This window comes from Lissotriton helveticus, chromosome 11 (genome assembly GCF_964261635.1).
Source record: "Lissotriton helveticus chromosome 11, aLisHel1.1, whole genome shotgun sequence".
In the NCBI taxonomy this organism is placed as follows: Eukaryota; Metazoa; Chordata; class Amphibia; order Caudata; family Salamandridae; genus Lissotriton; species Lissotriton helveticus.
This window is the reverse complement of record NC_136072.1, coordinates 1,050,059,927-1,050,204,105: the sequence shown is the minus strand read 5'-3', so window position 1 is coordinate 1,050,204,105 and position 144,179 is coordinate 1,050,059,927. Positions and strand designations below refer to the sequence as shown.

Below are 144,179 nucleotides of genomic sequence, written 5' to 3'. Positions count from 1 at the left end.
AGGTAACTGTGAACCCCAGGTGCATTCTGGTTCTTGAGGTCCTAGACATCGAAATTTTGCACACCAAGTGTTTCGCCTACCTTCCCACCCACGCTCCAAGTGCTTAATTTGTCAGTTTCCATTTGGCATACACTAATACTGATTGGCAAAATGTATAGGCTCCCTTGCTGTGTGCACCCGCCCGAGGTTAAAGGGCTTAAAACTGTTACCTTAGGAAGTAAATGCATAGGCATTGTAAAAAGCACCGGCACAAATTAAGACTGCACGTTCCACTCTAAATAATATTTGCCGACTTTCAGAAGAGTTTTTTAAAACGTTCCTGAGCCTTACCAGGGGTATGCCATCCAGTCAAACATTAGACAGAAGTAAGGTGTAAATCTATTAAATAAAAAGAGAGATGGGCTTCCCTAAAATTGCTTGCATTGCCAAAACAAAGGCTTGGAGAATCATCACAAGCTCATTTTAAGTGCCAACATTTGGTGCCATGCACAAGTTACATGACCTGAATGAACATTTAAGGAAAGTCTTGCTCTGTTTTATTTAACAAACCACAATCTCCTTGAAAGAAAAGGTTATCTGTTTAGATCATGACATGGAAAAGTTTTTCTAGCGATCGCATTTTAGAAGTCAGGCACAAGACACATATTGCTGGTTTTGGAAGTCAGCCGGCCCTGGCAGCTACAAATCAATAGTTCCCTACCACGACTGTGCCCGCGCGTTTTCTGAACTAAAACTACACCGTCTTCCCCCCGTCCGCCCGAAAACCGACCTCCATGCAGAACATTAAAGGAATTTCCATGTAGTGAACATTCTGCCATTAGTTAACCTTGCCGCACTGAATCTTTCTGGGCTTCAATACCATGGTGCCAAAGACTGCATCTCAGAAGATGGGTCTGATTCATGATCGGGTAAAAATCATCGTCATCACGCGTATTGATATGTTTTAGATGCTGGCCCCTCACACGCTTTTTCTTTAGGTTATAGCGGTGTTTCAACTGAAGGTTGGAAAGGCTTAGTACACTGTCCTTTAGGCGAAAATAGGCTAGTGTTATGAAATTGCGCTTTGTGTTTAGGCACTATCTCCGAGTACGTGAAATGTTTGTGTAGTATGCACGTGTGTGTGTCATGTACATACGGGCCCATGTGAGGATGTTTTTGTAAGACTGGATTGCTAGCAAAGTGACGTGCATTAGCGACAATGATGAATTTCGATTTATGAACTGACCGAATGAAGTGAAGGGCCCCTGAGCTCGGGTTCGTACTATCTCCCACCAACTAGAAGCTAGCGACATTGTCATGTTTGAGATTTACCTCTTCTTCTTCCATCCACATAGAAACATAAGAGCTGTGCCACTGTACTTCTGACTGGCATCCCTACTTTACACCTATACATCAGCTCGAACTATCGCTGCTAGATATTGGGGGACCCCACCGTAAGTATTAGTACGACTGCACTTGTGTCTAGCCATCAAGAAAAGAAAGTAAGTATTTTCAGGTCATCTGCTTAGATCTTCTACTGTCAAAAAGGGGAAGGAAGGAGCCTGGCCCCTGGGTAAATTGAGATGAACTAGGAGATGCGCGATGTGCATGAAAAAGTCCCTTATTGTGTAACTAACGCTGCGTTTTCCGTGCTTGGTGCATGTATTGTCATGTCCTATTGGATATTGTGTGTATACAAAGACTGTGCGTTTTGTGTTTTTCTTTGGTTTATGTGCTTAAATGTACGAATTGTCCTGTACTGTTCTACGTGGTAAGTGCACTGGATAAATTTGTCGTAGTGCACTCATTCTCTCTCTCTCTCTCTCTTTTGAGCCTACCTACGCTGTCCAGGAATGAGCATACTGGGATCAATTCCATATGACAACTGGGTGGACTCACTTTTAGCCGTTCACTTCACAAGAATGCTGTGAATTCGCTTTTGAATAAATGACGACACTGTACCTCACAGGTGCACGTCTAATTGGCTTCAACACAACAGTGTTTGAATAAATTGACAGAAACGAAATACTATATTTTGCCATGTTACTACCCCTCCTATCTGTAAAATTATGGAATTTAATTGGCTGAAAATGAAAGGATGGGTAAGGCGACTGATGTCCCCTAATCTGACCCTTAAGAGGGAGCTATATGTCAGTGGCGTTTTGTTTTAGATACCTTAGTAGCACCACCATCATCGTTCATGTTACTGCACACACTGCACATAAGTAGAGTGGCCAAACTTCCCCGTTTTGCCAGGATGGTCCCAGTTTTTAACCAGCTGTCCCAGAAAATTTCAAGAAACGTAGCCCATGTCCTGGTTTCTGAAAAAGACTTTAAATTTGAACTTCCAGGGAACCTTTTGTTCTAGCTTATTAATCTTTGAGATATTTGAAATCTAAAAGGCATGGCCTAAATTTCTGAGATAGAAGTCACAATTTGTAATTACAGAAATAGGTTGTGATCTGTTGTTAAGCTGCAACAGAGTGACATTCACCCACAGATAATGACTAAATGTGTTCAAACGTAAAAGCAGACAAGCAACAAATTACCTTAAAAACAATTATTCCTCACATTGCTTAACCGGTTATTTTTAGTTTACAATGTATTTCTTTTCGCCACAGCTTGCTATAGGTACACTGTAACATAAAATGTTTAAAGTGCATTCTTTCCCCATTGAAAATTAGAGATATCATTCAATATATCATAAAGAATGGAGAAATAAATGTTGTAATCGATTAAGCTGTAGTTAACTCTGTACAAATATATTGAGCACTGGTTGAGTGTGATAAAATATTGACAATTGAACAAGTCAGGAGATCAATACGTTTTACATAAAGAATGCAAAATCAAGACTTTTGCAATGTTGTGTTCTCTCTACTGGAATGTCCCATTAAGACAGCCAACAAACATTTGTAAATGCATTCTCCAAGAAAACTATTATTTGTTTGTTAGTGGCACAGCCGTTTACAAAAGAAAATTCCACTTAGGATCTAGTTTCATTCTGTATGATGATGTTAATTATTTAATTTTAATCTATTAGCCAAATCTATGGAGTATCCAACATGTACTTATCGAAAAATGAGTCCAAGGCATTTGTTCAGTTCCACCCAAAAAGATAGACACATTTCGTGTTGTCACCACGGAGACTTCCCAATTTTGTTAAATGCCCTTGGTTGTTTTGGTTTTAGAATTCTGGTCACCCTACATATGAGTTGTAACGACATTGCAAGTCCTTCATTGACTAGTGAAGTAACTAGGTTGCAAAGGATGGCGCAGAAATGAGAAAAATATTTATAAAAATGATTTGAACTAAAGTAAAAGGAATGTTGTAGTAAGCCCTGCTGAATGGGTATTGAGGTCAAGCTGATTAGTTAAAAGTAAGAAACATTGACAGGATGGGACAACGCTCAGCGTGTGTACTATTATGGTGCACAATACTAGGAAGGGTACCTGTAGGCCCATGATAATAACGCATCACACCTTCTATTGTGGTTAACAAATCTTGAAGAAAATGTAGCCCTGCAGGAATTTGTTTTGTAACGACGTTTTTTCCTGAGGTACCAGCGATAGGTTAGTAAACAGGGAAGAAGGATTGTGACCCCAGAGAAGGAACGACCTCACCCTGCAACGTGGAATCTGGACCCGTGCTGGACGCATAGCTCCATCGCCGGTGCTCAACAGCGCCAACGCCAAGATGAACAATAGGAGCCTACCAGTGATGGCTCACTGGAAAAAGACACTGGAAAGAAGAGCTCATAGATTATATTAGGTTAAAACTTCTCTCCCAATCACCTTGTATTAGTTGTGCCCCAAATGGACAAGAAAAAGGTTTTGGTGTGAAATTCTACATTACTCGCATTCGTAGTGTCGTTGTATTGATGATAGCATGGGAATGTCATACGATATGGAAGTAAAAGTAAACTATATATCACAAGGATTGTACAACGCCAATTGCCATCATGAATATGCTTTTTAGTTTTGCCCCCCCACAGTCCAGTTTTCAAAAGTACACACAATGATCTCTATCCTTCGAAAGAATTAGTACGATAAACTGTTTTTTGTGTTACAAAGAATGTACTGCCTCATCTAGGAATTGTGCTCATCACCAAGTTTAAACTGCGGATACGTTTTTGCATACACCCTCTCCCAGTTTGTTGCCCTCACTGCACAAGTTATTGACAATACTGTTTGTGCTGATAACGATCTTCTTCTCCTATTGTCTGTGTATCCGCCTGTACCACATGTATGCCACAACAAACTACAATAATCAGCCCAACTGCATGTTTAGCTATGACGCATCTTGAAGGAGTGGGTTTTGGAAAATATCAATGATTATCTTGGTCCCAGTATTGGCAATATGTGGTTGTTGTTTGGGTGTACACTGTATACCACCTTTGTGTTCTCTGTGCATAAGTTCCTTGCGCCCTAAGACTATGGACACTCAGCTAACAAAAATGAGAGTAATGTACGAACAAGAGATACGGGACATTATGGAGATCGAAATAGACTGACAAGCTGGCTAGTTATGTTCAAAGGGGCAACTGTTAAAAGCAAAACGACAATTATGAACATTACCTGCGCCTTGTATTCTGATGGTCACCTCTCTCTCACCCTCCCTTCACTAGCACCCATCTGGCCCTCTGACCAAACCTGGTATGTGTGCTGAAGCCATAACTAACAGGCATACCTTTGATGGTATCTTCAAAGAGACATTCTATTGCCACAACAACCCATAGCGCCCTTTGGCTAAACCACCACCTCTTCCTGTCCTCGATAACTAATGAACTTATAAACTTTTGCATTCTTCTCCCCTCTCCACACTTGTGTACTAACCAAAGATTTCAGATACTAAGATGACCCTTGCAGACATGGTTTATTGCACCGCAAACAGCAAGACTTGTTTTCACCAACAATGGGACCTGTTTTTTTCAACGGAACAGACTCTTAGATCTGGCCGGTCTCACATGTTTTAGACCCTGAAGCAAGGCCCTGTTATACCATAATATTGTCTGTTTGACCCGGGTGGGAGGAGAATAACAGTGGGGCTTGTATGAAAACACGCTCGGAGCGGGGACTCAAATCTTGTATAAACATGTTGATATAACAAAGGTGGGCTGGCATGACAACAATGCATTGTGTAAAATCTGTATAAAAGGAAGAGCCAAAATGAGATGCAGTTAGAGCACCTCCTGACGATAGCCCCGGTGTCTGAAGTGATGTGTTCTCCTCTAGAGCAATAAACTTGTTCTTCGCCTTCCAACTCCCAGCGCCTTCCTCGTTATTTTGATCGCTATTCTTATGTGAATTAGAGGTGGTTTGCACCAAGCGGCATCGAAAGTCTTGGGAGTCAAAGCTGCTTTTCATCAATTGGCGCACCAACGTCGGGCCCATCAGCCACACGTGGGTCCAGTGAGAGAGGTCCTAATAGCGGAGTGAACATCTAAACGATCGGTAAAGTGCACCTGCCTGAAAGAGACCCTCGTCTGGCAGCCGATCAACTGAACTTCACCAGTTCCGAACAGACCTCTCTCGAGTGACCTGCGGTACTGACTGGGAACTTACAGGAACGCCGCATTGTTTGGAGTGAGAGGACAAAACAGGCACTGGAAGAGGACGACGAAGAAACTGTCCACAACGGTCCGGGTAAGGTCGTAAAAAATCGATTATTGCTTGTTATTTGATTGTTTGGCTGGTCGAATAAGTTCGACCGAATACTAGTATTCCCCTTAGTTGAGACATTCCCTGCATGCAAACAAACAGAGATTAGGAATACTCTCTTTCTTTACAGACACCGAAGGACACGTAATGCGGGCTTTTTGCCTAAATTGATTTGAGATTTTTTGTTGACCTTTGTTACGTCATGCATGTCTTCTCAAAAATTGATTGATTGTTTGGCCGGACCGTTTATTAGAGGTTAGCCATCCGGCACCACCGGAAGGCACCCCTAATAAGGACATGTATGTGAAATATGGACTAGCCACTGTAACGTATAGCGAACTATGGCATAAAAGAACTAGAAAAGACCGGGAAAATCCGTGTCCACTAACGGGATCTTTTTGACCTTGATAAAATAGAAACGCTAGGAATAGCTCCTCGCAGAAAGAGAACTACACCAGCCATGTTCGACAGCTATGGTTTATGGCAGAAAGAAGCCACTCAATGAAAGAAAAGAAACGAAGCTAGGCTAGATAAAGAGATACGAAAAGCAGCTCACCAAGCTTGTAATAAGTAAGAAAAAGACATAAAAGAAAGAAGAAACTCGATTTCCAATGACCAGTAGAATAAGTAATGCAATCCAAAAATGTAATTGATTAGGGAGATACAGTACGTGGAAACAACGCTAAAAGAATAATTAAGATATGTTTCATTCCACAACATAAGCACTTTGTAAGACTCTGGCGTTTTAGATATGAGCAATGAAAAGGATAGTAAACTCAGCCTCTTTTTCTTCGCGGCCCCTTTGACAGAGCAAAAGCACACGTTGTTGAAACATTCTTTGTATTACTATTACTATACAAAGGGAATACTGTCCCAGATATTAGGTAACTGTGAACCCCAGGTGCATTCTGGTTCTTGAGGTCCTAGACATCGAAATTTTGCACACCAAGTGTTTCGCCTACCTTCCCACCCACGCTCCCAGTGCTTAATTTGTCAGTTTCCATTTGGCATACACTAATACTGATTGGCAAAATGTATAGGCTCCCTTGCTTTATGCACCCGCCCGAGGTTAAAGGGCTTAAAACTGTTACCTTAGGAAGTAAATGCATAGGCATTGTAAAAAGCACCGGCACAAATTAAGACTGCACTCTAAATAATATTTGCCGACTTTCAGAAGAGTTTTTTAAAACGTTCCTGAGCCTTACCAGGGGTATGCCATCCAGTCAAACATTAGACAGAAGTAAGGTGTACATCTATTAAATAAAAAGAGAGATGGGCTTCCCTAAAATTGCTTGCATTGCCAAAACAAAGGCTTGGCCTCGTTATTTTGATCGCTATTCTTATGTGAATTAGAGGTGGTTTGCACCAAGCGGCATCAAAAGTCTTGGGAGTCAAAGCTGCTTTTCATCAGAGGACATATTCTTTTTCCACCTCTGCTTGTAGTTCAGCTATCTTGAACCTCCAGGCATTTGATCGGGTGGCCGTGAAGGCAATTATTTGACCGCGGGCAGCCGCCTTAAACCCACCCCACACTGCAAAGGGCTCCACTGTGTTCTCATTGATCCTAAAATATTCAGAGATCCATTCTCTAAAATCTTTCACCCAGTCCTGATCCTGCATGAGGAGCCGGTCCAGCTGCCACCTGGGCCATTCCCGACCCTCTCCCCCAAGCACCATTTCTAGACCAACATAAGCATGGTCCAAAAAAGGAGTACACCCGAGATCAGCCTTTAGGACCTGGAGGGATCTGGATGTGAGAAAAAAATTAATTTGTGACGCGGTTCGATAACAATGCGAATAACTAGTATAGAATTCTTTATCCGGATTAATTTCCCGCCTTGGATCTACCAATTGATATTCTTGTCTGATGGCTTCCACTTTTTTAGTATTAGGATTCAATTGTTTTTTATTTTTATTAGAAGTGTCCTTTCTTAAGTCCTGTATAAAAATTAAAATCCCCTCCGAAAATAAACTGACCAGGGGCTCCTATCAAAAGTTTAATAATTTGGGCCAGGGCTGAGATGTCATCCGACACAGGACCATAAAAAAATGTTATAGTTCAGGATCTTCCCCTGTAGCCTTGTTACCACCCATATCTATCTCCCATGTATATCCCTATGTGTTTGTAGAAATTCCCAAGGAAGTTTTTTAGAAAAATATATGGCGACTCCTTTCGTGACAAGACCTTCCAGGTGCAAAAAAAACATTAGAAAAGACCCTGGGTATAAATAACTTAGGAGAATTGGATTTTAAATGTGTCTCCTGTAAAAACAACACTTGGGGATTAAATTATGTCAACCATCCAATAAGAGCACCATACTGCTTTTTGTTTAAAATTCCATTAACATTAACTGATAGGATCTTGCATGTACTGGTTTCCATTATTAAATCTTTCAACCAAAACTTTAAGTTGTGTATTATCTTTACCTTTTGCTCTTACTCTTTTTACTGCTGTGAACCCTGTCCCACCCCCACCCTTACCACCCTTAAAGAAAGGATCCCGCCCCCCCAAATGTGGAAAAACCCCTATAAACCACGCTGGCCACATTCCGCCCCTCCTATCTAACCTGGGTGTCATGAAATTATACCCTGAGTGCCCCGGCAAGCCCCTGGGCCCCCAACAATACCTTGACACTATTATCAATTAGGGTGCTAGCAAGCGCACCTTACATTTGGACCATTCCTTTAGGCATGGGATCCTTGCAAACTCTCTCCCCTTTTTTCGTCTAACAGATCTGTATTTAAACCATTCCTTTCTTTTTAGGCCCGAGATCCTTCCTTGCAAGATCTCTTCTAATAGTGCCTGGGCTTCTTCTAGATCAGAAAACATGAAGAACTTGCCCTTGACTAAAACTCTCAATTTTGATTGCGAGCAATTGAAGCTTGAGCACCATTAGCTTTAAATAAATGATGGATCTTAACAAGCTCTTTTCTTCTACGTGCAGCACTAGCAGTCATATCAGAAAATATACGACATTTGATAGTTTAATTTACTAAAAATTGTCTATGCTGAATTGCTTTTGTCAAGATTCTTTCTTTTACTCAAAAGTCTGCAAAGTTTAACAATATTGTTCAAAGCATTGTAGAATTTTGAAAAGAATGGGCAGGGACACGATGAGCCCTGGTAATAGTGAGATCTCCTTCAAACTCCGGAAGAACTTTCTGCTTGATAAAAGAGTTGACCCATTGCAGGGTTTGAGAGCCTTCGATACCTTCAGGGACCCTAACTATCCGGAGGTTGGACCTCCAAGAATGGTTTTCAAGATCCTCCAGTTTGTTTTCCAGATAGCTCCTACTTTTCACTGCCTCTTTAACTTCCCCAATTACCGTGTTCATCTGATCCTCTAAAACTGAGATTCTTGCTCCCACCTCCTGAAGTTTGATAGGAAAGCATGACATTGCTTCTTCAATTTTCCGAGGCCGTGGTGCAGAGAGGCAATCTCAGCTTTCTGGGTTCTCTTCATCCCGTATTAAGTTCAGTATATCTTTGATGCCCAGTTGATATTCGCCGGCTGTCTCCGTACTTGGGCTAGGATTATTTGTAGCATGTCGGCACTAGGAGACATATTTCTGACTATTATTTCATCAGGAGGCAGCTGATCATCTGATGGTACCAGATTGTGCGGTGGTGAACGAGGTTGCAACTGAAGCTCAGATTGGGGGGTCATCGAATTTACAGAAATATTTAAGGAGATCTGTCCGCTTTTGTCTGATGTTCCTTGTGGCCAGGATTGACTTGTGCTGTGAGCAGTCGGTTCTGTTGATACAATTAATGAGGTCGTCCCACCATGACTCAGATCTGGACCCTTACATGCCTCCACGACTGCCAAATGATCAGGTTCCGTGTTGCATTGAGATTTCTCCTGATTGCTAGTAGCCAAGTCTATTGCTGGTACTGGTGACACTGGTATTACTGATGGGTCTTTGGATAGTTTTGGGACTGGACTAGAACTTGAAGAGGAAGATTGTAGGGTAGCTTTCTTCAGGAATAGAGAGAATTGCTTTGCCTCTTTTCCTTCCTTTCTTTGGACCCTCTACCACTGGATTTTCCTGCTGGGACTTAGTTGGGGTAGCTGCGGTTTCACTCATATTTGCTTTATCAATCCTTAATTCCACTTGTTCCGGAGATACAGTAGGAGGTAGGTCTTCCTCAGAACTTTCGAGGGTACTATCAAGGCCATACGAATAGCAGGTACTCTCCCTACTAGCCAGCCGGACCGCCTCTTTAGCCTGAGCTAGGTGTGTTTTAGCCTTAAGACGGGCAGCGGAGTCGATTTTGGCAACAACATTTCCATGCTTCAGAGGTTTATCCCTTTCTTAACCTCTTTTTTCCTATTTGTTTCTCTGGCTGTAATGTATCTTTCTTGTGTTCTTTCCCAGCCTAGCCTTGCCTTGCCTTTATTCACCTTGGTGAGAGGGCCTCCTGATTCCGGTTTTACCCCTTGAGTCTTTCCGTCAGTTCTATCCCTCTCCGGGAGGTGCTCTATATATTATATTTTTTCCCCCAGTTATGTTCAAGAGGCTCTCCCTGCTAATACCTCTTCAAATTTGCGTGTCTTTAAATTTCTTGCTAAACAATTAAGGACTTTACGGCGGTAAGGATCTGGCTGCCACTCGTCTAATTGCTCCCGACCTCAGGGGGTCGATGAACCCTAGGGTAGCCACCGAGGAATCCCAGCTGCTGTTCGGGAAGTGCCGGCCTCCTCCTCATCTTCCCAGACAACGCTGTCTGTGCCTGTGGTAATCACCGCCGAACCTCCGAGTCACAAATGCCGGAGCTTGAGAAAAAGTACTCCAGGGAAGCTCGCTCTGCCTCCAGTCCAGTCCCAGTATCAAAATCAAGAGCCTGCCTTCACTCCCGGAGACCACCTTCGTTCAGCATGAATCACAAGGAACGCCAGCCAGCAGCAGCAAGCCAAGTACGAGCTGCCATTGTTGGGGGTGGGGCAGCGGTCACCTGTGGCTACCCGGAGGCGTGGTTCTCCGTAGCCATCCCTCAAGATAAACACTTTTTAAAAGAGGATAAGTAAATTGCATTTCTATAGTTTACCTTAGACTGAATGTAAGTGTTTATTATTGTTACATGATGTTTCAGATCCACAAAGGGAAGTCGTTTTTAGGTCGAGGACCGAAAGGCTGCGCTTTCGCAGTCTCCGGGAGGAGATTTAATGATTTGGAGTATGGGGGCTTGAACCTGCCTCTCTCCTCCTCTCTCCTCCATTGGCTGGCTTCCTAAACGGAGGCCAGCCATTGGAGGAGACAGGCGTCACTCCAATAAAACCCCGTCTCTTTCGGATTCGGGGGCGTGTTTTTTTGCGTTCTTTCGACTGTAATGTCACCCGTCACTCAGAACGCCAAAACACGGCCCCGAATCCGACATTTTCGGATGTTTGCGGACGCCATTTTTTTTTTGTGCCGTTCGTTTTTTTTTCTTGTTTCTTGTTATTGCTCTTGGCGAGAGCGGAACTAATGGGCATGGACTAGAAAAGAGCGTGTCTGACCTGACGTAGGAGGGTTGAAAGGGGCACGCAGCCAATGTTTGCGAAGTGGGAGGAGTCCCGACAAGAGCCGAAGAGCAGGGGATAACACGATTCAACGGCGGTAAACATGGCGGATCCCGGAACGGAGCAGGTATCCAGGGCTCGCCGGCGCTGGTGGCAGGAGCCCGCCGAGCTGGAGCGGCGTCAGCGAGAAGAGGAGCTGCCCCATTGAGCCCCCAGGAGCGACAGAGCCGACTACAGCGCACCCGAAGAGAGTTCTATAACCGCAGGAAAGTGCTAATTCGGGGCCTGCCAGGGGACACTGGCAACCAGGTGAGACGAGTGGGCAATGCCTTCGGGCTGGAGAAGTGGTTACCAAGCACGAAGAAAGTTGAACATTACCCCGAGGGGTAATAGGAAAGGAGGGGTGGGCTAGGCCTGTCCACTGTAGTTCTGTCTTTACTCCCGATAACTTCTGTTTCCAGGTACGTAGAGTAGTGATACCAAGATTTAGGCACTGAGTTTATGGGGTAGACGTAGAGTCGGGGGGCGGGGGGCGGGGGTCATTGGCGATAAGTATCACAAGGGCTCCTTATGCCCTGGATGCCTAGGGCGCACATTGAAAGCTGGATGCAGAGTGAAGATGACCATTCCGACAGAAAAAGGACAATTATACATGGCATTGGAAGACCGTACTTGGCGGGTGCTACGGGCATTGCAGGTTACAGAAATGGGGAGTCACACAGTGCAGGGGATATAAAGATGCCGATATATGGATTTTGAGGCTCAGGGAAGTGCTAGAGAATTGTTGACGACTCGAGGTACCACCTTATATTGGCGGAAACCATGGAGTGCGGCATTTGAGAGTTCGCAAGAGCACATAAAACAAGGTAGGAAAAAATCACTGCTAGGAGATTGAGAGAAGCCATGGCAGAAGGGGGGTCTTGAGAAAGGGCGCTGCAGGTGGAAGATGGGAGATGGAGGGTGGTGCAGGGAGTGGATCAATAAGGTCAAGGAGGGCACTTCAGGGTAGGCAATAGATGATGGGGCACCTTTGCGAGCAAATTATTAGGGGAAGTACTATGTGAGGCGGCGATGACAGAGGAATGTTGTCTAAGGGTAATGAGGCAAAGTATGTCAGAGGGTTCAGATGAGTTGAGGGGAGATGGGGGTGTTGCAGGAAGTGGGAACGGATGAGTGAGAATGCCACTGCGGGGGATGACAGAAGGCTGGAGGGGATCTTTATGAGAGAGGAGAAGGGGCGAAGTATTGTAGGTCCTTCATTGAAGTAAATCGTTGGTGTATTGGCAAAGTTGGGAGCCACGTTGGAGTGCGAGGATTGCACACTAAGAGTCGGTCGCCACGTCACACAGAAAACGCATGATAAGGAGGTGCTACCTAGTACTTAAAGGATACGTTCAAAGGGCTCGGTTACAACTATTGTGTTGTGATTTACAGTTGTGACTTTGTCGGGCTGTCTTGACTTTCTTGGGAATTTGTTCTTTGGGCGTGAGGCTAGTGTCCAGGGTAAATCTAACGTGCTACATGTTGGGTGAAAATTGTGGTTCGAATTCGTCAGTGTTCATGTCATTGAGGCAGGTTCCGTCTAGTTGCTTATTGTTCTTGGCAAGCAATAGCAATTCTATTTTGGATGTTTTAACTTCAGGTACATGCTGTATATCATCATCTGGATAATGTCCTGCCAATGTAAGTAAATGCTTTCTTGTATACATTAAAATTCCTACTATAAGGGGGATACTGCTAAAATGTTTGAAACTGTGCATAACAATAGATAACCTTGGAATGCATCATGTCCTTGCTGTGTTACACAGGTAAAAGTATTTTTCAAAAATATTTGCAAATTATTGAGTTTATTTGTAAAGCACAGCACAGAGGATGACCGCAAGAGGCGTTTGGTGGTATATGGACTGATTCTGCTGGGTGTGTATGTGGCTCTGGGTGTGTATTGCTCCCCTGCCCCCGGGCTGTGCTTGCTCCCCTGCCCCCTGGCTGTGCTTGCTCCCCTGGCTGTGCTTGCACCCCTGGCTGTGCTTGCTCCCCTGCCACCTGGTTCTCCTGCCCCCTGGCTGTGCTTGCTCTCCTGCCCCCTGGCTGTGCTTGCTCTCCTGCCCCCTGGCTGTGCTTGCTCTCCTGTGTGTGTGTATGTGGCTCTGGGTGTGTGTATGTGGCTCTGGGTGTGTGTATGTGGCTCTGGGTGTGTGTATGTGGCTCTGGGTGTGTGTATGTGGCTCTGGGTGTGTGTGTGTGGCTCTGGGTGTGTGTGTGGCTCTGTGTGTGTGTGTGGCTCTGGGTGTGTGTGTGGCTCTGGGTGTGTGTAAATGCAATAGGTCATACATTTGCGAGCGATTAAGCAATTGGCATTGTAAATGACAATGCCATTTATTTAATGATTAAGCTATTGGCAATGGAAATGACAATGCCATTTATTTATGATTTAAAAAAAAAAAAAGTCATGAGCAATGCCAATAGCTCTACCTTTAATGCCGAGACCATTGCATTGTAAATGCTTGTTATAATGTTGTGTTGCAAAAAGTATGATTTAGTAAAATTTTTGACTGGGGTATTAATGCCTAGATTTTGGATTGAATTCCCCTGAACTGGGCATTCGCCCCCAGCCGTACTTCCATCATTAATGAGTGTATTGCAAGGGAACCAATAAACGTTTGGTCTTGTTGGGATAAAGTGTCAAGTAATTATCCAACATCCACCATTGGACAATTGATGAAGACCTACTCAAATAGAATAAGCCACCTGAAGTAGATAGATCTGCTCTGGGTATTCAGATAATTTGTTGTGTGCCATCTGCGTACATATAAAAAAGGGCTCCAGCTTCTTCAAGAAGTTTGTTTAGAGGAAGCGTATACAGATGAAATAGTAATGGTGATAAAATGAAGCCCTTTGGGGGCACCACAACTAACACTTTAAGGATCTGTAGGGAATGGAGCTAAAGTTACTACTTGTTTATGGTCCATTAGAAAGGGATTAATCCATTTCAGCACAGTGCCTTGTGTGACTATGTCAGCTAGCCTGACTTCAGGCTATAACTTCATAACTCAGTCATGAAATATCTACTTTCTGCAGACAATGCAAAAGTTACATTACTTAGATGCATGAAAGTCTTACAGAGAAGGAAACATACTGAAAGAATGGCAGTCCTGCATGCAAATCTATGTTTGTCCTGTTAAAGGGGCAGAATTCCTGCAGATAAATGCTACATTGTTCCACTAAAATTACCCCATCCCTACAGAGAACTACTGGCGTTGCATCACTGAACGTACAACAGTCCTACTGAGTAAGGCTGGTACTGGCCACTGCTAATATTGCAGACCTATTAAGAATTATAGGGAATGCAGCAGTAACAAAAGATGTTGCTGTGCTAAGATTGTCCTCTTCTGAGCTTTCAGAAACAGGCATAGAAGAAAAACAATACATTTTAACACAGTTTTGCAACTTTCTTAATGGTAGTCAATAGTTACTATTTTTTCAGTTCCAATCTACTTGCAGCGTGTGGGTGAAAAGGTGAAAAACCCATTTGTAAACTCATGTCTGAAAAGTAGCAAAATTCTGAATTCTACAAAAGGTCCTTTGTGTAGATCAGTCGTGATCTTCCCAAAATAACTAGTCTTTGAAATAAACAACCAATGAAACTTAGTAGGAAAAAACAGGAATACAGGTTTTTATCTGTAATTGTTTACTCTTACGGCCTATCTTCAAAGGTAATATACCGTTACATCTATTAGACTTTTCTGGTCGCAAAAAAATATTTTGTGTTTATTGTTTATACAGAAATACACGATAATCAAACATCTTATAACAATTTTTTATTTTGTTTTCACCATGCATTAATGTGTAATGTAAAATATAATGAATAAACAATAGGTAGGAAGGAAAGCTATGGATTTTAAAAAGAGCCCAAGAATTTAAGACCACGGGGCATTTGGACCACTCAGAATTATGGTTTACCAATAATATTATGTGATTCAGACAGGGTTTTAGAAAATATGTTTTTTGCACACTGACAAATATTTGGAAGCCAAAAATGTACAGAAAATCAGTAGATTATATCAAATTCTCTACCATTCTGTATTCCCACACTCCTCCCTTACGAATGGTACTCAACATGTGTCACCATGGCAATGTTAAGATTTTTCATTTGAAATACATAGGTTCTTGGGATGGAGTAGTTTCTGTACTGTAACTCCAGTTCTGTAGTAGGGGTATCTCTGTTATAGTCATAATCTAGTGAATAGTCCCGCCCATATGCGTGGACCCCGGAGCAATCAAAAATAATCTCTTATAGTGTCAAAAAATGCAAAAATGCATAGACACTTAAGAGAGAATTTAAAGACAGATAATGCAGCCAAAAAAGGCTACACTGTCCAGTACTTCAACTAGAAATTCCACCACAAAATCCACAAAACAGCAAAGCCTGTACAGATTTCCCTTGCTTAACAGCAAAATCCCTCAGGAATGATAGAGAGAAGAACCTGGACAGACAAGCCCCATAGGCTGCCATTATGTGGCTTAAATAGGATACTGTGCCTTTAAGGAACCTTCCAGAACCTTCTCCCAGTATCCCAGAATGCATAGCAGGTCCAACTTAGTTTTAGTTCTTTTTGAAGGCGTAAAAAACGCCAGACCTGTAGCATTATGCACCTGAACAAATCTCCACCGGGGAGGCGGGAGGGCGCTTATGACTATAACAGAGATACCCCTACTACAGAACTGGAGTTACAGGACAGAAACTACTCCTTCTGTAGTAGGGGATCTCTGTGTATAGTCATAATCTAGTGAATAGAATGGCAAGCCCATCCCCACATCAAGCGGCGGTGGAGAGTATGAAATTACGCCACTTATTGTGCGAACAAATTCCGCAGCGAAGCCTGCCCAACCTGAGCGTCTGCCCTGGCATCAGAGTCCAGGCAGTAATGCTTAGCAAAGGTATGGACCGACTTCCAAGTGGCCGCCTTGCAGATCTCTGCAAAGGGAACATTACGAAGCATAGCTGTCGTGGCAGCTTTGCCTCTGGTGGAATGAGCCTTAGGTTTACCCCCTAAGGTCTTATTAGCTTTGCAGTAACACAATTGTATGCAGGACACAATCCACCTCGAGATGGACTGTTTAGAGGTAGCAAGACCTGTCCTGACTGAGCCATAATTAATGAACAATTGGTCTGACCTACGAATATCTTTAGTCTTATCAAGATAAAACTTCAGCACCCTCCTCACATCCAGGGAATGTAAAGACCTTTCCGCTGGAGATGACGGATTCTGAAAGAACGTAGGCAAAGTGATAGTCTGATTGATATGAAAATCAGAAACAACCTTGGGAAGAAACTTAGGGTGAGTACGCATAACAACCTTAGCAGCATGAAATACAGTATAAGGTTCTTGGCAACACAACGCCTGAATTTCACTCACCCTGCGGGCCGATGTAATGGCCACGAGGAACGCCGCCTTCCAGGACAGGTGCTGCAACGAAGCCTTATGAATAGGTTCAAAAGGCTCCTTCATCAATCTGGACAGCACCACATTCAAGTCCCACGAAGGCGAAGGGAGCCTGACAGGAGGGAATACTTTCTTCAAGCCTTCCAAAAAATCTTTGATCACAGGGATCTGGAAGAAGGAAGTCTGTGAAGGGCCTTTCCTGTAGGCAGTCAAAGCAGCCAGATGAACCTTAATGGAATGGACATTAAGGCCCGACTGCGCCAGATGTAGGAGATATGGAAGGATGACATCTTCCTTGCATGTCGTAGGGTTAAAGTTCTTAGACTTGCACCAGATGCAAAACCTCTTCCACTTGTAAGCATAAGAAGTCCTAGTGGAAGGGCGTTTAGCCTCCTTCAGTATGTCCATACAATCCTCTGGGAGATTCAGATGGCTATATTGCACTATTTCAGGAGCCATGCCGCCAAACTCAAAGACGAGAGGTTGGGGTGCACCATCCGCCCCCCGAACTTCGTGAGAAGGTCCGGCCTGCACGGCAGCTTCATGTGAGGAAGGAGAGACCGGTGAAGCAGGTCCGTGAACCACCACTGTATGGGCCATTCCGGGGCAATCAGAATCATTCTCGCCCTGGATTGGGACAGCTTGATGAGAACCGCCGGAATCAGAAGAATTGGTGGAAAAGCGTACAGAAAGCTGTTCGACCAGTTGATCCATAACGCGTTCCCCAGCGTCCCCGGCTGGTAGTACCTGGAGGCGAAGCCTCGGCATTTTCTGTTTTCGGCGGTGGCGAACAGATCTACGTCTGGAGTCCCCCACCTTGCGAAGACTTCTCCCAGAACTTCGTCGCTTATGACCCATTCGTGGTTTTCCTGAATGTGTCTGCTCAGTTCGTCTGCCTGAACATTCTGCACACCTGGCAGGTGGGTGGCCGTTATCGACAGTCCTCGAGCCAGAAGCCAGCGCCAGATCGCCTGCGCCTCCTGCAACAGAGTGCGCGATCTCGAGCCCCCCTGCTTGTTGAGGTAATACATCGTTGTCGTGTTGTCTGTCTGAACAAGCAGAGAGCTGGTCTGAAAGGACGGGTGAAAAGCCTTCAGCGCCAAGTGCACAGCCCTGAGTTCCAGGAAATTGATGTGGTACGTGGCCTCCGTCTGGGACCACGTCCCTTGAATATGCAGGTCTCCGGAGTGCGCTCCCCAGCCCTGGAGAGAAGCATCCGTCACGATAGTCTGTGCGGGAATGTCCTTGTGGAAGGGAACCCCTCTGAGAAGATTCTCCTTCGAGCACCACCACTTCAGAGACTGAAGAGCATGTAGAGACAGTCGTATCTTGTCGTCCCAAGATCCTCTCCTCTGGTCCCATTGATCCTCCAAGCACTCCTGCAGCGGTCTCATGTGCAGCCGCGCATGTGGCGTCAGGAAGATACACGAGGCCATCGATCCCAGCAGAGAAGACACCGTCCTCACTGTCGTGGATGGAGTAGACATGAGAGCCTGAGCCTTCCGAAGGAGTGATAAACGTCGCTCCTCCGAAGGAGACACGCTTGCTGACAGCGTGTTGATGGAGGCTCCCAAGTACTGGATGCACTGGACCGGAGTCGGGACCGACTTGGACATGTTGATGTGCAACCCCAGCTTGTTCAAGAGAAGGCACGTCTTCTGGAAGTGTGCTTGAGCTTCCGAGAAGGAGGAGGCCTTGATCAACCAATCGTCCAGGTATGGGTAGACAAACACCTTGTTCTTCCTCAGGTGTGCCGCTACCACTGCCATGCATTTTGAGAATGTCCTGGGCGCAGACTTCAGCCCGAAGGGAAGTACCGTGTACTGATAGTGATTGGTGCCGACTTGAAATCGCAGGAACTTCCTGTGTTTGTGTGCAATGGGCACATGGAAGTACGCATCCTGTAGATCTATGGCACACATCCAATCTCCTCGTTGCAGCTGAGGGTAGATCTGATGCAACGACAGCATGCGAAACTTTTCTCTGCGAATCCACTTGTTTGCCTGTCACAAGTCCAGAATGGGCCTGAACTCGTTCTTGTCCTTCTTGCGGACGAGAAAGAACCGAGAGTAAAGACCTCTTCCTCTTTGAGACAGAGGTACGTCCTCTATCGCCCTTTTTCTCAGCAGGATGTCTGCCTCCGCCTGGAGCTCGTACAGCTGGTACTGCGAGCTGACCGGAGGGATCGATGGAGGAGGGCTGATGAACCGAAGACTGTATCCATTGCAAACAATATTCAGCACCCACTTGTCCTGAGTAATTTTTCTCCACTCTGCCAGAAAAAATTGAACGCTTCCCCCCACCGGAGCGGGTAATGGACGAGGGGGAAGTAACCGCTCAGGGTCGAGACCCGGCCGGGCCCTTGGTCGCGGTAGAGGACTGCTGTCTACCTCTACCCCCCTGGCGTTTCTGGAAGGGCCTTCTGTACTGCTGCTGTTGCGGCTGCTGCTGATGCTGCCCAGAAGACTGTCCCCTTCCCCGACCCTGCGACCCGAACAGTCGCTGGAACTGGCGGTAGGGTTTCTTCTCCTTGGGCTTCTCCAGGCCCACCGCCGTCAGGGTCTCAGCCTCGGCCTTCATCCTGGCCATCTCATCATCCGCGTGTTTCCCGAAGAGGGTATCTCCGGAAAACGGCAGATTCGCCACACGTTGTTGCGCTTCAGGCTTAAGGGACGTCAACCTGAGCCAAGCATGGCGCCTCTGGTTTATACCGTGGCAGTATCCATGCGCGGACAGCAGGGAGATATCTGCCGCGGCACTAATGGCCTGGTTAGAGACCAGCATCCCCTCCTGGACGATCTCCATGAAGTCCTCTCTGCGGTCGCGAGGAACGAGGTCCGCAAACTGCTCCATCGAGTCCCACAGCGAACGGTCATATCGTCCCAACAGAGCCGAGTCACTGGCGGCCTTCATCGTTGTGGAGGACGTGCCATACTCCTTCCGTCCAGCCGAGTCCATCCAGCGGCTCTCCTTATCAGGAGGCACAGTGGATGCAGGGGAGGTGGCATGGAGCTTCCGAGCCGCTGTCCCGATCACCGAATCCGGTGTTGGGTCCTTTCTCAAGAAAGCTGGGTCCGACTCCGGAGCTCTGTATTTCTTGATGAGCCTGGAGGGCGCAGACTTCACCACCGCCGGTGTCAGGAAGAGCTGTTCCGCTGGCTCAAGGAGTCCTGGCACCAAAGGTAGTAGGGGGCGAGACAGGTGTTTCTTATGTAATGTCTCAAAGATCACATAAGTTGAAGGTGTAGGAGCTGTAACCTTGATCCCCAACTTCGCCGCCCCTCGCAGGAGAACCTCCTGAAACGTACCAATGTCATCTACTGGGGACACCCTAGTCTCCGGTGAATCAGATAACGTTGGCGAGTAGGAACGGGTCCCCGAGGTAGAACGGGACCGGGACCTATGCCTCCTATGGCGATGCCTGGATCTCGATGAAGACCCGCGACCACTCCTAGATCTGTCTCGTTTACCCGAGCGAGACCTAGATCTCTTGGGCCTGGGCCTGTCCGTAGGCCTCCCCGGGTCAGACGCCTTAGGCTTCGGAATAACCTTCGACTTAGGAGTCTTCTTCGGGGGCGTCGGGTACTTGGGTATCGACACCGATCTCGGCGGAACCGGTGGAGGAGGAGTAACCGGAACCGGGACCTTCGGAGCCGGCAGGGGAGGCAACGGGGGAGGGGTCGGAGCCCTCGGAGGCGGACCCCCTGGGTAAAGGAGGCGGAGTAGGCTTCTTCGGGGTATACACCACGGAATACGCCGTTCCCGGCGAGCCATCACCATGTCCAGACTGTGGGGAGCCCCCCACAGTCCTGGGCCTGTCCTTACGCCCTCCTGACGCCGAAGACCGGTGCCCAGACATCGAATGTGGGCCCTTCGACGGTGATCGGCCCTTCGGCGTCGACCGTTCCACACTCCTCGACGTCGACCGGTGTCTATGCCTCGACGTCGACCCCGACCAGATGGATGAACCTCGAAATCTCGACGACGGGCGATGGCGCCTCGACGGCGACCTCGACCTCTTAGATCGCCTCGACGTCGACCTCTCAGATCGTCTCGACGTCGATCTCTTAGACCGTCTCGACGTCGACTTCTTCGGCGCCGGAGACCTCTTCCTTCTCGACGGCGACCCTGACGACGAGGATCCCCTCGACGACGATGACTTCGACGGCGAACGGCGGTATCGCCTCGACGGCGAGCGCCGACGCTGGGTCCTCCGATGTCGTCCACTCGACGCCGACGTCGACGACGACGAAATCGACACCGGCTTCGACGGCGGCCTGAAAACGTCCCTCGACGTCGACGGGAGACGTTTTCTCAACCCAGAGCCCTGGGGAGACCGGGAACTGGCCGTAGACCTTCCTCTCGACGTCGTGGTCATAGCAACTGACCCAGACGGAGATTTTGGACGAGAGCCGGACTTCCTGCCCCTGGGGAGCCCCCCAGAGGCCTCAGCATGGGCAGAAGGAGCCCCTCCTGACCCACCTCGAGCCTTCAATCTTCTTTCTTCAAGGCCCTGAAGTCTGATTTTTCTCCTGTCCTTCAGGGTCCTTCCAGAGAAGCCTCTACAGATCACACACTCCTCAGGGATGTGGGAAGAGGGAAGGCAGAGGATACAGACCTCATGGGGGTCTGATTTGGCCTTCTTCCTGGAGCACTCCGGGCATTTATCAAATAATGCAGGCATTATTGACAACAAAAGAGTGCAGAAACCCAAGAAGAGAGTCACCAAAGTACTCTGAAAGCACAAAAATCGAACTTAGTGCAAAAAACACCAACAAAACCCTTTAAAAGGGAGAGCTCAATGCTCCAGGGTCCTGCTTGCAGGAGCCGGAAAAAAGAACTGAAACTAAGTTGGACCTGCTGTGCATTCTGGGATACTGGGAGAAGGTTCTGGAAGGTTCCTTAAAGGCACAGTATCCTATTTAAGCCACATAATGGCAGCCTATGGGGCTTGTCTGTCCAGGTTCTTCTCTCTATCATTCCTGGGGGATTTTGCTGTTAAGCAAGGGAAATCTGTACAGGCTTTGCTGTTTTGTGGATTTTGTGGTGGAATTTCTAGTTGAAGTACTGGACAGTGTAGCCTTTTTTGGCTGCATTATCTGTCTTTAAATTCTCTCTTAAGTGTCTATGCATTTCTGCATTTTTTGACACTATAAGAGATTATTTTTGATTGCTCCGGGGTCCACGCATATGGGCGGGACTATTCACTAGATTATGACTATACACAGAGATCCCCTACTACAGAAGGTGTAGCTGCAGCATTCGGGCCTAGGTTTGATGTGTACCAAAGTTAACCTACCAACCCCAAAACATTTTGAAAACTAGACAATTGACAACATCCAGAGTGGTGGGAATTGCATGGATCCTGTGAGTGAAACTTTCATAACCTGTGGAAATTGACAAAAATCCTACCACCAAATATTCCTACTCTTCTCTTGATTCAATTGGTACCCCACTTGTGTAGGTGGACCTAGCGCCTGTGACAGGAAAGGTTTCAAAATTCAATGCAGAAACATCAAGTATGTTCCTTTATATTTCTGGCATTCTTGGGATGGGGTAGCCTAGGTATTTTGACCTAGAGTCGGCCACCACTTAAGCAATCCAACTGACCGTAATCATTTTCGAAAACTAGAGACTTGGAATACAGGGATATGTAGCTTGAGTGGATACCACTTTGATTTTTTACCCGGAATACTTTGCAAATGTCATATCTTTGCCTTAAAAAACAACTTCCCCACAGTGCCCATTTGAGATGACTGCAATATTCAGTCCCAGGCTGAACTGGCAACCATAGAACCCTACCCACCCTGGACTTTTCAGAAAAGTAAAGGCCAAAAGGCATCCAGGGTGATGTGGCTAGTGTAAAGCTCTTTATATTTTCTTACTCAGAACGCCCTGTAAATGTCAGTACTCGGCCAGAATAAAATGTAATGTCCACCCACAGGGGATGGCTCCGGTATTGGGCCAGTATTAAGTTGCAGCCACACCCATGGAAAAAGAACGGTAATTAGGAGTTTTAGACATGTTTGACATTTTCAGGGCATTCTAGACAGTAACACTTGCTGGGATTCACACAAGCCACACCATCCTGTATTTCTAGGTGTCACAAATGCAAAGGATTACCTTATTACCAGCCGACCCACAGTCCGAATACTGCAGCCATCCCATGGCAAGTGAGAGAAAAGTCGTATTTCTTGGGGTGTAGCTATGACATATGGGGTAGCAGAGAAGGTTTAAACCGCAATTATGCCTCCCGCAAAAAGGGGAGCTGGAGAATACCAGCAGACAGATCGCCCAGATGCATAGTGATAAATGCAGTGTATAATTACACTCACTCTGTTGAAAGTCTTAGTATTCACAATTGTTGGTGCAGCCAGTGCTGGGTATCTCTAGTCAGATGTTTCAAGATGTGTGTCCTTCTGAAGTAGAGTGTAACAAGTTAAATTTGGCGGTGCTGGTAATGCTACTTGCAGTCTTCTCAGGATCCCCTGCCCTCTCACCATCCAACTAAGCCCTCCTCCCTCTATTCCCGAATCCCCACTCTCTCCCTCCCAGATCAACTCTCCTGCTCCTTTTCAAAACCTTCCCACATCCATTCACTTTTGCCAGTTGAAACATTCTCCTTTACCACTATTTGTGTAGGATTACATGCTTCTCTTCCATATCCAACTTTGTGTGTTGTAGACAATGAAACCATGCCTTGCGCTAGATTAGAAACTGCCTTTAGTGACTACACCTCCTCCTCAACCATTATCCCACTCTGCTCTCCCATTCTACAATGATAGGACTGACTTTCCTGACCTGTCCTTGTCAATTATTTCGCCTCCTCCCCTGTCACCCACTCTTCTTTAGAATATCCCACCCTATTCAGTGTCATCTGATACAACATCCTACCAGTTAGCCTTTCTCTCCATCCTTCCTCAGCCTTTTCTCCACTCTGGAATTTGTCAACAAAAAACTTGAGTTCATCACCCAGTATTTTTTCCCCTGAATTCCACCGGCTTTCATACGCACATTCCTTCCATCCTTTCTTGGATGCTTTTAGCCATTTGCCAAAAACGACCAGCCCGATCCAGAAAGCCTCCACGTGCCTTCCCATTCGCCAACCAATTGTCCCCCTGAGTTCTTACTTCCCACCACCCATCTTTTACTTCCACTTCTAATTCCCACTCAATGCATATGATCCATCACCCTAGGAAACCACTTTTGCCCTCTAGAAAATCCCCTCTAGCTAATATCATCAAGATCGTTGTTTCCTAAACCACCTCCCCCAACTCTCAGGTCAATCCAAAGCTGCATTCTTCTTATTTATTGCTGATTAGTTGCTTCCAACTACACCACCATTTCTGCCACTATCCTGGACCACAATCCATTCTTGCTTAACGATTCCTCCCACCCACTCATAGACATCCTCCTTATCCCCAATTACTCCATTATTGGATAGGATTGGTAGGGAACACCAAGGGTTGGTGTTGGATTGCTATCATTCATAAAAGCAATCTGTCCTGTTCACTCTTTCCTGCCCTATCTTCTCATCCTTTGAAATCTCTCATGTTGATCTTTCCCACACCAAAACAAACACACAGAGGTTCATATGAAACATTCCCATGTAAACAAACCTCACTTTCCTGAAGGAGCCCATTGAGCTCCTCGCCTCCAGACATCTTCTTCCATTTGATGGGCATCTTTCTGGGAGATTTCACCATCAGGTGTAACAAATCCTCTGACTCTATCTCTTCTGAACTAGTATTATTTCTCTCGGGTAATGATTTTCGTCAACTCTGTAAAAACCCTACTCATGTCAAAGGCTCCATCCTTGATCTTATCATTTCCAGACAAGATCTGGTCCAAATCATAGATCTAGTTATCTTGAACTGGTCTGACTATTTCCTTATTCCTTTCTAAAGTTCTATCTTCACCACTTCAACCCAAAATCAAACAAAATGTGATTCACGTAGTGCCATGAAGTCAAGTCATACCTTTTATTATTTTAGAGTCACTTCAGGGATAACAATATATACATGCAAACAATCAGCACTGCCTGAATTCACCATCCATTTGCAACATACCCTGTGTAATAATTCACAGATTAAACAAACATATAATATCAATACAAATGTAATAAACTCTTTAAAAATATAAAACTTTTAAACAGATCATTTCATTTTCTGGAAAGTAAAGAAAATATACAAGCCTTATACACTGTAAAAATGCCCTATTAAACAAAAAGAGGCGTCAAATAAATGGAACAAATAGTGCAAAGCTGAACAAACAAAGACAGCGTGATCACATTTTTGGCCCCCCCTCAGTACAAAAGTTACATAATCTATCTTTTATGTGAACCTTTTCCCGTGCCCCATATTACTCCTTAGCAGTAACATATTTAATCATAGAAAAAGAATGAATCGTTTGACTCCATGGTCCAAATTCCATATCAAGTACGGTTTACCCTAAAGGGAGAATGGATGTTTGCCTTTCTCAAGGCAGGATGCCATATTGATATCCATGCTGAGAGAAGGGCAGGAGCATTTAAGAAAATATCTAAACTCTAATGTAGACACAAAAGCAAAATCCTCTAATTGTAGCCTGAACAAATGTATTGCTGCAGAAAAATTCCTACGAAATATACTGTCCAATCTCTGTAGGACAAAATTATCTCTCCACAAAAGTTTTCTTAAGGAGTTCTTCTCAGAGTTTATCAAGTGGCGTCCCCAGCATAGAACTGCGAACAAACCCAGCACATAAGCACTGGTTAAACCCAGGTCTAGGCAGATCGCATAAATTACCACCAAAGTATCAGGTTACATAATTTGCGTAATATTCTTTCCTCAGTGGTATACATAAAGGACCATCTCGCTACACTTAGTGCCATGACTACCAACTACTAGACAGACTGTCTTGAGCAACTGCAACTCCTAAACCTTCATGCTTCCCCCTGCAACTGTGACACTAATCTTCATTTTGAAAAATGCATCTCTTCTATTGAAGTCATTGTTGATGACAATATCTTTGTCTCCACATAAAACCATTCAGAAAACTAGTAGCTTCAAATGGTTCCCTTTCAGCCTCAGTCACAAGTGATGCTTAGTTAGAAGAGCCAAGACTGTTAGCAGAGCTAATTCACCATAGCCATTTTCCTGGGTTTCTTACCTGAAAAACACAAAGGTAGCAGTCACACTATGGGTTTCGCCTTGGGCTATCTGGTCAACATCTCTCTTATCCCCAGGGTTTATATTGTATGGGCAAGCAGTAGGGCAGCCAAATTATCTCTCTTTCTCCCCCCCTTTAGGTTGAGTTTTCACTCAGGTGTCTCTCTAGGCTCTTTCCCTTGTCCTTATTGGGCCTTAGACGTTTTCCTGTCTCTTCGTTGCAGTCGCTTTCCTCTTCTGGCTCTGCGCCCTACCTCCTCGTTTTCAACCCACGGAATCCTGAGAGTAAATATCTTTCCCTGGTTAGTAGAATTTCAGGTCCCATACCCCTTCATGGCCCTCTTTCCCTTCATTGCCACCCCACCCATGGGAGCCAACTGCAATCGCTCCATCTCTTTCAAAGAAAATACCATATCATACGGCTCTGGCAGTCACCTACATACCCAACGCATGTTGTTGCTCTTGCCCTTCTATCTCTTCAACCTCCAGCCTTGGAAAGAGTGTCCGGTGCCTTCTACTGTTGGTTGGACGCTGTCAATATTAAATCTTAGTACATCCTGATGATGTGCCTGTAGTGTCCCTCTTGGTATTGCAGGTTTTCGTTACCCTAGCTCCTGTGACACAAACTGATTTCTCCTTAGAGTTCATTCTTTCTCATCTCAGAAGAACCTCTTCTCCCTGCTGTGTCTGACACCAAACCCTTATCATACTCCGGTGACCCAGCTCTTCCTTCTTGTGCCAAAAATCGTATTCAGTTCTTAATACCTCATTGGCTTTCCTGCACCACAAGTCATGATCCAGTTCAGAGAGTTTGGGCTGGTCGCTGTATATGAGACAGCATGCTGCAGCACGTGGCAGCACCTGGAAGGCGCAGGCTCTCTCCCTTGAGCTGCATTTTCCAGCTATCGGAGCTGCTCCCAATCCACAAAGACTGGGTAAGTCACTCTTCCTCCAGCTCCAGACCGGAGCCCATCAAGAGTGTGACGTCTCCTGCTACATCCTTCATGGTCCTATGGGCGTCAGTCTGGGGCAGGCCTTAGTGTGCCGCAATGTTTTTACCGGGCAATGACCCGAACTTCTGACAATGTTGGTACCGACAGCCCCTTCTGGCATACAGGGTTGCCGTTGTACTTTTCAGCATAGATGCAGACTCCTTCAGTTCAATCGCCCACACCACAGTGGTCCCTCCTAGCATACAGGGTTGCCGATTAAGGCAGACACAAATCTCAACACTCTGGCAACAATAAATTGAAGCGTGGCCCCCTCTCGCATACCAGGTCACCATAACAAGGTGGTGCTGGCCTTGCTTTTCCCGTATGGCGCTCACTGCACAGCTAAGCTCACAGTGGATCTCTCCTGGCATATGGGGGTTGCCAAATTTCTCCTGCACATGGTCAACGACCTGATCAGTGCACAGCGGTTTCCTCACACCTCACTCAGGGACTCGTTTTGATAGGGCTCCCCACTGGACCTTGCTCCCTCCAACGCTCTCCTCTTCCTCACAGAGTGCACTGGTCTTGGTAAGCAGAGAGGTGCTGGTGCTCCAGACTCCAGGGCAAATGTTCTTGGTTTCCCCAGGTGCAGTCCTATCACACAGGAGGGAGACTAGCAGGGATTTGCCCCCAGTTCTGGTCACAGGCAGAAGTCTTGCAGAGCTTACCCTTCATGCACAGTCCATCTAGCTGTTTGGTAGACAATAATGTTTGGGATCTTAACCACTTCGGCGCTGATGACGAGCTCAGCTCGTCATGAGTTGCGCCGCTCGCACGCTGATGACGAGCTGAGCTTGTCATGTAACGCGCGTTTTTAAAAAACGCCGCGTACAGCGGGAAAAGCCGCCGCCCGCATGCTGTTAACAACCACTTCTTATAGTGCATTTTTAGACACCAAATGTAATTTAGAGTCTGGGTCTTTGAAGTTTTATTTAGGGTTTTGATTCTTTTGAAGTTATTCTTCTTTCCACTTGAAAGGCTGTCTGTCACAGTAGGAAACACTCCAAAGCTGATTTCCAAACCATTGGTTTGTAGGTGACATGACCTGGAGAATTGGTATTTCACACTAGGTTGCTCCCACATCTCTCTCATATAAGAAGAGATGAAGCTGGCTCCCCGGTTGGAAATTACCTTCCTTTTAAATCCAACCCTAGAACAAATTCCCATGAGAACTCTCACCACCACCTTTGTAGTCATTCTTCTCAGAGGTACAACTTCAGCTGTAGGGTATTTGATGGCATGGTCCACCACAACCAAGATATTCTTGTTGTCTGACTGTGAGGAGGATGTCATATGGACCAACTATGTCTATTCCCACCTGCTCAAATGGAACACCCACAGCTGGTAGGGGCACAAACAGGGACTCAGTCCTCCCTCTGTCTTATCACTCATCTGGCAAGAGGGACAGGTTCTACAGACACTCTCTGTGTCTCCATGCAAACCCTGGCCAGTAGAAAGGAGGGTCCAACTTATCCTGGGTTTTTCTAATCCCCAAGTGTTCTGCGAAGGGCAGGTCATGGGCTAGTGACAACAGGATGTTCCTGTACACTAATGGAACCACTAGCTTCTTTCTAGTTCCTGGCTCAGGTTTTACCAGTTCACTATAGAGAAGACCATCCTCCCAGCCAGCATAGTGTTTCCCAACCACTACTTTGCTGACCTGTTCCTGGGCTTCCTTTTGAAGCCTCACAATCATAGGACACTCCTCCTGTGCCTTGTGGAAGTTTTCCAGGGCAGGCCTACCAGCAACTAACAAATCCTGGCGCTCTGGAAGGGACCCACACTCCAGCAACTGGTCCGCTCCAGGAGTCTCATCCTCTCTTCCATCTGGAGCAGAAGAGCTGACCTCCATGGACACTGCCTGCCCAGAGCCGGCCCTTTCCAGCAAACTACCTTGTTCAAGTCCCTGCAAATCGGAGATTATCTCAGCCTCACTCTGAGACTGATGTGCAGCCTTTGTTCTGGTTGGCACAGCTGACGTTGTAAAAGACATAAAGGCTACTTGTCCTGGAACCAAACCAGTGGCAATCAAATCATTGCTCAAGAGACATCCATCTCCTTGCCCCTTAACCCGACATCCGTCATGGCCATCAGTCATGGTCACATGAGCTCATTCTCAACCCTGGTAAGCGGATACTCCGTGTCCTCTGCATTGGCTATGAAACCTGTATCCTTGGTTCCCAGGGAGTTTCTCCTCAAGCTTAAGGTACTTCTTCTCAAACATAGTACGGAAGGCTCCAGTATCCATCGGGGAAGGCACTTTCTTCCCATTGGTACTAACTTCCTGCACAGATTCCATGGTATTAGGATGGATGAGCTTCAGAGCATCTAAGTCCCTCTCCCAAATGTCCATAGCAAGAAGGTTAAGCTCAACCAGTCCCTCTATGGTATGTTTACCCATGTGTAATATGCTTGCTGTCACAGTTGTTGCTGTGTCAAGTTCCTTCTCTTGACAGTCTCCCTTGTAATGTCCCACTGTGTGGCACTTAAAACAAGTCACCACCTTGGACTTCGAAGGGCTTCCTTGCCTTCCCTTGTCATAATGATCCTTCCTGGACACAAAATTACCATTCTCATGTTCTCTGTCAGATCAGACAAGTATTGCCTAAGTGGGGTAGAGCACTCTTCCTTTAGTAGCGGTGTCACCATCAACTAGTTAAGAGATTGAAAATCCTTTGCTCCCATCCCTCTTACCCACTTATTCCAATCACGTAATACACTATGAATCCAAATCTCAAACAGAACACCATCTGCTCTTTAGCAGTGTTGCAGGGATTCTGCCCAAAAAACAGAACTATGTGTAGGATTATGGGATCTTAGTGCATAGGGACTGAGCAACCCTACCAGTTTAGTACCCATGAGCCCAGGACTGACTAGATATAGTGTCTAACTTTCTCTCCTACTCACTCACAGAGAACAAAGTGATTAGACACCCCAGAACACAACACTCCCAAATCTCTCAGGAATCGCGGTTGCAAGACACCCTTTCACTCGCACTCTTGTACTTGTCCACAATAAGATCTGACAGAGACACAAACCAGTTTAAAATGTTTATTTCAACTAACGTGCTCCAATATGCAGTATACGTGCCACAACAAGCAGAGAAATGCATAATACAAATACGGTCAGCATAGCAGTTAGTTCATAAATCATGAAAGGAGATATCATTATGAAAGAACAGTATATCCTATCCTGCCTCCCCTTGCATAGAAGTAGTGTTATTATGTATTAGAAGATGTCAGAACTTTGTCTGCAGACCCCATACCTTAGCCTATAGGTGTTAGATCTATCTCGCTCTTCTCTCTGGAAAGGTCCCTCTCCAAGTGTGTGCCTATTTGTGTATTCCAATAAGACTGAAATACGTTGTCCCAAACAGCAGCTGCATCTGTATGTTTTGTCTAGGTGCTAACATGTAGGGAGGGAAACAAGGGAACCCCAATAAGTGAAACTGGGGAGTAGTAATGTTTCAGGAAAAAACAACGGCTCATACGTGGGCAAAAAATTGTCTAAAGCAAAGAGAGTCAGTGTCAGATTTAGACACTGTGTTTTAAAGTCTAGATTGATAATGAATATCTCAGGAAACAATAATTAGTGTGACCAGGGCCAAACGAGTCTAGTTTAACGGTTTTTAATTTCTTGAAAATATGCAAAAAATAGTTCAAATGCTCACATAAGAAAGTGACAACAAGCGTGATGTAATAAGCGAGAGAGACTTTTTAAAAATGATATACATTGCATTGACAACATATAGGAGAATCCCTCATTAATAAATTATACAAAGTCTATGGCGTTCTTGTTGTAGGGGGTCGGCGGTGTTTTGATCTCAGCTGTTTGGGATCATCTTCAGGACATGCAATTGTGAGCAAGTTGAATCTATAAGAGATATTACATATGTTAAAGTAGGGACCCTGGACAGTCATTTAATGTAATTCTTGCTTTAAAAAATAGTGAATGTTTTTAAAGCAAGAATTAAATTAAATGACTGTACAGGGTGCGTACTTTAACATTTGTAATATCTGAAGATGATCTCAAACAGCTGAGATCGAAACTCCTTCGACCCCCTACAACCCAGTCTCACTCATGAGCACAAGTTTCACTTCTTGAAGCACTGTCTCACTCACTGAGTATGGAGCTCATATCTTGAAGCCCAGTCTCACTCTTTGAGCGCAAGTTTCACTTCCTGAAGCACTTTCTCACTCACTGAGTGTGGAGGAGCTCATATCTTGAAACCCAGTCTCACTGTTTGACCGCAAGTTTCACTTCCTGAAGCACTGTCTCACTCGCTGAATGTGGAGCTCATATCTTGAAGCCCAGTCTCACTCTTTGATTGCAAGTTTCACTTCCTGAAGCACTGTCTCACTCACTGGGTGTGGAGCTCATATCTTGAAGCCCAGTCTCACTTTCTGAGCGCAAGTTTCACTTCTTGAAGCACTGTCTCACTCACTGAGTGTGGAGGAGCTCATATATTGAATCCCAGTCTCACTCTTTGACTGCAAGTTTCACTTCTTGAAGCACTGTCTCACTCACAGAGTGTGGAGCTCATACCTTGAGCCCCAGCTTCATTTACAGGGTGAGAATCGCGTGATGCTTAATTTCTCCACCAAGGAGCAGTCTTGCGTTCTGTGTGTGGATTTCGCACATTTAAAGTGCAGAGTTGCACTCACTGAGTGGTAGTGTCAAACACTTAAAAACAGTTGAACTTGTTGTATATGTATATGCAAATTTTGCAGTGTTTCATGATCGGACCCAATACTCTTAATTCCCCAATCCTGAACGTGACACCTGGTGTGTGCACCAAGGATATTTTTACGATTTTTGCGCTGGCCATCACGGCATGTTATGGCACCTGATAGAGCGACCACATTGAACTTACGGTGGGTTTTGTCACCGGTGGGGGACAGGTAAATTTCAGTGGTCAGACATGTCTCAATCTCTGTAGACAAGGCGCTCGTCAGGGGAGGCGCTGGAGCCAATGCGCAGGAAGTCCTGCGCTGTGTGTAATTCAAGGGGCAGAGGAGACAGGACTTCATTAGACTTGGGAGACCTTACGCCAAGTGCAGGGAGGACATTTTGGCACTCCTGCCCGATTTAAACTTGGACCTGTTCAGGCTGGTTAGGGGAGAGGCCCTAGAAATAACGCGCTAGAAATAGTAGGAGGAATGCCGGCCTTGGTGGGGGGCCCTGGCTGCGACGGTTGCCACACCCAGGGCTGTGGCGGAGTTACAGGGCGATCCAGAGGCGGAAAGGTACCCGGGAGTACCCTCTTCAGGAGCACAAAGGATGCTGAGGCCTAATATCCCCAGGAAGTCTGTGCGGTGGACCCTGGGGTGCGACGGCGCCCCACTATCCTACGGGCGGTTGGAAACCTGTACAACCGGGTGTTGCTTGAACGCTCCGCCCCTCGTAGGGGGGGCGTGAGCAAGAGGGTGGACCAATGGTTCACCGGAAGTGGGAGGGGCTATCTCCTCACCACAACCGCTAAGCACCGATTGGCTAAGGCCACGATACAAATTGGCCCATCAGGTGGTAGGCCGCGAGGGGCGGCTTGCCTTTGGATCGCCTGTAAGATAACCCGCCTTGTTGGCATTTGTGTATGCTAATAAACCTGCAGCAATTTTTCTCCAACAAAAAAGTTGTCTTGTCTGCTTATTTATGCGACATGCATGTTGCTGCGAGAGGGCTGGTGAGTGGGCCGATATTGGCACTATGTGTGTGGATTTCGCACATTTAAAGTGCAGAGTTGCACTCACTGAGTGGTAGTGTCAAACACTTAAAAACAGTTGAACTCGTTGTATATGCATCGGACATGTTGGCAAAGTCTCACTCAGTGGGTGAGACTCTCTGAGCGTTAGTCTCACACATTATGGTACCATCTCCGTGGGTGTGAATGATACATCTTGGAGCACAGTTTTACTCACTGGGCTTTGAATCTCACACCATGAAAAACAGTCTCACTAGTTAGTTGTGAATCTCACAACTTTGAGCACCATGCCTTGTGAAGCGTGAGTCTCAAACATTGGAGTAAGTCTATCTCATTGTGCGTGAATGGGGTGTGAGACAGTTTCACTCACAGGGCCGTCTCTCTAATAATTGTGAGCGAATCCCCACGTGATAGCAGAGGTGCGGTCACTGGGTTTGCGTCTCATTGAATGGCTGGCATCTCACTCCCAAGGTTTGAATGTCCCACCTTCAATCAATCAATCAATCAATCAATCATAACACTTGTATAGCGCGCTACTCACCCGGAAGGGTCTCAAGGCGCTTGGGGGAAGGGGGTCGCTACTGCTCGAACAGCCAGGTCTTGAGTTGTCTCCTGAAGGCGAGGTGGTCCTGGGTCAGCCGAAGGTGGATGGGGAGGGAGTTCCATGTCTTGGCCGCCAGGTAGGAGAAGGATCTGCCTCCGGTGGTGGCTCTTCGGATGCGTGGTATGGCGGCGAGGCCAGCGGACCGTAGCTGGCGGGTGGGCGTGTGGAAGGTCAGGCGGTCGTTGAGGTACTTGGGGCCCAGGTTGTGGAGAGACTTGTGAGCGTGGGTGAGGAGCCTGAACGTGATCCTCTTGTTGACGGGGAGCCAGTGCAGGTTCCTCAGGTGGCCGGAGATGTGGCTGCGTCGAGGGATGTCCAGGATGGGTCGGGCGGAGGCGTTCTGGATGCGCTGGAGTCTTTTCTGTATCTTGGCTGTGGTTCCGGCGTAGAGGGTGTTTCTGTAGTCCAGCCGGCTGGTGACGAGGGCCTGGGTGTCCGTCTTCCTGGTTTCGATCGGGATCCATCGGAAGATCTTGCGGAGCATGCGGAGGGTGTGAAAGCATGAAGAGGAGACGGCGTTGACTTGTCTGGTCATCACCTTGAAACTCACTCTCACTCGCCAGCTGTGAATATCACGCATTTGAACAGTGTCAGCCTTATGAAGTTTGAGTGTCACGCGATGGTCTACATTCGCACTCCTTGGGGTGAATTTCGCACCTTGGAGCAATGTCACTTATTGGGGGAGAATCACTTGTTGCTTGTCCTACGCCCCAGGGAATGTTCACTAACTGTGAGTGAATGCGACGAGTTGGCAAATAGGATCGCTCACTGAAAACAGCTTCACTCATCATATGTTGAATCTCACACAATGAAGCACAGTCTTACCTGTACGATTCTCGCTCCATTGAGCTGAATGAGGAGCGTGTCAAACTATGAGGACTGACAAGCTAAATATCCCACCAAAGGTTTTATACCCATGCCTGAGCAGCAATTCCAGTCCGGGTTTTTTTTTTTTACAATCTAGGACGTGAAGTCTTGATTTTCCAATGCTAAACACGGGACTACAAATCCCAGAATGCAAAGACCATTTGCGCGATCTGTTTCCAATTTGTATCGCAATCTCTGTCTTCACCATTCTCGGTGGACCTTTCGCTGTAAATAGACTCAAGAGTTTATGAATAATTTACCTTCAAACATTAACTTTGGTTTACCCCTGTGCACTCGCGCAACCGTGTACTCCACCTACTAGACCGCTCCCACAGTCCAAAGCGAGTTACTGTATTTAATTACCCTTTGAGGAGGAGGAAGATGCGCTAAACGGAATAACAGACCGCTTTACAGAGCATGGAATTGCACAATAATAAACGGTGGGCGGGGCTTACCGCTGCTCTCTGGAACACATCCCCCTGCAAGCTTCTGGTAGTTCCACTGCGCTCGCTGGACAACCATGGTAAGCTTCTCTCCTCGTTAACTTCCTACCGGTGTGTGCTCCTGTAGCAGGCAGCCCCCACGCCATGTTTACCCCCTCACACTGAAAGAAAATATTCTGCAATAATGGTGGCTTGGGGGAGGGGTGATTTTATATTTGTACCGTTTAGTTTACCTAATATACTTTCTTTTTCTTTAGACTTCCTACACAGATAAAGGTGAAACGGTAAGTTACGCTGTAGTTAATTATGTTTTAATTGGTGCTCAATTGCTTACCTTTTTGTGTAGGGCGCTTTACTATTTAGCACCGACATTATTCTTTTTATCATCATAGATATTTCTATTATGTGAATTATGAAGAGTCTGCATGATGTTCCTTTTTAATTATAATGTTTCAATATTATAGCATTACGTTAAATCCACTGTATTTGAGGGAAGTTGTTTCACAATAGTTTCCTTATGCACCTGTAAAGTATAATGTTCGTATCCTCGTGAGGTGGGTTATTTATTACTAGAAGATCTAGTTCACAGGCGAAGCAGTGACCCAAGGAATTGTAAAATAAAAACTACGCATTTAATTTTGGGTAGCGCACAGTGAGAACCGGGTCTACCCTAAGCGCTCCAGTTTTACGATTTAAGCATAGTTTCTATAGGGAATCATGCAAGGAAGTTGCAGGGGGTGTGATAAACTCACTCCCAGTAAGTCAACATGTTGCCAAAATAACATATGATTTGGCTTATTCTAAGCTTTCCCTACTCGGTAGAGGATTGGCGGGCGGGTAAAGTGATTCGCCCAGGATCACCCACTTTGCTACAGAAGGGAAGCAAAGATTAGGGCTCACGTCTCCTAGTTCTATCGTTGAATCGGGGGCATCCAGAGTCCAGGACTACCCTCTAATTCTAGCCTACTTTGAAGTCTTCCTTTTGTTCTAAACTAAGAACTCCTGACCTAACATTACTTTTGACACACCACGTATGCAAATTAACCTGTCAAGGTGTCAGTGGCGTAAATGACCCCCCTGCAAAATATGATGAGCGGCCCCCTAGTCTCCCATATCTCAGATATTCACTGACCTTGGGCTGAATAGGGGCCCTTTGAAGGGCTGCCCCTCCCCCCAAAGGTTGGGGGGCTGCAGGGGCTTGTGTTAAGCCCCTGCAATGTGCTTTTTTATCATCACCCTGAAAACATCCCCCTTATTCTGGAAAGTGCCCAGAGAGGTGTTGTCTTTTAGCTGATAAGTGAGGAGGAAGCCGCTCAATTGAACCTTTTGCCAAGTAACAACGTGGAGATGTAGCTGGTTTGTGCTTTTTAATGCCGTTTTAAACTCTAGCCCTACCACCATCGAAGAACCCTAATATCACCCACCTTTACTTTAAGAATAGAGAACTGCTCAATGTATTTAAAATGCTGCCACTTTGAGCATTTCCTAAACAGAAACGTTTACCTGTTGAAAATAGAGACATTCTTTTGGAAAAGTACAATTGAAATAAAAATATACGTTCACATTTCGACGTGATTATGCTTAATCTTTTTGTAAAGAACTCTTGCAGTCAGGGAATGACTTCAGAGCGCTGATAAAACATAATCCGACCAGTGCGCTCACCAGCCTAACTATACCTCGAATTTTAATGATCAAATCTGCCTTGGAATACACGTCATTAAATATGTTACTTAACTTACCACCCCACCCTGTGAAGTCTGATATTTAATATAACTTCGGCTTCCAGGACATCGTTTGGCATTGAAGTAAACCTGGTGTTTCTGCTTATTTCTTTTTTAGCACGAAAGGGGGAGGTTTCTCAGCTTCCACTCGGTGACACTCTGGGTCGGCAATGCAAAGCAGGTAAGTTAAAACAAATTCCCAATATTTTTGGTGCGTGTTTTCGAGTTGAACGAGCTAAAGTTCAGACTGAAGCCGACGAAGGGTATTATGCCCCGGGCTGTGATTGGCTGAGAAGAGGGGCGGCTACGGGGCGTCGGAGGGGTCTGAAATCTGGCTTTCATTAAAGCGCGGCTGTTTCCCATCTGCACCTCTCGGTGGGTCAGCTGAGCGTGCCACAGCCCACTCGGGCGTTTGAAGAGTCCTGCATTTCAGCACACGTAAAGCATAGCTGCCAAGGTTTCAGATTGCTATGTGTGACATTTTCATCATTTTAGTGTAATTATGAGCGACATTTCAACAACTATGAGTGACACTTTCTCATGAACAAAATAAAAATGAGGAAAACATATAAATATCAGATTTTACACTCATTTGAGCAATGAGAAACTGTAAGAAGATCTTGAAACTTCTGTAAATCATGAGAAACTTTGAGGGGCACTAACCTAGTGCCCTTGTAACCTAATCGTATTGTAAAACAAGCATGGCTAACCTACATCTGAAAGTACATTTACATTTATGCGTTTTTATATAGCGCTGACTTTACCCGAAGGTGTCAGAGCGCATCACAATAGGAACAGTGTAGATATATGAGGAGAAAATTACAAGTGAACAAATTACAAAAGCAAACGTTGTTACATGAGACCAAAGTTACAAATGTGAGCAAACAAAATAACAAGAGGGAGCAAACGGTACATTACAGGAGGAAAAAGTGACGTGTGTAAGTTACAAAGGCATACAAAGTACAAGTAGAGGTATAATACTGCAATAAATGGTAGACACTCAAACACAAGAACAAATGTTACGTAGGCAATGGTGGCACTTGTGCAAGTATCTTACGCAAACAAAATGTAAGAGGTAGCAAACAGTGTGTTACAAGAGAAAAGTGACATGTGCATGTTACAAAAGAGTACCAAACACAGGTAGAAGGATAATGCTGCAATACTTGGCAGACACTCAAACCACAAGAACACATTGGGAAGGCACTTCCATAGTCATGGAGAATAGAATTTTCTATAATGGAAGGTCTTCCTTCAGATAATAGAGAGGGCATGAATTAAATTTGGAAATGTCTTTGAAGGAGGAGAACTTTGAGATCAGTTTTGAAGGCCTGGGAGGAGGTGGTGGTCCGGAGCTAAGGCAGAAGAGAGTTACATATTCTCACCGCGTTGCCTGAAAAGGATTGGGCCATCGATCTTTCCTTCTTGAGAATGGGAGGTTCATGCGGAAAATTTTCCGCATTACGTCTAGATTAGGTCTAGAGCCTCCAGAGAGTTTCAGTTTATTCGCCAGGTAGCAAGGAGAGAAGGAATGCAAGGCTTTGTGGGTGATACAGGCAGTCTTGTAGATAGATCTTGCCTCAATGGGAAGCCAGCGGAGGGTGGATAACATGGGTGTGATGTGGTCGCTTCTTTTGGGCCCAAAAATGAAACGAGCTGCTGAGTGGAGGACAGATTTAAGGGGGGACAGATGGGATTTGGGGAGGCCAGTAAGAAGAGAATTGTAGTAGTCCAGTCTGGAGAGGACCAACGATTGGACCAGGGTTTTAAGGTCTTGCTCCGGAAGAAGCGACAAATTCCACAAAGAAGGCGCAGTTGGTATCGAGCAGACTTTGCAATGGAATTGATGTGGGAGATTAGATTGAGTTTTTTGTCGAGTATGACACCCAAGGGATTTTGCGCTGTTGCCAATGATGGGTTTATTGTTAAGTAGATTCATCTGATCCATCCATAATTGAACTGGGGGAGGAGAAAGCGAGTAAGAGAGGAGGAGGAATTCAGTTTTGGAGGGATTTAGAATCAGTTGATGAGTTGACATGCAGTTTTGAATGGAATCGAGACTAGAGCTTAGGATGGAGAGCTCGTGAGTGGAGGCAACCTTGAGGTAGATTTGCGTGTTGTCTGCATAGAGATGATAGTGGATCCCAGATTTACTTAGGAGATTTCCCAGTGGTTCTAAATAGAGATTGAACAATGTGGGTGCAAGTATAGAGCCTTGAGGAACACCTTGACCTACTGCCAAAGGAGATGAAGGACTGTTCGCTATTTTGATAATTTGGGATCTATCAGAGAGGAAGGAAGCAAACCATTTAAGCACAGTACCCTCTATGCCCATTCTCTGTCGGAGAATGTTGAGGAGGGTGTTGTGATTGACAGTGTCAAAGGCTGCAGAAAGGTCAAGGAGAATTAGAAGACAAGACCCCCCCCCCGAATCGAGTATCCGCAGCACGTCATCAATCACTTGCAGCAAGGCTGTTTCAGTGCTGCAGTTTTGGATGAAGCCAGACTGAAAATTATCAAGAAGGTCATTGTCCTTGATATGACGAGAGAGTTGTTTCGCTACACATCTTTCTGTGATCTTCGCAAGAAAGGGTAGGTTAGCGATAGGGCGGAAGTTGTTGAGGTCATTCGCATCCGCAGTGGGTTTTTTAAGCAGAGGGGTGACCTGCCCAGTTTTGAAGGAGACAGGAAGGGAGCCTTGAGAGAGGGAGAGGTTGGCCAGAGTGGTCCAATAGGAAAGAGAATGGGTATAGAAATCAATGGCAATGGCTCTAGGGATGTGGTCCAGGGAATGGTTGAAGAGCTTTGTTTTGCGGATGCAAATGAGGAGGGCATCTTCAGAGATGGGGTCAAAGTTCTGCCAAATGGCTAAGGATTTGCACTCCTCTGGAGGGGTAGGATGAACGACCTGATCCACCAGTGAATTCACTTTTTCGTCAAAGAATATAGCGAAATCCGCTGCTTTCTCTGTAGAATCATCCAGCTTGGAGGTTGGGGGAGAGCAGTTGGGATTCTTGATGAGATTGAATCGTTTTTTGGGTCTATTATTGGCTGAGTCAAGAAGGGTTCGGAAGTGCGACGCTTTCCCAAGGAAGATGTGCTTGTGGTACATGGATCTTGCTGAATGAAGTAAGGCCAAATTATCGATGGAGGGCGCTTGCCTCCATTTTTTTCTCCAGGAATCTAAGGTGCTTCCTTTCTTCATAGAGGGATTTGTTGAACCAAGGTGCCTTTTCTTTTTGATTTGGAGAGGAGGACAGTATTGATTTCGACTGTAAGGACTGTGAGGCATTGGGAGGTGAGTTCGTCAACATCTAGGTTCTGGTCTAGCCTTGGAAGTGATAGCGAAGCTGATTCACAGAAGGAACCAATGTCAATAATTTTAGTGTCACGAAACCAGGAGGTAGCCCTCTTAGGTTGGCCAAGAGTTATAGAGTGTGATAGGTGAAGAGAGAATGGGATGAGGAAGTGGTCAGACCAGTCTACATGAATCGGGGTAGCGACAGAAAGCATGCCTGCTTTAGAAATCACAAAGTCCATAATTGAGCCCTTAGAGTGTGTTGATTCTGTGCAGTGTTGGATAAGATCGTTTGCAGAGAGGTAGGTGGCCAGCAAATTTGCAGAAGAGTCTTGCGGTTAGCCCCAGTGGAGATTGAAGTCACCCACGAAGGTCTGATTGTCAGTTTGTGAGTATTGGTCGCTGATGAAGTCAGTGAATTCCTCCATGGCATGGAATCTGAGGGGTGAGCGGTGGTGTAATTGAAGCTCAAGAGATAGGCATTCAAAAGTGCGGAAGGAGCTGATAGGAAAAGCCTTAAGTTGAAGGGAGTTTCTAAAGATGACTGCAACACCTCCCCCAACTTTGTCAGTTCTGTCATTCCTAAATATAGAATAGCCTGTGGGTAGTAGGAGATCAAATATAGAGCGAGAGGTATCATTGAACTAGGTCTCTGTGAGGAAGAGCATGTCTATGTTGCTTTTGTGTTTAATTGCAGATCTGCAGTTGTGGAGCAGACATCGCAGCTCTGTCAAGACAGTTTTGGTGACGGGGCACTTGGGCTATGAAGGGTGATAGGGATATTGTGCTTATACGGGGGTGCTCAGGGGGGTTTAGGTTGATGCTTGGTTCTGACAGAGGAGATGGTCGGAATAGTGTAGATAGTAGGGTTACTAGGAGATCCAGGTTGGAGAAGGGTTGCGTTCAAGGGCTTGTGTGAGTTAACGATATTTGCAGATGACGGGTTATGTTTGGCTATAATGGGGTGAGGGGGTGAGGTGCATCTCGTGGGAAGGTGAGAGTTTTCCAAAGGAGTTGAGGTGAATGGAAAAGAGGAAATCTTGGAGCTTAAAAGTGAAATGGAAGCTACAAGCTGGGAGATGGATTTTATAAGAGAGCCCAACTTATTTTCCAGAGAGCGTAGGGCACGGACGGTTGGGTGGCTCGATGGGAGAAGGAGGGGTGAAATTGGTGGTGGAAGGCAGGGAGAGGTGGGGGGACAGGAGGAGAGTTGGGGTATAAGGTTCATAGGTGGAGAATGGTGGAGGTTGAGAGCGGGTTTTGGAGTGTCAGAGGTGAGGGGGGGAAGTTGTCTTTGTTGGCGTTGCAAGAAGGACAGGAATTAAGGACATAATTAGGGGGAGATGGGTGCTGATCACAGCGGAGGGGTGGAATAAGAGGGGAGGACTGTGTGGAGTCATAGGAATGTAGGAGGTTTGGGAGGAATAGAGGGGAGGTGGTTGGAGAGGTCCTGTCAACTAGGAGAGGTGGCTGTGAGGGAACGGGCATCTGGCAGAGTGAGGGGAGTTGGGAGAAAGGGAAGTTGGAGAAAGGAAATGGTTCTGCTGGGCCCGATGGAGGGAAATGGAAAGGATTACCAAGGGGGGAAAGTGGGTAGCACAACAATGCTGGAGGAGTGGGGGGAAGGAGAGAGATGCAATGGGTTTGTGGAGAAATCGGGGTAAATAGCGAAGGGAGAAGGGGGTAGAGAAGAGGAGAAGAGGGAGAAATGAGGGGAGAATACGGAAAGTTAACTGGGGGAGAAGGTTGGAGGAGAGGTGGACTAAAAAGGGGGTTGGTAGGCAGGAAAATGGGGGTGGAGGTGAGATTGGAGTACCGGGACGGTGCAGATTGGACGAGGAGCGTATTAGCTAGAGGTAAGGCTGAAGTGATGAGGGGGGGCATATTGTGAGGGGAGAGGAATGGGAGAGCAACAGCATACTGGAGGCCAGGTCTTGCAGCTTTTCGTTTCACGTCAATTATGGCCCCAAAAATACTAGCATTAAAGTGGTGATGTTCAGAAAGTGTGGACTTGCACATGTGTCACAAATGACTCGCTAAAACCGCTAGAGTCCCCTACCCACCCCCACCATGTGGTAGGCGACAACGTGCTCCGTGCAAGGTCGGACTGGTCTATAGTGAATGCTATCAGGCAGTACCCGATGGGCTGGTCTGACACGTCAGTGTATGGGGTCAGGTTTTTGGCTGTTCCTGGGCCTGTTTTATTTGGTGCTGGGCCAGTTTGTCCTGTGATTTTCCCTGATATTAAACAAAATATTGCCTACAGCAAGTCTTCCATCCCTACATAGCATTTATACAACTGTACTTTACAAGTTGAAACTTTTTTTAAACTATCTAAATCCGTAAAGGTGTATGGGTGTTTGTGTATGGGGAAGGGGGCTTTTATGTTGGCACCCTGGCCTAATTGCTGTCCCAGTTCGGCCCAGGCTCCATACCACCAAAAGACTATGCTTCCTGACAGTGTTTGAAATAGAAATATGAAAGTGTAGGTACACAAAACTGAGATTACCTGTTTGCTACTGAGACGTTCCGCTACTCTCCCATTAAAGTATTGCACCCCTGCTGAAAAATGCTGGAACTCTCCCTTCAAAGTGTAGGTACTCAGGACCTGTGCGTACTTGCCCATTTAAAGTACTGCTTCAAGAAGTATGTTTTCCTTTACCAAATTTATATTATCTGTGTGGTTGTCTAATTGGTGCAATTACAACGAATAAAGACGACAACATCCAGAATACCATGATTTATTAAAGTTAAGGTCTGAAACTGCTGTAACTGTGACATGGAATAATCTTAGCACCAAACACAAAGCCACCTACCCATTGTACATCCATTTACCTTTGATGGCAATGCCAAATTCTGCTACCCTAAAACGTCAGTCTTCCTAAGAACCCAATTCAATTCTCCTGTTGAGTGTGTAAATCTCAAAATACACAAAAAGTGGTCACGGATTTAGGCAAAATAAACTCAAAGGTCAATTTCTTCTATACTAAGTTTGACGTAATGAATTTATGTTTAGTCGTACCAGACCGCATAAACTTTAAGGTATACTTTTTAACCTTCAAGCCCAACAAACAGACTATAATTCGTAGAGTGACCAGATGCCTCCATGTCACCGGGACACAACTTGTCCACTCCTGGACTTTGCTTTTATATATCAGTGCATTCTGGAAGTTGTAGTCTTGGTTCATTTTAATTACGTCACTTCGACCTATCAAGCTCCTCGCATTGACATCTAAATCCAAAGCCCAGAAATGGAAAAGTGGGGTCCTGATAAAACGCAGCCATCTGGTCACCCTAACGTTTAAGACGAGTCTCTATTTCGGAAAACCACGTGTAGCGCCGTTCTCATAGGGCAGTCTAAGCCAAAAAGCAAAAAAACAGACCTTTTCCATCTAAGCACCCATGCTCTGTAACAAACCCCGCTTACTTCTCAGACTCCTCTTGACAATAATTCAAGAAAGGACCCAAGGCCTTGCTTCATCCTCAGAAACACTTCAGTGCCAAGACGTCAAAACCAAATGATGTGCTTTACGAACACGAGTTAACTCCCATGACTTAGAACGGATGCTGGCAAGTACCTTTATAAAACCACCTCTTGTTGTACAGGACCAATTCAACATTGTCTCCTTTGTTAAACTGTTTAATTGTATATTGCGCTGTATTCCAGAATTCATATAGCGCTTTATGCCCCTGACGATTTCATAAAGCACTTTAACAGCAGTGGTGTGACTTGCAGGTCATTTTGATGTGCATGGTTGGAAGGAGTGCATTTTTAGGTCTCGCTGGCGTGGAGCTCCCGAGATTTAATGATTTAGAGGGGGTTTCAGTTACAGGCGTTAAGCCCCGCCCCTCTTTTCCATTGGCCAGCATCACCGTTCATGCTAAACGGTGGTCAGCCATTGGGAAAGAGGTTAGTGTGATGTACACTTTTATCCTTTTTGGCCGTCCCACTTGGACGGACTGGCCTGCTTTCCTTCTGCTGCAAAAGGTTTGTTATCTTTAGGGGGCCAAACACATGGCCCCATAAAGATAATAAACCTTTTGCAGCAGAAGGAAAGAAGCCCTTGTTATTGAACAGAAAATACGTAACTATTGAGAAACCTCAATTCGAACCGTCAAACTTCACAGTCTCTACTTCCCCTGACTGCTCTGAAACCCAGGCTAATGCCATGGACAGTCTCTTGTGCACCTACAGTTTATTACAAAATAGGGGGCAGATTTACAAGCCCCATGCACCTCTTTTACGTCGTTGTTGCGTCACTTTTGTGACGCAGCGCCGGTGCAAATCCAGTGCCATGGTGCAGGGTACTTACAACATGACGCACCTGGAAGATGCGTCACGTTGTAAAGCCCTGCACCACAAAAGGCGTTCCTGCGCTTGGGGGGGGGGCGTTCTGGTGCAGGAACGTCTCCTAAAAGTGGCTGAGTGAAATCTACAGGATTTCACTCAGTCACTTTTAGGGACATGCTGCGGCAAAACCCTGTGCCTCCTTGAAGCAGGCGTAAGGATTGACGCAGCATGTTAGAGATAGGGCAACCCCGAGCCTTGCTGGAGCTGCGTTGGCGCTTGTGATGCAACTCAAGCAATGCGCCGCATTTCCACCGGGGATGTGTCACGCATCTGTCCATCCGAGCACCACGGTGCGCCGCATTGTAAATGCGGCGCATCAGTGGTGGCGCATGGGTGGGCAGATGCCTCGCAACACTTCTGGCGCATCCCGGCTGATTAGCAGAGATGCGCCAGAAGTCGTAAATCTGCCCCTTGGTTTCCTTATAAGACCTCCGTAGTACGAAGGAACACTGTGTGAGTTTAAAACTGTCCCGGGCACCCCCCAGTGAGCGCCCCTGCGCAAATGCAACGAGAGAGAGTGAGTTTAGATGAAGACCCCAGCCCCGGTCACGTTGATGTCCCCCGCTCGGTCTTTTCTGTTCAATAGCGCCCCTCTGCCCCGGCCGAGACAGTCCAAAGACCGTAGATATGACGATTCTTCATCTCTGTTGCCTGACCCCTACTGAGATATTGACTAGAAAACATCCCAAGACAACCTAGCGGCCTTCATCTTCGACTCGAAGTCCTACCATAAGGTTTATTATTCCACCTGCGGTCGTAGCTCCGCACGTCACAGCAGTGCACGTGCCAGTGTCCGGCCAGGAGGCATGGGTGCAGTGCTTAATTTGTAAAGGGCTCTGACAGGCGGACACTAGAGCTTGCACCATCCGTTGCCCCTGGAAGCACTGCTAATGACAGCACCAACACACTACTAATAACCACACTCTTAAAAGTGTGACAATTCATACTATTACAGGCCCCCAAAGCTATGAGACTGGCTTTTGAGGCAAATACTAATAATTGTAAATTGGGAATTGAAATAATAAACAGAAGTTGTTGTGCTCGTACCTAAATTGACAGACAACACTACCAGAGCTGGCAATTAAGTGCTGGTGCTGAGCACCGGAAAGCATCAGCACAAATTAAGCACTGCATGGGTGGAGCTAACGGAACGTCACTTCCATGACAGAACAGAACCGGAGCATCTGTTCTTTTCAAGTTCTTTCCTTTCTCGCGTTTTAGACTGAGGTCAACATGCCAGCAGACAGTATGACAGTGATAAATCAACCGAAACACCACAGCAGTAAAACAGTAGTGTAAAAACAGCGGCAGGCGAGCGGTGTAACAGGCTATGAACGTGCGCTCTTCAAAACTGACGGAATAACAACTCCTCCACACAGGTACTTTACATCTCAAAGAGTAACTTTTTTTTTAATTTAAACTTTTTTTTTGTCATTTTCAGAGAGAAAAAACATTACAAGGGTATACTAGCACGTGTTCCATGCAAGGTAGTAATAAAGCACATCGTGGTAAGGCATATCATTTAGCAATAAGACAAGCATCATACAGTGGCAGGAGCACAGATAGGCAAAAGGATTTGTTGCGGCCCGTAGAATCAGACATGGCATCAGCGACGACCGGTAGAATGAGCATATCATGGTAACAGTGGAGACATATCACATGAATTTAAGACATTGCAGTAACCAGAGGTAAAGCAGAAACAATTATATCCCAAAGCAATGCATTCGCAGGTTGACAAAAAATAAACATTATACACTATGAATGCGTTTATGTCACCAGACCCCCACCATCAGTACTGCCCACATCATTATATATAGAGTCCCCTTCGCTCGTTCCCTGAGAGACAAGATATGCGGTCAGCGGCCCCCAAATGTCCTTCTGTCTGCATGAGGGCGGTTGCGATTCAGCGTAGATTGCATTCTGCGCCTGACAGTATATGACATCATTCAGCCAGTCTTTGAATTTCGGGGCCCTGCCCCTTCCCCAACGACATGCCACTTTTCTCTTCGCTAGTAAGATAACAACATCAAGGAACTTCCTATAAGATTTGGGCACGGACATTGTACAACCCAGCAACAGCAATAAGGGGTCAACATTCAAGGTGTCTCCTACCATACCCTCCAAGGCCTCGTGTACGTGTTGCCAGAATTCCCGGACCCCGGGGCATTCCCATGCCAAATGAAAAAAACCAGCGTGTTCCGCATGACACCTTTCACATTTATCGTTGTCAGAGAGTCGAAATTACATTTTTTTTAGTAGTGTGTAGTATAATCGTTGTAAAAATCTATAATGTATAATCTTGAGCCTGCAGCTAGCAGATATTCTAGCGGTAATATTACAACAGTAAAGCCACTGCTCGTCGGTAATCTCAGTATTTAGGTCCTCCTCCCAGTGGAGCCGAGCGGACCCATCTACACCCGGTCGGTGCTCCCTAATCTGACTATAAATGCCTGAAACTAGATGTGAGCCTTCCTGTGACCCCAACATGAAGTGCAGCGGTGCTAAGTTAGCAGGTTCCTGCGGGAAGTCTGGTAAGATCTCCTTCATCCCCTGTCGCAATCTTATGTAATAAAAGGTATCAAGAGGGGTAGGACTGTAATTCCGGAAGAAACGATCCAGTGTAGAGAAGTGTCCCTCAGTAAAAAGTTCACCCCACGTGTGTACCTGTAGTCGTTTGCATAACATTTGGAAACCTGTCTCCTGAAGGAGAGCCAGCCGAGGATGGTAAGTCAGGGGCATTTTCGCAGAGTAAAGTAAAGGGGAACATAAGATTTTAGCTATACGCTTCCAGGCCTCTATTGTGCACGTTACCGTCGTGTACGGCGTCTCGATGGCCGCGACGGAGGCCTGTAAAAGGCCAGTCAAGGGGAGCGGATTAGCTGTCCAGTCCGCCGCCGCCAATTGTGGCATGAAAGGCGTGGGTTTCATCCAGAAGTACGTATAATGCGCCTGGGCACTTACGTAATAAGCCTCAAAATCAGGCAGATCAAATCCTCCTTTATCATAGGATTGCGTCAATACCGACCATCGCAGTCTTGGCTGCTTGCCCCCCCAGAACAGCCTGATCAGCTCCGTACACAGAGTTTTGAAAAAAAAGCACCAGGATAATAAGGAATATTTAAAAAAAGATATAAAAAGCGAGGTAACACCACCATTTTTATGAGGGATGCCCTGCCCGCCATAGATAGGGGAAGGGAAATCCATCTGTCAATCGTAGCAGTCAATTTAGTGATAGCCACTCCATAATTAAGTCTAAGCGTCTCTTCTCGATCTCTGGAGATTTGTATGCCCAGATACCTGAGATCTGAGTGGCACCATTGTAATGGATAGTCTAAGGGAAATTCCGCCACAGCGTCAGTAAGGGGGTAGAACTGGGATTTGTTCCAATTAATCTGAATCCCAGACATTCTGCCAAAGACGCCAAATTCACGAATCCAGGGGTTAAGGTTATTAAGAGGATCAGTGACAAACAGTGTTATGTCGTCCACGTATAAAGACACGGCTATCTGGCGTTGAAAGCACCGAAAGGCTCCGCTAGGGTGAAGCTGTCGGAGTCGGCATGCGAGTGACTCAATGGCGATGGCAAACAAAAGGGGGGATAGAGGGCATCCTTGTCTGGTACCACGGGTAATATAAATCGAGGGGGACAAGTGACCGTTAATTAAAACCTTGGCGGTCGGTAAGGTGTAAAGTAATTGCACCCAAGAAATAAATATCGTGGGGAATCCCATTCGGCGTAACACCTCGAAGAGGTAGTTCCATTCAACCAAATCGAACGCCTTGGAGGCGTCAAGGAAGATCGCCGCTACGGGGAAATCAGGGGCCACTGTCCGGATCAGTGAGAATAGGGTCCGCAAGTTGTGTGTAGTTGAGCGTCCCGGGACAAAGCCAGACTGATCCGGCAGTATAATTTTTGTCATCAACAAGGATAGTCGAGTGGCCAGGACCTTAGCAAGGATTTTGGTATCATAGTTAATTAGGGAGAGCGGGCGATATGCATCACATGAGGTGGGATCCTTACCGGGCTTTAGGAGGGAGGTGATCATCACTTCACGCATCGATCTCGGTAGAACTTCCACCTCTAGTGCGTCCTCAAATACTTCCCGAAGGACAGGGGCCATAATGTCAATGTAAGTTTTGTAGAACTCTGCTGGAAGGCCATCCAACCCGGGGGCCTTGCCATTCTTAAGGGACATAATAGCGTCTCTGATTTCATCTAATTCAAATGGAGCACCAAGGAAGGACCTATGCCCATCCCTGAGCCAGCATAAGGCGATATCGGCAAGGAAGGCGTCATAACAGACGTCTTTAGCGTTATTGGTGGTATACAACGTAGTATAATGAGACTTAAACTCATTCAGTATATTCTCAGTATCTCTAACCACCTGCCCAGCCGAGGTAGTGATCTCCAACACAGTGTTGTTAAAACGCGGAGTGCGTATCAGTGCTGCAAGTATCTTCCCAGGTCGCTCACCTTCACAATATTTCCTAGCCACCCAGTGTTTACTCCGAAACTTGGTCTCCCTCTCGGCTTCTTCCTCATACTGCGTTAGTTTAGTACGAAAGGTGGCATGCATCTGTGACCCTGTCCCCCCTGCCATCCGCCGCTCAAGGTCTTTCAATTCATGATCAAGGGCGCGTATCGTCCTTTGTATGTCCCAGAGGACCCCAAAACCTTTGGATATAAATAACCTCGTATCGTAACATTAAAGGCCTCCCAGATGATCTCAACACTATCGACAGTGTCCTTGTTGTGAAGGAAGAAGTCGGCGATTTCCTCCCCAAGTTCCTTCCTAAAGACTTCGTCTAGTAAGGCCGTAGGGTGTAACCTCCACTGTGGCCTGGGGCTATCCCACCCTGGCAACTGCAAATGGATCAGGACCGGACTGTGGTCAGAATACGTCCTGGGTAAGTGAGCCGCTCTGCCCAACCCAGTTATGAGGCCCCTCGACAACAAGATGTAATCTAGCCGGGCCCAAGTGTTTGTAGCAGAGGGGAAGTGAGTACCCTCCCTCCTGTGGGGGTAAAGATGTCTCCATCCGTCTGTCAAGTCACCCTCCTCTAATATCCCTATCAGAGCCTCCCTGGACTTAGGTTTGTATAGTGCGAATCCATCAGCTCTATCCTGTGTAGGTCGAAGTGCCACATTGAAATCCCCTCCCCATATAACATGCAGGGAACCTATCTCCATAACCTTCCCCCATAGTGTCGTGAAGAATGATGGTGTGTCGACATTGGGGCATAAGTGTTCACAAAGGTGATCGTGTCTTTACCTATACGGCCCCACATAATAGCAAATCGCCCAGCCGAATCTAGAACCTCCCCAATCATTACAAACGGGACAGATCGCTTAATTAGGATAGCGGTACCTCTGGCATAAGTAGAATATGAAGAAAAGGAACGGGTAGCTGCCCATTTACTGGCAAACTGCGTATGGGATCGTGGAGCCAGATGTGTCTCCTGCAACATGGCAATATGGACTTGGTGTCGATCTAGATACGCAAGGACATTCCGGCCCTTACGGGTATCATTAAGGCCCCTGATATTCCAGGAAATAATCCTCAAATGAGATTCTGTCTGTGTCTCTGCCATTCCGTTAATGGTGTTGGAAACCTTCGGTGTATTGTATGTCTATTGCCAAACCCTCTATTCCATGGAGCAATCAAATCCTTACATGAAACACACTGTACCCTCACCCCATCTGTGAAAGAAAAACATCCATTAAAAGTACCCCTCCCACCTCCCACTGCTGCATCCCAATCATGCCAGCACCAGCCCTCCCTCCCCGCATCCCCCCATAAACAATAGTAACCATCAATGCTTAGGGGAATTCCCATTGGGTCAACTCTCAAGGAGTAACTTAAATACAATGACTAAATACAAGTATCTCTCCAAACAGAGGGATAACATCTTGTCCCTGTGGAAAGAGGGGAGGCGGTTCCTCTGAAAGTGCCAAGTCTTTTAAAATGTTAAACTCATCAACGGGGGCTAAGTGGGCACCCCCGGGTGCTGGGCGGGATCCTCTGCCCACATGGGCTGCTAATGGCTGGACGTTTCTGAGTAGGTGGCTTTCAATCAGACGGATGGCACCCGCATCGAGATGCAATTGTTTGCTTTGGTCACCCACCACAAGGTAACGGCCCCACCCGGGACGCCCGATGTCGCCTCGTTCTTCCCACGGAACCCTCCCCGCCCTGTGCGACGGCCCTGGGCGGTCTGTTACCTGCCCGCAGGCCTGTGTGACCGGAGGAACCGAATGAGCCCACCCCTGACCTGGACACTGAATGTACACCTCAATCCTGAAGGCTGGGAATGCAATGCGCGCCAGGCCTCGCTGACCAGAGGGCCGCCAAGTGCACTTTACACACACAGACAGAAAGGCGACATATAGTGCACACCTGGCCCACGTAGGCTTGGAAAAAAACTCCTAAATTAAGAATCGCAGATCTTTTTTATACTCCTGTTATTCACTATCTGGAAAAACTCAGGAATTATCATTTTAAATAACACTGAACGCACCCAGCTTCCAAGGAGAGATGCCAGGCAGCCCTTTCTAGAGTATACGCGAGGCGGAGTCCGCACTTCCAACCTTCTGTCCTGTAAGTTACAGATGTAGATGTGGGCAAGTAGCACAGGTCAAGCTGCACACGCTTAAAGGCCTTTTAGGCGCTTTAATGAAAGATTCCGTTACTCATTTTTGGCACTTATTTTGCCAGCTTCGAACAGATGAAGTCCGCCGAGCTTTCATTTGAATTGTAAACCTGCAGAGTAGACGCAAATCTCTGCCTCAGCTCCTTAAACACACCGAACTCCACTCCAAACGAGTGGGTTTTATGTTTTGGGTGTCGATAATTTAAAAACCTCTAGAAGCAGATATACTACATGTTCACCCAATGCTGTGCGCTGCATCGAAGGGGAGAACAGAACAGGGCCATAACTATAAATATGTGGCACTGTGGCCCTCTCTCCATGCCACGGAGCACTTCAGCTTGGCATGCGCCAAGGCACGCACCCTTCAACCATGGTGTAGGGGCATGTGAGTTTTGTCAAGCATAGGTTTTTGTACAGGAAGGGAAGTTGGATAAATGTGGAGAATTTAAAAAGTTTCTCCAAAGTTAGGCCAGCCTCAAGGAGGCGTAAGCTAGATAGGAATTTGCGCCAAAGTCCATGGGTGGTGGCCTGAGAACTCTCTAGTACCACCTGTGGTACGCCACCTTGAGGCCGAAGTAGTGCATATCGCTACTTTGTGTTACTTTGTCTAATTTTCCAACGCGCATCTCGATTTGCATTAGAAAGTCAATGTTACTACAAGTTGTGCCAGGTTTGCGTATAAAAGTAATGTAAACCTGGCGCAAAAGGTTAGTAATTCTGGGTCCTAGTGCTTACTTACTTGGTGGGTGGACGAGGGTACAGGGGGTGAAACTCTGACCCAGTGAGACTGGTAAGGCGTCTTCAAGTCTTCATATATGGCATTCATGAAGGACGACATGGACAGGCAGGGACACCCTCATTTGGAAGGTGGGAGCACGCCAACCGCCTGCAGAGATTTCAAATGTCACACCCTAGCAGAACAACTGAACCCCACCCCAAAGAAGTTAGTCCCCATTGCAGTCAAATCACTCAAAGGGTGTACCCTTCCCAGAAGTAATTTGCCTCCATTTGCTTCAACGGGAAAATGTCGCCTAGCCCTTCTCTGAGAGTCAACAATTTGAGATTTATGCTGGCGAGCATGCCGTTATAAATAAGCAGTGTTTTCATTATTTTACAACCCACATGAATCACTCAAAGACAAGAGAATTCTTTTCACTTTTTACAGATTCTGTGCTCTAGTGCACGCATAAGAGGTCCAGTGAAAGTAGCCAACATGGCTCGAGTGCTTCGGGTACCACCATGCTCACTGTCAGTCAGTCAGTAATTCTTAATCGATAGTTGAAAACATCATAAAAGTACACATATGTACACATTTTTTAAATTGAAATCAGGTGAAGTCCATTCAATTCCACGAGTTTCTACTCAGTCCCGATGCCAAGGGGTCCCCTCCATCAGCCCATTCTTATTTTAGCCGGCAGCATTCAGGTTTCTGGCACTTGACCTACAAGTCGCAGAATGCATTATGCAGGTGGCTAAAAAAAAACAACAAACAAAACCCTAAATTTAGCTCTCCTGACTTAAAGGATTGTGAAGTTGATGGCTGTGTACTCAACTGGCTGAACTCTTTAACGTTGAGTCTGCGTGAGCCAGAGCCATTTGATATGGCATAGGGTCTCACTTGCTAATCACTATTGTTTTTTTTTTTTTAAAAAAGGCTTGAAGCCTATCCATTGCTTACTATTCCTTGGCTTCAGTGTCACTTCTTCTTTGCTGCCTCCTAATTGAACAGTGCAGGCCAAGTGTCACTTCCTGTTTTCTTTTCTGGTGCACGGGTCAAGCACAGATTGGTTCTTTTTAATTAGAAAGATTCCTTTTCTTGCTCCATGTAACTTGACTTCCCCCTAACCCGAACCGTCTCTCACTCTATTCCAGAACTGCCCCTTGACCCCCCCCCCAGACCCATCCTCTCTCCCTTTGATAATCATGGCTCCCTCCCTCCCGACCCGTCCCTCACCGTACTTCTGTACACTCCTGTCCCTCCATTTCCTCCTTCTTCACTCTCGAAGGCCACATACCCACCTTCCCCCTCCATGCCCCTCCTCTTGCCCTACTACCACAGTCCTCCCATCTCCCTTTCTAGGAACCCCACCCTCCCTCCCAACAGCAAACCACCCCTTATGACGAACATCGCTCATCCCGTGCCGCTCCCTCCCCCATCTCCAATATCCCACCTTAGTCTTATATCCAACTCTCTTTGCAACATTGAACACTATCTCGCCACTCTCACTAGAGATCTCGCTCATCTTAGATCTGATTTCTATTCCCTCAAAAACGGAGCTCTCCCACTTCGGATAAACTGCGCTCGTACTAGACATTTGAATCCCGCTACCCCCAAACCGTTTTGCACGACTCTTCTACACTGCCGCACACACAGACCTTTCCGCACCTCCTGCCCCCTCTCCCCCATGGAGATCCTCGACCTCTGCAAATCCTACCCTCACCACTCACCCACTAATATCCAGCCTCCCCCGGCCTCCAGCATTCCTGTCATACTGGGGACTAGCCGAACTCCCCGCTCACCTTGCTCACCTAGGCCTCCTCCCCAACTCACAGCCATCCACTCCCTTCCACTCCCCAAAACTCCCCCGAAACCTCTTTACTGCATGCTTGTTAATTGTCGGCCTGCTGTGCGTCATGCCACTGAAATCTCAGAAACTATCCTTAGTGAATCCATCGACATTGCGTTCCTAACGGAAACCTGGCTCAAAGACCACTCGACAAGCATCCTGGACCTCCTCGCACCTCCAGGCTACTCTATTCTCAGGAAAGACCGGCCCATCCGAAATTGCGGTGGTGTTGCCATCATCTTCAAAGAGGAACTACAAATTTCCCTTGACAATAATACCAATTACTCCGCCCTTGAATACCTTGAAGCTGAACTCAAAATTCACGGCTCCCAACCCATTCGCCTTCACAACATATATAACCCTCCCGGCAATACTCATCCCTTCGTTGATGAGCTATCCAACCTTCTTACACAATCTTCACTTTCCAACTCCCTCAGCATTTTCCTGGGAGACCTCACCCTCCACTGGAATGAGCCCAACGACCCCTCTATCACCCTTCTTTCCACCCTTCTCGAGATCAATGACCTAGAGCAACTCTGTCACTCCCCGACCCATTCCAAAGGAGCTATCCTAGATGCCATAATTACAAGCAAAGATCTAGCCCTCCTATCCAACATTGTTCCCATCGACTGGTCCGACCACCATCTCATACTGTTCTCTATAGCGGTCTCTGCCACTCCCCCTCCCACGAAAATCACTAAACCCATGAAACTGACCAGAAATTTGAATAATATCCCCCCGGATGTACTGGAATCCAAACTCCATGCCCAACTTCTCGCCATCCCGCCCTTACTTAACGCAAATGAGCTTACAGAACACTACAACAAAGCAGTTGTCGAAACCCTGGACGTCCTGGCCCCGCTTAAGCTCAAAAACCAAAGAACCGTTCCTTCCAAATCATGGTTTAATACTGAGCTAAACAATGAAAGACGCTCACTGAGACAGATGGAAAGAACATGGAGACTGCACCCTACCCCCTTGCACCTAGCTCGTCTCAGACTGGCAAGATCTTCTTACAAAAAACACATCTTTAAACAAAAAGCATCCTTTTTCCGAGCACAACTTGACCAAGCCAAAAACAAACCCAGAGAACTGTTCAACATTGTTCGCAATCAAACCTCAGCCGCTCCTCCTGTTCTTATGGCCTCAACGACCAGATGCTAAGAAATAGCCCTCTTTTTCTCAGAAAAAATTGCGAAAATAGAGCAATCGTTCCTGCCGACTCTGACCCCAACCTCCATGCTGTACATCTCCCCTACCGCACCTGCTTCCTGCCCATACCCCCCCACCCCCCACGACCCTCCATAATAATGATCTCACACCCCCCTCCTTTCCCTCCACCCCCCAAGATTCTAATCCCCCTAACACTCGCCTTAAAAATAACGCAGCTTGGCATAATTTCCAGCCAGTCACTGAAAGAGATGTCTTTGACATCATTGCAAAACTTAAACCCTCCTCCCACACTAAAGACCCCCTCCCTTCTAAACTCGTCCAAAACCTCAAACATATCATCATCCCTGCCTGGACCTCGATCATTAACACCTCCCTAGCCACCGGCTGTGCCCCCACCTCCCTTCAACTGGGACAAATCACCCCCATTCTTAAAAACCTTACGGCTGACCCTAATGACCTCAACAACCTCCGTCCTATCTCCAACTTGCCCCTCCTCTCGAAAGCCCTTGAAAAATGTGTCCTTCTTCAGCTTGACAGACACATTGAACTTTTTAACTTACTTGACCCCCTTCAATCAGGCTTCAGGAAAGGCTGCAGCACCAAAACCGCCATGCTTAACATTATAGATGATATTCACCACTCCCTCGACAATGGCGAATCTAGCCTACTGATCCTCCTCGATCTCTCCGCAGCGTTCGATACCGTTAACCATTCTGTTCTTCTCAAAGTCCTTAAAGAACGATTCGGCCTTAATGGCATGACTCATAATTTGTTTGTCTCATACCTGCAACACCGTGCTCAGCAAATTAAAATCCACAATTGCCTTTCAAACCCCTCCCCCATCTCTCTAGGAGATCCGCAAGGATCCATACTATCTCCCCCTCTCTTTAACCTCTTCATGGAACTCCTCACCCTCATTCTCAAACAAGCCGGGATTAACTATCACCTCTACGCTGACGATACACATCTCTACCATAAGATAAAAACCCATGCTGACATCCTCCACCTCAACAACACCCTCATCAAAATTCAAGCCTGGTTCCACTCGAACCATCTCAAACTCAACTCAAAAAAACCTGAAATTATTCTTTTCTCCCCAAAAAACAACCAGCTCCCCATTCAAAAGTGGATCACAGACCTTAACGCCCTCAACTGCTCCTTGTCCCTAGCCACCTCAGTCAAATCCTTGGGCCTCTCCCTTGACAACCGCCTAACTCTCAACGTACACATCAACAACTCTGCCAAAGGAGCTCTCTTTACCCTCCGTAACCTTAAGAAAATTAAGCCTTTCATCCCAATTGATGACTTTAAACTGGCAGTCCAATCTCTTGCTCTATCGCGCATTGATTACGGCAATGCCATCCTCACCGGAATTCCTAAAACCCACCTGGCACCTCTTAAATCAGTGCTCAACCTCGCGGCTAGGCTTATCACGGACTGCAAACGATTTGACCACATCTCTCCCGCCCTCAAATCCCTCAAATGGCTCCCCATTGAAGGCAGATCCACATATAAAACCGCCTGCATTACGCACAAAATTCTCCACCAAAACACACCGACATACCTGTCCAACAAACTGACCAAAGCAGGCTGCACGCGATCACTGAGAAGCTCCAACACCCTCCTACTTCAGTCAGTCAAGCAAGCTTTATTCGACGATTGTCATAAAAGCATATTCCACATATAAAAATACATGCAAAAATGAATAAAACCAAGTTAAAATTCCAGATTATAAATTTTATAAAATACAATGAATTCATTACCAATACAGGTATGGACGATACTATTGCACAATGGTTTAGCAAAAATACTTGGCCTACATAGATCCGATTATTCTTTCAACAATCGGCTTCCAATTGACCATGCCCATCCTAAAAATGTCACCACCGCTATATACACAGTCGCGGTTGGGAAGGTACGAATAATCCTAATTGCAACTAGTCCACTACTAGTGCCCAATAGCCTACACATCGGGCGTAGCCACTTCCGGCGAGGCGCCGCGTACACTGGGCACTCAAACAGGAGGTGGCCAATGGTTTCAGGAATACCCAGACAAGCTGGGCAGGCAACCTTACCCCCACTAGTCCATCTATTAGAAAATGCCCTTACTGGTAAGCTTCCTACTCTTAATTGGAAGTAGAGCTTGCGGTCAAGGGGCTTCGTGATGGTATCCCAAAATTCCTCAAGTTTAGGCCGCTCTTTAATTTCCAAAAACAAACCAGTGAGAGAGTGGGAAGGAGTGCTACTAAAGGCTTTTAAGGCCACATGGTTCCAGTACAAGTTATTTAGTACCTTCTTTGGTGGGAACCTGACATTTGATGGATCTTCCCACAGTTCTCCTAGGCCTAAATCAAAAAGAACACTCCAAATATGTCCTAGCCACTTGATTTTCCGGGAACCGTCACTTTTAATTACATCAATCAACCCCCTGGTGTATGTGTCCAGTTCAGGCATAGTCCAAATCCGCCTCCAATATAAAATTGGGCGCAAGGATGCAATTAGAGCTATTGGCGATAGGCCCAGATCATGAAATAGGGGGCTCAGTGGGGTGCTCTGGGGTAGTTTTATTAATTTCCTGAGAAATGAATTTTCTGAAGCTGATATCCCCCTTAAATTCTCATTTCCCCACAATTCTACGCCATACAAAGTGGAACTAACTACTTTGCCATTATAAACCAATAGCACTGGAGTTATCGGCTTAGTCAAAGACCTGGAGTGTTCTAGGCTCAAAGCTCCATATAATACCCTTATATGTATTAGGTGCATTAAAAGACATGTACTTTGATTTAAGAACATTAACCTCCAGACCGCAGGCAACGCAGAAATCTTCAAAAATTAACAAAGCCTTCTGCAACCCGCTTGAGGTTTTTGATACTATAAGACAATCGTCGGCAAACATTAAAATAGGGATTATGGCTCCTGCGAGGATAGGTGCATTAACATTGGAACCAATTAAAATTTTTGCAACATCATTTATATACAGAGAAAATAGTGTTGGCGCCAGGACGCAACCTTGGCGAACACCTGTTTCTACTGGGAACTGGGGTGTGACATTGCCAGGGCTGCCCCACCTAATCTGAGCAAAATTCTCCTGGTGGAGCTTTTTGATTAATGACAAAATGTCCCCTGGCATATCCATATCATTAAGCACTTTCCACAGAGTTGGGCGCGGGACCAGATCAAATGCTGCTCTTAAATCTATGAATGCAGCATATAGGCTGCCACGTCCAATTAACAGTCCTCCAGTACAGCATTGCAAAATGCAAAACCTGGTCGACCGTGCTAATGGAAGTTCTAAAACCAGCCTGCAAATGAGACAAAATACTATGGTCCCATTCCCAGGCCTGAACCTTATTTAAAATCAGCCTACCAATGATTTTCTGAGTGGTATCGATCAGGCTGATAGGACGATAGTTTCCAGGCTGGGATTTATCCCCTTTCTTATAAACTGGGATAATTTCGGCCCCCTTCCATGAATGGGGAATGGGCGCTCCCCTAGCAACCGCGTTTGCCAAGAGTAGTATGTAGGGGCCCCAGGAGGTTTTATCTTGTAAAAATAGGTCAGCTGGAACCCCGTCAATTCCTGGCTCTCTACCAGGAACAACGGCATCTAGGGCCAGCCGAACATCCCCCAAAGTGAAGGGATCTTCCAAAAAGGGGATAGAAGTCGCCTCCATGGATGGGTCTTGGTCGTCACTCAACGCAAGCTGTGGTTTAAAATGGGATACCCATTTATCCTGCGGGACCCAGTTCTGCGGCTTGTCAGAACTACCATCCGCACCCCATTTGTAGACATTCCATTTTAGACATTCCAGAACTTTCTCGGGTCTTTGTGAAGTCCTACTTCTATCAGGTCCACCCACCTCTGTTCGTCCCATAAACGCTTGGACCCTCTTACTTATCCCCCCTTCAGAAAAAGAATTCCACTCAGTCACGCTCCTTTTCAGGCAATGCCCCACTTATTTGGAATGCCCTCCCAAAAGACCTCCGTTGTAACCAGTCCTACCCCAGCTTAAAAAAAGAACTCAAACTTCTTCTCCTTAATAAATACTGGGGTTTCTAATCCCTCCCTGGTAGCCTCGCCCCTCTGTATCACCCCACCTAGCTGCTCCGCATATGACTAGTGACCACCCGCCTGCCCAACCCCCTTTCCTTCAATCTGATCACTTACCTCCCCTCCTTATGACCCTCAGTTTTTCTTTCATGTTTCTGTATACTTAAGTGAGGCTTCCCACCAAACTGTGACCGCTATATTGTATTTCTCATGGTGTCTAGCAATTGTTTTTACTTTTTTATCTAGATGTCATGTATCCTATGTGGACTTGCTCTTTTATTAATCCATTGTCTGTGCTTATACACACTGTACCTGTATTGAAACACCTTGTAAAGCGCTCTGATACTCCTGGGTCCAGCCAGCGCTATATAAAACCACTCAAATAAAAAAAAGACTGAGAACTTGTAGCTTTCCAGCTGTTTTGTAAAATAAGAAAGCTTCTTGGAGACACAGTTCTTTATAGACCACCAGGATATCAACCCCAAATGCCCACCAACCTCCTGGCACTGCTAACCCCACTAAGATTAAGCATGGGCAATGCATAATTATTGGTGATTTTAATTTACACTTTGAGAACACCGAAGACCCCCTTTGTAAACAATTGGAAAAGGATATGAAAATGCTCCAACTCAAACATTGAAGACACCAACATTTTGGACTTTGGCCCTCTAACTTAGACAGACCATTCACTGATTACTTTCTCTCTTATGTTATTAGCAGATAAAAACAATACTTATACTTCTAGATGTTTTAGTAGCACTCAAAAGACCTTGGCGTTGGTTGAATGCTATATAAACTCTAAAAAAAAAGCATTAAAAATGCAATAGGTCTCCCCTTTCACTAAGTTAAAGCCATTTGCTTTGCTATACAATACCAGCAAAGCAAATGGCTTTAACTTAATAAAAGGCGAGACCTATTGCATTTTCAATGCTTGTTTAGTTTGTTATTCACGAGAAGCACTCTGTGTTAAGGAGGATCGGAGAAATGCTACAGTATTGTTGCAGCCAACTTATAGCTGTGCTTCCGCATGAGGCTGTGCTGCAAGGGACGGGACAGGCGCAGCCACGCAAGCAGGCACCTACCATTGCCCCAGGAGTGGTCAGTTTCATGTCCTTGAAAACAGCCAGGTTTATAAGGCTCTCTGAAATTGAATGTGAATGCACATAGCTTTGAAGGTGATGGGCTTAACTGAAGGCCCGGTGAAATGAGATATGGATAGGTAGATCTAGAAGTTGTTTGGCTGCTGCATTCTGTATTTTCAGGAGCTTGAGTAGTAGATAGAGGGGCCTCTGAGATAAATACCATTGGTATAAATCTGACATGATAGAACTTAAACATTTGTATTCTGCATGCTTTTTGAGAACACTTTTCAGGAAGGATGTCTGATGCAAACGAATATGTCAAGAAGTGCGTTTAGTAAGGCCCACAGATCTTGTGCTGCACTCCAATATCAGATCTATTAAGAAAACAAAAAAACTATAAAATAATGAATGTTATATTAAAGATGTTCCCCCATTTCCGTTCTGAGCATTGCCATGACAGTCCCATGAAATTGGTGGTACAGTACACATCAGCTGAATCTAGGGTTCAGGTGGGCTGTAGTGTACTACGTGTTACATATCGTGAGTAGTGGTGGTGATGTGTAGGTACCTGCTGACTGCACTAGTCGCTGCTAGCAGACTGCAGTGGTGGGTGGGCCTTGTTTGCATGTGGCATGCTTGATTCAAAGAGCTTTACTATCCCTACATTGCTAGCATTGAGTTTCAAATCGGTGTTATGGAGCCAGCAGAAAAGTGGTTAATTGTAAAAGTAGCCAAAAACAGTATGTCAGAGCGTTAAAATCACAGATAAATAAACAGGGCAATCCCTTGGTAGGCTGGGCTGCATTTGGGCAAAAGTAGCCTTGAGTGATCAACATAATTAATTGTGCTGTAAAATGACTTGGTCGGCCCCATGTTTTTCAAGGAAGTTCTTGGAAATTGATCACCCAGTCTGTCTGCATACGCAGCCCTAGAGAGGATGTGCTTACAAGGCCGACTGTCTTTAAAAGTTTCTATAAAACTTTACTAAAAAATATTCAGATGTCTGACTGACTGCACATGCATACACATGCAGCTGTGGCCATCTTTCAATGTTTGTAAATAAAGATCTTTTACAAACATATTTAAAGCTAAACACCTGTGTGTCCACATGTATGTGCATGCCTGTGAGCTGTTTTTAAAAAAATGTCTTTAAAAAAAAAAAAAAAAAGCAATTACAAAACCATTAAAACAAACTTTGGCAAAGCCAGGAAGCAGGCACCCTGAGACTGACTTATTGGTTTTGCCAATGTTTTTTTGCTGCAGTTTTCCAACTTAGCTCTAGTACTTCTTTGCCACTTCCCTAGGACAGTAGTTGTTGGGTTATGTATTCAGAACTTCTTGTGGCACCATGACAGCAATGACTGGGGGTGGAATGCTGGAATGTTCATGTTGGAAGGAAACAAGAGTTGCTGCTTCGTGCCCGCTCTGACGTATGTGTTGTGCTTATCTAGAATAAATACTTCAAACTGACACAACAGTTTTGTTATTTGGAGAACTTTTCAATGGCGACCAGCGGAGTTTGGACCCCATGACCGGCAGAGCGGGCATTTCTGAAGGACAGAGTCAGGCTACTCCTAACACCGTTGTTAGCTGGTCCCTGGTTTCCGGTGCGGCTTCACGAGAGGCCACAAGAGGCAATTTATTCAGATTTGGCCTCATTTTCAACTTCAGATTTGGACTGTTTGTTGCGTATCAGTGATACATACACATCACCAATTATCAGTGAGCTCATCAATTAACGGGTGGTAACGCATAGCTCAGCCCTGCCAAGTACCACGCATCAGGGGTTAGACTAACGCATTTTAATGTGGTGGTCCGCATTAATCACGCATTTTTGTGCCTTGATGGCACCAGTGCGATCAGCCTGGGTGAAGCAGGTAGTGACTGATACCGCCATCGGAGCTGCATTTACAGCAGCGGCCAGGGAGGCATCCAGGTGCTGAATGAAGAAGGGCTCCTGCACCGTGGGGCTCTGGAACTGGAGCCCGTCTGTGAGCCCTGGAATCGGCCGCCTGCTCTCGGTTAGCATCACGATCTCGCTTCGGCAGAGGGCGCTTTTAGCCTTCTTCCCTGCACTGCCCGCTCCCACTCTCTCACCACGCCCATTATGGCCCAATAAATAGAGTATATCGTTACAGTGGTTGTCCGTCTAGTAGTGAACTGAGCATATCCCCCAAGACCCGAGCCCATGAAGGACACGTGGGCATGAGAGCTATGAAGAGAAGGATCAGCAAGATCATATGGTGGCCGGGAATGGATCAATGTGTAGAACATTATGTGAGTTAATGTGTTGCTTACACAGTGAGTGGTAAAACTCAAGTTACATTTTCGAGTCTGGTCGAAGCCATACGTGTTCTGGATAAGCCTTGGTTCAAATTGGGTCTGGATGTCATAAGATCTATTTATGTAATGAATGAGCAAAACAGGCACGGTTTGGTGGATATGGTACACAACAGCGTAAAGTGCAGTTTGTGAAATCATCCAATACGGAGGAGGTGGTAGGATATTTGTAGTCTTTATACTTGAGAGAGGGTGCCGCAGTTGAACTTGTCACCGACAATGGGGTGCAATTTGCGTCTAAAGAGTTGCAAAAGTGCATGTCCCATTGGGGTATTAAGCACATTACTACCTCTTTGTTTGAATCTATGTATTGCTTTTTTCTATGGTTACAGTTACAAAAAAAAGATGGAATTCCAGGAACACAGTTTACAATAATGACATCAGTTAACAATTGCATGTTGGCACTTTGCAAGAGCAATGTGATAAATTACATTGTTGACAATGTTGAATAGTGACTGAAAAGACATTGCCACTCCTTGTACCTGTAATGTGAGTGGGACGCAGTCTGACAGGAGACATATATCCGAATCATAAAAAGTGATACTGCAAAACGACTGCTCTTTACATCAAATGAGCATGTACTGTTTGCCACAACCAATTATTCACAATGACCGTATAAACAGTTGAAGGTCTTAATCAAACAACATTGAGAACACGTGTGGAGAAAGAACCTCAATAGTAACTGTGATGCCAGCAGTAGCTCCCCCCTCCCTCACCGCCAACAGACCCTATCCCACGTCTAGTTGCTAAGTGAGGTACTCTTGTCTGTCCCCAGGCACCCCATCAGTGGGGCCATCATCTGGCAATGGGCGCTCATCGTCCACATCTCCTGCCAATGGGAGCGACAAAGGCAGGGGGCACTGACTCACGCACGTCGCCTCCGATGCATTTTCGCGGTTTAGTTGGACCTCCAGTGATGGGTAAGCATCAGATATATCCGTGTGGATGTCTGCCATGACCGCATCACAAATTCTTGCCAATGGATATTTACAGAGCCCCATGGCATCCTCCCTATGTAATGCAACACTCTCTGTCTAGTTGATAAGCGATCGCATCCAAGCTGTGAGGTATGGAGAGCCGGGTGATGTCCACCTGCATGTGATCAGCCGTTTGGCTACTATTAGGCCGAGATCTATGATGTGAGGTGTAACTTTATACTTTTTACCTCGCCCATATAGGCTGAGTATGCACACCTCACATGTACGAGAGAGAGAGCGAGCTCTCAATACAGTGCACCAAACGAGCTTGGACTGCACGCCAATATCGCTGCAGAGGCGGGCAAGCCCAAAGGATATGTATGATACCTGCAGTCGCCACCCTGCAATGAGGTGTTGGGCCCGAGTTCGAGTGGCCCAACACCAAGAAGAGTTCTCCCCAGCGATCCTGACCCGAGATCCAGTGACCTCTGACCTGCCTCAAGCCTCTAGCTGATGCCTACAACCTCAAACCAGAAGGTCCTCCCAACCGGGACCAGGTGCTAGTAAGAAGATCCAACCCTAAAAGGCACCCCTGCACCCGACGCTAAACGGCCTTGGGTGGCCCAAACGATAGTGTCCAACCAACCCCCAACATCCCAACTTACCTCTCCAAGTGATGGTTGCACCCAGAAGACCTTCGTCCACGAGCCTGCAGTGCTTTTGCAAAGCCCCATTTACCCTGAGCTTCAGTCCAGGAGCATTGCTCGCACAACCCAGTAGTCTGCTCGTCAGAAGCCACCAACCGGAGACCCCTATCTCCCGTTGGATAACATTGGGCCTCAGCACTCTTCACCAGGCCGCCCTAGTGCCGCTGAGGGTGTAACAAAAGTGCATCCTTGACCCTGGGGGACCCCTGAGTCTAATCCCAGAATACCAACTCCCACAACAAAGTACTTATCTTTGAACCAATAACACTATTTTCCTCCATAGGATATTATTGACTGTTTTTCTATGAAAAGTTTTTAAGTGTGGAGTTAAGAAATCCTTTAAAACTGTCACTAAATAACCAAAACGCTTTTACTTACCTGTTTACAGGAAATGTATCCAGGTATACTGTACTGCACTGTGTAAGAAAAGTAATCTAAAAAGTATTTGTACTGTATTCTGGAAAGCATTGCATTATCAGTAACCCTACTGTAATCAAATCAAAGTACATTTACAATTGCAATTCAAACTGTATATTTACTGCAAATTATTTGTTACTTACCTGTGCCAGGCTTGCTTGGTTCTAGGAAATAAAATAACTAAATGAATATTTTCATACAAAAACAATTGGTTTGAATTAATTTGCTGACTGAGTGTGTACAACAAATGCTTAACATTGTCCTCTGATAAAGCCTTACTGCTCGACCACACTACCACAAATAGAGAGTGAGGTACTATCTACTTTTACCTCTGCCTACCTTTGGGGTTCCACTGGACTCTGTGCACACTATACCTCACTTTGGTATAGTATATAATCAGAGCCAGCTTCCTACATAAGCCACAACAGCTCAGGAGCGGCAAGCCAGATCCAGCGGGCTCGGGATTACACACAGTAGTGTCGGGAGAGGCAGCAGGTAAAGAGGCCAGGGCCATGGTGTGGCGTGAAGGCATCCACTCTACCCCCGCCGCTAGGCCTAGGTCTGATCTGGCCACTTCACCGACACCTCAGCCATCAGTGAGCAAGGGCAGAAAAGACAGAAAGGGGCAGCCAGGAGAGCAATGGCCTTGCAGCTTACATGCTCGCTTGACCCACAGGGATCTCTCAGGCGGCAGCTCTCTTTCCCGTACTCGTCATGCCCACAGCCCTCTCACTAACCAGACAAGCTCACCTCTGCCTCGGGGGTCGGTCCGTCGGCATGCCGTTACCGCTCAGCCAGCCTCAGTGACCAGACACCCAGCCACTCAGTTGCCACCCGTGGTCTCACGGTCGGGTCAGCAGGAGGCGGCTGGGAATGTTAACCAATATAGTGCAGCGGCACCAGGGGTACCCGACTGCACAGCTATCATCATCTTGCTGCCATGCGGATGTAGGCCGCAAGCAAATTCCGTAGCAGAGAAGCAGTTCTCAGCAGGCAATCATCGCAATGGCGGGTTGCGCCTGTAGAGGGCCAACTTGGGGAGCAGACAAATCTGGCCAGGACATTGGATGGAAGCTGTAGACTAGAGTCACGTCGAATAATGGGGTAGATGCTGAGAGCCTACTCCGAACACGTCTGCCATCTTGGCACTGCAAGCCACGCCCGCACATTACTACCTCTTTATATCATACCCGCAGTAATGGCTTGGTGGAGCATTGTAACAGGACATCAAGTCATTACTGCGGGGAACATATAAACATATTCAAAGGTGGGCAGCTGTGCGTCCAATTGTATGCGCATGCATGGGTAGCCATTTACATGATTCTTTTTAATAAAGATTTACAAAATCATTAAAAAAAACTTTGGCAAAGCTAAGGAGCAGGCACTCTGAGCCAGACTTATTAGTTTTGCCAATGTTTTTTTGCTGCAGCTTACCTACTTTCCTTTAGCACTGCATTGCCACACCCCTAGGATAGAGGCCATAGGTGAATACATTTTGGGTCATTCGCTGTTTATCCTGAATAAAACGTATTGCACATAGCCTATTACACCTCAGCTCAAATAATTTCTGTGAATACAGGAGTTTCAGGCATATAAAAATGCAACTAGACCTGCAGGTCTAGTGACTTAACAAATCAACTTGACCGAATTATAAAGCTCTTGACTCATAAACTGTTTTCAAAATATGTGATCTTGGGCAAATACTTTAATTCACTGAGCCACCATTATCTTGTTTATCACACACGAGAGCACCTTCAAATACGCAAGTTCAGGATGTTTGATGTACAAAACACTTTGTTTGATTATATAGACTAAACTGTTGCTCCATATATAATTCAAATCTAGCCACATGTAGGATACACATGACCGCTGACTTGCCTCTTAGTTTATTAAGCGCATTGTCTTCAGGGCGGGGGAAGAAATGTTTCTCAAATCCTGTTTTAGCAAATTACATAACTGAAGCATGAAGTGGTAGTATACTTATTTGCAATCAGCCATAGAAATGGCCACAACATGTCCCCCTGAAATGTGGATTACTGATAAACCTGTATAGTGTACAATGTTTGGAATTCAGTTTCTGCAAATATTTGTCATTTACACATCACCAAGTAAAGTGTTCTGATTTGTTTTGCTCCTATTTAAATCTTTGTTTGCGTCACACTTCTGAGTTACAAACAAAAGTTATTTCTTAATTCCTAATATATGTTGAAATACTTTTACTATTTATTTACAAGCTATTTAAATGTTCGCTGTGATTGTCAGACAGCTAACTTGATAAAACCTCTAACTGTAATGTAAATGTACAGGAATTTATATAGCGCAAATCACCAAGCGGTTTCTAAGCGCCTTCTTAGGGAACCCGTCCTGGTATTCCCCTGTGAGATAACCCCGGCAGGGTATCCTTAAGGTGAAAGCCTGGCATCCCGCCGCGAGGGGCCGTTGTGGAGATTAAGCAAGCTATTGCCCAGAGTCGCAGAGTGTGAGCCCGTGAATCGAGTAGGCACCGGAGCGAGAATTGTCGAGTCCATGGACATTTTAGGACTCAAGACCCCGCCGAGCCGGGAATTGAACCCTGGTCCCGGGCTGACCTCTGCTTCCAGGTCTGCCTCCTCTAACCAGTGAGCCACACTTCTCAACAGTAATAAGAGAAAGAAAAGTAAACACCATTTTCCAGGATGAGATATACAACAATTAGTAAAAAGACAAACAGACATATGACCTCTTTCCTGGAAAAGACAGCAAATGTGTCAAGATAAAAACAAGATTTAAAGGCGTCTTTATTGCTCATTCACTTTCTGAAGGAGCAGAACACCTGTTGCTTCCCGCTTTAATTCACTGGCCAGAATAGACTAGTAGACGCTAAAAAGAGCTCGACCTGATAAATTCTGACTCGCAATAGCGATTGGGCGAGTCAATTTTTCGAGGACTGAGTTTATTCCAGCAGTTTCACTCTCTTCCTGAAGCATGATGCCTGCCAGTCAATCAATGCTTAGTTTCTGCACTCTCTCCCTTTCCTCTCATGGCGAGATTCCTGGTACGTCTTTAACAGGGAGAATGAGGAAGTCCTAGTAATAACCCCCTTCTACCCTCACGTGGGGTGCTTCACTCTTCTGATGAAGACGGCATTGTGCATGGAATGGCCTTCCATATTCCATAACAATTAGAGCCCAGAGCTGTCACATTAGTCTATTTAGAGACTTTATCTGTCTGCTTGGAAGATGAGAGGAAGGGTTTGCAAAATCCAGGTCTCTCTTTATCTTTGGCAGCTGCTGTTCAGTAGTTCCATAAAAGCTCTACTCGTAGATCCTATAATTGGCATTGGATGTCTTTTGTTTCTTGTTGTCAGAACCAGGCTTTAGAACTTTGTTCATGTGAACCCAAATTGATGCTTCGGGTTGTGCAGGTTGGATTGATCTAGGCTTACAGTAGCTACCTTTAAGGTTCAGTTAGCAGCTATTAAAAGCATTTGTTCTCTGTGGGGGTGGGTGGTTTGGCTGCATTGAATAACCGTGGAGCATCTTTTAAAAGGGTTCTCATTGCAGTGACCACCTCCTAAGTTGTCAGTTATGTTATGTTATGTTAGGTTGTCTTGTAAAGCGCATGGCTACCCCAGCAATGGGGCGTCCCAGCGCTGTAGACCACTGGGGAACCCGTCCTGGCTTTCCCTGTCAGATGATCCCTGCTGGGTATCTCCAAGGTGAAACCAGGCATCCCCGGTGTATGTGGGGGGCCGTTGTGGAGATGAGGCAAGCTAATGCCCAGAGTTGCCGAGTGTGATCCCTGGTTAGAGTAGGCACCGAAGCGAGAATTATCGAGTCCGCTGACCTTGGTCCATGACCCTGCCGCGTCGGGAATTGAACCCTGGTCCCGGGCCGTCCTCTGCTTCCGGGCCTGCCGCCTCTAACCAGTGAGCCACACCACTCCACTCCACAGTTATGCCTTGGGATCTTCCTTTGGTGCTTAAGGATTTACAGCTTCCACTGTTTGAGCATTAGAGGACATGCCTATTACATTTGTGTCCCTTAAGATGGTCTTATTGTTAGCCTTTCAGTTATGACTCCTTACCTTCAGATATATTCTGATAGGATTACTTTACAGTTAGTCCACATTTTTGACCTAAGGTGGTTTGTAACTTCCTCATTGGGAAAGAAATTACTCTTCCATCATTTTTTGCAAGTCCCATCTTCAGAAGGAGAGCGAAAAAGTAAGACTGCATCTTATGGGTGTTTTTGAGCTGTGCAATTTTGCTCTCCTGTTTAGCTGAGTATAGACTTCAGACAACCTTTTTGGGAAATTTGAATTCTTCATCTACTCTAAGACACTGGATTACATCTGATATTCCTTTAGCTCATGACTCACAGGGTGTTTGCTTACCTAGATCTATTCAGGGGTGATCCAAACGATGAATGGCAGCTTCATAGACATAAGCGGGCAGAGGCATTCTCTCCAAGACAAGTGTGCCCACTGAGCTATGCCGCCTACACATTTGTGTTTTGGCTCTGTTGGTGTTATCTAAATAATTTTTGTTCTATTATGCTTAATTAAATAAAGAGTTGTGTAGCAAGCCAACAAAAGTAGTACATTTCTTTGTGCATCAAGTTGTGTTGTACTGCTTTTATTTATTCTCAATTCTGTAAGAACTGGGACAGGGAGGGGTTACAGTGGTAATGGTCTGATTAGCTACCGGCATATTTTATTCCTTTTAATAGCTTTCTTCTCCCAGCACTCACATTCTCATCCTCCCTCATCCTAAACACAACTTTGATCTGTAACACTTGGCGAAAACTGACTGTTGTGAAGTCTAAGAGATATATCATGGGCTCAGGCTGGGCAGGTCCAAAGGATCTTTAGGATGAAGGGGAGGGGTAAAAGTTTTAATTGGTGACGTGACACCTGTGAGAGGTGTGCGAATACCTCAATTCTGTAATTACTGGGACAAGGAAGGATATTCAGAGTAATGAAGATTACCAGTAAGTAATCAGTCCATTTTTTTACTTATCTTCATGTTTATCACGCAAACACACTCATCATCTCTGGTGATTCTAAGCTCACCCGCAGAGAGGAAACCATGAGACTGCAAACTAAGAAGTGTAAAAAGAAAAACAAGGCAGCAGGCCTTTCCATCTATGCACTCAGGATCTGGAAAAGCATCCCCATATCCAAAAGGGCCGCCCCAGTGCGGCACTATTTTAAGAAAGAGTTGAAGATACACCACTTTGCAGAACATTAATAACATTGCATTAACAGCCCACAAACCAGCTATCTCTCTTATCACTCATTGACTTTGATCGTCGTTGATCCTGTGCAGTATACGGTTCCCTGTTGTTTAGGTTTGGGCTGTAGAAATATAGCCTACTTTAATACCTACATACATATATGTTTTGTCAATCCACAACATAGGATTTAACATATTTTTTTCACGGACCAGCATTGCTGCAAACAATTGTTTTACCTAAGGGATACATGTTGTTGATTTTAGAGGATGATATTTTCTGATACTTACAAGGAATATGTTTCTTCATTTTGAAGGCAGCTTCGTTTTACTGCAATAAAATGGGATTCGAACCGTTTGCTTACAAAGGCCTGGAGACTGGCAGCAGGGAGGTGGTGTCACACGTTCTGAAACAGGATAAGGTAAGGACACAACCAGTATTGTTACAATTTTAAGGCACAACCTGTGGTAGACAGACCTTTTCCAGCATTGCACATATTTCTTTAAATGGCTTTTTTGAATGGTTGGTGAAAGCACATTGGCTGAGGTGGAGAGATGTCCATGTTACTCCTGAAGAACACTTATCTTCTGGTCTAACCAACACAGCTTTGTTTATGGCCTTATCCATTTTTGGCTGATAGAAATCTTCAACCACGGTGCGTTAGTGGTGACTTGTACAGTCAATTATTATAAACACTCCATTGGCGAAGTCAATAATTCCAAATGTCGCCCTTTCCACCTCCGATTATTAGGAAATTAAGCACTCCTCCAGTTTCCAGTGCTCAAGCGTAGGTGGAGCAGAGGTTGGCAAAGAAGATCTGGCCATAGAAAGGGACTCGGAAACACTGGAATTCAAACCAATTGAGTCAAAGTCATCTGCTCCAATAAAGAAAAAGAGTCTCCACAGCCAAAAGGGAGCAGACAGGAAAAGGTCTGGCTTTTCTATTGGGATCTTGAGCACCCCCAGGAGAAAGGCAATAGCAACAATGCAAATAGGAGTCCTGGAAGCCATTGGAATGACAGAGTTGCCACTGCCCTTACCTCTTTATAAGGTGTTCACTCTTCTGGTGCATCCTCCCTGGATGCAAACCGATCCAGCCAAGGATTCCACATGCGATCAATTAGAAATAGTAAACTATAGGTGATGATGAAGTTCGGTCGAGCATGGGAAGACTCAACCCAAACAGTCTATCATTCTGTTCCTGGAACCTACTATGTATGGGGTCGTCCAGTAAAGCAGATTTTTCTCTGCCCACATGCTCAGAAGTGGGCTACCTTTCCAAACTCAGGTGAGCTTGACGGTTCACACGTTTTTGTCATCTGGTAGTCTGTCCTTGCGAAGACTCCTTGACCACTGAAGGAAGTTGCAAAGGCGTACACCCCACAGATCACTTTGGTAAATCACTGCCTATTTGAGGAGTGTACTTTTGCCATACTGATCATCTGCCTTGTACCACTTCCACCACCAAACCCAGGCACCTGCATCTTTGACAACCATTAGAGAAATAGGAAGGGCCAGAAAGACCCCCTGCTAATAGAAGCGAGTCTATCAACTGAAAGCAACTTTGATACTGGCTGCATCAGCCTCTGCATCTAGACAAATCTCAAACAGGGCGCTATTGCCCTTGACTAACTGAGAAGTAAGAGTTTTGGCATTAACAAACCCCCCATTTATATGGGTACCCTTACTCTTGTTAGCAATTATGCCAGTAATTTTCCTAGAGGTACGTACCAAAGCCTACCAGCTGCTGATGTCAATAGCAAGATTTTGGGGAAGATGGTCGCTCATGGCGAGGTTATGTACTAAGTTTTCGCTTGCTGAAGCTGCTAGGGTGGAAGAAAGTGTAATGAAATCAGTTCCAGAGCCCGGCCCTTTACCCACAAAAATTGGAGGGAAAAAAACATTCACAGAACTGTAATAATTCGCAAAACACAGGTTAAATTTCATCATCATATGGTTGATGTGACTACCAAATGCATCATGAGAAAAATGAGAAGGATTCCTTTCACAGTACACAATGCTGCAAGCGTCTTGAGATCGGGGTGGGGGGTGCAAAGATGGGCATTAAAGTCACCTCCCAGATCATACCCAACTCTTTGCCTGCTCTGGAATTAAGGTTGGCCAGATCACAGTCCAGTTTCAACAAGATATCTGCTATTGGGATGTTATTGTAAAAGTTCACGATGCCCAGTTGTGAGCCTGCGGCAAATTCCAGTCCCATGATCTGGAAGAATGGGGTATCTGCAACATAACAGAAAGTTTTATGTTAACCATGGTTGAAATATTGGTGGCCAAGCCCCACTTAGGGCGCCCAGAGAAATATGGAATGGCTGGTAGATGGAGTGTTCTAAACACATTCATGTGGGCAGGAGGAACGGCCCATCTTTCCTGTAAGCATAAAATCGAGTGAGAGCACACAAAATCAATCCACGTGCAGTCATCAATTTTTTTCCTTCAATTCCGGATATATTCCACACCAACATGGAGAATTTGGGAGAATGTTCGCTTCCAAGACTACTATCGGGTAATTGCACTCCTCCATCTCATGTTATATCTGGGGCCAAACAAACAGGATGTCAGTCAGGCGTGGTGATGATTTCCAATCCCCGGTCGCCACCTATGAACTTGTGATCTCGCTGCAAATGAGAAAGTGTGGAGAAACCGCACAAGGATCCAATGGGTGTTGTTGGCAAAAGGCGTAGGGATGCCCATAACCCAGGAGAGGGGTTGCAAGGACCTCCAACTTTATATGAGTAGTGGTTGATGCTCTGTAGGTGGCCATATGCGAGGTCCTTCATGAGTTCATTGGCCGGTGGTAGGCGGAGGCAAGCTACGCATTCTTGTGGAGTTACTTAGAGAGTTCTAAAAATCTGAGGTAACATTTTGAGAATGGCCCAGTGCATTCACGCATATAGCCAGTTGCACCTCTTGAATTCCACCAGCTGGTGCGCTGGATTTACTTGAGGGTGGAAGCAATGGAATAGGATAGCAGGGTGGTAACTCTGGTGAGACTTCCATCCCCCAGGTAGAAAAAGTGTCCTTGAGCTGCCAAACTGTGTTAGCCAAGTCCAGAGTACTGCACATGGTGATAGTAACATCACTCTGTCTTTTGGCTGGATTTTCTCTAAATTTTCTCTATACACCTGGAGTCAATAGACTCCAGGTGTATAGAGTCAAAATATCTCGCACCAGCTACTATCCTAAGCAGCTTCAGAATAGTACTCCTGTTAAGTATATCATGTCTGCCCCTGTAGACATGCTATGGAATAAACTTGAGAATGTTTGTAGGGAAATTACAAGTATGAACTACTTGCTGCACCAGTACTTCCAAAGGTTTGATGTTATTAGTCCACAAGCTCAATGGAGCTGTTACGGTCCTCACCGGGGAGGTAGGATGAATAGTTATGGCAGTAGACCTTTGAGGATCTGTTTCAGGGTGCTCTGTACGAGACTGATGGAGACCAAGAACACAAATGGAGACAGCAAGCGTTGCTTGGAACAGCTGATTTAATTAGATACACCAGTCCGCCCCTGTGGGCGTAAGCAAATTAGCCTTATGGTTTTTGTAGTCCATTTAATATGCTGCCATAGTACTTGTGGTTACATTGTCAAAACCCTAGTGGGTGCCGCTTGCTCTGTGTTAATAATTACTGCCACAATAAAGCAACGCTTGCTGTCTCCAGTGATCAAGAGCACGTTGTGCTCGAAACGTGTTTGGCAATTTACAGGAAGCATGTGAGGGGGAGTGCTGACAATGCTGCTGCCCAGTGGTATTTGTACATTCAACCCCTTTGTGTGTGGCGTCTTCAGTGGGGCAACCTTCTTTTTCATTGATGTTATGCGGCCAATCCAGCCGCGAAGGCACTTCGCTGCCGGAACTGGCGGATCTGCAATGCTCGGAATCACGAGCTTGGTAAAGAACAAGGGGGACCTTTGCTGCTGGTATATATTGGCGTGCAGTGCAGTGGCTCCCGCATCACTTGGACCCATCAGGGTTTGACATTTTTTCAATGTTTTACTGTGGCAGAAATTATTAACCCGGAGCAAGCAGCACCCACTAGGGTTTTGACAATGGAGCGACAAGTACTATGGCAGTATATTAAATGGACTACGAAAACCATAAGGCTAATTTGCTTACGCCCACTGGGGCGGGACTTGTATATCTAAATAAATCAGCTGTTCCAAGCAAAGCTTGCTGTCTCCGTTTGCTGTTTTCTCGCCAGTGGTGTAACAAAACTGGAGGGCACCCCCTGCAAAGTACACGGAGATGGGCCCACCACTTTTGCTGAGGGGGCCCTCGGGAGGTTGGGGCCCCTGCATGACAGGGGCTTATGTTACACCACTGCTTCTCGTCCTTTTCCCATATGGCTGCCTGACAGCACTCAAACCACAAGTGTCTTGTTGGAAGATCGGGAGCACAGGCTGAGCGAAGACTCTCTTTGGCCTGCCTAAGCTAGCAAAACGTGGCCTTGGCCAACGCTAGCACACCTAAAGCAGAGCCACCAAAGGTAAACATGTGGAAAATAGGACCCGCTAGAGCACAGGCCTTGTGTGTCTATTCTACACCACATTTACTTTATATCTTGTACCAGTATCAATTTTGCTTATGGTATACAGCCTGTCTCAAGGTGAGAGACAGGAAAAATTGGCCATGTTAAGACCTAGATAATGGGGGGTTTATGGGTAGATGAGGGGGAGACTTGAGATGTGTAGAAACAAAGAAAAGATTACTATTGTTTAGCAGAAGGTTAAAAAGTAATTCCAAAAGAATTTGTTAACGGATATGGGGTAAACACTATGGGGATCATTAGGATGACGGGCGGACTTTGTCCGCCCGCCATCCTGTCGGAATTCGGGACCGCCCGCCATAAGGGGGGGGGTTCCCGTGGCGGGCACATCCTGCATTTTTAGCATTGTGGCGGGCGGTGCTCTCTGCACCGCCTGCCACAATGCTAAAAATGCATTTCAGCATTTGCATTAACAAAGCGGCAGGCACCACGCGGTGCCTGCCGCTTTGTTAATGCAAATGAAGGGTGGGTACCACAGGTACCCCCCGTGTGCACCCCCACCTATACTTCACTCTGGGGGCCCTAAGGGGGCCCCCGAGTGAAGACCGCATGCCTTTCCGTGGCGGCATCGCCGCCGTGGAAAGGCACCTAAACACAACCATCATAATATGGCTGGCGGTGTCTGATAGACACCGCCACCATATTATTCCTTTTCTGCCCCGGCCGCAAGGCGACCAGGGTGGAAAAGCGGCAGACGGTCTTTCCATCCGCCGAGGTCCCCCCCGCCATACTAATATAGCGGGTGGGAAAACGAGTGCGGATGTCGGGCGGATTGCTCCCGCCAGGCTGGCGGTGGCTACCGCCAGCCTGGCGGGGGCAATCCGCCCAACATCATAATGGGCCCCTATGTCTTGAGCGTAAAGTTCACCCTGTCCTGGTAAAGATTGCGATGACAAGGATGGGACATAGAGTTAATCGCATTTTGTGGGATGGGGCAAATTCTGCATAAGATGATAAAGACTTGGAATATTTTAATGTTGCAGACATAATGAATAAAATCGGTAAATTAAGATAAAACTTGCCACATAGTTACCATTTCTCCAATGGAGACAAATAGACTTGGGCAACGTAAGGTATAGGTATTTTAAAAATGCCCACAATTAAGTCATTACATATGACCAATATGTGTATATTTTTCTTTCAGATCATTTTTATCTTTGTATCGCCGCTTAATCCTGGAAATGAAGGTAAAAACATGTAAAATGATGTGATGAGGCTATCAGATTATACCATTAGGATGTTATGGTAATGGTTTGGTATAAATTAAAAGGGAATATCAGGTCTTCAAATGAAAGATCAATATGTTTGTGCCAACACCAATCAGCTGAGGCTTTCTTGATACACACTTCTATTGTAAGTCTCCCTCAAATGGATAAATGTACATAAATGTTCAATGAAAAACTGCAACATGTGCTTTTCTTCAGATTTCCATCGCCAACATTCCCAGATATGAGTGAACATTTCGAACATAGTAAATGCGTTGCACTTCTGTACCTTTTTACACTCTCCAGAGCTCCACTTTTGGTTGAGTGATGACGTGCAGGCACACTGGAGCAGGTTTCACACTGTAGGTGCAAACACATTAGATCCATTTTACAAAAAATAAGTGTAAATGTGATTTCAGAGATTTCCTCTCCTACTTGGAATGTCATTTGACATATATGGACTGTACCATTGCTCATTGGTAAGAGTCCGTGCTTATGTAGAATTGCACTATTTTTTTATCTGCCCCTGGAAAAAAACTTCCTGTATGGTAAGTATCTTTGCCTAAATCGCCAAAAAGTCTGGGAGAATTCCATCCACTGTTCACACCATGGAAAAAGATTTACTCCAGGCCTTAGGTGTTGAAAATTTCTGATTATGTCCAAGGTGGGTGAATGATAGTTTCTGTTTATTGTTTGAGTGCCATAGTTTGAGTTACATGTGCTTGTTAATTAATCAGATGGTTGAACGCCCATGATTCCTGTGACACATATTTTGGTTTATATTATTATGTTCTGCAGTGGGAAAATCAAGCTTACATGAACATATTTGCAGTGTTTGACCCAAAATGCTGACTGCTTCGTTTTACATTAAATTGTTATGTGTAAATGTAAATGTGTTGTATTTGTAAAGCACGTGGCTGCCCACGCGACGGGGCGTCCCGGCGCTGCACTCATACCGCTGTGGAACCCTTCCTGGCTTTTCCCTGTGAAATGTCCACTCCTGGGCACCCCAAAGGTGCAGCTAGGCATCCAAGCGCTCGTGGGGCCGTTGTGGAGATTAAGCAAGCTATTGCCCAGAGTCACAGAGTGGGGCCCATGATTAGACTAGACACCGAGGCGAGAATTATCAGGTCCGGGGAGATTGAGTCCAAGAGCCGCCGAGGCGGAAATTGAACCCTGGTCCTGGGCCAGACCTCTGCATCAGGGTCTGCCGCTCTAACCATTAAGCCACGCTTCTCTAAGAGTTTCTGGTTGACAAATACATGCCTGTTTTTATTTAATTCAAAATGCACAGGGGGGCGTGGCTACGCAGGCGAACGAAATGGCCGCCTGACTGTAGAGCTCCGCCGGGCGAGAGAGGAACGGGGCCGTTCGCAAGAGATCCGGCGCTGCGCTGGGGTCGAAATATGCCTGCCACTGACCTCTAACGCCACCTGATGCAGCCTGCCTAGTCTGGAGGACGGGGGACGGCGAGAACGGGCGGAACAGCTGAGGGGTGCTGAGGCCGGCTGGGCCTCGCGGGCCGTTACTTCGCAGCGCCGGAGCGCCTGGTGAGTCCGCTTGTTTGCCTCCTCGTTGTCCCCTTCGACCTTGGGGTCGCTGTTGTGCCCTCCCGGGTCCGCTGCTCGGCCCCGGTGGTGCCCGTTGGTGGGGGTGCGGCCCCTCGGTGCGCGACCGGCCCTTGCGGCCTGGTCCGGCCTTGGGAGCCGGGGCCTCGATTTTCGGGGGCTGCCCGGGAAGTGCGGCGGCGGGCGGAGGGTGCGGGCGGCGGGCTCCGGGGTTGGGGGGTGTTTGGCGGGGGGTGTGGCCGGCGGGCTCCTAGGCTCTCTATAGACGGCTACGCATCGCTGCATTCGGTGGGGGCCTGTCTCCTTTGCCCCCACCGTTAACGTGCACCCCAGACCCGCGTCTGTCCCCCTGCAGACCCAGGACCTCTACGTTATCCTGATCTCCTGCTGATGCGATTGGCCGGAAATATCGGACGCCTATGCACTTTCACAAGGCCGGCGCTGGCTGCATGACCTGCGAGCCTTTGCCCATTTGTGCTGCTGATGCCTCGAGACCCTGACTACCTGGTCCCCACACTACGCCACCATTTGCTGCCTGTCTCGGCGAGGCCCTGGACCTGCCAGCTGCTGCTGAGTGGTCGCCACGTCCATTTGCTGACCCTACGTACTGCGCAGGGCCTCTGACGTTTGGCTCCAGCCGGATTGATATCCCGACGACCTGTGTGCTTCTACCTTGGCAACTCTGAGGCTCCTGTGGTGCGTCTCAGCCCTGGTGCGGGGTAACATCGAGTACCCCTGATCCTCTGGTCCCGACCTGACCGCCGTCGGGGTGCCCTGCCGCTGTGCTCGACTCTTTGGCTGTCGCAGTTGTCGTGGGGTCCTGTGACACTGGTGATTTGCCCGCCATTACTTCCAACATGGTGAAGAAGGATGTTACCCAGAAGAGACTTACCTTCAGCTCAGCGCCCCTCCGTACGTCTGCGGGTTCGCCAGCAGCTGAGGCGGACGCCGGGGGCCAGGCGGCGGCGAGGGACACCGCTGGTATGGTCGCTGAAATGATGGGTGAGATGCGGGCTGGATTCAAGGCCCTGGACTCCCGCTTTGATACCCTCGAAAAGAAAATGGCGGACATGGGCGCGACGATTCAGCTGCACGATAGGCGCCTGGACCTGGCGGAATCCAGGGTTTCCGACATCGAGGATGGAGCTGCGTCGACGTTGAAAAGGCTGGAACGTGTGGAGAAGATCCTTAAAGACGTCGCAATCAAGAACGAGGATTTAGAAGCGCGCAGTAGGCGCAATAATATCCGAATAATTGGTGTGGCGGAGACGACCGCTACCGGACGCTTTGACACTTTTGTGGAACACCTCCTAATCGAACTTTTTGGCCGAGACACGTTTACATCTGGTTTCGTGGTGGAGCGCGCGCACAGATCGCTGGGGCCCCGGCCTAACCCGGGCCTGCCGCCCCGACCCATTATAGCCAGGCTCATGAACTTCAGGGACAGAGATGCGGCGCTGAAAGCTGCCAGGGAGGCGGGCGAAGTTCGGTGGCAAGGGGACGTGCTCTCTTTCTACCCGGACTTCACAGTCATGGTTCAAGATGCGCGCCGTAAGTACACTGGTGTCAAGGCTGCTTTGCGTAAACTGGGGCTCCGCTATGGGATGCTGTATCCTGCCAGGCTCAGAGTGGACGTGGATGGCAGGTTTCGCATTTTTGATTCCCCTGCGGAGGCACAGGAATTTTGTCGAGCCTACAAAAACAGAGGGTCGCCTCGTAAATCAGATGATGCACAACGATCTCCGCCACACATTGACTCGCAGGCTAGTGCTGACCTGTTTACTGAAACCGGACAGGGTTGACTTATCTCCACCCCATCTTTTTCATGGCAGGCTATTTACCTCAGTACTATGCATCTGTCCATGCTGTTATTTCTTTTTTGCAGTGCTTTCCATAATTGCTGAGAATTGAACGTTGCCCCGATTGTGGTTCTCGCATGGCGGAGCGTCGCCTACCCCCATGGCGCGAGCCGTACTGTACTTTTCTCTAACGTTGTCTTTATTTTACAGGTACATTGTTGGACAACTGTTATTGTCTGTTGCTCTAGGTTATCTCCGTAAGGGTGGGAGAAGCCTCCTGGGACTTGAGGAGTGGCTGGGTGGTGGGTGGTTGGGATGGGTTGGTTTATGCTTTGGTTCTGTTGTTTGTGCACACGCACTGTTTTGCTATTTTGATGATGCCTGTTTTGCGGGAGAGTGGCGGCGGCTCTACACACACATGTTTTATTATGATTCCATCGAGTCTGAATGGCTAAGATAGGTCAGCAGTCTGGTCCTTCCAGACTTACCTTCATGTCTTGGAATGTCCGGGGTTTGAATGACACGAGGAAAAGACGGCAAGTTCTGAACTACGCAGCGCGACACGGGGTGGATGTATTATTTCTGCAGGAGACGCACCTGGTGGGAGCTGACTCTTCCTCCTTTGCAAAAGGCTGGGGCACACACAGATTTTTTTCTAGCTATAGCAGATATGCAAGGGGGGTGGCGATCTTGATTCACAGACGCGTCCCATTTGTGCTCTCAGACAGTGTATTTGATGTAGATGGCAGGTATGTTGTGGTTACAGGGGTACTTCTGGGCTTCAAGGTCACCTTTGTTGGAATTTATGGCCCCAATTCTGACTCCCCTGCCTTCTTCCAGGGTCTCCAGGATGTTCTGCTGCGATTGGACACTGATATGATGATAATGGGGGGAGACTTTAACCTGTTGATGTGCCCTGCCAGGGACAGCACCTCCTCTTTCCCAGATTGTAAGCCCCGTTCACGCGCTGTGCTGGCGGATATGTGCGCGCACTACCCACTGATTGACATTGAGGCCCGTTTGCACTCCACCACACCCACCTACACCCACCACTCGGGATATCACAACACTAGTACCAGAATAGACTATTGGCTCCTTTTCCCAGGGGTGGCCGGTTGGGTGAGAGACCATTCGACACTCCCACGCACGCTGTCTGATCACTCTCCCATAGTGCTGACCCTACTGATCCCCAGGTTGGGAGGGTATGAGAGACAATGGCGCTTTCCTGGCAAGGCGTTATCTGATCCGGTTTTCGAGGAGGACATTCGTGCTGCCATAGAGGAGTATTTTGAGTTCAATGAGGGCTCGGTGGACACTTGGGCTACATTGTGGGAGGGGTTCAAGGCCACTATTAGAGGGGTTTGCATCAACAAACATGTAGGGGCCTTGCGCGAGATCCGTGCCTCCCTGACCCGTATTGAGACGGACATTGCCGCACTGGACATGGACACGCTCACTGACGCAGACGGTGGGGTGGAGGCGAAAAGGCTAGAACTGCTGCAAGAGTTCAGAGACACTGCAGACAGGGAACTGACGTATCTCTGCACACAACACTCAGCTAGGCAATATGGCGAAGGTGACAGGCCTGGCAAGCTCTTGGCCCACTTGCCCCGTCCCCCCCGCCAGGCTTCATACATCTCTGACCTGGTAGATGATCTGGGTGTTCGTCATCAGACCACCCCTGCCATTTGCGCTGCCTTCCTATCCTACTACAAGGAATTGTACACCTCAAGCCTGACGGCTGACTGTCGCGACCCTGGCCCCTATATTAACGAAATCTCTATGGTGTTCCTAGAGAAACATATGCAGGAATTTTTGGCGATGCCTATCGAGCCGGACTGCGTTGTGGAAGCCATTGATGCATTAAAAGGCTCCTCGGCGCCGGGTCTGGATGGCTTTTCGGCCGACTTTTATAAGACGTACAAGGAGGAACTGGTTCCTCGCCTCATCGAGGTGTATGCGGAGGCGCTCGAGACGGGGATTCTGCCGCCCACGATGCGGGAGGCAGTTATCATTTTACTTCCTAAACCGGGGCGGGACCCCACTAGGTGTGGATCCTACAGGCCCCTCTCCCTACTTAATCTTGACTATAAGATTTTGGCGAAAGTCCTTGCCACTCGACTGTCTTTACTTATGGAATCTATCATTTCGCCAGCCCAGTCTGGATTCGTCCCCCATAGATCCACCTCCTTCAATCTGCGGACGTTGTTTTCTGTACTTCACAGGATTGAGCCGGATACTCCGGCGGCTGCGGTGTTTTTAGACGCCGAGAAGGCATTTGACTCCTTAGAATGGTCGTTTTTTCTGTCCGTCATGCACCGAATGGGCATGCCATCCTTGTTTGTCTCCACGGTCGAGCTACTTTATACTGCCCCCAGAGCACGGCTGCGCCTTAACGGCACGCTCTCTGATAGCTTCCCTCTTTCCCGGGGAACCCGACAGGGATGCCCCCTGTCCCCACTATTGTATATTCTGGCCATGGACCCCTTGGTACGACACTTTCAGGAGCGCCACTTGCACCGCGGGCTCCAGTTCCGGACGGGTCCGTTACTCATCTCCCTCTACGCGGATGACACCATTCTGTATGTCAGGTCTCCGGAGACCAACCTGTCACCCTTGCTGCTTGAGGTGGAACGCTTTGGGAAATATTCCGGCCTTCGCATTAATTGGCACAAGTCTGACATCTTCCCGCTCACCCCCTCCACTGCCCGCTGGGACTGCCCGTTCCCACTTGAGTGGAATACTGATTCGGTGAAATATCTGGGTATCCACATTCATCTAGACACGGTATCCATGATTCGTCTCAATTACGGACAGGCGTTAGACTTTCTGGAGGATAATATTGCGCGTTGGATTCGCCTCCCTCTCTCGATGGCCGGCCGTATCGCCATAATCAAAATGATTATACTTCCCCGTTTTTTGTACTTATTTAATAACATACCGATCCCGCTCACTCAAATCTTTTTTGCCCAACTACGCTCTCTGTTGTTGCGATTAGTGTGGGGGGATAAGAACCCTCGAGTTTCTTGGCGCATCCTAACGCTGCCTTATGAACGGGGTGGCTTTGGAGTGCCAGACTTTTATATTTATTACCTAGTCGCGCAATGCGCCTATGCGCATCCTTGGTTCCATCCGGACGCTCGGATCCCATATTTGAGACCTGAAGCGGACTTGGTCCTACCACTTACCCTCAACTCGATCTTGCCCAAAGGCTTGCCCCGAGACCCACTTGACATACAAACTGTGTCCACTACATCGTGGGCCTGGATGCAGCTGCGTCGACTGCTCCGGGTGGACGTGCTGTACTCCCCGGCTCTTCCATTGCCTAACCCACACTGGCTCCCCATCACCGCGGAAGCGGTGGTCCGCAGAACGTTGTCCAAATATCAGCTCGCCACGATAGGGGATCTGTTCCCGGACGGACATGTTTTTTCGGTGTCCGAGGATCCGCGATTTACGGACCGGACGTTTATGGATTCCTTTGTCCTGACTAGGGTGAGGTCCATGCTTAGAGCGCAGTTTCCCTCGTTCCCACTGCCGCCGGACGACATGGCAGCATTGACTTTCCTACTCCAGTCACAAACAGGAGCCCACATGGTCTCCAGGTTGTATGGACTCTGTGTGGCGGCCCTTCCTGCTTCGGATGCGAAAGTTCGTGCGGCGTGGGAACTTGATCTGGGTGGCCCTATCACGGACGCCCAATGGGATGCCTGTTGCCGCTCCACTAAAGAAGTGTCTGTCAACAGTAGACATAAGCTAATTCATTTTAAATTTTTGAGGCGCCTATACTTCACCCCGGCGCTGGCCCACAAAATTGACCCGGCGAGGCCTCATCACTGCCCTAAATGCAAGGCTCCACATGCCGATTTTGCACATCTCACATGGACCTGTCCGAAACTGCACACCTACTGGCTACAGGTACACCGCATCCTGGGCGACATTTTAGAATGCGAATTGCAACACAGGCCGGAAATTGCACTGCTTGGCTATGTCGCTGAGTTCCCCCGGACCACGCGTAGGCTTGCTGCAATAGGCTTCTTGCTGGCGAAAAGGGAAATTGCTTTACTTTGGGGGTCCAGGCGAATCCCTGATTCCAAAACTTGGATGCGCAGCCTTGCCCAATGCAACACCAATAGTGTGGAATACTCCACACAGATCCCAACAGCTTCACGCCCGATCGACATCTGGGGCCCATATCGGCAGTATATTGGCAAGATTACACGAGATACACACTCCCAAGCTGCTAGCTCTATTGTCCCAGAAGGGGTGGGTTAGGTGGTCTTGGTTAACCTGGCGTGCGCTGCCTATTGCGTTCTACAAGGCTTAGCATGTACACACTATTAGAAAGGGGTATGCGTGTGCTGCTGATTTTAGATTGTATGCTGGTTGGGACCGAGTTGTTTCCCTCCTCCGTTTTCTTGCATACTTTGCCCCGGCTGGAGTGGTTGCTTCACCCTGGTCTTTTCGTTTGTCGTTTTACCTGGCCCCGTCTGCCTATGCCAATGCTACTGCCATCATGCTTGTAAATGGATGTGTTGCTTGCCGCTCTCTCTATCACGAAGGCTCATTCGTTTTCGTTCTGTTTGGAAAAGGTTATATCTCTTTGTGTCATCTTTCCACGTGTGCAATATTCCTTCAGATTTGGAAAAGTGAAAATAAGACTTTAGAATGTGTTCCAATGCTTGTAATGTCATTGGTCTCGTCCTCCATTTACTTCCTTTGTATAATGTCCATTACCGTTTTCTTTGTACACAGTTTAATGTGTGATTGTATGCTTGCACGGATCAATCTGATGCTAATAAAGAGATTTAAAAAAAAAAAAAAAATTCAAAATGCACAGTCTCGTGGAACAAAATTGATTGAAAGAGCATCAGGCCACTTTCTGTTCATTTATTCTACTAACATTTCTAGAGGAGTTGATTGACCAGCAGCTCCTGAAAGCGAGACGCCACCGTTCACACAGTGCATAGAGGCAATAGCTTTTATAATCCGTTTTAAAGGAACAAAATAACAACATTGGAATGCGTTTGTATCTCTTACATTCACCTTAATATATTTTCAGTGCCTACTTTGAGGAAAGTCTTTGTTCCCTTGTTTTCAGAAATGGGAGCGCATTTAATAAAACATGGAGACGGTGTGAAAGACGTTGCGTTTCAAGTGGAGGACTGCGATTTTCTTGTACAGGTGACGTATATATGAACAAAACCTGCATAAACAGACACTGGGCTGTCGTGTAAGTGCCTGAAGTCGTCTGCCATATTTAGAGTGGATGGATTGATATACTTTTACTCAGGGCTATAAATTGGGGAAAAAACCTGGGGGTGCTCTAAAAGGGGCGGGGCAACTTTCTTGAAGGGGTGTGGCCTATCCAAGTAGGGGCGTGGTCTAAATCAAGATAACTAGCATTGTGTGCTGAAGAAAATCATGAAGTCGCATCTAGCAAAGGATAATAAAATAGGCAAAAAGGTATATTTATTAAGTATAAGCCATAACATACCAAACACTTTAAAAAACATGTAAACATTATTTGTATTACTTGGAAATCTATTGCAGGATTTCCCAAAACCCTTGAAGATATTCACTGTGTTTATTTTGCTGGGTTTTCTCACAAAAATTTTCTTCAGCAGACCTTCTACCTTTTGCCAGCCAACTCTTCACATACAGTTTTGCGTCAAATGTTTCAAATGGAGGACCATTGAGTTTTACCGATAAGCATGAAGAAATGGTCTCTACAAGAAGAGAGGCCCTTGTTGGACAAGCAATTAAGTTCATTGCGCTGAAACCTCTCTCGCAATCCGCATTAAAATCAAATACCTTTGTTTGGAATTTATCAGGTGATAAATTCTGCCTATCATGAGTGTCACCTCCGAAGTATAGCAAAACTTACAGATTTTGATTTCTGCAATAAAAAGCATGTTGGGTATTTACCAAGCCATTTTCTTCTGGTTTGCCTCTGGGCTTTATCGCACCCGGTAATTGCTGGTTTGGTAAAACTTGCACCACTTACACTAGCGATTCCTGAGCAAATGTATTTTTGCAATTATTCGTCCCACTTTTAATTGGGGCTTATGAGTCTCTTAAGTGTGCAACTACCTTTGTGAGTTGCGACCACCATTAATAAGATTTTGTTCGGCGCTTTGCGGCGGAATGAGAAAGCTGCAGGGAAGGGGATTGAAAAAACGGCCATTAAAATACTCACGTTGCAGGCTTGCAGGCTGGGAGGGCAAGTCTTGTGTGGCTTCAGAAGGATCCTGGCTGTAGCAGCTCTGATGCGGAGACAGGGTCCCGACGGTGCCGGTAGGGCTCGGGAGGCATCACGAAGGTAAGTTTCCTTTTGACTGCTTCTGGATTCTGTTGTAGACCCTCGTCCCTCACTTGCTTTAATGCAGAGCAGAGTCACACTGGTTGCTGCAGAAATCTTGCTGCAGGCCGTAAAAGCAGGGTGGTGCCGGTTCTAACCAGCTGTTGTGCCGATGGCTGCCACGATGACGTAGGTGGTGCTGAGAGAAGGGAAATCCCGAGAGAAAGTGTCTCTCTTCAAAGGATTTCGCTTCCTGCTACAATGACGTCACAGCTTCAGCAGTGCACGAGCATGCAGACCCGAAACACCAACAAAAACCGGGACGTCTGGTCACCCTACCTTTGGCCTTTGAGGCCCGAAAATAGAGACCCCTAGAGACCCCTTTCGAGGCCCCCTCAAAGAAACTGGGATGCTCAGACAACTACAACAAAAAATGACCCCCGCACCCCGGGAGAAACTCCCACCATGTCAGGGCCAATAGTTTTACTCAAACTGCTGCTTTAGAAGTTTGTTTTTGTCAAAACAAAAAAAGTTTGCAGAGCAGCTGTGTGAAACGTGGCAGACACTCAGGAAACTTCAGTGCCTTGAGAGGAGCCTATGTGGTGGCAGCTTCTTTGAAAGCACAGAGCTCTCCACAGGGCTAGCCAAGATCTCTAAATGTGGCAGATGGCAGGCCACCCACCAAAGTCTAAGGCCTTATGTTTAATAACAAGGAGGATGTGGTGCCCATCCCGCTGTGTTGTCTTTGTTCATGCATTATTTTAGCACAGGGTTTTTTGGTTTCAACAAGCATGTCGAGGCATACAGATATTACAAAGTGGCGGAATGCACTGTGAACTTCTGATTCAGCCATACTTTCCGTTGAAAAGAATTTTTTTGATTTGCCTATTATTTTGGCTATCCTCTTTGGATCTGCACCAAATTTGGCACTCGACTAACATAATCCACTAAGATTTGGCACATTAAATTTTATGGACCTCTGTGCAGAGAAATACAAATTAAGAAGGAGGTAAAAAAATGTTTCCCATTTTATCTTCCATACAAAGTTTACCTCAGACCTACAAACAAAATCACTGAACAGATTTACACCAAACTTGAGATGGATGTAGGACTGTACTGCGAAACGGTGCTTTTGATGAATTAACAGTTTAGTATATCTTTTGGAGAGATCTTCTGAAAGGGAAAAACCAGTGGAGTGAATATATCACCCCAAACTAAAACAAATACGATTTGGAGACATTTGGGAGAAAGACTGGCGAGTCCCACAGATTAGGCACCGATCAATGTAACAAGCTAAACGTCTCTTTCCACAAGGAGTTACTCAAGCTTAAGACAAGAAAACATTCATGGATGGGGAGCAGCACATACAGATACAATGAAAGAACAATTATTTCTAAATCACCCGTTCACTTGAACTCAAAAGCTCATGAAATTTAGATACAAATTTCGCTGATTACCCTTCAAAGACTTTTAATAAGGAAAAAATGACTGGTGACATTAACACCAGATGCTGGCTGTTCAATCAGAAAAAAGAGTTTATGATCCACATTATGGGGTCGATTCTGATTCGGTAAAATCCCCTAAGAATAGCCGTACGGAGCATTTTTCCCATACGAATCGTACACCTTCAACGTCCCCGTATGTACGATGAAGTGCGATCCGAACCGAAAGCAGACCTCTGTACGAATCGTACGAAAGACCATACGACTTCAAAATCCATACAAATCGCATTCGGAACACGCAGTACGCGACGTCCGTACGGACCGAAGCAGCTTTTTCCGACCCAGCAAGTACGATTCATCACGACAACACTCTGTACGACTCTTTTTCTACAGGAGTTTAAAACGTCCGTAAAAGCATATTTCGACTCGAACCGTGCACGAAACGGACCCCCCCCCAGGTACGCGAGTACACCTCATGATTGCAGGGGTTACGGTGTGTAGGGGTACGGTGCGTAGGGGTACGGTGCGTAGGGGTACGGTGCATAGGTGTACGGTGCGTAGGGGTACGGTGCGTAGGGGTATGGTGCATAGGGGTACAGAGCAAAGGGGTACGGTGCGTACCCCCATGATTGCAGGGGTATGTGAATGTGTGGCTCTCCATACGAATTGCTCATACGACGATTTCCGTACGAATCGCGTAGTCGTTCCCCGGTCCAGATTGTACTTGTCGGGTCGTACAGTATGTTTACAATTCGTACGGTTCACCGTGAGGGTACGTATTGTACGGATTTTCCATTGCTTTTCGTACGGTTCGCAAAGATTCGGACGTATTGTTTTCCTACGAATCGTACTACGTGATTCGGATGCATTTGTACGATTCGTACAGAAACGGCTACGAATTCAAATCGTCGTACGGATTAGTTTCCCGAATCGGAATCGACCCCCATATGTGTATCCAATCCTTGATTACCGAAAGAAGATTTTTGCTAAGACCAATGTACCAATTTTTAAACATTTGGATATGTCATGATGCAATCAAGACCTGTTTGAGGTTCAAACTCTCAAATGACCTGCACCTTTTTAAGATTTAAGTTAATCCACTGTGACAACATTAAATGTGCTCCTGCTACACTGATGTAAGTTGCTGTGGCTCCAGGCATTTAAATACAAGTTGCCTGGAAATTGTACTGACTTTAGGCCACCTTGTGTTTAATGTATTTTATTGTTATTACATAAATTGATTGCAATGATTTTAATTAATTATGCAGTGCATTTTTACTCATTTATGTTTGTAATACGTCAGCAGCGGATAAGCGTTTAGTTGATTTACTTAATTTAAGCACTGTGGCAGATATGTGTGATATTTGGTGGACATTTAGTATGTCGATATTACTCTTGCTATTTCCACATTTGTGCAGATCCTTCAAGAGCGGCCCAGTTACAAAGGAGGCAGGGCAGACATGCTCATTTGCTAATAGGTTTGTCACTATGTGATGAAGCTGCATAAAACATGGCAGAAGCTTGTTTTCTACTGGTTTATCAAGCATGGGAAATGTAATTAGGAGGTCAATAAAATATTCATTTACTTATAACTTTGGTGCTGTTTGAATCTGTGTGCTACGAGGCAGGTAGTTAGCAAGTCTCAACCAGTGGACGTATTCCAGGTTTCATGATGATATAGTTAGAAGGGGGGTCAAAAAGTTTTGGATTTACTAATAAGTTTGGCACGGTTTAATTAATCTCACTAAATTTGGCAGCTACTTAGCCTGGTTATACTTGTCTTGGTATTTTTAAGTTTATGCTGATCAACTAACAGATGAGAAAGGGGTGGGCAAGAGTGGTCATTTTTAATAATATTGGTTCTGTGTGATGACTCTTCACAAAGATGAACTAAACCTTGGATGGTGGGGCGTACTACAGGTATGTCAATTTCTGTGCCAGTCTATCAATAGGGGTTCAGGCAATACTTTTCATTAGCTTGCAATTTGAGTGCTGTTTGATGAATCTGCTTCAAATGTAGCAGATGGCTAGCAAGTTACACACAGTGTAGGTATATAAGGTTTTGTGCAGCTCTAAAGGAAGAGGACTAAAAGGGTTGCGTCAACACAATTTTGATTTACTGATAACTTTGATGGATCTGCATGAGATTTTGGAGACACTGTTGGTTTTCTTAATTCTCAGTATCAAGGAGGGAATGTAGATATTAAAGGAGGGTCAATGAAATGTTCATTTGATAGGCCCCCCGGCAAAGTGAACACCAATCTATTTCCCCATGTCATTCTCTATCCCTCATCTTTGCCTGCCTGAACCCTTCATACAATCTCTTTCTCTCACTGTCTACCCAGTGTCAGCTTTTTTGAGTCAGTTGTAGTGCATTTGAACTGTTTTTATGTAGCCTCGTTACTAAAAACCTTAATGTATACTTAAGTATTCATTGGCATCAAGTGGACTTGAATTATGAGAAAATGGGTAATAAAATTAAAAATTGTTCTGAATAAGGATCCCAAAAACTCTCAAGATGAGCACCAAACATGGCGAATTTCATAGCTTTTTAGTCACTGGACCATAAGTGAACTATAATCTATCTATCTATCTAACAATATCAATCGCCACTGTGTCGTTAAAGTTTGGTCAGAGTCTCCATAAGAAATACATTTTTGTTCTACTAATAACTTTGGCACCCTTTGATGAATCTGTACAAAACTTTCCCACCAAACGTTTATCCACTTTAGCTGCTTCACAAAAAGTTTAACACCAATTTGTCAAGCGGGACCTAAAAAAAGGAGGTGTTACAAAAGTGCGATTTTTCATGTTTATTCCAATAGGAAACTTTGCTGTCTTGAGTGTGCTTGTCTCTCATGAAAGTGGGCTTCGGTTCCACTACATGCTTATGATTTTTCAGTAGATTGATCAATACCTGAAATGCAACATACTCAAGTATTGCTCAGTGGTTTGTGGGGTGGTTGCAGTCCAACTGGCTTTCTGTCTCCTGTTTGCCCATTGACATATGGCCAGATTCATGAAACGAAAATCGGCTCGCAAAGGGCCAGATTCTGAGAATCTGGCCCTTTGCGAGCGCAATTATTGCATTTGGGATTCATCATCCCAAATGCAATAATCGCTATTATAGAATTCGCTATTGTGCGAGGAATTGCATTTAAGGAATCTCTATTAGAGATTCCTTAAATGCAATTCATCAACCAATTTTAAATTGCGAATTCGCTATATTTGGCCGCTATTTACCACGAAGTCTGACTTAGTGGTAAAGATCGAAAAAATAGATTAAAGCACTTTAGTGCATTTTTTTCTTTTGCATGTTACACACACACATGTCCTTTGGATATGTGTGTGCGCAACACCTGTGTAATGTTGCATTTCAGGGGTGCTACAGGGTGTCCTTTGGACACCCCTGGCACCCTTGAAATCGCTTCTTTATTTGAGATTAGCTAATTGCTAATCGCAAATAAGGAATAACTCCCTTTAGGCCCATAGGAATGAATGGGGAGTTATTCCTTATTTGCGATTAGCAATTAGCTAATCGCAAATAAGGAATGTGTAGGAATCGCAATTTATTTAGCAATTCCTACATGAATCCCGTTTTGCAAGTCCTTAATAGCGATTCCTTATAAATCGCTATTAAAGACTCGCAAAACGGCCCTTTCATGAATCTGGCAGATAGTTCTATAAAGCCTATCTCATGTACCAGGTCGTGTTATACAGAATCTGGAAATTGTATCAGTGTATGACTATGATATTATCAGTAATGCCACTAGTGATGTCATCAATGATCTTATCTCACATCATGAGTGATGTAATATGTGAGGTCATAAGCAGTGCATGGCAGAGGGAGCAAGTTATAGTTAGTTAACTGGTGCATTTCAGGTTTTTTGTTTTTAATTATTAGTTCTTATCTTATTTCACCACCTAACTATACTGGCACTTTAACCTTTGTTTTGTTCATGGAATTTTTTTTTTAAACGTAAGCTAAGATCTTATTACCATGCCTAACAATGCCGTCACTTTAACCTTTGTTTTTTTCCAGTGAATATAATATAAAATATATAAATATATTTGGGAAAACCGCACTGCTTTAGTCTGTGTGTGTGTGTGTGTGTGTGTGTGTGTATGTATGTATGTATGTATGTATGTGTGTGTATATATATATATATATATACCGCTGTGTTGCGACCAACACAAAAAAAGGCTTGCACGTCAAGATGTTAGTTCCGCAATAATTTATTCAGCTTGCTGACGCTTTGTCAAAGCATACACGTAACAGTGAAAGGTGCCCCAATTCACTTAAAAACAATAGGTCACCATAAACATAATGAAAAGACTAGCATATGTTCACTCGTAGTGTTGCATACACTACTGGCATCTGATAATCATGCTCGTTCATGTCTTTTTGAGATTGCTGCTGCTGCCACATACATTTGTTGCATCTGCATATTTGAAAATATTGTAGATAATACCCATACTGAGTACTTTTGTAGATTGTTTTTTCTTTTTGTTTTATTTGTTTAGCACTTATACTTCACTTGAGATTGTACATTTCATCATGTGTTTTATTGTTTTGAGATTTGAGCCGTAAAGCCATTTGGCTTGGAAACATTTGTGTGAATGTATGAGTGGAAGTATCCAGGCACTTTCACTTATAAACCAGAGCTATTGGTTTATATTGGTTGTATTCTGTTCTTGATATGTGTAGCTGGAGATCTTTACCAGTTTGAGTATTTGGCATCTGAACGATTGATGTCTGAGTAGTGCCAATTGTTGCACCTTCGGAATGGAGGGGTCCATGCAGGCCTTTCACACTTAGTTGGTCTAATGTGAACTACTCCCGAAAGAGGAGGCTTGTGTATGAAATAAGCAGTCCACCGTCCAACCTTTTGTGCTCTGTTAATTGAATAGTGACAACTGCTGAACTGGTATAGAGCTGCCTATCCCAAACAATTTATATTATAAGCATTGTGTATTGTGAGGCCTTTTGGAAGCCATTTCTATTTAAGGCCTGATTTCGAATTCAGCGGATGGTTTGTTATCCTGTCTGCCATATTACATGTGTATTATATCCAATGGCACTTGTAATACGGCAGATGCGATATCTGTCACATTTGTGAGAGGGTAACCCAGCAGCCAAACTTTAATTCAGGCCCTTAGTTTCTGAACAGTGACTAGGTTCTGTGCCACTGTCTGTCTGTAGAGGTATGGTTGGCTGTTAGGGGGTGTTTGCATAAACAAGGCCTAAATAGTTTCTTTTTAAGATATGGACTTTTGTACTCTACAGAAAGCTCGCGAGAGGGGTGCAACCATTGTGCGGGAGCCTTGGATAGAGGAAGATAAGTTTGGCAAAGTGAAATTTGCTGTCCTGCAAACGGTAAGAAAAACATCTGATTTCTAAATCTATCATATTCCATACTTTTTTTGTCTGGCTGTTGAGTAATGTAAAATATAAGAGCAACGATGGAGTTGGTTGGGGTGAGGATAAAATAAAAAAATGTAGAAACCACAGTAAAAACATAAGCAACTTAGAGAGAGGTTGCAAAAGCAACAGATGAGGGTGAGACTCAAAAACATGGAGCGTGTAAGGGCAAGGATTTCAGCATGGAAGCAAGACACGAAAGGGAGATCAAGAAAATGCATACACTCAAATGTCTTATTGGAACAAAAAAAGGCGATAAGTAGTTCCCTGTGGGTAATTTCTAATAATGGAAATACAGAGACCTAGCTTTAATAGTCACTTGCACTTCGCGTGGCAGTGATTTATTACTTGCTAGAATTTTTAGTGGAAAATTCTTAGAGAAATTGTCTGCAAAAAAAAAAAAAAGTAGTTCCCTGTGGGTAAACAGTGAAAAGACACAAGTCACCTGATCAAAAGAATGCTAAAGAAGCTATGCTTCAGGGGAGAGGCAAACACAAAAAGAGCATGGAAAGCCTCTGAGTAAGACATAAGAAAATGAGATTAACAAGAAAGGCAGCAAATAAAATGTAGTGGTCTGGCGGCCCAGAGCCCATTGCAAGCGTTGGTATTGTCCTCCATAGCTAAAAGCTTGTCTATAGGCAAGACTTAAAAAGCTGCTCGAGACACGACAGGAAAACATGAGAAGAAAAACTGGGGTAGACTGGCACACGTCACAGTAGAAAAATGTATTATTTAGGAGCAGATTTGAAAAGTGGTTATTTCCTACTGACATTAACTGATCCATGAAGGTCTGTGATCTGTATATATCATGGACTTGGTACGCATCAGGGCCTGCTAATACGTACACGGGAACAGAATGCAACCACTTGTCCGTACCTTGCTGCAGTAGCCCTTGGTAAATCATAAGGTGAACTGGCTCAAAGTATGGGGGGGAGGTAGTTACAAAGTTGAAGGTAGATACTCATTAGAGTGTGGTCTTTGGAATACGTTCCCGAATTGGTGATCATGATACAATTGAAGATCTCTCCTTCCTGATTGATGGACCTCAAGACCAACAGTGAAGAATGAACACTGTGTCCTTTTGCCGGTGTGGTGGTGGATGGAGGAATGAGTCTAAGCCGGACCTTTAAGATACTGGTCTGTAAAAAATTAGTAACCAGGTTACATACCCATACTCACAGACATAAATACCTTATTGAGCATGCCACTCATGCTCTCACCTCACTTACCAAACTTAAACTTAAAGTATCAAAATACCTGCTTAAACTTTGCCAGACCTTCTGAAATAATTATTTTCCTAAGGTTTCTTTACATGGTTTGCAGTCTCAAGAGTGGCTATGAGTCTGTGAGCCCGTCTCCTTATTCAAGACAAATACAATCATTCTCTTATGCTTGTAATCAGCCTTTTTGATCTTTGAATCTTGTGATTTGCTTTTCAGTTATTTTTGATCCTTCAAAAAAGTTGCTTCTCCCTCAAACTATTTTCACTTTTTCCGCAAAAAATATTCTTCCTGCTTTTTCAATAAAGTATTTGTCTTCCTAAGAATTCACAAACAGAATCTCAGATTTACAGACCATGTAATTTCATTCACTACCTTAAACAAGGTCCTTTCCCTTTTTTCCAGTGAAGGTTCACCAAAGTCTTTTTCTCTCTCCTACAAAATCTTCCTTTTAAGAAAAAATATTTTCCTCAAGCGAGGCAAACCTTAATCCATTTAAGTCTTGTGTCTCTTCTATCAAGGAGTACTGGTGCTGTGTTGGGTGGATACTCAATACCTGGCAACTGAAGCAGGGTGTGGTCTCCTTTATTTGTGGACCGCGCCTGGATCCAAGATGTCTGCCAGTGCAGGGCAGGACAAAATTTAACCAGGCCTATGCAGTGGGCCCGAAATTGATGTAAACCGCATTGTGGACTAAAGCAGGAATGGTGGGTCAGAGCCCTAGTTCTCATTTCACCTGTCTCATTGGCCGTGTCACTAACCGAGGCATATCAGAGGGTGGAGTGGGAGCAGGTGGAAACATTTTCAATAATGTTTCCATGTATTAAAAGAAGAAAGGAAAAAAAACCAGGTGCTAAGCATCTGGTAAAAATACTGAAGTAGTAAAACACCCTTTTAAAGAATACATTAGGATCACACAAATGTTTTGTAAAAGTGAAAATATTTTTTAGTTTCAGACACTTTTTCAAGTTTGTTGTACATTGCCTATTATTTGTAATTTCCTCAGCCTGTACCGTTAGTTTTAATATAAAGTTCCCTGACTCTTTTTTGGTACAGTGGTGCAGTATAAAACAGTTGAATAAAATACAGTAAGAAGGATATACACCATAGCATAAACGAAAATTATAGTTTTAAAAGAAGTAAGAACACTGGTGAAAGATTACAAACAGAAGTGAAATCTTATAAAAAAAAATAACTACAATATATTGCTTTAAATTGAATTAATATGATCCACAGCTAGGTTAATTTGACGAGGTGGGGAGGCTGATCCACACACTACTCTCTGATCTAGTATTCAGAATACATTTGTCCTAAAATAAATGGAAAATATGCTTCAATACCATGTATTTAATGGCGTCTAACATATGTCCAGTTTGGCATGATCAATGCCAGAATTTCATTATATCAACATAAATATATTTACATATGAGCAGCCTTCCTATTAAATTCTTTTGGGTGTTTCTAGAGTTGATAAAAGTAAAAAAAAAATAGTCAGGCTGACAATGGATTATTTCACAATTTATGGAAGTATTTGATTTGACTTTTTCATCCTCAAAAACACTCTAAAGGATGGACTGTTAGCGCATGTAAGAAATATAAATAGAATAAATTTACATAGTTGGTGGGTATCCTGACATTCTGGCCTCAATTCGTCCCTACTTTACCATTGTTGACCAGACATGATATAATTGGTAAACATTGTCATTGTAGATTAAAAATCAGCTGGTCGTATTTATTTTTATTTCAGTATGGGGACACAACACATACACTGCTGGAAATGATGGACTACAAGGGACCATTCCTACCTGGCTATCAGCCTCCAATATTCAAGGATCCGCTGTTGCCAAATCTGTAAGTATTGCCTGGCAGTCTGCCATTTTCCTTTGCTGTTCAATCTTTGCCCAGAAAAGGAGCTGATTGCTTATGCTTTGTGTGTTTCTCTGGACCTAACCTGCTTATATCTTTCTTTGTTTTGTAAATTTCATTTAGATCTAAGAAGGCAAGGTTGTTGTTACAGTAAGGCCTTTGTATGAAGTTACCTTATGAAGGCACTCGAAATGGCGACAAGAGGGTGCCAGATAACAAAAGCTGGCCTCAAAATATTCTTGGTTTATGGGATTAAGATAGCTCAAATGGAAACATAGAATTGCGTTTGGGCCTCCTAAAATCTTTGCAGAAGAGCTGCAAGTGGGGGCCTTAGCTCACTGTTGTAGAGTCTCTCTGCATGTACATCACCCTGATAAAATGGACTTGGTTTCAGTAGCCCTGCTATGGTGTCCCTTCTATCACTTTGCAGCGTAAACGAATACCAGAGCACGTACATTTAGCTAAATTGATGGAGATTTTGTCTGTTCTCTGCCCTCCTCCAGTGGTTGGGCATCTCTAACATGCACCTGTCCAGCTGACTGGACTATTATAAATGATTTTGTCTAGGTCACCCCCCAAACCATTAAGTTGCAAACACAGTTTTCTGCCTGCTGACTGAATTAACTCCCCTTCTGTGCTCCAATCTCCACAAAGCTCTTCACTGGATGCCAGCTATCAAAGTAATTACATTCTGGACCTGTTTGGCTGTTCAAAAAACATTTTCTAAGCCTCCACTGTCATTGTAAAATGTTTCAGAAGCATGCCACATTGTGCACTCTTTCTTTGCTAAATTTCTGTCATTCCTTGACCTCCACATACGCAAAGGACTTTTTTATACCGTGAGTGCATCACTGAAAACTTTTGGGGCCAGATGTACGACCCTTTTTTGCGGCCACAAACGGGAGATCCTCCTGTTTGCGACCGCAAAAAAGGGTAATGACATGTACAAATGCTATTTTGCGAGTCACTGACTCACAAAATAGCATTTGCGACTCCCGCTATTAGGAAGGGGCGTCCCTTCCTGATAGGAAGTCACCATGCCATGTACAATTGTTTTGCGACCGCATTTATGGCCGCAAAAGACTTCAAGTAGGTGGTAAACCACTCGCAAACTGGGGACCCCTTCCCCTTTGTAAGTATGTGAGAAAATATTTTTAAGAGCAGGCAGTGGTCCCAGGAACCACTGCCTGCCCTTAAAAAAATGAAACGGAAAAGTATAATTTTTCTTTTTTATATGCATCCCGTTTTCCTTTAAGGAAAACGGGCTGCATTTAAAAAAAAAAAAAAAAGACTGATTTAGTTATCCCCTCCCATGCTCGTGACGGGACCGCTCCGTCACGAGCCTCGGGTCGGCTGTGCTGGTGACCGAGCTCGGCGCACCTGCGCGGCGCTAATTACGTGCCTGCGCAGCGTGTTCTATTGAGCGGGCGGGGCCGGGACGGAACCGCTCCGTCATAAGTACAGCCCACGAGGCTCGTGACGGAGCGGTTCCGTCACGAGCATGTGAGCGCCGCGCGGCCCCCCTCCCCCCTAGCACTGCGGCGGAATTGCCGCCGCAGCGAAGGGGTTAAAAGCAGTCCCAGACATGGTGGTCTGCTGGTGCCAGCAAGCCACCATCCCTGGGAGTACTAGCCATTCCTAATGGGGTCGCAAATTGCGCCTGCTTCATTAATATTAATGAGGCATGCATTTTGCGACCCCATTAGGAATCGCAAACCGTATCTGAGACACTGTTATACATCCCAATTTACGAGTCACAAATGTGCCGCAATTGGCGAGTTGCAAATTGGTGGATCATACATTTGGCCCCTAATCTTCTCTGTGGCTTAAATTAGCTAACACAACCAGTTTGTAGGGCGATGAATATCTGTCTCTTGACCCAGCAGCCCCAGGTGCTGTCATGCCTCAATCTTGTCAGAACCCAGTGCTCGGAACCTGCTCAGTAGGTTTGGTGCCATTTAAATTATCTTGACATTATATAGCGTAATTTGTATTACTTAGGAGACACAGCAGCAAACTGACCAAAATATGGAATGCATTCCAAGTCCCACATTTCAAAACCAGGAACAGGTATTTAATGATACTGCCCTGTATGGTATAAAGGAATATGCCCAGAATTAACAACAATACAACAGTTCCATTACCATCACAGAGACCTCACAAGAACCTTTTTAAAATTATTTTCTGAAATCCCAGCGAGGAAATGCTATCTGCTAAAGTTGTGTTCCTCCATGTATTTAGGAGGTCATTTTTACCACTGATGGGGCCCTCTGTTATTCTTAGACATGTAAAAAGAAGGGAAGAACTCCTTCTTACATCGTGAATGACTAGTAGGGCTAGGTGGAATAGAGGATTCTCCTACAGAGCGTGTTGACGTGTGTCGACTCCCTCACCCTGCCTGCTACTGATGTCATTAGAGTGCTTCCTTTTTCCAAACTAACAGTGATCAGGATGGAGGATGGAAAAAATGAGCCTGGTCCATGGTTCAGCAGGGTCCTAGGGCATGATGAAGTCCTGGCCTTGAAAGAATGGCATTTGTCTTCTATTAGAGGAGCAACAAATAGAAGGCGATAGAGGAGACCTATCCTCATGGAAGAGCTCAAAACTACATGAGGGTAGCTGGGTAATGCTGAAGTGGGGAAGCGTCCCTGGTAAGGTCATTGGTTCCTACTAAAGGTGATAAAAAATATGGCGAACACCCCGAGGTAACATCACTATCCCAGATTGTGTAATTTGTCTGATCCTCGTTAATTGTACTGATGCTTACCTGGACCCCCACTTGTGAGCACCGCAGGAGCTTTTACTGGTGATGATCTCAATCACGAGAGGCATTACAGCCATTTGGAAGCAAAGTGGCCAGGGCAAAAGAAAGAGGAAGGCCAGTGGGCATGTTTTACTGGCAGCCATCTTGAAGTTAAGGGATCTATAAGCATTAGAACCTATAAGCGGCATTAAGGTGGTGCAAATGGGTGATTCAAGGAAATCCTAATGACCTCTTGTAAAGGACAGGTCGAACTGTAGAGTGCAGTTGTGAAAATGTCAGTTATGTACAGCCTACCTTTCCGGGACCAGGCCGTGTACCAGAATATGAGATAAAGTCTAGTTCTATGAAGAGGGAGGAGTGAACTGATACACCGATGATGTGGCCGCCAAAGCTAGGCTGGGGCTTATAGAAGCCCAGCTAAATCACAAAGTAAGGCAAGCAAAATAATGAGGAGAAAGACGGCAGTGGTGATTTGTTTTTACTAACGAGCATTGATCTACAAGCAAAGCTGCATTGAGAAGGACTCCAATTTGGAGGCCTTGGTCAGTATTGCTCACCCGTTGGTAGACTGGAGGATAAACTGCATAAACAACTTGAAAAGGTGGTTTACTTGAGGCAACCTCCATAAGCATGGGTCCAAAATCAAAGAACTCTAGGACAATGATCGAGCAATTGAACTCAGAACTGTTCCGGTGAATGCGCTGAGCAGGCAGGAGAAACCCCATCATTTAAAGAGTAATACCTTGAGATTGTGCTCCAAACATCACCGTTTGAGAATTCTTGGCCTTCAAGTTGGAATTTGTCATTTGATTTCATAGGTGTGGAGCTCAGTGTGAGGGATCACTTCATTGTGGAAAGTTGTTATCAGGTAAAGAACCACCTTCAGTCATCAAAACGAATTCAAGACTGGAGCCCATAGTGATCATAAGGCTCCCGGATGAGAGATACAGACTGTATCCTGACCGTGCCCTAGGCCATTGGGAAATTTGTCTCTCAAAGGACACTAGAGTCACACCTTTTGACTGTGAACAAGTCCGAGCCATCTGTCAAAATGTCACTTTTTTATTTATTTATTTTTTCAAAAACAAAATCCCAGAGCAATGACTCCCTCGGGTTTAATTTTGCAGTTTTCACTCTCCTTAGTGCCAGGTTTTAACTGGTGGCGACGGACAGTAGAAACTTGCCATTTGTCATCCCACTCAAAATAGGGTGGGTGGACAAAACCTCTGACGGCTAATTACTATGTTGGGCTGTCGGGGGTGTATGTCGGCGGTGGAGATGGAGTAGTCTCCACCGTCAACATGCTGAACATCTGCCCGACTCTGAATGAGGCGGGCGGACCTTCAGTTTGACAGAGCGTATACGATGTCGTTGTTGCAATGTCGTACCCTTTCCGCCAAACCCTAGATCGGGCCCTTATTTTTTTTAAAGAAGAAAAGTCTTGGGAAATGATTATTATTTCATGGGCTATTCTCCTCATTGCAAAAGGTGATCAGGCGCTGTTCTAGGATTTACAGTGAATGCAGATATCACTGTAGTTTGTTAACCTCAAATCTCAACTTCTTCTCTTTGGCAGCTGGCTCAAGAGTTGCAGAGTCGGGGCGTGGCCAGCACCATGACTGGCTAGGACGTGACTCTCCGGAGCTCCGGCGAGCTGCCACAAGATCCGTCTTTTAAGATATCCCAAGTCACACCAAATTGATAAATGACCTACCCCTGACTGGTAGGACCCCGCGGAGACCACTTTCGCGCTGAGACAGCAGCAGATTACGGAGCGGCGCCGACTTGTATGCGAGCCCCCGAGCGCCCTGAGACCGGCAAGATGGCGGCCGCCGAGGCGGAGATACGGGACCGGCGCTGATTTGGGCCTCTCCTACCTCCAAGGGACGTACTAGCGGGAGGCGCTGCTGCCGGACCCGGTTCCGGTTCCGAGTGCCCGTGTGGAGATCCGGGCTGCTTAGGAGGCATCGGCGCACTGCCGGGAGAGCCCCGTCGGGTCTCCCTCCTTCACCAATATGGCAGTGGTCGAGGCGCCGAGGAACTGAGGCCGTATTGAAAGCCGCCCCCCCCCCCCCCATACGGGCCCAGTGAGCCAGAGGCCGCGAAGGTGAGGAGTGCCTAGAGGGCCCAGGGTGCGACAGAGACTGCAGGAGTGGGCCGCCTGATCCCTTCCGCCCACCGGCGCCTTTACCAATATGGCGGCCGTAGCCGCGGACTAGTGCATGGGACACCGCGGCTCCGACCTCGGCGGCTGCCTGTCCCTCGGCGTTTGACCCTTTCGGCGGCTGGAGCCTCCCCCCCCTGTCCCTGGCGCTGACCCTGCTGATAGTGGAACTGTCAGTGGACTGAGGAGGAATCCGATTCCGAGGTGATCTGCAGGGGGGTCAGCACCATTTATAGGCTACAAGAGAAGGTCGCCATGTAGCCAGTGCACAGATCCTCAGGTGATAACGGCGCTCCACCGAGGGGACCTGGACCCGGACACTGGGCGGTGAAGCCAGGGAGAGAACGGCTCTGGACAGCGTCACTGGAGGTGGAGGTGCTCACGGCGCGGGGCGCCGCTCTGGGACTGCGTGACGCCCGGGGTACCCCGAGTCGATGGTCGGTGCTGAGGGGAGGCGAGTCCCACGTCCCGGTCGATCTCCTCCCCCCCCCCCCACTGGCGGTCCGGTCGCTTTGGGCCACGCATTGGCGTCCACCTAGAGGGGCGCCCCCTACAGACGGTTCTTCATTGTGCGCTGGCCTACCCCTACTGCTGACCGACCTGGATGAGCCAACGGAGAAGAGGAAATTGACGGACCTCCCGGACGCCGCCCGCCAGCTAACCGGCCTGCAGGGCTAACGGAAAGGAAGACGGAGGTGCCCTCGAGAAGACGCGACACTCGACGGACCATCCTTCCGGGCGGTGAGTGGCGTCCGGGGCCTGGGGTGTCGCGCCGTCTGCTCGGAGTGCTGACCGCGTGGATCCGGCGAGCCATGGGGAAGAGAGACATACCACCGAGAGGACCCAAACGGGGGACCATAGACAATTTTACCGCCCCGCGTACAGGAACGGAGAGTCTCCGCAATGAGTCATGCACGCGCTCGGACACTGAGTTGCTGATGGGGGCTATCCAGGCCTCACGGACGGACATTCAGGAGTCCAGAGCGGCCCTGGAGGTAAAGATAGGAGAAGTGTGCTCGGAGGTGTCACTCCTGCGTCAAGACTTCCGGAACCTATCCGACAGGGTCACCTCTGTGGAGACGCGGATGGGCGAGGCAGAAGATTCAATCACTACCCTCCGAAAGGATATGGCGGAGCTCCAGGCGTCCCATCGCCAACTGCTCTGGAAGGTCGACGACGACGAAAATAGAGCGCGACGTAACAACCTGCTTGGTTTTAGGGAGGGAATTGAGAAAACGGATATGGTCTCCTTCCTACACATGTGGCTTGTTGAAACTTTCCCAGAGGTGCAATTCTCGTCCTGTTTCATCATCGAGAGGGCACACAGGGTCCTCCTGGCAAAACCTCCGGAGGGGGCGAGACCACAGCCAGTCATAGCGCGTTTCCTTAATTTCGCTGACAGGGACCTTATTCTCAGAGAGGCGAGGAAGCTGGGTGAGATTCGTCTGGAAAATGCACACATCATGATCTTTCCGGACTATAGTCAAGAGGTCCAGAAACAACGCCGCGCCTTTGACTCTGTGAAGGCGAAACTCGGAGACTTAAGGATTTCTTACATGCTCCTCTTCCCGGCGAAACTTAAGGTGATATACAAGGAGCAGTCGCTCTTCTTCACCCACCCCGAGGACGCTTGGCAATGGCTGGAGGAACGCCCGATCCTTAACAGTAGAGAATCAGCTGGCCGAGATTTCCTGGATAAGTCCCTAAGAAATACAACCCAGTGGGAACTGCCGAGAGCGCAAAGACTCAAGTCAAGGAAGTCTAGGAGGCAAATCCCGACGACACCTTCCCGAGGCCGAGATACAGGAAATGTACGGGGTAGCCGTTCTGCCTCCCCGAGGGGGGCTGCTAGGACTGGCTCAAGATTTGATCCTCTACGTTCCACTGCTCGTTCGGAGGGAGACGATGAGGAGGACCTCGAGAGCCGCAAGTCTGGAGGAGAAGAAAGGGAGGAAGGAAGTCCATCCGCTCACCCGCTGGTGGAGGAGATTCGAGTGCTGGAACAAGACTTTTCTGGACTCCAAAGTGCGCCCGAATCAGAGACTCAAGACTCTAACTCATAAGATGCGACGACCCGGACTACTGAGCAGACACGGTGTGAAGCAGATATCCGCACGCTGGCATGATCTTTGAATGGTTGTGCACTTGGACATTGGGAATGGCAGCCCGACAGAGGAGAGCACGCAAGTTGACACGCTTCCCTGTTTAACACGTTTTACTGTTCTTTGGTTAAGTGAAGGGAGGGATTTGTGGGTGGGCGACAGGCCGACTCTTACGGAAAGTTATGTCCTGTGTTGGGATGAGACTGGACGGAGGGGGAGGTGGGGAGAGGGGTGGGAGAGGGGGTGCTTCAGTTCAAGTTTATCTGAGGAGGGGTAGGGGTGGGCACAGTTGGGGAAGGGACAATACAAAAGTTAATGTGCACCAGCATACATTGGGCCTCCACGGCGCCTACACTTGCCACAGTCTAAACACATACGTCCCTCACATCTTCCAATGGCAGGTACCGTAGTAACCCCACAGGAGGGCAATCAGAGCTTGAGCGTCCGGACATTAAACGTCAATGGCCTAGGCTCTAAGATAAAGAGGGGCCTAGTGAACGCCTATATTAAAAGGGTGGCCACTGACATTATTTGCTTACAGGAAACACACCTCAAGGGTACTCAGTGCGCTTTCATCGCCAGAGGCCGATACAGAGTACTGGCCCATGCGGGTTACACGTCTGACTCCAGAGGGGTGGCAGTCATTGTTAAAAAGTCCTCACCATTCTGCATCACTCGCACCTGGGTAGACACACAGGGGACATACGCGGGAGTACAGGGCACCTGGAATAGGCGCACTTATACACTGCTCTCAGTCTATGCACCACCCAAACTACAGTCGCGTACACTCACCGCCCTGGCCAACATACTCCTGGACACTGCGGACACTATACAAGTGGTGGGTGGCGATTTTAACGATGTCATGAACATGATGCTCGATAGATCTGGAGACATTGCGAGGACGGCGCACCACACCGCATTGTTCACTCAGATGTCCACGATTGGACTTACAGATGTATGGCGGTGGCTTCACCCGACTCAGCGAACCTACTCATACTATTCCGGGGCGCACAAGGTGTTCTCGCGCTTTGATTATATTTTCATGTCCCGTCAGTATCTGAGGTCAAAGGATGTTGCAGACTATAGGGCCAGGGGCATATCAGATCACTCGCCACTGTATGTGAGGGTTGGACATGAACAAGGCGGGCGCAGGGGTTCCTGGCGATTTCCGGCCTGGGATCTCCAGAATGCCGCCATACTGAGGGGCGTTCGAGCAGACATTAAGGTGTATATTGCAAAAAATGAGGGTACGATAGACTCTAGTGTCACCCTGTGGGAAGCCCTAAAACCAGTATTACGAGACAGGATAAACTCCAGACTGGGGGAGGAAAGGAGGAGGCTCCAGGCCGAGGTGGCTGCCCTAGAACAGGAGGTCCTGAAACGGGAGGGGGGCTATCTGACCCAGAAAGATAGCGGGACTCTCAGACGACTACTTGATGCCCAGAAACAATATAGAGCATTGGCTACTGACGAGGCGAAGACACAATCCCTAGCCACCCTCCATCAGTTATATGATGTGGGGGACAAGTCAGGGAAACTCCTGGCATGGCTCAGCAAAAAGGAGCGGGCGACAAGATGGATAGATAGCATAGATACCTCAGAGGGGTTCACTGTTAACACGGACGCTGAGATAGCGGAAGCATTTGCCACATATTTTGAAAAGTTCTACGCAGCCCGTGAACTTGCAACTCATGAGGAGGCTCTACAATACCTGGACACTACGCCACTGCCGGTCTTGCCTCCGGAGGCCCTGGAGACCCTGGAGGCAGACATAACATCTGATGATATCACGTAAGCCATAGCCAGACTGAGACCGGGCAAAACCCCGGGCCCAAATGGTTTCCCCGCGGAGTTCTTCAAACGTGCGGCAGACCTTTTGACCCGCCATCTCAAAGGCCTCTTCACAGGGGCCTTCAAGGAGGGAGAGCTCCCCCCGGATCTGGCCATGGCCACGATCATCCCCATATATAAGGAAGGCAAACCGCGTGAGGACTGCGCCTCATACCGGCCTATCTCCCTGCTAAACACGGAGGTCAAATTGTTGGCAACCATATTGGCGGCCCGCTTGAGAACAGTAATTACAAGCTTAGTTCATCTGGACCAATCGGGCTTTCTACCTGACAGGGCAACCAAACTGAACCTTAGAAGAACCCATAATTGGCTACAGGAGGTGAAAGGGCGTAGCGACCCGCATTGGTTCCTCTCCCTGGATGCCGAGAAGGCATTTGACGCGGTGCACTGGCCCTTTTTATTCGCAGTGCTCCGTAAGGCAGGTTGTGGGCCCAACTTTATAAAGTGGGTACAGCTTCTCTATACTGCCCCGAGTGAGGGTGAATGGGGAACTCTCGCGCGAGATCCAAATCCAGAGAGGCACCCGACAGGGATGTCCCCTGTCGCCCCCTCCTCTTTACGCTCACCATAGAGGTGCTAGCTGCCAGTATCCGGCAAAACACTGATATTCATGGTTTCTTGAGCAGGGACACGGATACGACTTCAGAAAAGATATCGCTTTATGCGGACGATGTCCTGCTCTATATTACTGAACCAAAGATCACCGTCCCGGCGATCTTCCGAGAACTGGAGAAATATGGTGAAATGGCGGGACACAAAATTAACTGGCATAAATCCATACTCTACGACCCTGGGAGACGTGACCAGTAGGGGAGGCTGCCAGACAAACTGTTGACGACCACGGAAGGTTTCCACTATCTCGGGATCTATGTCACCACCAGTGCGACCCTTTCGTTCCACAGAAACCTGGAACGGATCATAACTAATGCGGGGACGGATATGGCCAGGTGGAGACAGCTCCCATTGACACTCCTGGGTAGGGCGGCCATGTATAAAATGGTCACTCTGCCGAAATTTCTCTACGACCAACAAAACGAATACTACCCGATTCCCGTGGCGGTCTTCCGCAGGATACATGCGGACCTGCGGTCCTTCCTTTGGTTGGGCAAACATGCTAGGGTAGCTCTATCCACGCTTCAGAGGCACCAGTATAGCGGAGGGATCTCGCTACCCAACATAGAGGCCTACTACTGGGCTGAACATCTAACACCGATCAATGATTGGCTCCACGCCCCGGTGGACAACCCGACTTATGCCTTGGAGAGACGGACAATGTCTTCAAAGAACCTATTGTGCTACCTTTATGGGAGTCCTGGTAGGGCACACCTCCTCCCGGCTACGTCTATCATGATTAGCGCATGGACAAACGCCGCAAAACGTATGGGTGGGATAAGAGACCCACGAGGCAGACACCGCTGTGGCACTGCCAATGGCTGGCAGAACTTCACAAATTGAGAGGCTTTCACAGATGGGACGATATTAGTATTTCAACTATAGGAGATGTGGTGGCCAAGGGGGAACTAAAATCTTTTCAAGTCCTTAAAGCTGAGTTTGGGTTGCATAACACACAGCACTTCAAATATATCCAGCTGCGACACGCTTGGAACGCACAAAACATCACACTCTCAGACATCCCGGAGTATGCACCGCTGGAGGGGAGGCTCCTTCAAGAACGACTATCAGGAAAAGCGGTCTCCCTGACGTACAAGACATTGACCAACCATATGTTGGGAGACCTGGCAAACCTCAGGGCTACATGGGAGGCTGAAGTGGGAGAGTTGGAAGACCTGGACTGGGAAATAGTGTTGATGCACCCCCGGGAGGTGGCTATCAAGTCTAGACTAAGGCTCATTCAATTTAATATATTGCATAGAACCTACTACGATAGATTACGTCTCAGCAAAATGGGGAAGATAGAGGACCCAAGCTGCCTTAGGTGCTTGCGGGGAGTAGGGAACTTCTATCATACATTATGGGAGTGTGACATAATACAAACCTACTGGACGCAAGTATTTCAAGAATTAGAGGAGGTCCTGGAGACGCCGATCCCGCGGGATCCCAAGCTGGCACTGTTAGGCATGACCCCCCCGGATCTAGAGGAATGGAGGAGAGGCCTTGATCTGTATATGGCAACCGAAAGGGTCACCTATAAGGCGAGGGGATGCCCGAAAAAATTCCGAAAAGTTTGGTCCAAATGGAGCCATTATCATGGGCTTGACGGAGGACTGTGAGGGGGGGCTACCTGGAGTAGACCATGGGTCAGACCAACGGGACTGTCGGGACCACGATACAAAGGGTGGGACGAAACACGCCGAACCTGCGGGTGACGTGAGACTCCTGCTACTAATGGCTTAGAACTGTGAAAGACTATGCTGGCACTGTAGAGACGAGGGGGGACTTAGAAATGTAATTGCTGCTGTTTCTTTTCTGTATACGCTATGTTGGAAGCACGAAACTTAAGTTTATTGTTCGTTAGGGGGAGGGGGGGAGTTTTAGTAATAACATACTGAAAAAAGCAGACTCCCGGAATGCCCAATACATGCCTGCTTTTTCAAATGTGTTTTTTACATATGGCGCTCTCCTGATATTTGCCGCCCAACCTCCGGGATGTGGGCTGAATGGCCGTGTATCCCCTGACCAATGGTGAGATGCGCCACAGGCGCTGAATAATTGGAATATCTGATTGATTGTTCATGGCTTCCTGTGAATCTGCAATAAAAAAAAAAAGAGTTGCACAGTCATACTGCTGATGATTCTTAAAGTCCCTGATGCTACCAAGTTATTCCTTGGCGCAATAGATAGCAGCTACATTGTATATTGGAGATATCACTCGTTTCTGGCTAGAGACAAGGTCAAATAATAAAGAAATCCCTATACTTCATCCAACACCAAGCAGAGAACCTACATCTGGTATTTAATGAAGCAGTGTAGGAATTATTGAACTGACATATCGTTAATCATGGTTTTAATTAATTGATTCACACTGGTCACAGTAACATATAGCTCTTGATCTCCTGGAACCTTCCACAGATAACTCAACATGCCACTGAACCCTTCATCCCTCAAAAGTTGGCCTCTTCAAAAACAAGAATTAATTTATTCTGTGTAGAATATAAAATAATGGTGTGGAAAAAACTAAAAAAATGTCCTTAGGTGAACTCTGGTACTAGTGTTGAGGCTGTACTCAAGGGTTTTGAATTGCCCTGCTGATGTCTAACTGGGAATAGTTTCCCAACACATCTGGAACATTGTTATGTTTTTCATACCCTCAACTGCCACATCATGCATGGCAGTCCAGTACAGGAAACATCCGTATCGGAAACCCCTTCGAAATCGGGAAGACCTTCTAACACTATGGCGGTTCTCCAATGGTTGGCCGAACAGCAGACGTTTAAGAGGTTTGAGACAGCTGAGTCACTGCCATTAAAAATTAAATGGTTACCACAGCTCTAAATGAGGTGAAGGAACCAAGAAGTGGGCAGAAGGGTATCTATGATGCGTGACTGATTCTCTGTTTCTGCCTACCTCTGAATGAGTCCTTTAGTCCATAAATGCACAGTACCAGGGACCCAATGTAGACTCTTCCTCATTTCTGGATAATCTATATTTTTGCCACCCTTTGGTTAGCAGTAAAATTAAATGTATTTAATTTTTATGTCTGTATATTGTTAAATTAATCGCATGGCCATGTTGTCAACTATGAACCGCCTTTTTTAAGGATTAAGGGCCAAATTGCAACCTCAGAGCAGTGGCACGGAGGTGCAAAACGCCGCACCACAGCTCTGCTTTCAGTGGTCAAGTGGCAGGATGGCAGTTCCCACTGCGGTGCCATTAAAAAGACTATAGTGCCTTTTCAAAAGTCACCGCAATGGAAGCACCTCACAAGGTTCCCGCATGGCATAGATTCGTAAGTCCATGCCCTGCAGGAATCTATGTGCATGCACACAGGGGGGTACATGTTATGCCCCCCTGTGTACATCCACATATGTCTGAGGCTCAGGGGGCCCTGTGGGGCCAGCTTTGTTTTCTCTCTGCTATATCTATGTATATGCATGAATATGGGCTTTTTAAGCATTAACTTGCGGGAAGCAATGAAGTGTTATTCATGTTGGGGGAACTGAGAATTCAAAGATAGTGCAAATATAAAGGGGAAGAAGTGTGGTCACTTCTTTAAGGCAGGAATCTTCCTTTAAGAAATGCCTTTTCAGTTACACTCCAAAGAGGGTCTTCAATTTTCTTTGGTTGAATAAAAATGCAAAATGAACGTTTGGAAATATGGTCCTTCCATGTTATCAGTGCAAGTGTGCCTAAATATTTATATATCACAAATACTGCTAGCAAATTTACATCTTTATCTCTTTTTTTCAGCCCAAGCGGGAAGCTGAATTATCTGGACCATGTGGTGGGTAACCAGCCTGATAATGAGATGGTTCCTGTGGTGGAATGGTATGTCCTGCATTGAGAGGTTGGGTAGTGTATCACATGGTAACGCAAGGATTTAGTGCTGAAAGGCCAGTGGAGGGATTGTGAACTAGGATATAGAGGTGTAAAAAAACAAGTGTCTCTTTAGTGCTCTTCCCACGTCTCCAGTGATAGACTCAGAGCTGCACAGAGTAGGAATTAGATATGATAATACATCTTACTGCTAAAAGAATATTTAAAATGGGCAATTGAGCAGAAAATAACCAGGCTTTCCCCCGTTCTAGGGATAATTCTATATTTTGTGTTTTTTCAGGTACCAGAAGAACCTATTGTTCCACCGCTTCTGGTCTGTAGATGACAAGCAGATGCATACGGAGTTCAGTGCTCTCCGCTCGATTGTCGTGGCCAATTTCGAAGAGACCATCAGAATGCCAATCAACGAGCCAGCCATTGGAAAGAGGAAATCCCAGATCCAGGTATCCATTGAAATATAGCATTCAATCTAGAACCAAGGTTCTATACCGACCATGTTTGTATGGTTCACCTTGCCACTTGTGCTGCTGCCACTCCAGAGCAAATGTCCTGTACCTCTCAGATTTATCTTACATTGAGTATCCGCCATCGGTTGGCCAGTGTCCTATACTCTTGTATTACTCTAACATTGAGTATCCAGCCATCATTCCGCTTTAATGTTTAGTCATAAATGACAAGATTTCACATGTTATTTTCCAGAATAATTGTTCTGTCAAGTGAATTAAAACTAACGTTTAATGTGGCTCAAAAGAGATGTGAGCCAGTGACCAGCTTACTGACCTTATAAATGGGAAGACCTGGATTTAAATCTTGGCTTCATTTCTTTCTTAAAAACCTAGGGGAGTCAGTTAAACTCACGTCATATCCTCATGCCTGTCATTGTAAAAACCTAAGCTAAGAAAGATAGGGAAGTTGATACTACAAATATTCGGGGAACTTTAAAGATAATAGACACTGACTTAAAAATGAGGAAAAAAAGAAACTGTGGGGCATATTAGCAAGGAACCTCGTTAAAATTATCGCTGTTTTATCGGCAGTTTCCTCAACTGCTTTTAGAATCATGAGGCAATGGATGATTGCAAACATCAACAGGAGAAATAAAAGCTATGTTTGCATTGCTATTGTTTGAAGTGGCAAAGGCTGGAATGGAATTTGATTAATATCCGCAAATCTTACGGATATTAGTGATAATCAAAAGACCTTAACCAAAAGAAACACCCCTGTAGTTTAGTCTTGGTACAAGAATTTGAATTGTCTTCTTTTCTCCCCTTACTTAGACAAATAATACATGGTTAATTCAAGATTTTATCACAATACTCATTAATATATTACAGTTTTAAAGTTATCTCATAAAGAGAGATGCAAGATGGATTCACAGGAAATTCTCTTGTGAAATACACCTGGGAATTTGTAAAAAATTTATTGTTTACTTAAGGAATAACCCGCTTTTTAAGCCCTTTATGGACATCACTCCTAAGTAAATAGATAACTGTATATGACAAGTGCAATACAAACTAATCGAAATGTTTGCAAATTGAAAGTTTCACCAAAATCAGAAATTGCGGAACTATTTGTGATAATAAAATGGCTGACATACAGTAAGAGTCACAAATAATTGCTGTTTTCTCAGGAAATGTTGCACCTGTATAATGACTGTTAAAAAGATGATTGATTGTTTATATCCATCACTTTAAGGAGTGGTTGGTCCACTTCATTGGACAAATTCTAGAAATGTCTTGTATGCAAATTTCGACAAATTAACTACAGTAGTACCATTATTGCTAAAGCAGGATTTCGTATTTGGGTCTGTAAGTGATAGCAACATATCCACCTTTTATTTAAGGATTAGAGACAATACTGCAAGTTTCACACATGCCTCAATAGTTGCACTTGTTTCGTTTTATTCCTTTTATTCGGTTACCACTTATTTGCAACCATAAAAAGTACAGGTAAAAACTTATCAGAAAATAAAAATTATTTTACATAGCAAAAAAGCAAAAACATATATGCATTTACACGAAAACACTTAGATCAAACAAGGGTTTCTCTTATTTTGATAGTAGTTTTTAGGAATGTGGCTATACATTTAGCAGAATGAGTTGAGTTCAAAAGTTGTAAAGAAAGATAAGCTGTGTGACAGGACCTATGACCAGCTGATCGAAGAAGTGGTAATATCCAAGTTCTGCGTGGGATCTTATAATATGAGCAGAAAAAAATAATATGAAGGGTTGATTGGGTCGATACTCCATCACACGGACAGTTCATAATGTCTTTCGACCAATACTGTAAACGGGGAAAGGAAACCAGTCGAAAGAATGTAATAAAACAAAACCTTGTCAAAAGATATTTTTCAAAATTAGACAAATAATATGTTAAATACGGTTGCATAAAGTTGACTGGTTGAATTGCTTGGATTTGTAGATTAGAGTGTTTTTGAATCTCAGTTGTACTCCGTAGTTCTTTTAAGTGGTCCATGCCAATTTTCTTTAGATCTTTCCGGGATATATCCTCCACACTCGGTGGGTCATCAAAATACGAACTCCGACCTATGTCTTTAAAGAAGTTCTCCACATATGCTAGCCAGGGGATCCTCTGCCAGTTTGTTAAGGCCGTGCAGTCCTCGATCAGCGAGCGAGTCAGGTGACATTCTGGTTTTGACCATATACGTTGCCATAGAAGGATTGGTTGGACACGTATGTAGTCCGTGATGTAATCCATTCCAAGCTCGTTGTGGGTAGCATAATTTGGCGCGCTTTGTGGAAGGGCCAACAAGTATTTAGCAAATCCGTTTTCTACCACTTGGATCGAATCAATTGGACCATGGCATCAAAAACACCTGCGCCATAAGTGGCCACGCTATGACATTTAGCGTAGAAGATTTTTAAAAGTTCTTGGGGAGCAGGTTTGCCTAGTTTCCTGGAGAAGGAGATCAGGGCCTTGGTCGCTCGCTGGAAAAGAAGTTTTCTACTGGCAGTGGCCTGCCGCCAGTTTAGAGACAACAAGGGGTGGTGATGGACAGAGTCTCTGAATTAAGCAGAGTACTCTCACCCAGTCAAGAGATCAGGGCTAGATCCAACACCGTTTTTTAGCTCATTGCACCATCCCAGTTTCAGAACCTGGCTGTATGCAAATTAGTCTGTCCCTGGCCCAGTGCATCATGGGAACAGGGCAGACCAGACTACAAAAGCCAATTCTTACACTGTGAAGGAAACAAGCTTCCGGGGACCGGTTTCTGCCATTTCAGGCGTCTTCGGCCCGGCTTGCTTGAATCCTGATGGTGCAATGAGCAAGGGACTCACATCTGAGTATACCCTTCCACGCTTAGGGTGGACAAAATTATTTACAACAAGGGGTGGTGATGGACAGAGTCTCTGAATTAAGCAGAGTACTCTCACCCATTCAAGAGATCAGGGCTAGATCCAACACCGTTTTTTAGCTCATTGCACCATCCCAGTTTCAGAACCTGGCTGTATGCAAATTAGTCTGTCCCTGGCCCAGTGCATCATGGGAACAGGGCAGACCAGACTACAAAAGCCAATTCTTACACTGTGAAGGAAACAAGCTTCCGGGGACCGGTTTCTGCCATTTCAGGCGTCTTCGGCCCGGCTTGCTTGAATCCTGATGGTGCAATGAGCAAGGGACTCACATCTGAGTATACCCTTCCACGCTTAGGGTGGACAAAATTATTTACAACAAGGGGTGGTGATGGACAGAGTCTCTGAATTAAGCAGAGTACTCTCACCCAGTCAAGAGATCAGGGCTAGATCCAACACCGTTTTTTAGCTCATTGCACCATCCCAGTTTCAGAACCTGGCTGTATGCAAATTAGTCTGTCCCTGGCCCAGTGCATCATGGGAACAGGGCAGACCAGACTACAAAAGCCAATTCTTACACTGTGAAGGAAACAAGCTTCCGGGGACCGGTTTCTGCCATTTCAGGCGTCTTCGGCCCGGCTTGCTTGCTTGAATCCTGATGGTGCAATGAGCAAGGGACTCACATCTGAGTATACCCTTCCACGTTTAGAGAGTCGTCCACCAGTATCCCCAGATATGGGTAGGCAGACGTCTTTTCAAGTCTTGAGTTTTCCACAACAATCACTCTGGGTTTCTTTACCATGGGGCCGATATGCATAGTAAATGTCTTTTTTATGTTGATTTTGAGACCAAGGGAACCCATGAAGGAAGAGTATTTATCAAGTTGCTTTTGTAATTGATTGAGTGACCTTGCAAAAATGACGGAGTCCTCCGCATAGAGCAGCGTTGGTATAGAACGATGTTTGATCTGGGGTAAATCCTGGCTCCCTTCAAGCATGGCCTGCTCGAGGCCGTTGGTATAAAGGTTGAACAGGAAGGGAGCCAGTACGCAGCCCTGCCTTACCCCTTTTTTGATGGAAAAGGATGGAGACAACTCACCATTTACTCCAAATCTGACAGACGCCGTTGCCTCCCCATAGAGTTCTTGTAAAAAGGCTATAAGGGCTGGTTCCACTTTGAGCTCACTTAAAATGGCCCACAGTTTGGAGTGCTGGACACAGTCAAAAGCTGCACTAAGGTCGACATAGACTAAGAAGATGTTGCCCCCTTTTGCTGCTGCGTATTTCCCTGTCAAGAGGACAAGGTTCAGGGCCTGCTCCACGGTTCCAAGACCCTTCTGGAAACCGTATTGTAGGTCGGTCATGATGTTATTTGACTGGGCCCAAGATTGTAGTCGGTCCAATATCACCCGGCCTGCAACTTTGCCTATGGAGTCCAGGAGGGAAATAGGTCTGTAGCAGACTGGGTCGTTGCGATCACCCTTTTTAAAAATGGGCAGGAGGATTGATGTCGACCAAGACTTTAGAAGCCCGGTAGATGTTGCAGCACAGAGGACCTGGGTGAGGAGGGGTGACCAAAGTTCAAGGTTGTGTAAAAAGAAATCTAAGGGCACACCGTCGGGTCCTGGGCCTTGCCCGGTTTGGAGGCCTTTAGAGCTTTGTTAACCTCTCCGTGGGTGAAGGTTAGATTGATCGGATAGGTAATCCTCCCTGGCACGTTGCCATTTCTCTGTTCATCTTCCGTGATGACCGCTTCAGAAGTTCCAAATATTTTCGAGAAATGGGAGACCCATTCGTCAGCGGTGATAGCCACGTCCAGATGTTGGGCCTTCGAGGAATCAGCCAGAAATGGGGATCTGAGGACTTGCCAGAAAAGAGCGCTGTCTTTATTAAGGCAACTAAGATGGAGCTGTGCCCACAGATTGTTCTTAATTTCTTTCCTGCGATCCACTCTGGCTGTATTATAGAGTTTCCGTAATCTGGAAATTTCTGCAATGTCCCTCAAAGGACTACAGAGGGCGGCCTTTAGGTTTGAAAGAGCCTTACGACAGTTTGCATTGAACTATCTTTCGGAGTTGGATTTTTTAGTCCTGGATTTTCGGATAAATTCCTCCCCAATAACCTCTAAAAATTTTTGGAAACTTGTCATAGTTGTTATGGGCGAAGTATCAACAGATAGGCAGTCGTGAACCCAGGGAGTGGCTTTATCGAGAACTCGTTCCGTGATTTTTGCTGGGTCAACCTTGGCCCACTTGACTGAAAAGCCATTCACCTTGTTCATGGTTAAGGAGCTTTGCATTAGGTGACTAGTAATAGCTTTATGGGTCTTAACATTTTTTGGTGAAAATATTACACTAATTGAATAGTGATCGCTACTCACATCTGTTCCAGTAAGGAAGTTGCTCAATTGTCCTTTCAAGGTCTGTGAAATCAAGATATAATCTATTGTAGTTGATTCCCCTCTACCATGAAACGTTGGCGAAAAATCTTTTGGGGGCTCTACTAAATTGTTTGCGTACTCGAGTTCTAAGGAGAAAAGGCACTCATTAAGTTTATTCCCACTAGTGGAATGTACAAAATGCGTCAGTGGGTGACCATGATCATCCAACAGGCCACAATTCCCATTGTTGTAGTTTGGGCATAATGCAGTATTAAAATCTCCACCCCAAATTATGTATACGGTGGTTGAATGTAAATCGTTTTGAAGGGATTCTAAAATAGTGGTAACTTCACTTAATAGTATTATACAGTCCTTTGCTTCGCAATTATTATAGTAATTGATCAGAATAAAGGTACTGTTTTTGTTGAAATTTAATTGTAATATTTGATAGCTTGGGTCTTCTTTAAGCATACAAATAGTTAGGGGGACAGAGTGTTAGCAACATAAACTGCCAAACCACCCTTTGGTCTACCCATAACTCCTTGGATAGCTGGATTATGGAACGTTTTATATCCAAGTAGGTGTTGTGGTATCGTTGCACAGGTTTCCTGAAGGCAAAGTATCTTATAGATAGACAGTGAATCCAAGCATGATTGGAGCGCCGTCTTGGCCCGTAGGCCAGCGACGTTCCAATACACGATTGGAATACTCAGATGTTCTGCCGAGATTACGCCTGATATGTTTGTATCAGTATTTTGGAGCTGATGATGATTTATGGTATTTGCTCCAGTGGAGGCCTCCGGTGACACACACAACCTTCTACTTGCGTCAGCTTGTGAGGAGTCAACCGAATAAGCAACCTCGCTAATAATTGGAGTGGGTCTTTTCAGTAGCGTCGGGAGTTGATTGGTAATCGGACTTAATTTTTGGCCAGGGCGTAAGGGAACAACAGGAGAGATTGAGGCCTGGATCTTTTGTACTATGTTGATTGACGGTCAATCTACCATATCCAGACAATCATAACGATTTCTAGTTGGAAAGCCCTGCCACCCCTCCATCTGGAACTGGGGTCTTCTTGGGAGCCATGGCTGCGAGTGCCAGTCCTGTGGCTGCCAGTCTCTATTACTGTTCCTTTTCGAATAAGGCACCTGGTTCCATTGCCCATCAGGGGGTTGTTGCCAGTTACCTGTGGGGAAATAGTTTTGAATATTCTCTGGAGGGTAAAAAATGGAAAGACGGTAGGCGTCAATACCCCCCTTTTTTACCAGGGATGGCCATGAGCAGATGTGGTTAACCGTGTTAGGATCAGCACAATTGACTATAATGCAGTCACCCTGAATTGATTTTTGTGCCTCACCTACCCAGGTTACTCTACGTACTGTAACTAACCTGCTGTTATGGTGCCGCTGTAATGGTCTATTTAAGCTTAGCCACTGTAAGACTTTATTTTTAAGTGACCAAAAGGATTCATTTGTGCCTTCAGTCAGTTCGGGAACTCCGGTGAGGACAACCGTATATGGAGACGCCTCGGGAGGGAGATGCGCTGGACGCCTTGGGCGCATTCCCCTTTTTGGTTGCTCAGGGGGGTTTGTTTCCAATGTTTTAGGATGTACAGATAACTGTTTTTTATCGGCGGGTTTATTCATTTTATTCCCCAAACCTTGTGCGACCGGGTTCTGGACCGTACTTGGTCCAGGCAGAGGCACGGCCACAAGGGGATTTGACACAAGGGGTGCTAGGGGGGCTCGGTGTGTAGATGAAATATTTGATGATTTAGCCACTGCTGCCATCATACTAACGGGACCTGGTAGGGACACTTGTGGTGTTTGTACTGGGGGTTTAGGTTTCCCTATCCCTTGATTTGTCTGCTCTCTGGAGGACTGAATGGATATTTTAGAGGATAATAATGCCATATGTTTTTCTAGATTCCTCAAACCTAGATGCACAGGTTTTAATTGCTCGTTGAGGAGTTCCCTAATAGTGGATAGTAGGAAAGGGGTGGCATTACAAGCTGGACAGAAGATTTCAGGCTGAGAAGGCCTATTGAGATTGACAGTCGTGTTCTCAGTGATGGTACTAGTTAATAGGGATATAGGTGCAGCTGGTATAGTAGGGCTGAAATGAGCAGGCAAGGATAACTGATCCCCCCCTGACTCGGGTGGAGCTGCGGAACTATTAGAGTTGCAATGTTGAGTACCATTTCCCCTCTTGGTACAGCGCCCTCTCTGATCCCACGAAGATGATTAACTATTGATGTGTCCAGAGGTTGACAAAGTACCAGATTAGGTATAGCCTCCAAGTCATCTGAGGAGAGGGAGTCAGATATAGATTGGGTGGCCGAGAGGTCCACTGTAGAAGGAAGCATGTGGATATCGGCTGAAATGATAGTTGGGGTCATCGAAATAGGTAAAATAGAGCCTTGCTGGTTGGGAGAGGGCGCAGTAGCCAAAAGGCCCAAAGAAGAGCGCTTGGCATTTGCGAGATCTAAAGATACTCTGCGTTCCAGGATGGAAATGCTCTGGTTAATGACATCGTTGGTGCGTGCAATAAATTGGTCTATCGGCCCGGTCAGATGGGTGACAGGTTGAACAGTCTTGGCGTTTTTCCGGGTACCTCGTGTCATTTTAGGGTAGTATATAGGTCACAGTAAATGATTGAAATACAGTACTCACTCAGGTCGTGGACGAGTAAGGGGGGGTGGCCCGGCCCGGTCCGGTCCCTCACGGTCACTAACGGGCAACAACGGGCCCGCCCTTGGCCCGGGCTTCGCCCGGGCGCTCCCGCGACGCGGGCGGTGACGCTGCTTAAAAGCGCCTCCTGGCGCGTCCCTGGCTTGCCCGGCGCTATGCCTGGTGGGAAGTGTAGTCCCCTCACAGCGGCCACTCGATGCTGCTGGTGGCGGCGGGGGGACTACAGGCAGGGCAGGGCCAGCGGCAGCTGGGCAGGGGTTAGAGTCTTTTCCTGAAGGGAAAACAGGAGAAAACAGCGGAGCTCCTGTTCGGACGCTGTTGAAACTATGCAGGCAGAACACCCGCTCTGCCGGCGGTGACGCTGCTTAAAAGCGCCTCCTGGCGCGTCCCTGGCTTGCCCGGCGCTATGCCTGGTGGGAAGTGTAGTCCCCTCACAGCGGCCACTCGATGCTGCTGGTGGCGGCGGGGGGACTTTAGGCAGGGCAGGGCCGGCGGCAGCTGGGCAGGGGTTAGAGTCTTTTCCTGAAGGGAAAACAGGAGAAAACAGTGGAGCTCCTGCTCGGACGCTGTTGAAACTATGCAGGCAGAACACCTGCTCTGCCGGCGGTGACGCTGCTTAAAAGCGCCTCCTGGCGCGTCCCTGGCTTGCCCGGCGCTATGCCTGGTGGGAAGTGTAGTCCCCTCACAGCGGCCACTCGATGCTGCTGGTGGCGGCGGGGGGACTACAGGCAGGGCAGGGCCGGCGGCAGCTGGGCAGGGGTTAGAGTCTTTTCCTGAAGGGAAAACAAGAGAAAACAGCAGAGCTCCTGCTCGGACGCTGTTGAAACTATGCAGGCAGAACACCCGCTCTGCCGGCGGTGACGCTGCTTAAAAGCGCCTCCTGGCGCGTCCCTGGCTTGCCCGGCGCTATGCCTGGTGGGAAGTGTAGTCCCCTCACAGCGGCCACTCGATGCTGGTGGCGGCGGGGGACTACAGGCAGGGCAGGGCCGGCGGCAGCTGGGCAGGGGTTAGAGTCTTTTCCTGAAGGGAAAACAGGAGAAAACAGCGGAGCTCCTGCTCGGACGCTGTTGAAACTATGCAGGCAGAACACCCGCTCTGCCGGCGGTGACGCTGCTTAAAAGCGCCTCCTGGCGCGTCCCTGGCTTGCCCGGCGCTATGCCTGGTGGGAAGTGTAGTCCCCTCACAGCGGCCACTCGATGCTGCTGGGGGCGGCGGGGGGACTTTAGGCAGGGCAGGGCCGGCGGCAGCTGGGCAGGGGTTAGAGTCTTTTCCTGAAGGGAAAACAGGAGAAAACAGTGGAGCTCCTGCTCGGACGCTGTTGAAACTATGCAGGCAGAACACCCGCTCTGCCGGCGGTGACGCTGCTTAAAAGCGCCTCCTGGCGCGTCCCTGGCTTGCCCGGCGCTATGCCTGGTGGGAAGTGTAGTCCCCTCACAGCGGCCACTCGATGCTGCTGGTGGCGGCGGGGGGACTACAGGCAGGGCAGGGCCGGCGGCAGCTGGGCAGGGGTTAGAGTCTTTTCCTGAAGGGAAAACAGGAGAAAACAGCGGAGCTCCTGCTCGGAAGCTGTTGAAACTATGCAGGCAGAACACCCGCTCTGCCGGCGGTGACGCTGCTTAAAAGCGCCTCCTGGCGCGACCCTGGCTTGCCCGGCGCTATGCCTGGTGGGAAGTGTAGTCCCCTCACAGCGGCCACTCGATGCTGCTGGTGGCGGCGGGGGGACTACAGGCAGGGCAGGGCCGGCGGCAGCTGGGCAGGGGTTAGAGTCTTTTCCTGAAGGGAAAACAGGAGAAAACAGCAGAGCTCCTGCTCGGACACTGTTGAAACTATGCAGGCAGAACCAGTTGCACTTGTTAAAGCAGCAGAAAAAGGATTATTAGAAACACTAGACTATATTATTTACTGGCAGTCGCCAGTAGGTAGTTACCATTTTTGTATAGAAAAAGCATTTTTTGACTTGGGGCCGAGAGAAAGGGGGGTTGGAAAATTACGATTTCCCATAGGAGCTTACAACACGACTACAGCCCGAACCGCTGGACAGAATTACACCAAATTTGGCAAGAAGGTAGATTTTGGTTCGAAGATCAAGCTTTCAGTTATCCAGTGTATATATGTTCAGTAGTTGTTGAGAGATTTAAGGGAAACCAAACCAGGTTCTGGGCAGAATCTAAGCACAGATCTCATGATTAGATCTGATTGGCTGCCAACGCTTCAACCAGGAAGTATAGGCAGCCATCTCAGGACTCTGCTTCATCTGAGTTCCGCAAAGAACATTTAAAAAAAAAAAAAAAGTGGGCTGGGTAGGAATACCCTGACCCCCTAGGTGTGGTGATGAGGTCCCCCTGTGATACTGCCAGGGTAAAAAAAAAAAATTTAAAACGTTTTTTTTGCTGTAAATACACGAGCCACAGATCTGCAGCAAAATGTAAACAAACAAACAAGCAGGCGCTCGCATGCTGTTTTGAATACAGCCGCCGGATGGGCCAGGTCCCGAGAGCATTTTTCAAAAAAGGAGGGGGCGCTCGGGCCCATCTCCTAACGGTTCATTGAGCCCCGAGGATTACCACCTCCCCGGGGCTTTATTATTTATTGAAAAAATGGAGGGGGGGCACAAGGGCCCTCCCATGGGCTATAAAAGCCCTGGGGACTTCCACCTCCCCGGGGCTAAAGATTGATGGGGGTGATTTGCGAATGCCTGGGGCTAAATAACACCTATTGGGGGGCACCCGCTGACCTCATGGGGCCAAATATATTTTATAAAAAATGGGAAAAGGGCTGTGCTCCCCGCTCCCGGGTCATACTCTGCCCTGGGGACCACGACATTCCTGAGGCCGGACCATGCAGATCAATGGAGGGGAGCTCGCTCTCCTCCTGGAGCTAATAATGGCCCTGGGGATCGCCATCCCCCCCTCCCCCAGGGCAGGCTCCTGTTATATCCTAGGGTAGTACCATTATTGCTAAAGCAGGATTTCGTATTTGGGTCTGTAAGTGATAGCAACATATCCACCTTTCATTTAAGGATTAGAGACAATACTGCAAGTTTCACACATGCCTCAATAGTTGCACTTGTTAAAGCAGCAGTGCATACATGAACTCCGCAAGTGAGAGCTGGAAACCGCTCCCACTTGCTGAGAGCGGAGTTATGTCTGTTTCTCTGCCCTGTGTCAATCGGACAAGGAACACAACTGAAAGAATTGCTCTGAAAGACCGGGAGCTGCATGTTTAGCAGCTCACTGTCTGTGAGAGCAATGCTGGCTCCTGCAGGTGGCGGGTAGCCGGCTGAAACCATGGAGCCTTGAGGCCCTCCACACAGTCCCGGGGTGAAAGATGAGAAAGAGGCAAAATAAAGGTCAGAAACGAGCGGAAAGAAGCAGAATATAGGTCAGAAACAAGCAGAAAGAGGCAAATTAAGGTCAGAAACGAGCAGAAAGAGGCAAGATAAAGGACAGCAACAAGCAGAAAGAGGCAGAATAAAGGTAAAAAACGAGCAGATAGAGGCAGAATAAAGGTGTGAAACGAGCAGAAAGAGGCAGAATAGAGGTGAGAAACAAGCAGTAAGTGGCAGAATAAAGGTCAGTAACATGCAGCAAGAGGCAGAATAAAGGTAAGCAACGAACAGAAAGAGGCAGAATAAAGGTGTGAAACTAGTAGAAAAAGGCAGAATAAAGGTCTGTAATGAGCAGAAAAAGGCGTGATAATGGTGAGAAACGAGCTGAAAGAGGCAGAATAAAGATCAGAAATTAGCAGAAAGAGGCAAAATAGGGGTCAGAAACAAAGCAGCGAGAGGCAGAATAAAGGTCAGAAAGAGGCAAAATAAAGGACAGAAACGAGCAGAAAGAGGGAAAATAAAGGTCAAAAGTGAGTGGAAAAAGGCACAAAACTAGGGATGGGCGGTTAACCCCACTCAGAAGACAGCGTTTTGCCACTTGTGCTCTGTTTGGAATGCAAAGTTTGCCAAAAACTCCCCCAACCGGGTGCGTAATTTATCGGCGTGCTCACCTCTAGACTTCATTTGCAGAGTGGTTAAGAAAGAGGGCGGGGCCTCTGATGAGGTCTCAGCAGTCCCCTGTGGGGGGACTTACTTTTGGTAACAATAGGGGCCCCCAGCAGCCAAAGGGACTTCATCCCCCAACCAGTAATGCTCCAGGAGGCTCATTTGCAGAGTGGTTGAGAAAGGGGGCCCGGCCTCCGACAAGGTCTCGGCACTCACATTGTGGGGGACTTACTTGTGGCAACAATAGGGGCCCTCAGCAGCCAAGGGGACTTCATCCCCCCAACCAGTAATGCTCTAGGAGGCCCCTTTGAAGAGTGTTTGAGAAAGGGGGCTGGGCCTCCGACTTAGTCTCAGCAGAGGGGACTTACTTGTGGCTACAATAAGAGTTTTTGGCCCCCAACAACCCTCAGCAGCCAAGGGAGGTTCATCCCCCAACTAGTAGTGTGCCAGGAGCCATGCTTGTAGAGTGGTAGAGAAAGGGTCTCAGTAATCCCTCTGTGGGGGGCTTACTTGCGGCAACAATAGGGCTTCTTGGCCCCCAACGACCTTCAGCTGGTCAAGGGGCGTTTATCTCCCAACCAGTAGTGCGCTAAGAGGCATGTTTGCAGAATGGTTGAGAAAGGGGGCCGGCCTCCAAGGTCTCAGCAGTCCCGCTGTGGGGGACTTACTTGTGGCAACAATAATGGTTCTTGGCCCCCAACGACCCTCAACAGCCAAGGGGACTTCATCTCCCAGCCAGTAGTGTGCCAGGAGGCCCCTTTGCAGAGTGGTTGAGTAAGGTGGCGGGCCTCTGACAGTAATTTGGCTGTGGGGGACTTGCTTGTGGCAACAATAGGGGTTCTTGACCCCCAACAACCCTCAGCAGCCAAGGGGACTTCATCCCCCCGCCAGTAGTGCACCAGGAGGCCCTTTACAGAGCGGTTGAGAAAGGGGGAAGGCCTCCCACGTGGTCTCAGCAGTCTCGTTGTGTGGGATAAAGCGGTGGCAACAATAGGTTCTTGGCCCTTTTAAGACAGTCGGCAGCCAAGGGTACTTCATCCCTTAACCAGTAGTGCACCAGGAGGTGCGTTTGCGGAGTGGTTGAGAAATGGGGTGGGGCCTCTGACTTGGTCTCAGCAATCACGCTATGGGGGACGTACTTGTGGCAACACTAGAGGGGTTCTTGGCCCCCAACAACCCTCAGCAGCCAACGGAAGTTCATCCTCCAACCACTAGTGTGCCAGGAGGCACGTTTGTAGATTGGTAGAGAAAGAGGGTGGGGCCTCCAATGAGTTCTCAGCAATCCCGTATGTAGGAGACTTACTTTTGGGGACAATAGGGGTTCTTGGCCTCCCACCACCCTCCGCAGCTAAGGGCAAATCATTAGGGGTGGCGTGCAATACTCCGTCCTCGCATGAAACTCAGCAAAATTTGGCCCCGTTTTTCAGTAACCCAGGCCCACAGAAAGCGAGCAGAACTCACTCAGGCACTCCTTTCAACCATTCACAGAACAACTCGGATACTCTCTCAGCCCCTCACAGACCCATTCACTTATGTCTTCATTCACAGACGAACTCAGACACGTAACCCACTCACAGACATAGTCAGACACTCATACGCCCACTTACAGAATCAATCCTACTCTCTCACTGAGTCACAGATCTACTCAGAGACTTGTGCACCAACTCATAGACCCTCTCAGAAACTGACCCACCCACTTACAGACCCACTCAGGCACTCAAATACCCACTTACAGCCCTACTCATACTCTCTCACACCCACTTACAAACCTACACAGACACACACATACACCCGCCGAGACACTCATGCACTCACTCACACACTCTGTGCCAAAGGTTTGTGGTCACAGTTAGGAAATCACATTTTAAAAACCTTACAAATTCACTCAAAAAAACAAAGGTTACAGGGACGTTATAGTTGGGAAATAGAATTAAAAAAAACCATAGAAATTCACTGAAAAATAAGGTTACAGATATGTTATAGTTTTAAAATAGAATAAAAAAACCTTGGAAATTCACTGAAAAAAACAAAACTTTGAGGGATGTTGTAGTAAGGCTCAGATTTCACTTCACCAGAATCTGTGGCAGGTAAGTCTTTCCAGGCTTGCTTGCGTGTACCTAAGCTCTCACTTGTACCAGGCATCAAACGAGAGTTCATGACCGGCATGTGCGCCTACCCACATTGCCTTTTGAGATTGTGGTGGATTGACATCATTCAAACGAAATTACATCAATGCCCTAGAAATAATGCGATGACATGTCTTGTTTTAGGAATTTGTTGATTACTACGGAGGACCCGGTGTTCAGCACATTGCACTGAATACGTCTGACATCATTGCTTCGGTAAGTGCTGAGTTTTGCTCTCTTTCTCTTATTCGGGAGGTTCAGGTGTGTTTCACTTTGGCTTACCATGAGTAAAAATGTTTGTCCCATTAAAACATGTTGTGATTTAAACCTACTTTTCAATGGTTGACAGATGAGAAAAGAGCACTTGACTTGTATTGTTACCCAAGTGTTCTGATAGTCATCCCCCTATAATGTATACTCAATCAGAACAAATGCTAGGGCACCATTGTTCTATGTTAGGTTCCCTATGCAGCACTAAAAATGGCCCTCGAGAACAGCAGCTACCAATAGCATTGGCAGTTTTAGCCACCCGGGCTCAAAGTGACTCTCCTATGAGGCAATGTAATTGGTGGCACGCAGGACTAATGACTGTGCCTTGTTTGACCTGTATGGAGCAGAGTGTCCTCCGGCTACAAGCTTTCCCAAGTGCGAATGCTACCTCTCTGGCAAAGGCGATCTGAACCAACAGTCTAGAGTACACTCACCCATGCAGGGTAGATAGCACCTTTGGCAAAAGAGATCTCACCTGTGACCTACGGCTAAGATGGAGAGCGTTCCCCAAATGGGAAGCATTCAGCTGCTCTGGGACAGTCAATGTCACCCAGTGCTAAGCCGCAAGCCTTCTCCAATGTAGATCACGCAGCCTGTGGCAAAGGGTGTCTCACCCGGACCTAAGCTCGAGATTCCCACGCTGAGCATGCAGCCGCTATCGCAAAAGAAGTCTAATCCAATGCTGAGCCGCAGAGCTTTCCCCAATAAGAAGCATGCTCTGGCACCGTAGATCTCACCCACTGCTAAACGGACAAGAATTTCCTAAACACAGAGCATGCAGCCCCTCTGAAAGGGTATCACACGCTGATCTAAGCTGGCATCATTCCCCAATACAGAGCCTGCACACCTTCTAAGGGGTACCTCACTCAGACTTAGGTATGCGACTTCCTACACTTAGTTCAGAACACATCTTAAGACGTTGCTACTCTCCCAGGCATATGAGTAAACTAACTACCTTGTTGACGCCGCCTCCCCACATGCATTTAGCGCCATGAAACCGCCTGGTGTACGAACGCTTTACAAAATCTTTAACATAACATAACACTCTGATCTAAGCTGGCAACATTCCCCAACAAATAGCATGCACACCTTCTAAGGGGTATCTCACTCTGATCTAAGCTGGCATCATTCCCCAACACAGACCATGCATACCCTCTAGGGGGTACCTCACCCTGATCTAAGCTGGCATAATAAGGTAATGCTAGCACAAAATACACAGAGCATTCAGCCCCTCTTAAAGGTATCCCACTCTGATCTAAGATGCCATAATTACCCAACATTGAGCATGCAGACCCTCTAAGGGGTATCTCGCTCTGATATAAGATGGCATCATTCCCCAACACAGAGCATGCTCCTCTTCTAAGGGGTATCTCACCCTGATCTAAGCTGGCATCATTCCCATACGCAGAGCATGCAGCCCCTCTTAAATGCATCCCACTCTGATCTAAGATGGCATAATTCCCTTACATTAAGCACACAGTCCTTCTAAGGGGTATCTCATCCTGATCTAAAATGCCATCATTCCCCAACATTGAGCATGCAGACCCTCTAAGGGGTATTTCACTCTGATCCAAGCTGGCATTATTCCCCAACATTGAGCATGCAGACCCCCTAAGGAGTATCTCACTCTAATCTAAGATGGCATCATTCCCATACATAGACCATGCAGACCCTCTAATGGGGATCTCACTCTTAATCTAAGCTGGTATCATTCCTCAACATTGAGCATGCTGCCCCTGTGAAAGGTATCTCACTCTGATCTAAGCTGGCACCATTCCCTAACGCACAGCATGCTGCCACTATGGCAAAGTGCATTGTCACATGGTGCTAAACTGGTAAGAACCCCCCAATGTAGTCCCTATTACAAAGGGAGTCTAACCCACTGCTAGGTTTGCTTAGTTTTGCCCAAAATGAAGCACTCAAGCATGCAGCCCCTCACGCAGAGAATCTTACCTACTACCAAGCCAACCCGCGTTCTCTCAACACAGAGCATGCAGCTCCTCTACAAAGAGCATCACTCCAAGCTGGACAGCATTTCACAAAGATGGACATGCAGCCACTTCCTAAACCAGTGACCAAGGAGGCTCTCACCCAGCGCTAGGCTAGAGAGCATTCATTTGGCAACGGTTTAGCGCCTAAACAGCGCAAGCATCCCTCGCCTCTGTAAACTTTAGGTTACTCCCCCTCAATATTTGACTTGTGTCCTACTTCCTTGTAGGTTTCTTGAGAGGTTTATCTAATCCTGGTCTTTGGACAGTCCCAAGGGAGCCGAGACAAATACTCAAAGTAATTGACACAAAGTGCATGTTGTTTCTCATTATAACCTTTTACTTGGCTGCCTCTTTCTTAGCGATTGCTGTCCCTCCAGTCCCTGTTTTCCGCCGACAAATCACATATATCATAACTGATCATCTGCAAGGTAGGACTGACCTACAGGGCAATCAGCCAGTGCCCTATGGGCGGGTCTGACCCGTCAGTGTATGGGCTCCTTGTGGGCCGATTTTTACTGATGTTTATCTAACAGCAATCATTACCTGCAGCAAGGTCAAATCCATGCAGTCTCCCATACTTTGCAAAACACTCATACAGCATGTCTTTACAAGTTCAACACCATCCCAATTTGAAAACAAGGGCCACTTTTTTAGCTTTATAATTCACTATTGGGGGCCAGTTTTTTTGGTGTCCGGGACTTTTTTCAGTCCTAGTCCAACTCTGAACATCTGCTCTGTTCCACTGCTGAGGGTAGTAAGCAGCCAGCCACAAACATCTCAGTTGAGTCATTATACCCTCTGAAATCCAGATGTTTCAGCAAAGTGGCTTATCTAGAGTTATCTCCTAAAACCAAGCCAAGAGGATACTGTCCGTGGCCGTTCAGGCTTGAACCACATGTTCAGTGTTCCTGTCTTTTCTCTGCCTCTGAATCATCAACCACAGTAAGTCCTTTGGGAGCTCAGTGCATTCTAGGGTCCATGCAAGCTGATTCATAAGGAGTTTACCTGTTAAGCCTGGCTTTAATTGAGCACTTCTGATAAGGTGCTTGCCTTTATGTAGCTTAGTGCGCATGTGCCTGATTCACCAAGGCTTTGTGTATTTACGTTCAATGTGATACACAGATTATGTATTTGCACTTGTAGATAGGTTTACTCCTATGTACTTTTGTGTATGAGTAAATCTTCTCCCAGGGCTAGGGAGTGGGTGTTCCAGGAGGAATCTTGGTACAGGGTGGTAATGTATTGCTGTCAATTCCAGTAGCACTCATTTAAACCTATATTTATGTGGCAGAGTAGGACCAAATTATGCAGCAGAGTTGACTAATTTAGGCAGCAAAAAAGGCAAATTATGCGGCATTGTGGCACATTTTGTGCTAGTATTACCTTATTATTTTGGATTTTTTTACAAATGTTAGCACTTTCTGGACAAAGGCTTCACCTCAATGGAACCACTTTGACACCAACATTCAGTAATAAGTAACAGAAAGATGACCAGTTAACCTTTGCAAAGGGCCTTCCATTGCAATCGATCAATCCGCTTTTGTAGAGCGCAACACTGCTACCCCTGGGGGTATCCGGGTGCTGGGGTGCGAGGTCCTCATGGAAGAGTCAGGTCTTGATTAAACGGAGGGAAGACACAAGCAGACGAAGGCAAAACAGAGGGCAGAAAAACTAGTGAGCAGAAAAGACAACACAGAGCAGAGGAGGATAAAACAGAGGGCAGAAAAACAAGCAGGAAAGGCAAAACGAAGAGCAGAAACGGCAAAACAGAGCAAGAAAAGAGCAGAGGAGGCACAAACAGAGGGCAGCAGTTAGACAGGCAGCACAGGGTAGTGGACTGCTGGCAAGCTGGACAGGAGAACTGTCGCATGGAAAGCTGGCATGAGACTACGACTGTGTACAGTGATATATGATGCCAGCTGATTGTAATGTATGCAATATTCATTTGCGTATAGTACAAACAATGTAAATGACACCACCTGCTCCCCTTCCCGCAAAATCCCCTTCCTTCATGTCTATGTTATCTGTGAGCTGCCGAATTTAAAAAAGAAAAATGCAAATAAAGATATTAAAAAAAAATAATTTAAATGGAGAGCTGCTCATTGGGGTGGTGCTGCAGTCTCCATTAAGTAGGTCCTGGGGGGAAGGGTGAGGCACTGGCTGTTGGGAGGAGTGAACCAGCGGGAAGAGGGAAGAAACTAGCAGAAAGGCAAAACAGAAGGCAGAAAAACGTTAGTAAAAAAGGTAAAACAGAGAAGAGGGCAAAACCGAGAGCAGCAAATGAGCAGAAAGGCAAAACAGAGGGCAGAAAAAAGAGCAGAAAAGGCAAGAAAGAGCAGAGAAGGCACAAACCGAGGGCAGCAGGTAGACAGGCAGCAGAGGGTAGCGGACTGCGGGCAGGCTTGACAGGACAACTGTCGCAGGGGAAGCTGGCACGTAGACCTGCTAAATGGGGTCGTGCAACAGACTCCATTTAGTAGGTCCTGGGGGAGGGCGGTGTGCTGGGTAGCAGGATGAGGGAAACAGCTGGGGGAGAGAAACAGCAAGAAGAGTTAAGAATTTAGCAGAAAAGGGCTAAACATAGGGCAGAACACGAGCAGAAAGGCAAGACCGAGGGCAGAAAAAGAGCAGAAAAGGCAAAACAGAGGGCAGAAAAGGAAAAACAGAGCAAGAAATGAGCAGAGCAGACACAGAGGGCAGCAGGTAGACAGGCAGCATACGGTAGCAGAATGCGTGCAAGCCGGACATGAGGACTGTTGTTGCAGGGGGAGCTGGCACGCACCGCAACATGTATCACCTCGTTCTTTGTAACTTTTGACCTGTTTGGGCTAGAAACTATTTTTTTTCCGCTGAAATCTGCAGATGATGGATTATGTTGCAAATGTGTCAAATCCATAATCATGCAATAAAATCTGTGGTCTTAAAAACACATAATTCCAGTGGCCCTGGTGTCAATTCTGTTGCAGGATAAGAACGGTAAGGGAGCACCAAGTATGAAAAGAACATCACCATAACTTTTTTGAGGTGTACATGAAAGACTTTATCCATGGGAAAAATAATTCCTCAGTTTCTATTTGGATACATATATGTACGCTATTTTGATCACTACATGGGATCCCCAACTGTTGCAGGTTCCTAGTCATACTCCTGGAAACTATTGCAAATTCCAAATGCATTGGAAATGTACTCAAAATGTATGAAGAAACTTAGCAAAGCAGATTACAGCTTTTTTTTTATGGGGGCCAGGCCCTTTTTTAAGGTGTTATTGAAGTTGAAAGGATTGTACATGGTACATTCCCAAATACAAAGATCCACAGATGCCCAAAGACTCAGCCAGCTAAGAAAAATGATCTACATAGTTGGACAGAGCTTATACAGCAGATATGTGGGGTATTGCGAGTGGGGTCAAGATCGTCCGGGTAGGAGCTCTTGGTGAGAGCTCCGAGTGCTGGGAATCCCGTTTTTGGACTGCAGCACCTCCACCATTGCGAGCAACGTAACGCACAAGTAACTGGAGTGGCACAACAAGTAACTGGAATGAACGAGTAACTGGATTTGAGCAACAATATCTTCCTACCTGGTTGGCGCTGCACGAAACCTCCAGAGCAGAGGAACCTGGACACTGGGGATGCCGGCGGTCCACCGGAGGTGTCCAACTCGCCTGAAGTGATCACCGATACTAGCGCCGGACGTCGTGGAAGTGGACTCGGATCGGCTGCCGTCACCCGAGGGACTGACCGCAAGAGGCGCCGGAAGGACAACTGGAACCCTATGCGGAGCAGTCCTGCCCGCCTGTAACAACCGCCGTGATCACCCCGGGTGTCCCGATCAAGTTGGGCCATCTGCGCACCTGCAACCACCGGCACCGCTGGGCACGTCCTGAGCTCAGCAGGAGATCTGCGGGAGCCCTCGACGATGACCGGTCGGTAAGAGCGGCTGGAGCAGGGTCCTCATCGGAGGGTCCTCCTGCCTGCACCGGCCTGCACCGGACCGACGACAGATCCCTGAGCTGGTCGATGGGTCTGCTGCAGATCCTGAGGAGATTGGCTCCGCTCGGGAAGTCTTCCCCCGTCATCTCGGGCGATCAGCTCGATCTTGAGAGGGGGCGCTTACAGGGAGCACCGCGCATAATCAGTCAGCTGGAGCTGGATCGAACCGGGCGGCCCGCAACGATAATAGACACCCCCCATGCCCCCCCCGGCTGCCACAGGGAACTAACAGGAGCAGAGCTGCAGCATGTCCAGGGACGCTACGATTGACCGCCTGAATTTCTCACAAGGTCGGTACACAAAAGGCTACTTTCCTAACACTTTTGTGGGCTCTCTCTCCCGCTGCCCGGATTTCCCAAAGGACTATCGCCGTCCAAATAAAACTATTTTCGCCGACTGGACTGCATCGCCATTGTCTCCTTTGTCTAAAATGGCGGGGCCATAAAGGGAGCAACAAACAAGCAATAAATTACACCACCGCCCCTAGTTGACCGTGAGTATGCATTCCAACTAGATCAAGGGTCACCTAAACTGAGATAAGTCTCTTTCCTCCCCACCAAGCAGCAACTAGGAAGCACCAACATAGAAATAGGACTAACTCGCCCTCAGTAGAAAGGGAAACTGATCTCTCCGAATACAGACAACAACAGACAAAGGACTAATACTGCTGCCTTATATACTATTTTGGCAGCCATCTTGAACAGCTTGCTGAGCAGCAGAAATTGTAAAAAGGTATTTACTTCACCACACTCGATCACATTGTTTACCTCATCTGTTCAAAATTGTCTGGGGACAGAAAACTGTAGCAATAACTCCCTTCCCGTACCCCCATTTTGGACCAGTAATTTTCACTTTAAAGTGACCCTACCCTAAGAACTGGACTCTTTGAGACTAATCTCATCTACAGCGCACTTTCACTTATCTATATAGCTACACCTCCTGTGATTGAGTGTATACCTTTATTGCAGTATTATACTTCTACTTGTGCCTTGGATATATTTACCTGCACCTAATTTACTTTGCACCGATCGCTACCTCATACACTTCTGGCTGCTCATTAGTGTCACTTGACGCCTTAACTTGCTGTGGGCATATGTATGTATTTTGCTACAGTATTTCATCAGTATTATACGCATATCTGATTATTATATATTTGTGTATGCTGCTAACACATATATTTTGATCTCTCACTAGTGCCTCTTTTGACCCATGTAACATATTGTCTGCATTTATCTCTTTTGACCCATGTAACATATTATCTGCATTTACTTGTAATATATTGTCTGCATTTATCTGTGCTCTTGTATATCTCTTCTGCTCACTCTCCCACACCCACCTTTACGCCATCCTAACATGGATCACTGCGGCAAGCACACATATAAAATAAACTACCCACCCGCACTCACAAAAAAAGACGCCAAACGCTTTAAACACAACTTCCTGAGGTCCCACCCTGAAACACCCTTTGCCGACACCTACTTCTCACCGGTAAATGGATCCCTGAACACTGATATCATCTTCCACACCGCACGCAGAGCTCAATGGAGAAAAGCGTTCCTTACCTTACTCAACGTCTCCACCATCAGGAAATCCGCTCATGGACTAACACTCTCCATCGCACCATCCAAACTCTTCCCAGGCAGTACAGCCATTACTATCTACAATAACGGGATTGTCCTAATTCAATCCACAGACAGGAACCTGGAACTACTCGACAACCTGTTCCCCACTTTCAAAGAGCACCTCTCCAACCGTCGGACCTCCACACATACTCCAATCCAACTGAACCAGAACTCCTCACTTCCAACTAACGTCTCAGAACGACCCACCGCCTCTGACCCTCACAACTCGACTCTATCCCATCCCAAATCCCCCCACTTTCTCCACCCCCGCCACTCCCTACACTCCCGCCGCTCCTAGCTCCCCCTCCTGCCTTGACCTCTCTCCCCCCACTCCCTGCTCCCTCCCTCCTGGCCCCCACTCCTCCCTCAACATCTCCCCCCCACCCTCTGCACTCAAACCACTCCTGACATACACCCCTCCCTCAACATCTCCCCCCCCACTCCCTGCACTCCCGCCACTCCTAGCCTTCACTCCTCCCTCAACAGCCCCCCCCCCATTCTCTGCACTCAACCCATTCCTGACCTACACCCCTCCCTCAACATCTCCCCCCCACCCCCTGCACTCCCGCCACTCCTAGCCTTCACTCTTCCCTCAACCGTTCCCCCCCCACCCTTAGCACTCCCACCACTCCTGGTCCCCACTCCTCCCTCAACATCTCCCCCCCACTCTCACGCCCCATTACTACACTTGCACCCCCGCAACGACCAGTCTCAACACGTCTCGCAATTGCCTCACCCCACCTGTCATTGATTACCCTTCCAATAACTCTAACCCCATACCCAACGGCACGCTGGACACAATCATGACCACCCTCCTCCAAGTGAAAGAAGAACTCCACACGCTCAAACAGTTACTCCTCACGCACACCGAGCACCCCCCCCTCACCACCACTTCTCAACGAATCAACAACTCCCCCTCACATCCTAGTCACCCCTTACATGGAACCTCTATCCCCTCTCGCAATACCTCCAACCGGCCTCAGCGCACTAACAAGACACATCCTACTCGCTCCTTACATTGGACCTCTATCCCCTCTCGCAATACCGCCAACCGCCCCCAGCGCGCTATCAAGACTCTCTCGGACCGCGACATACACACCCTACTCAGCACATATGTCCCGGCAACCCAAAACAGCTTAGCCACCACACACATGTCCATTCCTACGATTCTCTCCAACCCTATCAGGCAACCCACGCTTAGCAACAGAGGCTCTGTTCCCAACAACCTCACTAAAGTCCCTCTCACTATAGACCCCTCCACCTGCCCTTGCACCCCCAGACTCAAATGCACACTTCTCAACTGTAGATCGGCCCAAAAACACTCGTCGGAGGTCGCTGACCTCATCTTGTCTATGAACCTTGACCTGGCCATACTAACTGAAACATGGTTAACTGAATCCTCCAATCCTATCATGGATATCCTAGTCCCCCCCAACTACTGCATCACTAGACTTGACAGGTCCAACAAGACAGGTGGCGGAATCGCCTGCATTTACAAGAGCAACCTCTCTATTAATAAGGTCACCGCCCCTTCTCTTACCTCCTGTGAATACTTCTGCCTTGATGTCATCAGTGAGAACAAACCTGTGTGCTCACTACACATCATGTACCACCCCCCGGGGGACAACCTCGTCTTCTCCCAACAACTCATGGACACAATGTCAATCAACGCAGGACGGCAAAACACACAAATTTACCTTAGTGACTACAATCTCCATTGGAATGACTGCAGTGACGCAGTAGTTAATAGCCTCAAAAATTTCCTTAACGCTTCTGACCTCACTCAAATTTGCAACACCCCGACACATGACAAATGCTCTATCCTCGACCTTGTCATCTCCAAAGAAGACACCATTCAACTTGACTCAATCCAACCTTGTGACTGGTCAGACCACCATATTATCACATTCCTTATCAAGGAAAAAGTAAAACGCATCCCGGTGCAATACTCCATGCCCAAAGTTTGGAAAAGAGACATGAGGAAACTCAATCCAAACTCTCTTCCCCCTAACAGCTGCAATCTCCTACTCCCCCCTACCGACGTTACTGACGTTCAGTACCTAACTGACCACTATCTCAACTCCATGGCCTCAATAATCAATGAGGCCGCTCCAATGCAACTGAAAAGAGTATCCACTAAGATATCCAACCCTTGGTACAACGGGAGTCTCAATGAAGAGAGACGGGCTATGCGAACGGCAGAGCGCACCTGGAGATCGGTTCCCTCGACATTGCATCTTAAAACTCTGAGGAAAAAGAGAAATGCATACTTCAGGAAAATAAAACGCTCAAAGTCAGAGTTCTTCAGACTCCAGCTAGACCAAGCAAAAAACCGTCCAAGTAAATTGTCCGAGCTAATCCGATCTCAATCTAAGGAACAACCCCCAGCTGTCGACATTATGAGCACTACTCCTTCCTGTGAAGATTTCTCAGCTTTCTTTAACAAAAAAAGGACAATATAAGGAGCGACCTCCTCAATGACGCAAGCCTTTACTCAATACCCAACTGCATAACACCCAATAAACTAAAAAACAAGGCGACATGGTCATCCTTTGACACCTACTCTGAAGAAGAAATTGACAGAATACTCAGCACCCTAAAACCATCCAATCACCTCACTGACCCTCTTCCTGCTAACGCCGTAAAAAAAAGACTTCATCCCTTTGCTCCTCCCACTCTGGACTAAAATTATCAATAGCTCACTACAACAAGGAACTATCCCTGACTCCCTCAAAGTTGGACAAGTTACACCTTTACTGAAGAAACCAACAGCCGACCCCACTGATCTAAGCAATTACCGTCCGATTACCAACATTCCCACTCTCGCCAAACTTTTAGAAAAATGCGTCCAACTACAAATGACAAAGCACATAGAACAGTTTGATCTCCTCAACCCACATCAATCAGGCTTCCGAGCAGGGCACAGCACTGAAACAGCTATGACTCACATAATTGACGACGCCATCCAAATCTTAGATCAAAATAATACCTGCCTCCTCATCCTTCTTGATCTCTCTTCAGCATTCGACACAGTGAAACATGAGAACTTACTCGAACTCCTAAAGACAAGAATGGGCTTCTCTGGGACTGTGCTTCGTTGGTTCACCTCCTTTCTACACAACCGGTCTCAAAAATTCAAGAGCAAAAACTTGATGTCTTCCCCAGTACCGGTATCGTTAGGTGTCCCTCAAGGATCCTGCCTATCCCCTACTTTGTTCAACCTAGTTATGGAACCTCTCACCACCCTGCTACAAGCATCCAATGTACACTTTCACATGTACGCCGATGACACTCAATTATATCTCAAGTTACAATCCCCCAAAGACATCCTGAGTCTGAATTCAACTATCAGAAGCACCCAATCTTGGCTGGCCGATAACCACCTCAAACTCAATGCTATGAAGACTGAGTTCCTCCTTATCTCACCTCCCACGAAAATATCTTCCGCACAAACATGGCTTAAGCACCTAACAGCACTCAATGTCCAACCGACCATCGTGGACTCAGCAAAATCTTTAGGCATAACACTTGACACCAACCTCAACATGCAGCAGCATATCAGCAAGGCAACTAAGGGGGCGAACTTCCAAATAAATACCTTGAGGAAACTTAAACCCTTCCTCCCAGCAAAAGACTTCCAAACCGCAGTACAAGCACTAGTCATTCCTCGCATAGACTATGGCAGCGTGGCCCTCTGCGGCCTCCCACTAACTACAACTGCACCCTTCAGAGCGTCACTAAACGCGGCAGCAAGACTCATCACTGGATCAAAAAAACATTCGCATATCTCCCCTGACTTTAAATCCTTGAACTGGCTGCCTCTTGAAGTCAGAATTCAGCTGAAAATTGCCTGCATGACGCACAAGGCTATACACCTGAAATCACCCAGCTACCTCACTCATAAGTTGACAATTTCCGGCGGGTCCAGAACTATCAGAAGTACAAACAATCTTCTGCTGAAACCGAGAAGATTCCGGAAGGAAAAAACTTACAAACGCTCCTTCTCAGGAATGGCGCCTAGGATCTGGAACGCACTTCCTCCTGAAACCAGGCTCATCTCCTCCTCCCTTCTTTTTAAGAAAGAAGTCAAAAATATCCTTATGGCTAAATACACTTGAACAATTACGTTTGATTTACAATGCGTCGATCAGTATTACCAGTATTATATTATTATATAGCCTATATATTCCTATGCACGTGTGTTTTGACTTGTATTAGACTAAAGCTTAGATTCTTGCTCCCTCATATCTGTATTTTTCTCTATTTCTGTATTATTTACATTGTTTTGATGACCCAAGCTCCAACTATGCCATGCTACCTCATACCTGTACTATATGTAATATTTTTGCTATGTACATGAACTTGATGATCTACCTCCTTACTATGCCTCCTGTTCCCCTACCCTTCCACCTGCCTTTGTAAAGCGCTCTGTTATCTGCAAAGATCTTGTTCGCGCTATATAAAACTTTCAAAATAAATAAATACAAATAAATAAAAAATAAATGTCTAACTGAATAGTGTCTCAAATATACACAAATGTTGAATATTGATGTTATGTGCACTTCACCAGTTCGCACCACCACCTTATTATCAGTGATGGGTCTTTTGTCCAGATCGCTGATGAGTGCTACCAAGAATTCCCATTGTGGAAATAAATTCTTCATGATGTAGATCAATCGGTGATGAAACACAAAAAAGTAGTTGCATTTTAGCATTAGGAGTGTTTTTTATATTATCATCAATTTCAAACAAAAGCACTACACTGAATGTGCTCATCTTAGGATAATTGACAAACGTTTGTATATAGGTGATTTGTCTTGCCAGGTCGGTGTAAACCACATTTGTATAGTTGCTTGTATGCTGAAGCTTGTCTCATGCAGAAAACATACAAAAAAGTGATGGATAGGAATGCTTGAATTCATCTTATACACTGGTAATTACTCAGGCCGCATCCTAGTCCATTGTTATTTAGCACAGCACGCCACCTCAGTTTGAACCCTACGATATGCAAATCAGCCTTGACCCTGCTGCAATAAGAACAATCCAGCCTAGGTCATCCCTGACCCAGATTCCAAGCATCCCAAGACTGGCTTTCGACTGGTTGGGGCTTGTCAGTCTGGTGTAACTTGGTTCCAATGGCAGAGTGTGCATTGGGCTCTTGTTTGTGCATACCCATCACACTGAAATATACCAACAAGTGATGGATGGAATGCTTGAATTCATCTCAGCCACTGGTAATTACTCAGGCCACGTCCCAGTTCATCATTAGTTTGCACACCATGCCAGTTTGGACCCACCCATATGCAAATCAGCCTTGGCCCTGCACCAATAGGAACACTCCAGCCCAAACTCATATGTCTTAGGGTGGCTATGGTCCGGTTCAGGAAGACCTGGTGTAGTATTTCAAGCTTGACTGTTCCTATTGGAGAAGGGTTCAAGGTTGATTTGTATATACTTTGGCCCAAAAGAGGTGGCACAGTGGGTAAAAGAATAAAGGGTTGGATTGCTACTCTGGAGATTGCCAATGGTTAGGATTATTGCAAGCATGCCTCCCGCCCCCCTTTGTGAATTTGACTCAGCGTGTCTCATGCAGGCATTATGACTGGAAGCATGAATGGCAAGAATAATTCAAATAGCTTTAAAGTAATTTCCTCTCTCAGATCCCCTGTCTTCTGAAAGCGATCGATTCTTGTGTAGGTATGGTATTGCTATAGCGCAAACCGAGCCAAAAGACAGCAGAGTGCTGTACATGGTCCAAGGCAAGCTTAAAGTAAGCGAGTAATAAGAGAGGATTCTGTGTTGCGGGTGGTTAATGTATTTTTTTGTACTAATGAAATACCCATACAGTGAATAAAATTAACGGTATACTCTCCATTGATTCGCTGTTCATATATCATAAGGAAAGAAAGTTTAGGCTTATTCTTACTAGAGGGAACCATTGCCCTTTGTATTAATGAACCTGAACACCAGCAGTACAAAACAATATTCACCCTCTTTAGGGCTCATTAGTCTGGTATAGCTTGGTTCCAGTGGCACAGTGTGCATAGGACCGACCGGTGGGCATTCTCGTCAATGATGGCGAGATTTACGAACATAAACTGCCTTTTATTAGCCGTGCTCCAACTCAGTTTGTGAATAATTGAATGTGTACAAACTATGAAAAAAAACAGACATTACATTCATCATGGAGTTTTCAAAAGAAAAACACTGTCTCCTTCTGGCACCTTTGGCATACCCAGAACCAAAAAAACACCAATGTGTGAAAAGCAGAAAAAACACTTATCTCTCCTAACACTTCTACAAGTTACTTGAATCATACTTGGGGCCACTAGAATTATCAGGTAGAGGTGGACCAAATTAAGTGGTAGGGTGACTAAATTAAGCAGCAAGAAACAGCAAATCATCTGGCATAATGCAGTTTATTTTATGATACTATTCCTTTCTCATGTCATCATTTTTGCACAGATTAACACTGTCCAGGCAAAGGTTTCATCTGATTAGTACCAGTTTTCTACCCAGCTACATAATAAGCAACAGAAAAGGGGACCAGTCACCTTTCACAAAGGGCCCTTCCACTACACAGCAATAGGTGTCACTGCTTTCTGGTCACTTTTTGTTACTTTTGAGCCAGAACTTTTTTATGTTAAAAACTGTATACTATGCAGCAAATAATGAATTATATGGCAAATGCGGCAAATCCATACTTTTGCGGAAAACACTGTAGACACAAAATCACATTATTCCTGTGGCACTAGTCATAATTTTTCAACAGACCACTTTGACTCCGGACAGCGAGAGTCCCTGAACTCTAGCAGGCACCCAGGTTCTGAACCGATACAGGATCATGGAGGGGGTGGAACTGCACTTTGCAAATGTATGTAACATAACAATCATATAGCCCCAAATGTTGGGTCTGTTGTCTTCTGCTTGGTAGAAAACATTACAGAAAAACTACTTTAGAGCTTTAACCTGTAGAGCTGGCCTTCACAGTTTGGCCCTAGGCCTCAAGCTCAGTTTTTAAAAGCAGCTCCAGCTATGGTGGCTGTGGATAGGTGAGTTACATACATTAAAGGATTGATCTGAAAGCATTTTAAGTAGATATGGAGTTAAGCATAGTAAATCTGTTTACCCACATATACTTGATGATACAGTGGTAGTCTATTTTCTGCACTCTATACTGTGACATACAATTAATTATGTTAATGTGTACTTTTAAAACACACTTATGCCATGGCCATGAGCTCTGTACTTTCTTTAATTAAAAAGATTCATGTTGAGCATATGCATCTGAAACATCATGTTATCTTTTCCTCTCTCCCCGTCTCGCTCTCTCTCTGGTGGCCTCTCATTACACTTTCTGTCTCTAGTGGTCTTACTCGTTGGTTTCCCGTCTCTCTTTCTCTTTACCTATTTTTTTTTAATACTTTAGTTAGACAATAAAGTCTGTCAAAGTGCCTAAAATTACCTTTCTCCTTTGTTCTCTGCATTCCTCTTGCTCTTCTTTTCTGTCTCAAATTTTCTGTCCATGTAGCTTTCACTCTCTGACTTGCTCTAATTCTCATGCTCTCTTGTTCTTTCTGAATGACACCAGGAGTCTGGGAATCATTAGCATCTGCAAGAGAAGATGAAGTGGGACTAGAACTTTACTCAAATTATGTTAATCAAACTGGAAAATCTATCTTCCAGATCAGAAATCTCAAGGAACGTGGTATGGAGTTCATGTCGGTTCCATCAACCTACTATCAAACGCTGCGGGAGAACCTTAAAACCGCAAAAATTCAAGTCACAGAGAATATTGACAGGCTAGAGGTAAGTTGCATCCGCAGGGCCTGATCCACAAACTGCACTTTGTAGTACATTTTTTAATACTACAGTAGTATTTAAAAACTTACTACAAAGCGCTATTATGTGGTAACTGACATTTCTGAGCAAGTTTACTACTTTTTGGTATTCACAAACTGCACTAAGTAACTTACTACAGAAGTTTAAGTTACTTCAAAAGCGCAAATCCCTACTTCCTTTACTTTCCATGGGAGGGTGTTGCAGTACCAGTGGGTGGTCATGTGTAGTGCTTAACTTGCTACAAAAGTGTACGTTTAGTACAAAAGTACGTCACTACAAAAGATCAGGGTGTGAACACCGAAAAGTAGTAAACTTACGCAAAAGTGTAAACTAGCTCAAAAGTGTAAGTTACCTTTGTGAATCAGGCCACAATGTGTATACAAGTATTCTTCTGTTACTGTACATTACGTGTGGAGGTCACCTGCTTATTTCTGCTTAAATTCTATTGGCAGGGGCTTCAAACATTTCATTTAGTTATCCATTACTACACTGTCTAGCCTCAGAACAAAATAAGATAACGAGGAGTTGTGCACTTAAAAAGAATGAGCAAAGCAGTTAATGCGTAGGTTGTGGCCTATTAACGTGCTGGAAGGCCTAGGTTTTCATATTCTAGCTCAGGATTTGCAGTTCAATCTCTTCAATGACACTGATCAATACATTGTTGTCTAGGATGTATCCTAGTTTGTATGACATTACTCTTTTCACTCACTGCTAGACTTCTGTCCTCCTTGTCTTCTGTAGCCACTAGGCCATCTCTCTGCAGCATTTTACTAGCTGTCTTAGTGTCAGAATTTCATGGAGAATAGGGGGCAACTACTTAAAAACATCAGGCAAGGTTGGCACCTCACCTTATTAGATTAGAATTTTACCATCTCATGTGAAGTAGACTTTGTCATATTTTAAAAGTTTTGAATTAACCTAAAGAGATGTGATGTGCTTTATAAAACTCAGTAATAGAGTACTAAGGCCCTGATTTAGAATGTGGCAGAGTGGGAGGACTGCCGTGAATCGACAGCCCTACTGCAGGCATAGGTAGAGGAAATGTAGAATTGCTTCCACTTGCAGGCAGAAAACTCCCTGTGTGTTGAGCTATTTATTTTCTATACTGAGAAAACAAACTGCCACGTTGGGATGTTATTTTCGCAATATAAAAAAGGTTTGCCCTGTGTGTGCTTTCCACATGGCTCCCACTTGTCCAACCTTCAGTTCTGTGAAGAGAGCCACAGTAGTGGTGGCTGCCTGCCCAGCACAGACCCCCCCCCCCTCCGACAGGTAGCCGGGGATCTCTCCACAGGGTGGATTGTCCTCTGCCAAGGCTGTTGAGGCCATGGCAAGGGCTACCCTTTCAAGCCAGCGGGCGGTCTATTGCATTCTAAATTGCTCTTTCTGTAACGCAGGAGTTGAACATCTTGGTTGACTACGATGACAAAGGGTATCTGCTCCAGATCTTCACCAAACCAGTGCAAGACAGACCAACTCTGTTCCTGGAAGTCATACAGCGTCATAACCACCAGGTCAGCAGTCCAGTATCTTTTATAAAGCATATATTCTGCCTGGGAAAACAAAATATTCTCTTAACTATAAACACTACGTATTTTGCAGGGATTTGGTGCTGGGAATTTCAAGAGCCTGTTCAAAGCTATAGAAGACGACCAAGAGGCGAGAGGCAACCTTACCGTGTTGACACCCAACGGAGAAGCCGAATTTATCTGAATCACAGCCTTGACTAAATTTGGATTGCAAAATACAAATATATTATTCTTAGAGGAAACTTCACTTATTCTGTGTTGTGAACTTTCTGTGATGTAACGTTCCATGTGAGATTAGGATTGTGCTGTGTTGCTCTCTTTCCTTGTGAATTTCTTGACGATCAAGCTTAAGACAGACAAGAATGGAAGGATTTTGAGGCTTGATGAACTAGAAAACCAGGTCTTGCCCTTCCCATTCACCCTTTCTTCAGTTCCTCTTTTTCCATCATGTGGCTAAGCACAAGAATTGTAATGCTGAGTAATAATTGTAGTGTCAAAATAGTTGGGTTTTGGCAGTAGGGTGGCCATCACACTCCATGTCATCGCATACACTGTTTCCAGCTCTGGAATTTTGTGTGACAGTTGAATCCATTCTGGGAGTTGTTGGACTACTACATCTTATGATAATGATTTATAGGTGAAAAGCTGCATATTGGAACAGTGTGTTTGACGACAATGAAGTGAGGGATGCAAGGTTTCAGTACTTGCCAAAGATAGGGGTCTGGAAAGATTTGTACATGTGCTTCACAGAGGGAATTTCTTTCTTACAAGGGAGTCTGCCACGTGTCTGCTTGAAGTGTGGTTCGCGGCTGTACATGCCAGGCATCCTTGCACATTAGTTCACTCATCTCTTCCACCAACATTCCACTGCATGGGAGACTCCTCACAGAACTGTAAGCTGTATTAAGGGTCTACGTAGACAAAGGAATTACATTTTGGTGTGTTATTTGAATACTTTTTCCATTTGCGGGTATGATTTTCTTTGAAAGTTTACTTCCTTCTAGAGGGTGTCCTGAAAATGTGACATGGATCCAGTCCATAATTTAGCATCGGTATTCCAGACCAATTTCCATTCCCAACGAAGCGTGGCGATGTGAGAGTAGGGACAAAGGGACCTGTAATGGTCACGATGGAAACTTTTCCTTTTACTTTCTTGCTGTTCTGAGTTAGACGATTGAGAAGCACTTTTAAAGGCCATCATATGCCCACTACTTCAAGAGTATTCACCCCTAGTTCGACATCTTAGCTGTGCGCCACAGTCCAGGCACTTCCCCCCACTGAACCATGATCTCAGATGTAAGATTTATACTGATCTAAATTGAATTTTGCTGAAGAGGTCACGGTAAGCACACAGACCACTTCTGGATCTTGTTATCTTTACTTCATGAAAGCAAATAACTCATCCATGTGGGCCAACTCTTGCTTTGTCAAGATGGGTAGAGGCAGATTCCTTCCACATACTCATCCAGGTATGAGTGAAGGCTTTTTTATCAGCTTATCTCAGATGGAGCAAGATTTTCCAATTTTGTAGATTTCCCGCCATCCCCGAGGTAGAATGTATGTGTCTAAGAGAAAAAAACAAATTCTGGTGTGCCTACTTTCCTCAACTCTCCCAAGCCTTTGCTCCATTGTTAAAGATGGATGATGAGCTGGACTCTTCCCATTGACAGGAGAAGCTGCAACCGCAAACTGAGCTGACATGGATCCCATTCCTACAAATAGTTCCTCTTTGGGATTTTCATACTTCACTTCTCATCCTGAGTGATGGCTGTAAATTTTAGGCACAAAAAACCCGTGGAGGAAATAAAATTAGGTTGTAGTATTACTCAGATCATTTTTTGCCCTGTTCAGCAATTTTTCTATCGGAATGGCAATAAATATGTGGGTTTGGCCTTTCCAATTGGTACTAAGCTTTTCGCATGGTTTACAGTACGCAAAAGTTTCCAAGTAATATCTGCAATAGTTTTCTCGGGGAAAAAATCCACGGTGCAAGCGATTTGTTCTCAAGTAGGACTGTGAAATGGTGGGCTACACTAGCTCAGGTTATTCCAAAGAGAAGAGGTTTCTTCCAGAACAGAAGACTCCAGGCCCAATATTGAAGCAAGAGCAAGTTTATTGCATTCACTGCCTTAGACATAACACCTTGAACCAGTTCAGAAGGAGGAGTCCTGGTTAATGATTAAGAGAGTGTGTTGGCCATAGTGATCAGGCCGCAGGAATAACCAACCTTTTCTAAAGAGATTTAATAGCTTTACAGGATTCAGATTTGCTAAAGATAATATTCCAAAACTCTATTACGGACCACAAACAGCATATAGAATATTCGATTTTTTATACTGTGAGCAATGGGGTCTACATTGGTAAAATGGTTCACTGGATTTTGTGCCTGTTGTAGAAACGTGTGTGTAATCTGCAGGCCACAGGTTTGAAACCCAGCAGAGCCGGTGTGCCTCTGCCGAACACCTGGCAGAGGCAGAAACATGAGCACAATTTGAGTAAACATGTGTTACCCCAGACACTGACTAGCAAAAAGTTGAAGCTCTATACACATTATTATGGATTATTATAGAGCAGTAGCCAGTAAGCTACTATGTTCATGTTATAAACCATTCTCAGATATGTGATGGAGGCACCTGGGAGCCAGTGTTAAGAAAGTCCTTTTAAGAGTAGAACTTGTAAGGGAGATACATCAATGAAGTTACAATTACATATTAAATTAAATCACATTGATTCCCTCTATGCATTAAACGTGCTAAAACTTGTTTAGAATGTAAATCCCTTTAAAGCACCTTGTCAACACCTTTAAATAAACAATTTATTTTGGCCTTTTTTTATTTGCATCAATATTTTCTATATGCTTCAATATCATTCTTTCTGCTTTTGAAGAGAAATGTTTTACACAAAGGACGTACTAAGGTCAAAGCTTGTGTGAAATAAAAAATCTAGGACTGCGCGAAACTAACCTCCTAGGAAAATGCCTGTACCCGAGAAAAGTAAAGAGCAGACTGCTAGTATCTTGGGAAAAACATTAAAACATTCACTTGTTTCTGTGGTTTAGTTAAAAAAGCATTGAAGAAGAAACTGCTAAATATGTAGATTAGCTGTATAGAGAATGTATATTCCTGAATATTTATAGTTAATTCGTAGTTATGATTTGCTCTTCCATATCATTTGTTTTTGCGATTTGCTAATCATTTTTTTAACAATCTGCTAAATTTTGTACTGAAGTTTCAAGCCTACCGCCCAGGTTCTTCATTCAAATCTCCTGCAGTTCGGTCTAGTGCGGGGTCTCCAAACGTTTCCGTCGTGAGAGCTACGTCTGATCAATGAAAATCATTGTGAGCTACTGAAGGCCAAGCAACTCGTGCATTGAGACCAGAATGCCCCTTGCTCAGCTTAATTGACGTTAAAAGCCCAATGTCCACAGAGCCAGACGCTATGGTTTGAACAAAATACTTTAACTAGGGGCACTATGGCAGGGCTGACATGTTTGTCAGTGAGAGCGTGGTCTTTGGGGATGTATGAACGGGCTATATATGTACAGGTGACTGAGAGACTGTCGTGTGTCAGTGGTTCCCAAACTTTTTCGACCTGCGTCCCCCTTGACCTACTGGCCACGGCTTCCCATTATGTTACTTTTTTTGGGGGGGATGAAAATAGTTGGAATTAAACTGAGAAAGGTATCATAAACATGGATGTAATTATGTGTGATAGAGCCCACTAGCCGTTTTGCAAGTGATACAGGTCACTCACAATATGAGATGGATCTTATAGAGAACCTTTCCTTTAACCCCTCCCATGCTCATGAGCTCGTCATGAGCCACGGTGGCCGTGTGCTCATGACAAGCTCAGCTCGTCATAACGGTCTGAACGCTCGCACGCGGGGCTAATTCCCCTGCTGTGCTGAACGTTCTGAAGAAACGGGTGTGGCCGTGACAAGCTCTGCTCATCAGGAGCACACGACCACCGAGGCTCATCACGAGCTGAGCTCGTCATGAGCACCGGGGCGCTGTGCGCGCCCCCGCCCCCCAGCACAGCGGGGGAATTAGCCACGCAGGCAAGGGGTTAAATTAGGACTATGATCATTAATGCTATCCAGTGAAAATAATGGAATTAAATCTTCATAGGTATCTGGAGGAGTGAAATGCAGAGAGTCCTGCAAAGTCGGATCTAAGTTAATACATTCTAGATCCAAAAGTATTACATGGGGAGAACGTATATGTGCTGTAAAATGGCCATTCAAGCAGGACCACATCCTACAGCCCTGTTAGTCTCACTGAAATAAAAACAAGCTGCCATGTAATGTGCTTTAGACTATACGTTTGATAAGACTGAGTTGATGCTGGAGACACATTTTGCAGTTTATCCAAACATAAGGAGTGTATAAACATGAACAACAGGAGGATAGTACTTATTTATTTAAAGGTTTTACAGCGCTGGCTCGACCCGGGGGTATCAGAGCGCTTTACAAGAGTATAGATATACAGGAATAACACAATTGTCCATAACGTGTAATTCAAATAGGATAGATTGCACAGAACAAATAGAATAATACGATTTACATATGTCAGCGGGGCAAGAAAGAACTATCTGGATTAAAAAAAATGGATACAGGTAATCAAGTTTTATACAGTAAGTATCCATATAGGAATCAGCAATGCGTGTCAGCTTGTTCAAACAGGACCTAATTGTAGGTAAACATATAAAATAACTTCATATAAGAGCGCATGCCAAAAAGAACTGAACTAACTGCTGTGCTTAAATGACATGTAAGAGAAATTTGCCAACTTCAGATTTTTTTTTTACGTAGTCTACTGAAAATCACGACAGGTGAACACCGGGGGAGGCTGAGTCACCATCAGGTGCCAGGCAGGACA

General features: G+C 46.2%; 1 protein-coding gene across 1 annotated transcript; it reads left to right on the top strand.

Annotated features, from left to right (window-relative positions):
• Window positions 1-34,299: 34,299 nt before the first annotated feature.
• Window positions 34,300-139,549, top strand: HPD (4-hydroxyphenylpyruvate dioxygenase). Its single transcript, XM_078667542.1, has 14 exons — window positions 34,300-34,421; window positions 34,599-34,625; window positions 36,181-36,243; window positions 69,146-69,250; window positions 74,542-74,584; window positions 83,071-83,153; window positions 91,000-91,089; window positions 94,102-94,205; window positions 107,470-107,547; window positions 107,837-107,999; window positions 122,204-122,275; window positions 137,618-137,740; window positions 139,171-139,287; window positions 139,376-139,549. The coding sequence occupies exons 1-14, from the start codon at window positions 34,419-34,421 to the stop codon at window positions 139,484-139,486; spliced, it is 1,182 nt and encodes a 393-aa protein (XP_078523668.1). The 5' UTR covers window positions 34,300-34,418; the 3' UTR covers window positions 139,487-139,549.
• The last annotated feature ends 4,630 nt before the right edge of the window (window positions 139,550-144,179 follow it).

Coding starts and splice junctions, on each gene's coding strand:
- HPD (XM_078667542.1), top strand. Junction 69,251..74,541: donor ACGTTCTGAAACAGGATAAG/GTAAGGACACAA, acceptor TTTTTCTTTCAG/ATCATTTTTATCTTTGTATC. Junction 74,585..83,070: donor GCTTAATCCTGGAAATGAAG/GTAAAAACATGT, acceptor CCTTGTTTTCAG/AAATGGGAGCGCATTTAATA.